This window comes from Leuciscus leuciscus (genome assembly GCF_965113295.1).
Source record: "Leuciscus leuciscus genome assembly, chromosome: 15".
In the NCBI taxonomy this organism is placed as follows: Eukaryota; Metazoa; Chordata; class Actinopteri; order Cypriniformes; family Leuciscidae; genus Leuciscus; species Leuciscus leuciscus.
Genome location: NC_138739.1, coordinates 39,323,412 through 39,445,935, shown reverse-complemented (window position 1 = coordinate 39,445,935; position 122,524 = coordinate 39,323,412). Strand labels below are relative to the sequence as shown.

The following is a 122,524-nucleotide window of genomic DNA, read 5'->3' as shown; positions in this document are numbered from 1 at the left end:
TAAATTACAGAAATTAATTAATGCATTACACCCAATACTGAATATAAGTGTTAAAACATGTACACAGTAAGTGCATTATACCAAATTTTGCATTTAAATGTTAGTACATATTAAAGACACTTAATATAAAGTGGTACAGTATTTTTTTTATTGTAATTATTATTCTTTTTTTCTATTTTGGTCTACATTTAAATGTGCATGTTTCAGGCAAAAAATAATGCTTCACCTTTATAAAAGTTTGAAATATCCCCATTTACCCATTTGTGTATTTTTTTTATAATTATTATGTTGATAAAAACATATAAAAAAAATAAAAATAAAAAATAAAAAACAGTTTGACCTGAAACTCACCACAGCCCCAACCAACCCGCCAGTGCTTCCCCATAATGCAACGTTCTCGCGTTGTCCTTTCTATGACCCCGCTCGCAATTATGTCACAGTCTAGCCGCGGGCGGAGTCACATTTCGGCCACCGTGAGCCAATCGGATGCGCTCAGACAGACTCCGCCCCCGCATCACGTGACCAAAACGCAGCTGCGGCCGACCTATCGGTAAATGTTACCGTCATTCACATGACCCACTTGATACGCTCACCCGCATTCGTACGGCCATTGTTAGCGGCGAACGTGGCGATTTCCGACGAAGGTCGAGACATCTTCCTTGTTTTCGTCCTTTGTTTTCCCGACAGCTCGTGGTGTTCACAGGTCAGCGACGAACAAGATAAAGTGTGAAGTGTAATGAGGAGACACTTTGTTGAACGTAAAAACACCTCCCAATCCAATTCACACAGCTGCAGAAATGTTAGCACACAACCCCAAACACCCCCACTGTTATCGCCTTTGTCTGGCTGTCAACTAGCATTAGAGAAACTAAAATCACTTGTTTTCATGCAGACCGAAGGCTAGGGTTGTGCTAGTTGGGCCACCTGGTCACAGCAGGTCTATTTTGCACTAATTAGGAATTCAACTTAATACACATTACAAGAATGGTTATAAAATATGACATCTTTCTGACTTGGTAGCTAATTATGTAGTTTTCGCTAATACATAGTGAATTCCAATGCTTTAGCATGAATAAAACATCGGAATCAGAATCAAGACGGAACTAACCATTTTATAAATGGTGATATATTTGTACAATATTGGTGACATTTTGAAAGACCCGGTTATGTGGATATTAGAGCACAATATGAAGAGATTTGCTTGGTTGCAGGTGAGATTTTACATTCCAGATAAAAAGGGGGTTCGCATCTACGGTAACACTTTACAATAAGGTTCATTAGTTAACATTAGTTACTGTATTAACTAGCATGAACTAACAATGAGCAATCCAGTCTTTATTCATATTTGTTAATGTTAGTTAATAAAAATGCAGCTGTTCATTGTTAGTTCATGTTAGTTCACAGTGCATTAACTAATGTTAACAAATACAACCTTTGATTTTAATAACATTTTAGTAAATGTTGAAATTAGCATTAACGAAGATTAATAGATGCTGAAGGAGTATTGTTCATTCTTAGTTCATGTTAACTAACTAATGAACCGTATAGTAAAGTGTTTCCACATCTACAGTACGGCATGTAAATAACTGATTCTATTTATAAATAACATTAGATTAAGCTCTGAGCAAAAGTTATTCATATTATTTACATCACTTAGCACATTTCCCTTGAATGTTTTAGTATTTGTCCCTGCTGTGCTGAATGAAAGCATTTGAAGGACACAAAAGCTTACACGTTAAATAAATAAATAAATAAATAAATGATAAATCAAATGAGAATATATATAAGAATAGCAAATGCATTAATGTAATGTCATGTAAAATTATAACTGTATAGTAAAAACGGTATTTAAAAAAAACTATATCCAAAAGCTGTCGCACAGGAAATACAATTCAAATTTGTTGAAACAAAACAAAACAAAACAAAACAAAACAAAACAAAAAACACAAAACGTAACTAAACTAAACTAAACTAAACTAAACTAAACTAAACTAAACTAAACTAAACTAAACTAAACTAAACTAAACTAAACTCAGTTACAAATGTAGAAAACTATTAAAAACTTGAGGTTGGAAAAAGTGCAGACCTAAACACCAAACAGCTTGGGCAAATTAATTGGTCCTAAGAGGATTTTAAGTTCAAAATATAATATTAATAATTAACACACACACACACACACACACACACACACACACACACACACGCGCGCTTATAGGTGAGGAAAAATCAGGTGTCCTTAAAATTATCATGCTAGTATTTATGTTGACTGTATATTTTGCCGTTATAAAATATTTGTATTTTTCAATATTTTATTATACTTCACGTTGGGTGGGCCTCTGGCATTTCTTATACCCATCAAGGACGGGTGAGAGGACACTGTGGTCGCTGGGAAATTATCACGGCATGTCTGCCATAAATTTGATTAAGACTGATAAATATCATCGCTCAGTTAATGAGATGTCAGACGCTAACTGGACTTTCCCAGCCTAACCTTTTCCACCCGCAAAACATAATATAAAAACAGGACAGCGCGTTCCCACATATCTCAAGGTCATCTTTCACTGCGCTGGTCAGGTGGCTTTTCATTTTTATCAAAACACAACAGAAGAGAAGATGGAGTCCTCATATCTGGGAATAATATTTCGGTTAGCAGTTCAAGGTATCAAGCATTAAATGGATTCCTCACATATAGACATCAAAGGAACTGAAAGTTCAAGTTCATGCGCTTGTCTCAAAAATGTTCACACCACGGCGCATAAGAAGCATGTTAAAGTAAATATATTTAAACTAAAGACATATATATATATATATAGGTCTTTAGATCACTAACTTGACAGCATTTTTAGTAACATAACTGAAGCTCATTGCATAGTAAAAAGTTTGTGTTGGTTTTCAATAACAAGCTATTGTCTACAATTCGTTTTTTATATGTTATATATATTTTATAATTGTTTACATTTTCTTAAGAGCAAAACTTGCACAACTTACAGTTTTAATTAATATGTTTAGGGTTTGTTTGAAAATGTATGCAATACTTATATTGATAATACACACAGAAACACTAATAAGCAATATAATCTGATATTTATGCAATATTCCCTTCTTAATACCCATATAAAAATAAGTTGCTATTAGTATACTTCTTTTAAACAAAAAAATAAGAGAGTATACTATCAGTACTTATCAAAAATGTACTTAACCAGTTTATACTAAATAATTCTTGGCTTATACTGATACAAAAGAGTTGAAGAATATTTGGCCAATATTTGTACTTAATATTATACTTAAGAAAATGATAATTTTGCAATCACAGATTTCTACATAGAAACAGATAAATCAAGCTGATTTTAATTACAAATATTCCATGGTGAGTAAACTACAACTATGGCGTTAAGTTCACTTAAAGAAAACTTACTGTAGGTTAAAACTTACTTACTTTAGAAAACTTACTAAACTTACTTACTTTAGTTAAGTTCACTTAAAGAAAACTTAACTTAAACATTACTTACTTCTTAAACTAAATAGTGGGCTAGAAGTATATAGTATATGCATCCAAAATCGCGTACTCTCTGAGTACATTTAAATTCGAACTTACTTTGCAACCGTTAAAAAAAGTACGCTATATAAAGTATCGATGTGAGTAGTATGAATGAAATTCGGACGTACTACATCCGCCATGTTGTCAGTATCATGTGACCAACCAGCGTCAGTTTCGTCTCTTCACCTCCATTGATGAATCCTCTCCCGTGGCCTCATGGGATAGCATAGTGTCCATCGAACGCACACTTCAGAGTCTCAGCAGAAGTAATAGGTCAAAAACCACTGTTTTTGGGACATACTACTCTGTTGGCCTACTGTTTTTCGCATACAAGATAGTAGGGAATATATAATATTCAATTCCGGACACTGCTATGTAAAATAAAAACGTAGATCTATACGAGTTGTGCACTTAAGTCTACCAGAAACACTTAAAAGTATACTTTTATAAACTAAAAAGTGGGCCATTTTAGTCCTAAGAAGTAATGAAATAGAAGTATATACTAGTAAATAGATTTTTAGTTGAATTCCTACATAGAGAATACTTGGAAAATATACCTGAACCTAAGTTTACTTAAAATTAACTTGAAGTATACTTCTTTTTTTTTTTCTTTTTTTTTACGGGTAATTAAAGTAATTGGTTACTGGTTCAAAATACATGTAACATGTAGAAATAGCCTGCTTGACAAGTTCCAGACTTTATGGTGGCTCATAATTAATATATTGTTTGAGTAATGACAGTGCATGGCGAGCTAATCCAGTTTGGGGTGCGCAGCTGCGCTCAAAGATCTCAACAAAGGCTTGCTTGTTGCACCACTGTCAGTGCAGGCTGCCATTTTGGATGGATCAGTCAAGGCGAACAGAATTGTTTTGGGGGGTTGGAGGTTGGAATGGGATAATCCTGCTTGACGTCGCTGGGAAAGTACGGCGGGGCCTTCTCCAAAGTCAAAATGGAGAAAAGCCTCGCTTCTTCCAGAGATCCCTGCCTAGATAAAATCCTGTTTTCCGACTTTCAATGACATGGGAAACCAGAGGACGATGTAATGTCGCCAACACCTTCTGCTGTTTAACTCAGACTGAATCAACAGGAAGCGTACAGTCCTCCAAAATACGCATTCAAGCTCATTAATCGTGGCAAATTCGGAACTGAAGACATGACAAGAATTAATAAAACACGTTTCATAAGTCCCCTGGTAAGATTGCGGTTGTTCTATCAGAAATCCTAATGAAACACTATATGAAATAGTGCTTAATAAGACCTGTGATTTGTGAGCATTCGACAGATGACCACTGGAAAAACATTTGAAACCCTTAATGATGCAGATATATCATTCTTGTGTACTAATTTCCCATATGGAGCAGTATGTATTTTCTGCCTGGTCTTGGCATCGGCCTCCGCTGCGAACACAGTTCGCTGTCAACTCCTTCTCTGAACGGCACACATGAGCACACAAACACCCCCATTCTTGTGGGAACCCTCTCCCAATTAAACGCTGTGGCGCTGGGCCTGTAATTAGCGTTTCCAGTCAGTTGCTGTCTGCATGTTGCTTAGCCGAGACAGGCCTGATGCTAAACGGCACACTATTTGTCCAACAATTATGTCAGGTCCCCGTGTCATGGCACAGACGTGACCAATTAGCCGAACCTCTGCACCGAGCGAGAGAAAGAAAAAAGGGATTAGAGCGGAGGAGATGGGCGAGGATGAAAACAGGGTGAGGGGGAGAGAGGAGTGGGTGGAGAACGAGGCGAATCTAATGGGAATAAGAGCAAAGAACACATAGAAAGGCTTTTGCCGGGAGGGAGGTGTAAGGCTGCTCTCTCTCTCTCTCTCTCTCTCTGTACTTTCTGTATTTTCTAAGGCTGTACTGATCATTTCTTCAACCAAAACATGGTCCACAATATTCATCAAAGGATGCTTGGTAAAGCTCGGTCTATTGAAATTGTCTGTGAAGCCTGCGTTTATAATGCATTATAAATGTTGACGTAAGACATCACTGTGTATTCATAAAAGCCGTCTTATAATCATTTTATAGGTTATCACACAAAATATCACGGTGTGCATATGAGGCTCGACTCACAATGGATTCCAGCAGAGACTGATGTTAGCATGGTGCTAAGCTAACAACATTCAATGATTCTGATGCCCATCCGCTATGTAATTAAAGCTGCGACAGTTAAGTGTCCAACGTTCCACACTTAGGGTATGTTTCCACGACAACGATACGCTTAAAACGGAGAAGTTTTTCCTTTGAGGTTTCCGCGTACAGACGACACCATTGTCAAAACGATCCCCATTCACACGGATCCGCGAAAACGACTAAAAACGCTGTATTCTGCTGCCAGGCCAGTAGATGGCGATGAAACACTGTAGACTGAACACGTAATACGCGCGTGCATGACGTCATCGTCTTCAGAGATTTGTGTTTTTGTTGTTTACACAGGAGACCGGTTTCAAAAACGTGCACTTTGAAACCCGTTTTCCAAAAGTTTGCGTTTTCAGGCTCCCAAAACGCTGTTGTCGTGTAAACGAACGGCCAAAACGCATAAAAAAACGGAGAAGTTTTTCCTTTGAGATTTCCACGTACAGACGACACCATTGCCAAACTATCCCCATTCACACGGATCTGTGAAAAAACGACTAAAAACACTGTATTCTGCTGCCAGGCCAGTAGATGGCGATGAAACACTATAGACTAAACACGTAATATGCATGACATCTTCAGAGATTTGCATTTTTGTTGTTTACACGGAGACCGGTTTCAAAAACTTGCACTTTGAAACCCGTTTTCCAAAAGTTAACATTTTCAGGCACCAAAATCGCTGTTGTCGCGCAAACGAACGGCCACAACGCACAAAAAGTTTTACGTTTTTAGTTGCAAACGGTGTCGTGTAAACAGTGCATCATCCGTGCATTTAAAGTGCACTTTTTCTTTTTGGAATTTTCAATGTGAACACACTATTTATACTACAAAACGCCATAGAATAGTGTGCAAGTACGTGAATTGGGACGCACTTACAAACGTAATTACTAATAAAAAGTGTTTTAATGATACTTGTTGATAATTACAATTAACATTTCTCTCCCTTCCACCATTTTGAATTCAGGTTTTCACCGAGCTTGTCAGAGTGAATTCTGGGATTGTCCTCTGCACAAAAGGACGAATAAACTATTGAAACAGTGCAAATGCAAAGCAATACGGCTCTGTAAGCACATAAATCAGCGCAAACGCTATCTCTTGGTCTAAAGAGCCTTTCACGTCTGCTGCTGTCAAAACATTTTGCCATATAGGATGTGCGGTTGCTCCGTCTGGAAGCACCTCTGTTTCCCTTTCCAATCTGACAACGGCTCTTGTGTGCGCGCCAGCCACTGTAATGTCACGGCTCTCACCGCAGAGACTGACAGAGACTGGTTGCCATTGCAAATCAAGAGATAGCACACAATACAAGCACTGTGTCATCACATTCCTGCCCCGTAATATCTGTCAGGGCTTGCTTAACTGAATCTATTATCTGGTGCGGCCCAAGGAACAGGGTTTGGTGTGGTAAGATTTCTTTTGTATTCTCTCTCTCTCCCTCTCTTCATTCTGCGCAGGCAACAAACAAGTAATCCTCCTTTTAAGGACCTCTGAGCGTATCGCCACAGTCCTGGAGAAAGCGTGCAACAGCACACAGCTCCCTCACAACAGGAGAAGGAGTAAGAGGACTAAGTATGTAAAGACCAAGAATCAGTTCCCCTTGTTTTCTTAGTCATTGGAGATCAGTTCCAGCATCATTTGTTTGCAAACACTACTTGATATTTTATCTAATGCAATGGAATAGCAGTTGTTTTGTCCAGATCTATTCATCATTTAAAAAATTAAAAAATTATTAAAAAGCATTCATATTGATGTTTTAATTTTTGCTTAATGCTTATTAATATTTTACAACCTAATTTTATTTATTTTTTGTGGTAAATTGTGTAACCAACATGCAGAAATATAAACACAAAACAAAGCTCAAAAGACAAAACAAAATATAAAACACAAAACCATAACAAAACTAAACTAAACAAGAAAAAAAACTAAATATAAGACACGACAAAACAAAATATGACAAAACACACTCAAACACGCACACGCACACACTCAAACACACACACGCACACACACACACACACACACACACACACACACACACACACACACACACACACACACACACACACAAAATGAGTAAAAGTAAAAAAATATATAATAAAAAAGAATCAATCTTTTAAAATATTAAATAATTTGACCTTTTTATGATGAGGCAAGGCTAATTTAGATGATAAAATATAATGTGATTCAATGTCCAAAAAAGTTGAATTACCACGAATTACCAATTCATGATATTTGCAAAAACAAATAAACAAACAATCAAACAACAAAACATTTTGCCTTCAAAAAAAAAATGCTACTGTGTTACTGATGTTTTTACTCTGCGGTTACACCACATGCCATTTTTAAATATTCTATTTAATCTTTTGCTGAAAATGAAGGTTTACCAAAAATTTTTAAAAAAATAATAATAATAATAAAAAAATTAAAATAAAAAAATAAAAAAATGAATAAAATTTTTTATTTTTTTTAAATGAAACCAACATAAATATGTAGGATACCATTAAGTGTGACTTAAGTGTCTAAAAAATGTGGGGCCAGTGTTTACATTTTTTTTATTTTTTTATAGCCCTCTATAATTACCAGTGGCCTGCTTATAAGGCCAAAAAACACATACAAAACTTCAAGGCCTAGATGTCGGCAGTTATGAAGATTCTCCATTTTGAATGTCCAGAGCCGTCTGAACAACACATGAACTCGGCATACTTTCTCACAGTCTGTATCTGCGAGGCAGGTTCCCTGACCTGTAAAGATCAAAGCCTCACGCTCAAACACAGGGCAGAATGTTTTATAGAGGAGGATGGTCATAAAAATCCTCAGGCCTTTCAATTAAACAAGAATTTGTGGCCCCAACGTGCCTGAAAAAAAATTGAAGACTTCAACAACTGAACATGTCGATACACAATAACTTTCAACCACGCAAAGAACAGACTCACCAAACACAGGTATTTCTTAAATAATTTAATTGCAAAAGGGTTTTTTAAAAATATTTCTACAAGAATGCATTATTTAATCGCTGTTTTTTGTCTTCACCATTAAATACATCTCAATGCTTTCCAAAAAAAACAAAAGAACAAGAAAAGAAAATATCTTGAAATGTGTCTTGCTTCTCTCAATATAAGTACAGCACTCAGCAGACATGTTGCTTTCTGAACCTCAGTGATTTTGCGATGTGATGAGAAGACCGTTTCAACTGCTTGGAAAGAAAACCTTTTTTTTTTTTTTTTTTTTGCTTGATTTTCAATATAAAAGAGTAACTTCGAAACTCAAAAATGTCACAGAGGAACAGGAAAGGAGTGGAGGGGAAGAGAAAGAGAGAGAGTCCGAGATTGGCACAGAGTTATTGAACAGAAATCATGCAAGTTGTGTGTTCCAAAACTGCTGCGATTAAAAACAATGACAATAGCACCTTACCTAAATACAGTCATACACACACACACACACACACACACACACACACACACACACACACACACACACACTCACACACACTCAAATCCAGTTATGAGAGAATATACCGTCAGACGTGATGGAAAGCAGCTACGTTTAGTTCCCGGACGGCTCTGTAAGTTTAGTAGCAGTGCAAGACGGGGAACTTTAAGGAACAGGGGTTCATATACATATCAAGATCAAAAAAAGATAATGTCTGTCATCATAAAATCGCTTCAGCGTGTTATATTACATGGAACTCTTGTAATTGAGAAAAGAGGGAACCGTTAAATGATTTGTGAACTTATGAAACAAAACCACAAACAAGAGGAGCACTGTGCAGAATATATACCATTTCCCCAAAAGTGCAACATATACGCACTATTCTAGATACAGATTTTGGTAATAACATTAGCGTCTAGCTTTAGTTCAGATATGCTACCGTTTTGCATATTGTACGTCTTTCTTGTTTGAAGTGGGGCCGTACATAACTCGTTCAAAAACCGAAATGGGCCGGTCATCCGACTCTGCCAGGCCTATTCGCCAAGACAAAGATGAGCGAGGTGAAGGCTTAACAAATGTGGAAGACTAACCGAGAGTTTCAGGAAGTGTAGCGTATCCTGCCGCCCGCAGAGCACAAACATGAATTTTCATTGTAACTGAAGATCTCATTTGAAAACACCCCCGGAAAATCCTGTAATTCCTAAAATATGATTGCTAGAAATTACCGAAACGCACTTGGCGAGCGAGCTTTACAAAAGGATATGTTAAAGAATCGGTACTAACAGTTTGTCTTTGTGGTGGTGACGGAAAGGCTTAGCTTTTATATTGAATAGATTTACTAGGGATCTGCCCAACATTGATGAGATCTTCAACACCTCTATTCATTTCTCTTCAATGCACTTCCTCTTCAGCAAAGGAACATCATGATGTCATTCCAAAATCTTTTGTTGTTGTTGTTGTTGTTGCATGTCTCTTTTTGAATGTCAGTATACACTGTAAAACATAATAATAATAATTAAAATAAGTTGCTGTCTTAAATTTAATCAACTTGATTTTAAGTACAATCAACTTGGATGCTTAAGTAATTTCAACTTAAATTACATAAAAAAAAAAAATCTTGTATAACATAAAAAAGTTGAAAATTGCGTAACTTATTTTTGATGAGTTAAAGCAATGTCAAAACATTTGTTGATCATATAATTATTTTTACAGTGTATACTGATTCAAATTTATATCAGATCTTTAGAATTAATCATTCCTTTTGGAATGTTAAAATAAAAATCACAATACATTGGTATTTCTCCACATAATATCAGTGATTCATAAGTAATGATATATAATGTAACTGGAGCTCCTCACAAATTGTTTCATGCATTTGTGCATTGAAATGTTCATATACAGAATTTGTGTGCATAATCCTTATACTCTCCCTTTGTTTTATACACACACGCACACACACAGAGAAACGCACACACTACAACATAGTCATTCTGACACGTACACACACTCATTTTAGAGATGGTCAGTGATTAGCACTGTTTTTACACTGAAAGTATTTTGTCTTGTTATCCAGGAAACAGCTAAACATTCTTAAAGCAAGATACATTTACTTGAGAAAAAGATTTGTTTTCTTACCCAATTGACAATTAGTTTATGTTTTAACCTTATGTTTATAATATTTAGTTTATTTATTAGATTTAGTCTTGAAACAATAAAACATCAAAAAAAAAAATCAAAAAAATTGATATATTCTCTGAAAACAAGTTTATATATTGCACCATTTTGTAATCTTTTGTAAGGATGCTTAGATATTTTTCCTGGAAAAAGACAAAAATATTGATTTAAAATTATGGTTACACTTTATTTTACAGTACATGTACTTACAGTGTACTTACCTAAAAAAAAAAGTACTGGTAATATAAGGTAACTACATGGGTTAAGGTTAGGTTTAGTGGTAGATTCAGGCTTAGTACCTAGTTATTACTCAGTTATTGTAATTGCTATAATAAGTACATAGTATGTACATGGGGAACAGGACTGTAAAATAAAGTGCTAGCAAATTTATTGATCACAGTGTAGTACAAGTTATCACAGTCCTTCTCTTTTCTAACTGCTAAAAAATCCTGACAGAATGGTTAATGACCAGCTAAATGTCAATCCATCGGGGAACAGAAACTAAACAGGGAAAACAACGAAAGAGAATAAAAAGTGAAATTGTGAAAACATAGCTGAACTATGAAAGCATCCTGAGTTCACCAGGTCTATTCTAAGAAGTCCTTTTGTCAGTTTAAACCTGGTGGACAAATGCAACTTCCTCAAATCCGGTCCTGCGACATCCGTGATCTTTCGCCCTCGGCTGTGCCTCTCCCTCCTGTCCGTTTGAGGCATGTGCCCTTAAATAAAACACCTTCAATATGAAGATGGGGAATAAGCACAAAATCACACGCACAATAGAACATCTGCTAGCACTGGAGGGATTCGTGTCCACACGCTTTGTGAATTTATATTCACTTTCAGTTTTTTTTTGTCTTTATATTCAAGTTATGCGTACTATTAGAGTTTCTCTTCCATAAGCAATGTCAGTCCATCCAGGAGAGTCTGTCCCTCAGAGTCAGTTTCAGGGAGAAATGCATTATGGGAGGCTTTTAGAGATTGGGCGAATCCCAGCCAGCCTCGCAAAAAGAAAGTATCACACGCACGCATGCAATCGCCAATCCCATACCGGAGCCTCGCGAGGCCAGAATTGGGATGTGGGCTTTCCTCTCCGTTCTTAAAAATAAGTACAAAATAATCTTATCTAATCCTGTTGGGTGTAAAATAATGCAGTCGTTACAGGGAACCAGGAAAATGGAAAAGAAAAAGTTGTCCGAGGCACTGCAAGCCAGTTTCATCTGATTAGTGGAGATGATCAGGCATCTAGGGTCGTCGGTTAGCTCTCTGTGGAACAGTTCAACCCCCATTTCAGACCTGGACGGGCAGCGTTTGGTTCATTTGCAGTCTCATGTCTTGAATGCTGCCGAGAATCTTCTTTTGGTGCCCGGCTAATGTCACACCTATCCGTAACAGATCTCTGTAGAAAACAACAACAACAACAAAATAAAAAAACGTATTGCCACCGTTATAAAATTAATACTTAAAGGGATACTCCACTTTTTTTGGAAATAGGCTCAATTTACAACTCCCCCGGAGTTAAACAGTTGAGTTTTACCATTTTCGAATCCATTCAGCCGATCTCCGGGTCTGCCGGTACCACTTTTAGCATAGCTTAGCATAGATCATTGAATCGGACAGGACCATTAGCATCTCTCTCAAAAAAATTACCAAAGAGTTTCGATATTTTTCCTATTTAAAACTTGACTCTTCTGTAGTTACATCGTGTACTAAGACCGACGGAAAATGAAAAGTTGCGATTTTCTAGGCTGATAATTTTTTTTGAGAGAGATGCTAATGGTCCTGTCCGATTCAATGATCTATGCTAAGCTATTTTAAAAGTGGTACCGCCAGACCCGGAGTTCGGCTGAATGGATTCGAAAACGGTAAGACTTAACTGTTTAACTCTGGGGGAGTTGTAAAATGAGCCTATTTCCCCAAAAAGTGGAGTATCCCTTTAATAACAAAGTGGTTTCTAAAAGAGAGAAAATAAGTCATTCAAGCAATAAACTCCCATGGGAATGTAGCCAGGTGAGCAAATCCCTTTAGCAAATTGTTACTATGCTGAGCAAATAGAAGAACCCCACCCTTTGGCTGCTAAACTGAGACAAGTTTGTGGTGCTAAGCCACTTCTCAAACTGGAGATAGTTCAAGTGTTGGTCAATGATTTGCAAGGGTTTGCACCTAGGGCAACCAGATGTCAAATTTCACATGAAGAAAAAAGCAATTAGTGTAACCACAGACGTGACTTGAAATAATATTTCACTGCGCAACAGACAGCAGTCATTATACTGTAGCAAGAGTGTGGTGTAAAGGTTACCACAGGCTTTATGATAAAAATGCTTCCTGTTGTTTAAATGGTAATCTAATCCCTTCATGAGGTTTTAGTTTACACAGCAACATGTGCAGCTAAAAGCTAGCACAGACTCGTCATTTACTTCTTCTTTTTTTTCACCTTCCGATAAGAATAAGCCTGCAAGAGGACGGACTTTGTCAGGGAGCAACCAGCCCCGTGGCGGCCCCCAGTCTGTCTGCCCTTCTCATCTCTACAAACGCACAACATTAGCAGAGTAATTTCACACCATGTAAAAGTGTTTTCTCTCTTTTTCCTCTGTTGGTCCCATCAAGCCAACAATGTTGGATAAAATGATAATAAATGGAGCCCATTAGGAGAATTACTAGTCATTAAGAGCACAAGAAAACCACCGACTGGTACACCTGTCAAGGTGCCAAATTGAAACAAATTACCCCTGCCTCCATCCTTTATTACAATTTAATGGGTGTGATGAATTTGTAATATTTTTTTCTCTATTAGTTTATTTGATCCCAACTGCTCTCTTCACATCTGTCTAGACATTTAACATAGTTACAAATATTCTTTGTTCGTGAAATTATTTTGAGAATGAAATGTTATAGTTAATTAAAGCGAGATGAGGAGAATAATCACATGCTCAAAAGCTCTATCACTAACTCCATTCTGATTATTAAAATATTGATTTTGTCTCTTTAATTCCCTATTGAAGTTCTGTTTTAGGCTGTTTTTGCACTTGGTTCGAATGCTTGGTCTGAACCACAGTTCGATTCCATGCAGTTGGCTCAAGTCCATGCCACAAGCTCTGTTATAAAATCATCCTTACTGGAAAAATTTAAAGTTGCATACAAATAAAATTTGGACCAATAAAAAGTGCACAGTGCCTTGAATTCAGACTAACGTAAGACCACCAAAACAAAGAGGAGCATTCCAACAATTGGTCCAGACACTCACTCTGCAGTCATCTGGGCCACCAAGTCAAAAGAAGCAAAGCCAGCATTGAGAAAGTTGTCTCGGTAGCGGCTCATCTTGATGGCATCCAGCCAGTCGCCCACAGTGGTGAAGGTGGTGTAGTCAGGCACACAGCGGTCGAGGAGCGGCTGGGAGGCCCTACAGAGAAAGAGAGGAGTGGAGATAAAAAGAGAGAGAGAGGGTTAGGTCACGCCAGGCCTCCACCACCAAAACCTCACCCCCAAACCCCCCACCATCACCACCTCTCTGTAGGGCCTGGACCTGCCACTGTGGCCTACTGGCTGGAGACATGCAGCGGCCTCCTAGAGAGAACTTCAAGGAAGCTGTGGGTGTGGGTCCAGGTACATATGAAACAGCACTTTTCTGGTCTTAAGATGTGTTGCCTAACATGTATTGATACTTGATATGCTATAATTCTATATTAATTGTATTTTATGATTCTATATTCCTTTAGACATCACTATTTGTTTATGCATGACATGATTTATCCAAGTAGCTGTATCCATCTCTTTTGTTGGTCCTGGAACAGCATTGCTATCGTGATCTATTTGGGTAAACCATGTTTGCCTGCATGTAAGCAAACAGGATCCTTCTTGCACTATAGCACAACTATATTTAATGTCATGCACAAAAGCAGCCATTTTAAATTATATTAGACAAAATCAACAGAGACCAGATTTGATCTATGCCCAGATTTGGGTCTTAATAACTAACAATGAGGTCTGGGCAGTGGGGATTGGGAGGAAAAGTTTCAGAGCAAAGACACTTCTGTCTGCGAGCTCTCTGCTCGGCTGAACCTAGCTGTCTTTTGATGGCATTAGATTAATTAACAATTAAAAGCATACGAAAAAAGTTAATAAGAATGGAACAGAGGCTCTATTGAAGACAAGGTCTGTAGATGGATGGGAAGAGTGATTTTTAATAAGCTCCTGCCTTTAGGGCTGAAGGGTTTGTGGTCATTAACCTGGAAGGCAGCCTTCCTTAATGGAGCATTGTTAGAGCTGGTCTGGCTCTCACGTCTTTGGGACGTTGACTTTAAGTGCAACATGGGGAAACTGTACGAGAAAACCAAAAGGATAAATGTCCATGCATAACTAACCTACCCTTAACTCAAAAATTAAAGCAATTATTAACTAAATTAACTTTCCTTAGTTTATTTAAGGATTGGATCACTGAAGATAGTTCACAGAACATCAAATGTTGCAAAAACAGGAGCCCATCTCTCCCTCTTTCATTAAGCTCAGCAGGCAGCCCACTTATCCAGTGGCCCCTTTAAAATCTTGTTACTTGCTAATTAAAACCATTCCCATCTCTGAATTATATTAACTAATTATTCTTCCTTTAAACTCTGATCATTGCAGAGTAGACAAAGACAGGCTCCCACAGTTTCCCGGTTGTTAGAGGCCCTCCCCCAGGACCTACGGCCCAGAGGCAGGCACCCCGAGGTGGGTCAAAACCCGCCTGAAGCTTATTGCTAACACAACTGAAACAATACATTTGTAGAAAAATGTGGATCGATTCTGTTTTATAGTGACTGGCATCTGGAAGGCAGATAATGTCATTAAATATCTCAAACAGAAAAAGCTCTTGTAAGTTTAGACCCGAGCAAGCATCTCAGGCAAAACAATCAATAGCCCTGTGATGGTGCAATTAAACCAAATGTTTTATTGACTGAAGGTCCTCTTAATTTCTATAATGAAAGAGTTTCTCAGCTTACAATATTATTTGTCGATTGAAAATGATCTGAAATCAATGGTCTCTTAATTCAAATGCCTCTGTAACTTCGGGCTAATTCTGAATTTAAAGTGAGAGAACCAGTTTGAGTAAGTCTATAATACTGCCTGCATAGATAAAAATCATGCAAACAAATTAACTAGCATGATCGTATGAGCCAGTTCATGTGTGCCCTTACCCAGAATGTGTGCTGGTGACCACCTTAAGGCTGGCGGCATTGCGAATAAGTTTGTCCAGGGTGTTGACGATCTGGGAGAACTTAGGTCTCAAGTTTCTTTCTTTCACCCAGCAGTCTAGCATAAGTTGATGCAAGGCAGTCGGGCAGTCCATGGGTGGGGGCAGTCGGTAGTCCTGCTCGACTGCGTTGATCACCTGTTGATTGAAAAATAATAGTTGTTTGGCTTTAGTTTACTCTCAAATGAAGTTGAATAAAGGCAAAGTAGAGTGGAAACTCACATCTTGGTTGCTCATGTCCCAGTATGGGCGCTCGCCATATGACATCACCTCCCACATCACAATGCCGTAGCTCCAGACATCACTGGCTGATGTGAACTTCCTATAAGCAATAGCCTCTGGGGCTGTCCAGCGAATAGGGATCTTTCCACCCTATAAATGCAAGTGAATACAATGATTTTTAACCTCAGTCAGAAGCTGAAAACATTATTAATTGCTATGCATATTAAAGGATCAAGGTGTGAATGCTGACCAATGAGCTTGTGTAGGTGGGGTCAGTGGCATCATCTTCCAAGAAACGAGAAAGACCAAAATCGGACACCTTACACACCAGGTTGCTGTTGACTAGAATGTTACGAGCAGCCAGATCACGGTGCACGTAGTTCATGTCGGATAGATATTTCATGCCAGCTGCTATCCCTCTCAACATACCGACGAGCTGAATGACTGTGAACTGTCCATCATTTAGCTGTTGGAGAGAGAGAGAGAGGAAAATCACAGACCCATTCATAACAGAAATGTCTGCTGTCTAAGTGTTTTTAACTTTCCAGGATGTTACTCATCACCCAGCTGATTCATCTCTGAATGTCACAGCTAGCAGCTACGCTATTTGTCATCTCTATTCAGAAAGTTTAGGATGTTTTTTTTTCAAGGGGATAGGTGAGAACATATCTTTTTTTATTAGAAAACTACTGCTTAGATAAAACGTGTGCTACATGTGCTGGTATTTGTTTTATGAAGTAGATCACTTTTAATGAAGTATTACTTGCATGTTCACAAACAGGTATCCAGGCATAAAAAATAAAAAAATAATAAAAAAAAACATTTTATTAAGGTAGTAATCATCTCTAACCCGAAGAAAGGAATCCAGCGCTCCGTTCTCCATGAACTCAGTGACAATCATGACTGGCCGACTCTTTGTCACCACCCCTTCCAGGCGGATAATATTGGGATGATCAAACTGGCCCATGATGCTGGCCTCACTCAGGAAGTCTCTTCTTTGGCGCTCTGTGTAGCCTGCCTTTAGAGTCTTGATGGCCACAATGATCTCACGCCTTCCAGGGAGCTTCAGACGGCCGCGACACACCTCTCCAAACTCTCCTATATAGGTAATGGACAGACAAGAAAGAGGCAGAAAGGGTGGAGTGGAGAGAGGAGAGGAGAGGGAAGAGTGGAGGAGTGTGGGAGAGAAAGGGGAGAGGGACAGTTACTGGTTAGAATCAAGGAGCCAGGGGGAAGCAGGGGGAGACAGCAAAAGAAGCCAGGGCTAAAGGTGATGCTATTGGAGTGTAACCAGGGGGCGAGGGAAGGGGTAGAGTGAGGTCAGGAATGCTTAAATGGAAAAGACTTTTGGAGCATTGTTGGGGGTTGAGGTACCAAAAAGGAAATGGGAAAAGTAAGGCAATAGAGGAAGGGGTAAAGGGCAGAAGCAGGGAATGCTAGGGTGTGGAGGGAGTGAGGGTAAGAGTGTAGGAAGTAGGTGGGGTCAGAAGCTTGGGAGGATTGGACGACTTGCGTCTGCAGTCTAGGTCAATGTGTAAGCAGGTGCAAGAGAAACAGTGGGATCAGGGAAGGACATGGTAGGGGTTCATCACTTTAGACAAAGCTGGGAAACAACAGGTTCAGGTAGCAGCGTTAGATGTTAATAGCCTTGTTTTTTGGAGTGTGGCATGGGGCTCCTCAACTCCATCTTATTATAACATGGCTGCAAGTCTTACTGAACCAGAATCCTACTTATCTTTGCTTTTTGCTTTCAGAAACTAAACTGTAAACACTAATGTTAAGCTCTAGCAAAATTTACAATACAAAGGGGAGTGGTCTCAAGGGCAGGAAGGAGCACCATGGATGGAGAAGTTAACAGGTCAAATGGTCAGGAGGACATAAAGTTGTCCAAGAGGTATAATCAGGCTCAGGACAGGTTTGGTAAGTTAGCAGGAATGGTAGCTCTATAGTTAGCTCTGAAGATAACCTCAGAAGCTCCATTTTGTAAGTAAAGCTGTTAGAAACATTGGTAAGGTGCTAAGGGATTGTATTTTGGAGCGGGATGAGTTGATTGAAGTACCGCTTGGAGTGAAGTCCTCTAAAGGTATGGCCTGGGTGTGCCTAGCTGTCTTCCCCCTGTAGCTCAGGAGCTTTTGTTGGTTACCTGCGCCAATGACCTCCTCGATTTTCACACAGGAAACGTCAATCTCTTTGGCAAACTCGCGGATGGCCTCATTTGGGTCCTCGTAGGTGAATGGGTCAATGTAGACCTTCATCCCCGGAGTGACTATAGGGGATTCAATAGTGCGAATAGCCGTATGAATCACACTGCCATAATACACAATATTTATAGCATTTTTAGTCATCCAATGGCAAGTAAACTCTGTAGAGACTTACTGTATTGTTGCAGTTTTTCTGTGTATTCTGATTCTGAGCCATTACGTTGCTTCCTGTGAACCAAAGACAATACAGTCAGTTACAAAAGGTTCATGATTTCTTAACTAAAAATAGCAAAATAAGCATTTTGAAAAGGACCTGTTTTTTTCTCTCCCTGCTAGCCCCTTTAGGGACATGAATTGAGGTCGATTAAAGAAGGGGAATTATATGACAATTAAGAGAACAACAGATTCAGCCTCAAGAGACTCTTGTCACTTCAGTTGACTGAATGGTAGAAGTGAAATCTACATAAAGACAGCTAAGAAAAACAGAAGCAGCAGTGGCTGTCTTGCTTCCGTTACATACTAAGGAATCTTTACTGCCACATTGTTTAATTCAGTCCTGTCTTTTAATTCTTTCCTTCACACTTTCTCCACTATCAGTCCATTAAATGCAATGCAATTTCAACCCCCTCTAGTAGCTACATGTTAATGCAATCCCTTTGTTGTCTAACTAGTAACCGGGCCAATAATACCCGCTGGTGATTTGTATCTCATTTCCAATTCAAATTCAGTTCCGGAATATGCCAAGGCCTACATTTTTTCAGTCGCAGACAAGTTAAGATACTGAGACACACTGTGCTGATTAGAAAGGAAGAGAGTGCAAATTGAGAATTGTTGCATGATAAGGCTTTAAATACACAGCTGCCTTGCCCTCCGCTGTGGAAATGGTAAGGTGGCCACAAGGTGGAAACCGCCAGTGCCAACGATCACCAGGACATTATGGAATTCCAATGTAGGGAACGTACATTTGAGGCCACTGGATACAATTTAAAAAGTAAAAGATCCAAAATGAATCTGCTTTTGAGAGTGCCAAAAATGCATCCAATAATTGACCAATAGGTTCCAAGAAGCATTATGGGTGACTAAAATAAATTAATTCAAAGAATTGTGTTGTTTCATAGGTATACTTTGACATGTAATTATTTCTTCTACATTTGATGTGATCCATTTATAAGTGTAATTACTGAATATTATTGAGGTAAGTGAAAATTACCTGAGGCAGACAATGGCAATAACCACAACAACAATGATGAAGACCAGCCCTGCCGTTAGAGAGCCCACAATGAGGGGTAGCTGCTCCTGCAGAGTCTTGTCTGCATCAGCTGTGTGAGGCACACAAAGAGAGATATCATAGGAAATATTCAAAGAATTGCATTTCTCAGATCTATTTATAGCATTTATTTTTCTATGAGCGTTATTTATAGGATTATTAATGCAACAACTCCAATTATATTCAAACCAATGCTTGATATGCTTTGGAAAGACATCATTTTAATGTGATGATATAGAAATATAGGGTGCTTTACATACCCTGGTGGTTGGTGCTGAAGTCAGTAGGGCTGCTATAGCGGCCATACCCTGCCACTGTTCGGGCTCGAACCTGCACCACATACGGTGTGCCTGGCTTCAAACCCTCGATGCGTGCAGAGCTACGCTGGGCTGTCATGGTGTGGGCAATAGCTTCTCCCTGGTCCTGTGGGAACAGTGATAAAACAAGCCATATAAAACCAGCCAGCACCCAAAAGCGAGCGTCTGGCAGCTCCAGTTTAATCTGTCAGTACAACACATCAAACACGGAGCAGATATGCCTGGCTCTTTCTTCTCCTCTATGCAAATCCTCCTGCCTCCATCCCTGCCAAGCTCCAACTGCCTTGCGGTATCAGCGTTCAAAAGAAGGGGATGAATCAAGGAAGGAGTTAGGGAGGAGAGTGTTAGGGTATGAGAGAGAGAGACAGGAAGGGTTGATGCTGTTGTCAGGATGAACGATTATGTATAGAGCAGAGGATGACAGTGGTGGAATTGTGATTGAATGCCCTTCGCTTCATTGACTTACACTGGCTCTTACCTTCTCATGGTATTTAATCTCGTAATCCAAGATGATGCCATTTGGTTTTTCAGGAGGGAGCCAGGAAAGACTCATGGTGTTGGCTGAGGCCCCCATCAGGTGGACAGTAGGAACTGCAGAGGGAGCTATGTGGGTGGAAAATGAGAGAAATCCTATTTTAATGAAAACTGAATTTCTTTTTCTTTCCTTTTTTTTCACATTTAGAGCATGATCACATTTAGGATTACCAAAGAGCTACTTTGAAGTATTAGCATTAGACAGCCCTTAGTCTTTGGCACTTTCGGGGGCCCAGCCTCTCAAACTACACAGACAGAAAAGATTCTAAATTCTCTTGTGAAAAGCACCATGACAGACAAACCGGAAGGCTTGGTATCTGGCAGATCCAGTCCACACAATTTACCACACAACCAACACACAAATGCAAATATGTTTCTAGCTGTACACACCCTATGTCCACTCCCTAATCTCTTGTTATGGCCCATGATGCCTTTTTTTTACTGCCTGTCTTCCACATGTAGATAAATCTCATATTTTTATATTCTTTCCCAAATCACTGCGATATTCCCAAATCACTGCAAAAATGCATATATTATTTAAATTGTGAAGTAATTATTCATCATATTAGTATATATTTACATATATATATATATATATATATATATATATTTGTGTTCGCACAAGTTCTTCCATAGCACCTTACTTATCTTAGCACCCAGCTTTACATAATCTAAATTGTCCCCATTTGTCCTCAGACCTGATGTTGCCGTCTCCGGTTTCTGATGTTATCAAGTTCTGTTCACACACTACAATAGCTCTCAACATCCCCTACTTTCTTGCCTCTGTCTCTCTCTCCCTCACTTTTTCTTTGTTAAAAACGTTTTAATCCCCAGGTCCGGTTCTTTGATCCTTTCCCTAGTAGCTCTTTATTATTCTGTCTGTCTCTTTGTCCGCCTCCCCCAAAAGCTCGCTCTCCCCCAACCCATCACCGTCAACCTCCTAACCCGGGCCTTGCTCAGAAGAGCCTCACCCTGAAGACAATACTCCCTGGGCAGCCCGCTTGCTTACTCTCACCCCGGGATTAAGGGGCCTCATCCTGCGGAGACAGTGGAAGTAACCATGACGTCCCTTGAGCCGACGGCCCATATTTATTTTTTGCCTTAAAAAGTGGATGAATATTCAGGCACAGTCCTAGGAGATAATCTGCTCACAGACTTTCCTGAATATTTGGAACCATGGGGGTGGGCTGCTGTGTGGGTGTGCATGTCACCCTGGGATTGACTTATGTGCAACAACAGCCTGGGTCATATTACAATGCCTGTGGTCAATCCCTGATAGCAAACAGAGGCATTCTTGGAGCTGGCACAGAGTGCTAAGGAGAGAGTTAAGAATATGCATGACTCTGAAAGCTATCCTGAGTCCAGTGATCAATTCAAAACTTGAATAAAACAATAAGAGGCTGTTTCCACAAAGGATATGCATCTTCACATATCACTAAACCCAGCATGCTCTAGCCAAGAGTAGCTTAGCTTTGCTACTGAGCATTACAGCACATCTGTCCGGTGTTGTGCATTCAGTGGGCTGAGCTCTTTGAATATAGTTTTGTGGGTTGTAAGTATCTTAAGAGAACCATCACATTTCATTGTTTCAGGCCAGAAAGCATATGAAGAAAACCTTTTTGTAACCTTTTCTTTAGGACACACATGGAAGAGAATATTTGTAACTTTTTGTAAAGCTGGTAGCTGTGTTTTGGAGCATGGTAGTTCATTTTTAGCTGTTCAAGAATGGTTATTATAGCCTCTAGAACCAACAACAAATCCGCAGGTTCAAAACATGATATCTGGTTGACTAATAACCAACTTCAAACAGAAACAACTCACTGAACTCACCAGCTTGGTTGGTGGTGATGTTAACAGAGGCAAAGTGGGGTGCGTAGGGACTCTTGTTGGAGACTCCATTGACGGCCTGAATCTCAAAGCTGTACTGGGTGTGAGCCTGAAGGTTTCTGACCGTCACGTGTCTCTCAGTAAGCCCAAGGTGGCGGGGAGAGATATCCACATTATCATCACACCGTGTGCAGGTACCACGTTCGGGCAGACATTTCTTACAGATGACGTTGTAGAGAAGGTCCTCCCTTCCACCTTGGTCACGTGGGTCGCTCCACTCAAGTACAAGTGAAGTCTCGTTTACGCTGGAGATGACGCTGCGTGGAGATGAGGGCACAGCTGCAAAAAGAAAATATATTTGTCATGTTATTCTTCTGAAGACACAATTAAACATTTCAATTAGTTAAGTGCTTGTGGTTGTGTTCAGATAATTTAGCATTCGTAATATCCCTGTCTAACAGACCAGACTAAGGTGGTTTACTTGCCTTCCCAGCAGGTTTTTCTGGTCTCCCTGTTTAGTAAAGCTGGTGTTCAGTTGGTCTAGCTGTTTGGACAGCTGGTTTCCCAGACTGGCCAATTGACAAGTTCCCCAAACCACAACAAAACTATTCAACTAAGCAGTGGAAATCCGCCTGGTACACAGCTAAGAACGTCAGACCACATAAGACTGGGTAAAGATGTTTTTTTAAGCAGGAAATTTAAATAAAACTGGTCAAATGGGACTTCATTTACACTCAATGCAGATTAAGTGCTTTCATGTAACTAAAATTAAGCAAAACCTTGTTTTCCCCACTTGTGCTGCTCATTTAACATCAAAAATGGCAAGAAATAGCTGTGGTGTTCACTTGGGGAAAACATTTTTTGGATGTATCTGTTCAGAGTTCTGACAATGAACCCAACCAAAAATAAGCTTATATAAAACAGGAGAAAGGGAAATGTTTCGAACAATCCCAGCATTCTCCTACTTGTTGGACTATTGACGGAGCAATTGGTTTACATATGGATGAACATGAATGTACACACAGTTGATCAATGTGGATTTTGAAAGCAGAGAACATGGCAAATAAACAACACTGCTTAAGATTAGATGAGGGGGTGAAAAGGAGGTTTTTGTCTAAGGCGTTACTTACTGGTGCATCCTGAGTCAGGTGAGTCATTGTCTGCCCGATAGTAGCCTGTCCTGCAGGAACAGATGCTGGCGGCTCCAGAACTTGTTCGACTGTTGGGCGGACATGGGGAGCAAAACCCTTCACCCTGCTTGGACTTGAAGGTGCCTGGACTGCAAGCTAAAGAGAGAAAAAGTTGTTTACTTTTACTGTCAGAGATCAAAAAATAAAAATAAAACGATAGCTGTAACTGCATATTCACACCAGGTTTACTTTTTTACTACTCATTTTCAATGTATTGCTTCCATCTAGGTATGTGACAAAGCTTTTATTGCATTCTACAGCAAAATCAATAGCAATTTCCCCATTGCAATTAGCATTTTGTGAGCTCTGTTTGCCTTAATTTTCCTTTTGTTTTCCTTGCCCACAGTATGCAGTCTAATCTTTTCCATCTTGGCATTGTAAAATACGAAGGCACACAGGTTGTTGCTTACGTATTTGTTTGGCACCATTAGTTTGCTGTTGCTTTCCTCCAGGGAAATAAACCCCTCATGACTAGACGAGTTCCAACAACATACCCTGGCCTTGCATAAACCCCATGCGCACATGAGCTAACCGTCAACTTCAATTACAAACAGATGCCTGTTTGTTCCAAACAAGAGCACTTTTCGAAATGAACTCCTACAATCAATACTCAAACACAGGGAATGTCGATGTTGTACCACAGGAAGTGTCCCTCTAAGATAAACAAAGTCATATTGAAGGCTACACAGTAAAGTGTGAGCTGTTATCTTATGAATACAAAGATTAGTGTGTCATTCACAGGTCTTTGGCCTTTGTGGAGCTCCGACATCATTTACGGACATTGTGTACACATTTTATCGCATCTGTGATAAATGCAGAGGTGATCTCCTGGCACACAATGGCTTTGTGATCTTTCTGTTCGGAATGTCACCTAACTGTCTTGTTAAGTGATCAAGGAGCAAGCTTTATGTTTATTAACGGATGGGAAGGAGTATGACACCAGTTCCCAGCCTTCTGGGCCATTTTATCAGGAGTCTCTAAGGCCTAGGATCAGCAAATAATGAACAGTCACTGTTTTTCAGGAAAAGATTTGAACATCTGGTATCTGGACTGATAGTGTTAAAAGCAGAACACACCACTCGTGATGTTCCTGGGGTCACCTTCTTAGTTCCCTTTCTCAGAATGTGCGATATTGACACAAGGCTTCATTAGTGCAGGGATAGTGTTAACTTGGTTGACTGGGAGCTTATTTGGTTAATCATTAATCAGGGGAGCCCAGCCAGAGGTAGGTAGCGAAGAAGGAACATAGAAAACAGTTCACATAGTGATAAAGATGAAAGAGTGTAGGCCTTGTGAATTCGAGTTTATCACACATAACGTATCGCTTTGGAGATTAATGAGTCCTCAGTGTTGTGCCTCGCATTTTAGATGTACATAAATCAACCAAAATCGTTGGGAGACAAATGAGACCATCTAGATTCTAGACCCTATGAAAGACTGCTTGAATTTCCCCTTCAAAAAACTCGGGCTGTTTTCTGAAGGGTTGAAAGTGCTGATTAATCGCTTCCAAGAAGGTAAGAAGTCAGCCCTTTCCTTTCATCCTCATCCTTCCTCTAGCTGCACTCCTGACAGAGCGAGAGAGAGAGAGGTGAGGTGAAAGACAGCAAAGGAAATGCAAATCCTGTGGCTTTTTCATGAGTTGTGCACTCTCTCCAGTACAGTCTATTGCACACACTCTATTGCCCAAACCTTCTTCACACCTCCCTCTCTCTCTCTCTCTCTCTCTCTCTCTCTCTCTCTGTCTCATTGAGAGCAGAACATAGGACTTAAGGGAGTGAATAGAATTTGTGGTGAAATTGGAAGCGAGGAGAAAGAATGGATAGTAGAAATATGCAGCGCTAAGGAAAAAAAAGGTTTTGTCGATTAATATTCATGTGAATATCCTAACTATGCTCTGGCAGGGTATTAATGAGACCAACGGCCTTCAGATGAAGGCGAGCAAGAGAGAGGTGACAGAGAGATTTATCCCTCCTTTGGTTTCCGGGTGGCTTGATTAGAGAACATTTTATCAGGTCACTGCTGCCAGGGCTTTCACCTTGAGCCACCACAAGCAAACAAATTAGTTTTTAACTATACATCAGGACTGCCCACTTTCCCCACGGGTATACACTGGTTAAATATCAAGTTGGCAGTAGTAGAAAAGACCTTTATTACTTTGACAACTACATACATTTCTAATAATGATAATAATGTGAGTGGTGCTTGGAGTTGTATGATAAGGTGTTGTAAATTATTTTCATGGCATTGCTCTGCATTTCCAAAGGTGCTCATTTTAGGGTGGTTGCTAGGGTTTGGTGATAGGTTGTTAAAGTGTTGCAATGTGGTTCATAAGGCATTCTTTCTACATGCATTCTCACTACATGGTTTCTTACTGTCTCAAGTCAAAAGAGCCTACCCCTAAGTCTCATGATATTCGAGTCCCTCCTTAAATGTTAACGTACAGGATTTTTCCACTGATTTATCATCCAAAATAGACTTCTTAGAAAAGTATTAGTCTACCTTTATATGCATCATTAATGTCCATAGCACCATGCGCGCCATAGTGTTAAGCGACTCTCAACCAACTCTCATAACGTTGATGTTTACCTCAAACACCACTAATAATCCTCCTTTCTCTATACGCAAATAATTTGCTGTTCAATTTAGTTCTTTACCCCAGCGGTTCAATTCTCATTGACTCGGTCTATGTAGTTCTTACAATTTGTTGGAACCAACTGTCTCTTTGAGACCTTTCACTTCTGGTGACTTGACTGTCAGGGTTACTTTTCTATCTCCATCTCGTGCTCTTCATTAATGTTTCACTGCAGCCCTTGCCCTTGGTCCGCAAATCGATTCCGGTCTCCTCTCACTCCCAGCTCTCCATTTGACCCATGACCTCCCGCTGTCTGCTCTGCTCACTTTCACCGTGGCTATGTTACACGCTGGCTTAATTCACCTCAGTCTGAACCTGATATGTTTTTCAGCAAGACCGCTCCTTTCTCTCAGCAAAATGTTCCAGTCTGATGGACATACAGACTCTTTTACTTATTCATTGCTTTGCTCTGCTTAAATTCAGGTTGAATAACCAAATTTGCTGTTAGGCCAAACACCTCAATAAAAAACAGGATGATTTGCCCATTCGACTTAATGTGATACCAGGAGATGAGACAAACTGCACAGTGAGAAAAAAACACATATATCAGCACTCACCTTGACACTGTGTCTCCTTAACTGCAGGCTCGAACCCAGCCATGCAAGTACAGGAACCTACAGGAACCATCCACTCTCCATCTCCATTGCAGTAGAGTTTAAGAGGTACAGACACCTCCAGAGCGTTTGGCACGCAAGTGCCGGGGGCGATGACTAGCGACGTGGCCTCGGCTCCTGTGGCTGTCTCTGGGAAGACGGCAAAATTGGCAATGGTCGTGGAACACTTCTTGTAGAAAACTCGGACAGAGATTAAAGACATGCAGGCGCCCAGGTCCTGGAAAGCCAGATAGAAGCCGGCCTTGGAAAGTGGACCAAAGCTGCGAATCTTGGTGTTGACCCGACCAGACTCCAACATAGAGAAGCTCTCATCCGGAGCAATGGTGTCCACCTTAACGTAAGGATTCTCCATCCAAAACGGACTGGTGGCGGTGGCTGAATCCGAGTCAGACTCATAGTAGAACAGATTGAAGGTCTCTTTACATGATCCTGGAATGTTGGGAATACTGTTGCAATCTCGTACGGTGAACTTCATCTCCACATAAACACGAAGAACATCCTTTCGGGGGATGAAGTCGCTGCGAAGCCAGTTGTTCTGGTTAACCTCACGAACATTGCACACTTGGTATGTTCGGATGGGGTTCATGGCATCGTCATAACCGCTAACTTCCTCCCACTGAGAAAAAAAGAGAGAGAAAAAAAGAGAACACTGTAAGTCATAGATATACAACAACTTACAAGTTCACCTTCAGAATGAGCTAGAATATATACCGCATTCTTCAAGGATTCTTCTACAGGACAATAGCAATAACAAATGTTTTTATCTAAAGTATGGTACAATACACTTCATTGTCAGTATTATAAATGAAACTATTCTCATTTTGATGTTATCCGGGGCTTTAAAATTCTGAGGTTTTACGCTACTGAGGTACGGCAGGCAATAAATTCCTCTTTCTCAGCGACAGCCCCACAGCTTAAAAACAATATAACGGAGGGAGCAAGCCGAGAAAAAGAGTGAATGGGGCAGATGAAAGAGAGGGGAAATTAAATTCTGTGCTTTTTGGTTTGTGCCTTTTCAATTACACATTGTGTACGGTGGCATTAAGTGGGGAGCTGCACGCTGGTCTTTCATCTGCGTTCACCAGTTCAATGAAGAAACCCGCCTGGCGAATTCATCAAAAGTACCGTGGAGTTTCAGAACTCCATTAAATAAAACAACGAGTGGATGTTTACCTCATACCTCGAGTGTGGAGTGCTCTCTGCATCACTTCACAATCAATTACTGTCCAATTAAGCCATCATGATTACATTGTATTCATGCAGATCAACAAGCTACATTCAATTCTCTACCTGAATGATTTCTCTTATCTACCAGAATTAAGAATATACATCTTTTCAAAAGACAAATGAGAGGTTTGTGCATTACATTACAATGAGTATACAGGTCTCGGTGACAATGAACATACGTTTTGAGCTGAGATTTGGCGATTTGAGATGCGACGAGGTTGAATATAGTTCAACATCATGTAAGTAGGAAGCAGTGTTATTCAGCAACTACTAATGGGAGCGCAGACTGTGGTCGAGTATGAACGCCTACAAGCAATCTTGGCAGCTAATGAGGGTTTTTACATCAACCTCTTCTTGCTTAAACAGCATATATCATCGAGAAATGATTTATCTTCAAATTGGTAAAGAAACAATTAGATGCATGCTCGGCCCACTTCTTTTGATTACAGTGAGTTCAAATTAAAGCAATCATAAAGGAGAAAATGAGCTGTAGCCGGAAAGGAAAAAGAAAACTATCGAGGGCATCGAGATATTTGTTGAGAGAGTAGCGTAGGGTTTGTGTAGGGGTGAAGTCTTTAATTAACACAGCGATATGGATGTTGTGCGGACAGGCCATTCATCCCTACGGGCCCCAGGGACCCCAAGGTAGACAGGGCTTCTAGAAGTCTCTGCTTTATCACAGCCTTTCAGAGCCAAGGGTGCTGAAATCAATAATAAGCATCAGGTCAATGGGACAGGAGAAAGAGTGAAGTGTAAATGGGCATTTAGTTCAGTGGAATAAATTGCTGAGAGAGTGAAGATGGGAAAGAGGAATCGGCCCCCACACATTGCACTGGTGTGGACTCGCAATGAAACATTCCTCTTTCCAGGATGAGGATGCTAAATCAATTTCTTTTCAACTCAATATCAGGGAAATAAGCCTACAAATTGTGATCTCTGCATATTAAACTTTGATGCAATAAAGCACTTTCATACACACTTGTATGTTTAAACACATTGATTTTTCTCCCTGCTGCATGCCTTTGATTCTCGTTGGGGGGGGGGGGGGGGGGGGATGAATGAATTCACTTTAGATGCAGATGAAGCCGTGGAATGATGGTTCATGTGGTTTATTTATAAATATGTAAGTGCATTACTTTTTTTTTTACTCAGTTTGTTTATCTTGAAATAATTAGCAGGTCAGGTTTAAGCAACAGCAGGCCATTATGTTTATTTTTCCTTAATGATGTTAAAGTCTGTATTTATCTGTGTTTATTTCTCAGGTTACAGGTGTAAGATTTATGATTAATAGAGTTATAATTTTTTTATTTATTTATGGCAGATTGAATGAAAATAGAAAAAGACCTGCTGAGTCAGGCTGGGAATTATTCCAACTTTTTGCCCTTGTTTTTATTATCTGGGCACAGTTCCCATTTCGGTTTTCTGGGTGTGACATACCATTGAACTTAGTGTCACACGAAATTAGAAATGAGTGTCGCGTAAGAAAGAGAGATATGGAGGGTGCCAATTAAGCCGGTGGGTAAATCTCCAAGAACAAACAGTCAAAATCACATTTCATCCATTTTGATTTATTTGGGATTTGGTTTGAATGTGACCATTTTTCGTGGGATTCACAGAATATTTCAGCTTGGGATTGAAATAAAAGGCATCCATAACACTGTGATATTTAAGGCAAGGACTCACTGGTGCCACATTTCCCCTGTCTGTCTTAAAATACAGTGGGGCGGCGTGGGTGAAATGTATAGCTGTGTGCATGACAGAGAGCAGAAGGGAAAGAATTGGGCAATGTATGTCCTGAAAGGAGGCATCTGTTGGGGTGTCAAGGGGTTGTGCTTTGGCCCATTGTCCTGGTGAGTTTTAGTGCTTTAATGGGGGCGGCAAGGGATATTTACAAGAATAATATATAGATGGGGAAGGTGAAATGGCAGTTGATTTGTGTCTTTGGGATTGTTCATTGGTGCTAAGTTACTCGGAAGTAAAGGTTTTGGGGAGGGGTGACTGCAACAGCTGAGATGGTGTGGCTGGGGGCAGGAAGGGGCAGTGGACACATGCAGAACCCTGAAGTATAGGATATAGAGGACCCAAAACTAAGAATTAGACGAATCTGAACAAAAAAATAAAAAGGAAGGAAAGGCAGCAGTCTCTGGGTATTGTGAAAGATATACTGAGCGGTAGGATACTTCTGCTGTGTCTGCCAAAAGCTTGTGGGCACAAATTTCGTTTTTGGAGAACGAATGTAACACGGCTAGGGTGAAATCTGATCTGGGCATTGCCTTTATCTGATGAAACTCAGAGCTTCCTGTGTTTAACACACTATATTTGAACAAGGACCGTTTATAATGCCTCTTGATTTAAAGGTAGTTTAACTACGACATTTATGAGAGAATCTCACGGAATCTGCCAAGTCATTTTTAACCCTCAAATGAAATAATTAAATGGAAAGAAATTAAATATATATATATATTTTTTTTAATGACAATTAGGCATATTTTTAAATATTTGCAAGTGTCATTAATGTGATGGGGAAAAAATCTAAGGTATTTATGTAATGCAAAAATAAATAAATACATTAAATACATTTATGTTTGTATTGGCATTATTTGAAAATAATGCAAATACAAAACAACAACAAAAACAAAATGGGAAAACAAAACAAGAGGGAATAACTAACTAAACAAACAAACAAACAAATAAATAAAAACAACAGGGGGGAACAACAACAACAAACATTAATAAAACAAAAAATTAAAATGAATAAAACAAACAAACAAAGCAAAAACAAAACAACAAAACAAAACAAAACAAAACAAAACAAAACAAAACAAAACAAAACAAAACAAAACAAAATAGCTAGTCATGTTTAACCCTCAAATTAAAGATTTCAATGGAAAGAAATAAGAAATTAGGTTTTTCTTGAAGAATTCGAGGTCCATTTAAGGACCACTCTATATTTTAGAATGATTTTAATGACAATTAAGCAAATTTTTAAGTGCAATGACTGTAATGGAATCTCAGGCATTTCTGTAATGCACAAAAAATAAAATAATAATAATAATAATAATAATAATGGGGGAAAACAAAACAGTTCCTACAAACGGACCAGTTATTATTATTTAATTATTTTTAATGTTAGGGTTAAATATGACATGGAGAGGATATTTTTGAGATTCACCTCATACTTTATTTGGACTGAAGGAGCAGATCATATAAGCATAACGTGCTCAGGTTAACCAAAGTCAAACACACAACAGCTCCAACTCACCCCAGTTTCAGGATGTGAGGTCCATGCGAGTTCAGTGGTGGCCCATTTGGTGTCCATAAGTGTTTCTGCAGGGGAAAGAAAAGAAAAGAAAAAAAGATCCACTAAGTTTGAGGAACAATATGAGCCTAAACAACTGACAACAACAAAAATGAGAAAACTCAATGAAATGGAAAACCTTGGGAGGAATTGATTTCCCACTGTGAAGGACGAGCTAAGCAATACATAACAGTCACTGTCCATATTGTTAATGGCCATTAATGCATTGTGGTAAATTCACGAGTGCTGTAACAGAGAAACACTATCATGCTAATCAACAGTGAAAAGACGGAAGAAAGGCAAAACAGCTTTGTGGGTGATCCAGAAGACATTGTCAAAGATTTATGACAGCCCTCCTCTAATTAGATTTAATTAGCCGTGTATTTGCTGGGTGGGAAAGAAAAGCTAAGTGTTTTTGAAAGACAACCCTCTACCCTTCCTACACACACACACACACACACACACACACATACACACACACACACACACACACACACACACACACACACACACACACACACACACACACACACACACACACAAAACATCCACTCACTCGCACCCTTAAGCTAGCAGCTGTAAACTCAAGAGGATATATAACAGAGCAAAGGAGTTCTTGAATAGCGCCATAAAACTCGCAAAAGGAAGATCTTCACAATTTCCTCAATGCCCAATATGCTCTGCCTGTCTGTTTTTTTCTGTTGTTATCCCAGCAGCCATATGTGCAGCTCTCTGTTTTTATTACAGTGAGCACGCTCACTCCAACATATTGAGTCAACCATTTTACCTTCCACCACCTGCTTCTGCTGTTTATGTACGCCGGTCGCAGTCACCGGCACCGCTGCACGTTGTGACTGTGTTTTAGTAAATTAGATGGATGGGAGCGTTTAAAAGTGCACTGAAATCATGTGTTAGGGAACAAAAACATCAGAGGAAGTCTCTTGTCCTCCGAAGTGAGTGCTAAACCCATTTACTCCTTGTATTAACATCCGTTTCAGGAATAAACAGGGTTTGAATACTGTCAGAAATGCATTTGTAGGGCTTCTCGGTTTGGAGAAGAAGAAAAAAATTTAATAAAATTGTGACTGCAACTTAAAATAAATAAATTAAGAAAATAAGAAAAAAAAAATGTATATATATATATATATATATATATATATATATATATATATATATATATATATATAAAAATTCCAACTTTTCAACTTAAAAAAAAGAAAAGAAAAACCCAAAAAAATATATATATAAATAAATAAAAAGAAAAATCCAACTTTTTAACTTAAAAAAAATAAATAAAAATAAGAAAAACAAACAAACAAACATAAATAAATAAATAAATAAAAATAAAAATCCAACTTTTGCTGTGCTTATTTTTGAAACATCAAATTCCCCAAAGATGTTCACCACGCTTATGATTAAATGTCATATTTGAAGTCTTTCTAAACGCTCAATCATGACGAAACGAAACAAAAAATGAATTTTTCAAGACCAAGTCAGGTCACCTTTATTTATATGGCGCTTTAATACAGATTGTTTCAATGCAGCTTTCCAGTAATAACAGGAAAAGAATGCATTTCAACAGTTGCCAGCCGAAGTCAGCTCAGTGTTGATTCATCTCAATTGTAAAGATGATCAATTATGAAATCAGTTAATTTCATCTATAAAGCAGTTCTGCAAATAATGACGTCTCAGAACACAGCTTTACTTTCTCCCACTCTTAGTAACATGAGTGCACAGTCTTCGTTTACATAAAGTCTTAGCTGATTTGTCCCGGACGACAGTGAAGGACCACCTACTCGCCTGTCAATCAAACCTGATATTAATAAAGTAGTCTGTATAATTCGACTACCTGATATTGCATCACTCGTCTACTGGAAATATCGAACTTGATAGTGGCTACTTGAGATGTTTCCAACACATAGGTGTTTGTAAAATAAGCTGAAACCGTTTGAGGCAGCTGTTTAATTCTCCACATACAATACGCCATTGATTTCCTGTTGGGACGTCTTTCATCTCGTGTGATTTTGTGTCGCTGACTTACAGGTCCGCTGACATTCAAACGCGCTCTACAAAAACACCTCGTCGTTTAAAAGAAAACCATAGCTGTCAGCTGTGGGAAAGCTAGGTACTAGCGCAAATACAACGCCAGGCGAAACCAGAGAAAAAGGGGGGAATGGAGTGAAAGTCAGCTCTGACTCAGTGAAACAGACGGAACGTTCCGGAGCATGCGGCGATTGACTGCAGCCTTCTGTTTTGTTTGCGTTTTGTAAGCAGCGCTGAAAAACAGCAAAGCCGAGCATTGTGTCAGCTGAGCGCGCTTTTTAGATGAGGAGGCAAGTCCCGGCTCAATGAGAGAGCGAACACAGCGGAGGGTGACCCACCCCTCACCCCGGCCCGTCGCAGTCAGGGGGGGCGAGAGGCCGTGCCCTCAATGCGACAATTCATTCACACTCCAGCATGAAGCCTACAGCAGCACCCAGCCTCCATTACGCACTCCTCCGCAGTTAAAATGGCTCCACACAGGGAACGTTTTGTTTTGGGAGCGGAGAACCGATGGCTTGTTTCCTGCTTCTCCCAATTCTGAGGTAAAAGTGAAGAGAACGGGGTGGTTTCTGGCAGGATGTCGAACCTGATTGACGAGTGCTCTGAGAAAATACTTCCCTTGCGCAATCCGTCTGCAATCGCACGTTTGACTGTGAAGCCCAATGACACAAAGCACCCGCCATAAACTCGAGTTACAGAGGCAGAACTTTTACGAAAAAGTTACACAAAAATTCTAAACCAAACCTTATTCACCTCGTGTTGACTTCGCTGTCATAAAAGTTGTAATTATAAGACACTAAAGTAGATGAAAATAGCAATTACACACTATCTAAACTACTTATAAACAAATATATATTTTTAGTAATAATATGTATTTTTAATGTCACCACTATTGTGTACGATGATAAATGTGTTGCCCTTTATAATAACTTATAATTTGGCAAAAATAATCATATATTTCATTCATATTTGAATTGGCTTAGTAAGGTTTTGAACATTCTCATAAAGTCTCAAAATCGCAGGAAATGTAAATATTTGAAGTAACTCAAGCACATATCATTTAACATAATTCAAAGAAAACTGACTTGTAGCCGTATGTTTAGAGATAAATATGGACATATGTGTAAAATTACTGTAGATTTGTTTTTGGTCCAAACACTAAACTTTTTTTTATTTTTTTATTTTTTTGTAACTACACTGTAAAATATTATTTTATGTAATTTTAAGTAATTAACATTCAAGTTGATTATACTTAAAATTTTAAATTGATTGTACTTAAAAAAAAAAAGTTTTAAAAAAGTGTAAGAATCACTAAAGTACAAGAATATAATAACATGATACTATTTAAACTACTTAAAACCGGTATAAACTAATCATAATATATTTGAATAGTAATATTTCATAATAACATATAGTTAATATATCATTTCACCATTATATCTTTTTTAAGTAATGTGTAAATGGGTAAGACTTTATAATAACTTACTATGTATAACAGCATCATAAAATGCTTATTTTTTTTATTGCTTATTAATAAGGTCTCAAAGACTCAAAAATCCCAGGAAACACACATACTTGAAGTTACCAAAGCACATTTATGAAAGTATAAATAACAATATGGAAGTATGTGTAAATTACTAAACAATAAGTCATAGTTTTTGCTTCAAACACTAAATATAAAAGCTGCATGACACACGGATTTAGTGGAAAATTCCCATTCACAGAATTGCATGTTCACACACACAAAGAGACGCACACACACACACACACACACACACACACACACACACACACACACACACACACACACACACACACACACATATTGATGTAAGAAAGGTCAGCTCTTCCATTTTAATCCTCTAATGACAGAGCAGCGTTAATAACAGAGGAAGACAGAGAAACACTTGGTTTCTGAAACACACACACACACACACACACACACACACACACACACACACACACACACACACACACACTCATTCTGCGAGTTTACAAGCGCCTGAAAATATTTCTTTGTTCCAGTAAGCAATCTTCTTTAAAAAGAGGGGTATGTGAACAAAACCAGCTCTATTGATACAAAGAATGTTCAGTGGATTTAGAAACTGACTCAGTGCCGTGTGGGCAGACAGGTGAGAGATTACTGCAGGATTTCAGCCCAACTGCTTTCAGCTTTAGTGATTCCTTTTTCCGTGTTGTTTGGAGGTTAGGACGCGTGGAAAGCGAGGAAAACTCAAAGTGAAACGGCAAAGACTGGGATCAGGATTGTGCTGATTGAATGACTTCAATTTACATACATATTTTGCATGTAAGAAAATGAAAGGTGAAGTGTGTACGTTCTGCAACATTAGTTAAATAGAGATGCAAAAAAAATGCTGTTAAACCAGTTTTCTGAAGACTCACATTGGTCAGTCAAACAAATAGCCCCGCCCCAAACTTATGCTATTGGTTAACACGATGTTGTTGTGGCAGGCTGGTCAAATATATACATATATATGTATCCGAGTTCAGATTTTATATCTAAACAATCTTGATTTGCCATTTTTGTCTCCTGCTGCGCTGTTGTGGAATCGTACCAAACAACAGGCTTAAGGACAAATAAAGGAACGTCACTCTCCGTCTCCAAACACTTGAGCTCTGTTTTGCCACCCAACACTGAGATGTGTCAACAGCGTGGGGAAAACACTGCATTAAACGTATTAAAGCTATTAGACTGATTGCTTTGTATGTGCTTTTGTTGCTGCTTTCATTAGCTGTTGGGGGGTTTGGTGAAGCGGGCTGAAAGTGGGGGAGATATTTTGGGAGAGAGAGAGAGAGTCGTTGAAAGGGGACGGAGGAAAATAAGGGGTGGGTGGGGGGGCTTCTATTTAAATTGAAATGTGGTGAGCGTCCCGGGCTTTTGTGGCACGCTGGAGTGTGGTGATTAGAGGAGTAGGCTGCTTTTGGCGAGCCGGCGTGCAACCTCTAATTGGCCGACGGTCCTTGATGTAGATGCTGGATCTCCAACACCCTGAATCCTCCACGGGAACTCCCATGAAAGGAGCCTCCTTATCCCCATCCGTCCACTTGCCGTCAGTCACGGCACAATGCCTGTCACTCTCTGGGCCATTTACGTACTAACAAGACCCACTGTCAAAGCCGCAGCTGTAGCGTTCATTTTCATGACGGAATTACTGTAATTTCCGACCGCTAAAATCACCCGTGTCTTTGTCGAATTTGTAATTGTGACAGTGGAAACTCTTAACTTCAGGAAACGCAGACTTCTCCCACTTGACTATTGGGTTACACTTTATTTTATGGTGATGCAGTTACATTGTACTTACTCAATTAACTAGATGTACTTACTATAGGGTTACGGTTAGGTTTAGTTATTTTAAAATAAAGTGTTACCGACTATTGCTTTGCTACTTATAAGGTATTCAAGGGTTACACTTTAGTTTAAGGTGTCATTGTTAAAGTGTTAAAGTGTCATTATATATATATATAAGTACTGAGTAATATTAATTAACAACATGAACAGAGTATAGAGTTAGGGTTAGAATTAGGATTTGGTTGAGGGTTAGTTGCATGTAATTATGCATAATTTACTGTTATTACTATGGTAAGTACATGTAACATATGTAACAAGGACACTTTAAAGTGTTTTCAAGAATTTTATCAAAATTTTGTAAAATCTCCATTTTCTCAAAGAATTGGGAAAAGCCTGGATGAAAAAGAAGGTCTTAATTGTATTGTTTTTGCACTTCAAATCTAAAAATAATTAATTAAAATAATAATAATAATAATAATAATAAATATATATATATATATATATGTTTTTTTTTTTAAGTGTACTAGCAAACAACTTAATATTAATTAAATAAAAGGCCGCTTAAGTTTACTTAAAGAGAGTACACATTCTTAAAACGCTTAAGTACACTTTTAAAAAGTGCACTTTATGGCAAATTCAAATTTATACTTTTAAGTACATTTTAAATCATTGTTGTAATGGTATTTTGTCATGCTTTAAAGAAGTACACTTATTTTGATGTTGAATTGCAAACTATTTTAAGTTTGTGTTATTCAATGTTACATTTAAGCTTAATATATTTTAAACGTACAACATTTAAATATCGTTAAAATGTGTTATTGCAAATATACTTAAATGCGTGACTCAAATTTCAATAGAAATATAATTAAAGTATATTTTAGCTTTCAATAAATGCTTCTCAGTAAATTCAGCAGTAACCGTATTTCAAAGACAACAGAAGTAACTATGAAATTATCTGTAAAGTTGTACTACTTAAGGACATAACGCCGGTTATGATGACAACAATTGACAGGAAGATGACAAAGAGCATAGTGCGCCTGCTACATTTTCGTTTGTTGTGTTAATTAGTTCTTCAGCTGACGTTCGGATTGACACAAGGTCGTAGGGGGTCTGATTTCGAAGCTGACATCATCAAGGGAATGGGGTTGTGGAAAATGAGCCCTTTTGCTTTGATCAAACATGCCGTTCCCGCGCACAGACAGCACACAGACAAGCACGCGGGTTCATACGGCGAGCAAAAGATGAGCCACAACCCAGATTAATATTCAAGCCTTGTGTCAAAAATGGGAATGGGCATTGCACACCCCCTTACCCACACTGGTTCTCTTTTCTACCTCTTTCCAAGGTCTTTAATTACAGAGCAGAGTCAATCTGGCGAACAGGCAGACCCCGAGGCGGCTGTCTGCTAACCAGGTGTGCTCACAACTATGTGTTCAGAGTGCCTGAATGGCCATCCTTAGCTAGCAAGCCCATGCCACCGCCTCATGTGCGAGAGCTCCTAATTATGTAGGGGGATCATGTCACCTGTTTAACCCAGTGAGAGCTTTTCAATGTCTCCCTCTCTCAAGAGTTATAATGCATTTCCGTGTAAGTATAGGTGGTATTTAACCCCTAAAAGGTGTGTGTTCGTACCTTAGAGTAGTAATATATACCCTTGAGGTACTACTATGAACGTTTGGCTTGCTTAGTTGGGGTTTGAAAGACACGTAATATTCAGTAATATTATCGATTCGACTGCACTAAGTCAGTTTATTGTAATTTAAGTTGAAATGACTGAAACTTCCAAGTTGATTGTACTTAAAAAATCATGAAATCGAATTTGTTTCATAATCGACACGTTGAATGTTATCGCGCTGAATTAAATCGACACTGAACTGACTTGCGCTGAATATCGACACGAATGCCTTCTGTAGAGCTGTTTACAGCTGCATTTCATTACATTGATGAACTTTACACACTTATTGAACTGAACAAACACTGAACTGACTTGAGCTGAAGAATGACACTATAGGAGCTGCTTTAGAGCCGAATTTGAATTTGTCTCATATTTGGTTAAGTTTGCATAATCCTGTCATTTTTCATTTTATACTATAAAGCTGCGTTGAAGCAACCTATTTTATAAAGCATTTGATAAATAAAGGTGACCTGACTTTTAGGCATAAATACTATACAAATATGCCCCTTTAAGGCTACTGGGACATGGGACAAGCTGGTTTACCCCTGAAGGCAGAGTTTATATATTACAATGTTATAAAATTGTAATAAAGGTGTTATTACATGGTTATGCAATACACTAAACATCTGGCAATTACATTTCTAGTGAAAAACCGTATATTTAAGCAAGAAATTACTAATACCATGATAATAAAATTCCTCAAGCCATTTCAACCTGACCACCTACGGCCATTGTGGACAACCGCCATGAATTCGGCGCGTGTCCCCTAAAGCACTTAGAGAAAGAGTTACGATACTGCACATCAGTTTCTCTGTTGTGGCTAGACAGGACACAAGATGCGTTGAGATGGAGATAAAGCACGATCAGCTATTAATGAGCACTTAAGCTAACACGCCGGCGTATTCTGATACCGAGCGTTGATCCGATTACAGATTTCACACTAAACGGGAGCCGTCTGTTAGACTCACGTTGCTACAGGAGTACAATCAATTAATGCGTTCGTGTTTCTTCTTGTAGAGGCGAGTTATTGTATAGCCACAAGGCAAACAAGAATGCGTAGGCCTCGTCTGTGTATTCATAATTTTTGTTTGGCCTGTTGGTTAGAAAAAAAGCTCAAATGGGTTCTCCACTAATCAATATCCAAGGCTTTCATTCAGAAGATGAGCAGCTTGTGATTTTCCAATCCTTCCCTCAAAATGTAAAAGTATGACGTTTTCGCTAGGGCTGACGCTTCAGGCATCGTTACACAACGTTAATGACAGTGTTTGCTGATCAGAGAGAACGACAGCTGTACATTTATGATACATGATGTGTGTTTTTTTTGTGGCTTCCTAGACTTAAACACTAGCATAACGTAATGTATGTGTCAGAACATGTGATACTCATCACAGACACGTTTCGGTATCGCTGTTGACGGTCATGACATCTAAGCAAGAGTTTCTGTTTGGGGTTTTGTACTTAATCATAAAAGAAAACTATGTTTGGACATATGGAACGCCTAAGAAATATGGTGATATATATTAAAAATAAAAATAAATAGATAGAAGGAAAAATTATATTCTCTGTTCTCTGAGAAACTTTGCGTTTGCTCGCAAAATGTTTGCGTTTCCCAGAGAGAATTTTCCGTCCACTTGCTAAAAACTTCGCGACTGCGCATTGTTTCTTTGGGGAACACAAAGGTTTAAGGTTTTGCGAGGTAACGCAAATATTTTGCAAGCGAACTCAAAATTTCTCAGGCGAGTGCAACACTTTTGCAACTATGCAAAGTTTCTCAGGGGAACACAAAGGTCCGTGAGGTTCTTGCGAAGGAACACAAAGATTTTGTGAATGAACGCAAAGATTTTGAGTTTCTACGATTTCTTGAGGGAAACGAGAACGCCAAAGCATTGAAATATATATAAATATATTTATATTTTTTTCTTTCGACACAGCTAGGTACTCTTTTTTTATATTGAAATTGTCTGCATTTTAGAATGGCGGCAAGAAACAAGTAGAAAAATATCAGAATTATATAGTAACCATAAAAATGTTAAACCGACCTAAAATATTGTACATTTTGGGGTTTTTCAAAGAAGCCATCCTTTGCTTAACCACTCTTTCTTTCTCTCTATTTAATGTTTCATTAACACCTTTTCTACCTCGGTCTTTTTTCCCCCAAGTGTCTGAGTGTGTATCAGTCACCAGGAAGTGTTTTGACAGGCCGGAGCTGATCACAGCCTTCCTTTCCATCCACTTCATTCTCTCTCATTCCCCTCATATCTCCGAAACCCCTTCTCTCCTTTTCTCCCCGTCTATCACGGCTCCCCGGGTCTCCATTACTCTCAGCAGGAGGCAGGGCCAGCTGGAATAAATACAGATGACTCAACTAGCCGGTTGAAAAATGCAAGTGAGAGTAAACCGGTTTACAGAATGTTTGGAAGAGGAGGAGGCACACTTTCACTCCTAAAGAAATTCATCATAGAAGCCACTGAGAAAATAATAAAACATGTTTAGGTCAAAAAAGTGATGCGAACCAAGCAAAGGTTCACCGATTTGCTTTGTGTTCCATATAGAAATACGTTCCATTCAGTCAAAAAACACCTGATTCAGAGACTAACTTTTAGTGAGATCTTTGCTTTAGTTACATTAAGACATTTCGGTTAAATGTAAAATAAAGAAGAGGACTTCAGTCGTGATGAATCCTGCGTTTGGCTGAGCCTAGCGTAAGCACATTTTAACCAACAGTCAAACACCTCTCCCTCTCCTCAAGCCAAAAAAAATTAAAAGGACTATAATCACGATAACTATGTTTTGATTGATTTTCTCGTTCTGGTTGAAATTCAACTCTTGACTGTAATAAACTGCCAGGGACGCACGTCTGCCAATACTGCTGAAGAAAAACAAATCTTTTTTGAAACTAAGATATTCCTCCACGCTCAATAGAGAGCTCAATGCATCATTACCCTCAACTCATATTATCAGTCAAGCTAGGTCCCAAAATCTGGAATATGGTACTGACAGAGATAGTTTTTACATAAATCAAAAGAACCTAAGAGCATTAGTATTTTTTCATGTGGCGCTATTAAGGCATGTTGAGTGAATTGCATCTTTTTGCTGAGCAATAAAAGTGAAAAAGACAGAAATGCCCAAAAAGAAACTGGAAAACCCTAAAATCCTGTATATGTTGTGTTTGGAAATATTTTGGTAGCACTTTATTTTACAGTCCTGTTCCCCATGTACATACCATGTACTTATTATAGTAATTGTAATAACTAGGTACTATTTGTAAGCTTGTTTCCACCACAGAATAAAACATTAAAAAGGTAACTGCAACTTTTTATCTCACAATTCTGACTTTTTTTTCTCACAATTGTGACTTTTTATCTCAGAATTCAACTGTGAGTTATAAAATCAGAATTGTGAGATAAAAACTCGCAAATGAGAGTTATAAAGTCAGAATTGTGAGATATAAAGTCACAATTGAGAGTTACAAAGTCAGAATGGCAAGATATAAATGCAATTGTGTGTTATAAAGTCAGAATTGCGAGATATAAAGTCGCAATTGTGTGTTATAAAGTCAGAATTTTGAGAAATAAACTCACAATTCTGAATTTGTTTCTCAAAATTGCATGTTTATATCTCGCAATTCTGACTTTATAACACACAATTGCATTTATATCTTGCAATTCTGACTTTGTAACTCTCAATTGCGACTTTATATCTCGCAATTCTGACTTTGTAACTCTCAATTGCGACTTTATATCTCGCAATTCTGACTTTATAACTCTCAATTGCGTTTATATCTCACAATTCTGACTTTATAACACACAATTGCATTTATATCTTGCAATTCTGACTTTGTAACTCTCAATTGCTACTTTATATCTCGCAATTCTGACTTTATAACACAATTGAGAATTGTGGATTGAGAAAATCAGAATTGCGAGATGTAAACTTGCAATTGTAAGATAAAAAGTCGCAATTATCTTTAAAAATGTTTTATAATGTGGCAGAAACAAGCTAGTTCTAACCCTGAACCTAACCTTAACCCATGTATTTACCCTTTATTCCCAAGTACTATTCTTAGGTAAGTGCAATGTACTGTAAAATAAAATGCAACCAATATTTTTGTATTCCCGTCCTGTGTTTTGTAATCCAAGCCATAAAGAACGGGGCAGGAGGCACCGCTGACTTCCTCATACCTTCATTCCAGGTTCATTATGGAGGTATTTTGGCACCATGCTGCCCACTGGCCTTGCCTGTCAGCCTCGGAGAGGAGCTGTCGGCTGAAGCCGCTGTCCAGGGACTCGTCTCCATTCTGCAACAGCCCGTTTGCCGTACTTGCTTCCCTTTGACACGTTCATTATGCCACTGCAGAGGCAGCCAACAGACATCTAGGCTAAATATATGGTAATGGCACGATCCCTCAGGACCACTGGAAGGCATTTGCCATGCTATAACACTAAGGAGGTACTTCACAGTGTGGCGGATGTTGAAATGCCCCCCAAACTCTCATTTCCTCCAACCCCTTTTGCCTTGAGATAAGATGTTTGTGAAAGGACGTCAGGGATGATGTCAAAGCTAAAATTATGGTTTCTGGTCGATAAAGGCACACAGTGAACAGGGAACACACAAATACACACATATATGGGTGTTTCTTCAATTATTAAAGATTGAAAGTGTGATAAGTTTAAAACTATATGATATACAAATATAGCCCATGTAAAAGGCATTGAAACAATAGCTAAACTAAGATATTAAAAAAGAAGAGTAGCAAAAATAATTGTTAATGTTATTTCAAAACATTGAATTCTGTTAGTTTCACCAAAAAAAAAAAGTTGCTACCTCAAATTTTTAAGTACAAACAACATGGATGTTTAAGTCATTTCAACTGAAATTGCATTAAACTGGCTTAAAACATAGTTTAATCTTGTATAACTTATAAAAACAAGTTGAAAATTGAAGAAATGTTAAATATATGTTGACATAACTTATTTATCATATTTTTTTTTTACAGTGTAATACAATATAATATGCCATAATATAATATTATATTTTTTTTTTTAAACTATTTAAAAAGACAAGTAATAAAAATCAAACATGCCCGTATAATTAAAGAAATATGTGTATATTCAACACTCAGAAGGATCTATAACTCTATCGTATATAAATGTAAAGGTTTTGGTTATAACTTTTTTTCTTTACAGTTCTGCTATGAATTAGGCATTGAGATGTATATGTCAGGATACAATTACTCCTGCTTTAGTCATCAGCCAAACATACAATATCATCGTACTATGCAAACATACAAATAACCTCTAATGGCTGTTAAATATGACATTTCTGCTTCGTATCATGGGACAGCTGTTTGTTCGCAGCTACTGGACTGATGTGGTCCACATTTCCAGCGTTCCAGTGGCTTTCGATCCCTTTGTGATGTTTCAAATATACCGTCTGGGGCGGCTAGTGAGGTTTAGATTCCTTTTCGTTTCTTGAAAAGAAACCCCCAAGCTGTGAGGGCAAGAACCCTGCTAACTTCCCAGTGCTGTCACATATTAGCATTGGCAGCTACTGCTGAAGACATGGGAACAAATCGGTAGCTCGGTTTCAGCTGTCATGCTGCATGCTAATTATCAGGATATGTTGTGGTTTACCTGCTCGAACAAAGAAAACATCTCTAATGGCTCCAGCTACACCGCAACGTAATAGGAGTTATTATGTTTTTTTTTTTACATTTCTTGCTATATGTGACACATTAGCCTGAGGCAGCGCAGGTCTCTTTTCGACTACCTCTTCTCACGTTAGCTCATTAATCCCAGAGTCACTCGTTAATGTTTACCTGCCCACTCATTATCTCAGTCAGGTCAGAGCCGCAACAACAAAGAAAGGTTAGGCAGTTACCGACAGGAATGTGGCTGGGTAGGGCCTTTGTGACTGTTGAATACAAAAACAATGACTAAAGCATGGTCTGGAACTGTCCTGAGTGAAAGGGACACTATCATTCATTCTATATTTGAGAACACTCTTCCTGGAAATTTCTGCCCCACTCTGGCACTTTGGAAATATGTCAATAACAGAAACTAGGGCGCAGAAATATGCAAATGCGCATGCATATTAATGCACAAGATGAATTTACCCCATAAAGCATGTTCCTGGATCAATATTTTACAGCTCAAACCAGAGGGAACTGATCGGTTGATGGGGATGTTGTTCAGGGACCAATAAAGTTCGCTGATTCAGGTATGTCTTACCTAGGTAAAATCATATTAACCTACCTAGAATGTGCCTCTGCCTACTTTGTGTGTGTGTGTGTGTGTGTGTGTGTGTGTGTGTGTGTGTGTGTGTGTGTGTGTGTGTGTGTGTGTGTGTGTGTGTGTGTGTGTGTGTGTGTGTGTGTGTGTGTGTGTGTGCGAGCAAAACTACAAAAATATACCTTTACATTCAATTCACGCCAGTTTCCAGCTGAAATGAACACTGCCAACACCAACAAATAGTAATACTTTTCAGAAATGTCGCCACAGCCACATTTTTTCAATGAGCCTGGGTTGTAATTGGAGGCTATTCTGTAGCTTGTTATTTCTGTTTACTCCTTGTACCCTCCCAGTTGGCTACAGCAAAAAAAAAAATGTTGGTTACTATTCGCCCCATGCTTATCTGTTAGATCTTTTCAGCCACGTTCTTAATTGCTGCTCAGTTAATTAATCTCACACTTGGCTGCAGTAATAACTTGACTCGTTAGACCTCTCTAAATGGTTTTCGGCTCTTTAACGCACAGACGCAGACTGGCGGAGTGTATGGAAGACGGTCATCGGAGTATTCTCCACCTCTGGGATTGTTGATTAAAAAAGAAAAAAAGAAAAAAACTGCCTGATTAGGACACGTGGCCGTCTAGGTCATTGGCGATCACACAATCATGCACTTAAGTGTTTCACTTACAGCAAATTGACTCGCAGATTGTGACAGAAGGTCTTAGCGATGGAAGTTCATTTCTGGGCAATTATGCTGGAGAAGGTTGATAGAACGGTTGACATCCAATTCTAGGGTGCCCCATATGGCCAGGGGTTTAGATGTCTCTGAACAATTAAATAAAAGCCTTGATACACTGGAAGGAGACTGTGAATGTTTCTGTAAGTGTGCATGCAAGGGGCTAGTCACTTGAAAATCTTCAGATATAAATCAGTACACAGCACAGCTGGACTGAGAAGGCTACAGTTCCGGGGCCATTTATGCCACAACAATCCATCTCTACAGTCCTTGCTGTCCGACCTGGGTCAGTTGCAATACTTCCAGTTATTAACCTAGACTTTATGGGTGTCACTTGCAGCTCTTGACCCTTAAATGAAAAGAATGGTGCAATTTCTTTGCATTTAATACCTTACATACTGTTCCAGCCATACTCATACTCCATATTCTATATAGATACATTTTACGGAACAGCTCAACACTTGTATGAAGAAAATACAAGGACATAATAAAAATAAAATAAAAAGACAAATGCATTATTTAAAATTTCTCTTTTTACGTGATTGCTCAAGCTCATGTTGTTTCCTGAGTTTTCATTTTTGGGAGATCTACCCCTTTTACCCACAGGGAAGGCGTTTAAATATCATAATATTAGCATACACAGTAAGTGAATCAGGTGGAAGAGAGGAAGGCCAAAGCTAAGGTATGTCTCCAGAGGCTGATTATGGCACAGATGCGCTGATGAAGGGCCAGGGGAGGCTCCGTCTGCCTGCCCGCCTATAACTGTACTGTCAGGGGCTGACTAATGTATTATTCACCCTTCATTGATGTGTAACTAAAACCAACGGCTGGGGAGCCTGGGCCACCAATACCCCCCACAGACGGTAAACCCCCGACAGGCTACTGAGCTCCATTGATTTATGGGTCTCAGTAGAGGGCCTGGTGAGAAGGCTGGGGGGGGGGGGGGGGGGGGGGTTGAGGTCGACATGAGATGGGTCTCATTTTTTAAATATGCTTTCACTATGTGGTTATGCAATATCTGAAACAATTTTAGATTGAATTTCCTGTTAAAATAACCTTATTTTATCTGTACTTCCCATTCATATTATAAATAAAACATGTAAAGTCAGAATGTGGGTATATCTAGAGACACCACTAAAATGACACCGCTATTATGTGAAGACAGTGGCGCTGATGGAGGAACTAAGGGAAATGGCCACATGAGATAACATAGATGAATCAACAAAAACTGTGTACGTGGGATGGGAAATGCAGGGCTGCTGCTGGGCATCTGTTTGAAGTGCAGGTGACATGGAAGGTTATAGCAATCTAGAGTCAATCATTGACTGATAAATCAACCACAGTGGCTTTAACAGCGTCTACACTGAATCAATAAAGTCCTTCAATAAGATTGTGTCTTGTATAAACGGTACTGAAAAATTATCTGGGAAACCAAAGGCACAGATAGAAAATGTGGCAAAAAGGCAACTTCTGAGAAAATAATTTTATACGAAAACACCCTTCAATTTAGGAAGTACTGTACAGGTGCTAAGATATGCAATTGTCGGGTATAGAGATAATAAGAAGTCTGGGAATTGTCTGCTGTTGCTCTCTTTCACACACTTGAACACACACACATAGATCCACTAAATCCAACACACACAGACATGCCGTCACAAAGACTTGGTGGCCTCAACACTAATTACAGCCCTGCTAACCACACCTTGACTGCTTGGAACCAACACGTGAACTTTTGTGTTTCAGGTACGTTACATCTCTTGGTGGTCTAGAAGCAGGATGAGTTCAACTTGGGAGCGCTCATCAAAAGAACCACAGGGTGTGTACTGAACCTCAGCATAGATTACTCATAGGAACAAGTCAGCTGTACAGGAGTTCCATCACTGGAGGACTGACCATATGAACTGGTTTCAACCCTGTATTTACATCTTCCTCAGAAGAGGGATGCATGAATGGACATGTTTCCCTGAGTCTAAACTTCATAACCTGAGGGCAGGCGAGTACGGATGCAAAAGAATGGCATAAATAAAAGAGAGATAAGAAAACAGATTGCTCATTCTTTATTGATAGACATGTATAGAGTGTCCTAATGGCTAAAGATCTGCTAGCATTGGGATTTGGTTTGGTTGGTATGAAGTTGCTAGCTCTGTGACTGTCCATCTGTGCAGGGTGGTGCCCTAACTTTGGGGTGTTGGGAAAAGCACCCGTATCCCTGTGACCCTACAAATTTGAAGCGGTTTGAAGAATGGATGGATCGATGGAAGTTTTTAGCTGCTGCGCTGACAGTTAGATAACATGCTACAACACTTTAATTCATGGCTTATTTCCTGTCCTATCTGTTTTGAATCAATAAAAGTGCCAACAAATGCATGCGCTAAAATGAGAATCTCTAGGTATTACCCTCTTGATACGCTTTAGTCATAAGTGCCTTTGTGTTTATGACACCACTGTAGTGTCTTGATTAATTAACCAGGCACAAAGCTGCGTCCAATGTTGAACTCTATAGATTACCCTTAAGTGCTCGCCTACTTAGCTAGCTTCTTCAGACCAAGCTGTCTTAAAATGAAGGGAAGATTTATGAATAAGTAAGAACAGTGACAAAGCGCCTACTTAATTAACCAAGAAAGAGAAGTGAGTCCCCAGACATTTCGATCGCCACATATTTTGATGGCAAGGCAGCATCAACAACCATCTCCTCTTGGCCTGCCATATTGACCGACGGCTGGCTAAATTGAATTGCTAATCATCGCCATCCTTTTAGGTCATTTCCCAGAGGACACGGCAGGGCAAAAGTGGCAATGAAGCTGTTTCACTGTGGTGCGTCTCACACCCACGATACAAATATGGCTCCTCAGTTCACCATCCCCATCTGGCCATGGGATATTTTAATTTGTTTCTAGTGCCAGCTCCATTTCACGTCAATATGCTTGCTTTCACACCCCATGAGGGTTTGTGTCACATCAGCATGCCGCGTGTTCTTAGTTAGAGACCTCTTTTTGACTCTCCTCCGTGCAGTGTATGGAATTTGACAGAATAGAGTTGTAGGAACACACACATAGTGACAAGTCTTATCAATGACTGGATACAACAAAGGTTTTGTGGGTAAATAGGCCCTGTCCCTAAGCTTCTGGTCCTGTTCTGGGATTCTGATATCACTGAAAGGGTGAGATAACAGATAGGGAAAATAATGCCACAATTAGAATTATCTCCCTGATAAGAAACGGCCGCATAAGGTGCCCAGGGAGAACAGGAAAGGGGGGCTGTGGGATGTGGGCTAAAAAGATGGTGGGAAAGTGTAGCAAAGAAGTGACAGGGAAGCGGGGAAAGGGATGGTAAACAGAGTAAAGAAAGAGGTGCATTGTCTTTACCCTCTCTGTCGGGATAAGGCCCACCTGTTGGGGGAGAGGCCTCTGAACTTCCCACACTTGTTCTCTGGGTTTTCACCAGGTTGTCATCCCTTTTATGGTCGACATGCATCTAGATGCGACTGTAGCCTTATAAATGAGTATACCAATAAAAAATTGTGACAATTTCAAGCCACCAACTGTTGCGACAAGAGATAACATCTGTCTGTTACACTGGAAAGCACATTATTCCTGCCTCGGGAGTTTCTTTATTCTGTATGCAGGCTGTAACCTTCTTTTCTACTTTCCCACTGTCAGGTGGACCTGATTTCATGTGCAGACTCAAGGCCGTCATTGATTGATGCTCGCTGGCTTTTCAGATTCATTAAAAACCCTTGCATATCCCTTGCCCATCAAGAGTTTCTTAGACCAGCTCTGAAAAAAAGAAAAAAAGAGTGATAGGTAGAAAGATGGACAGAGAGACAGAGAGTGAAAAGGCAGAAACAATGATCTCCTCTCAGGCATAGCTAGGCAGAGCAAGTCAATTTTAAGATGCAGAGATAGATCCGTGGCAGCTGTCCAAGACAGAAGATGAAAACTCTCGGCTCTCGCTGTCCCGAGCTCTGCCTCAATTCCCTCTGCATTCATAACCCCATCTGACCAGATCCAGTGTATTTCCATTGTCTCTCCTCTCAGCACCTTTTCAGATGAACTGCTCAACCAATACTGTACCAAGTGCCTTTTGGATACCGGACAATTCTCTCAGTCTTTCTCTGTCCCTTTGTTCGCCTATATCCTCATCTCTCCCGTTCAGGTTGAGGGCACTTTAATAACAGATAAGCCACTCATCGTAGATCGCAAGTGACTTGGGGGTGCACGGTATGCCTTATATTAAGGGGTGTTCAGTCCTGCTCCTGGAGATCTATCTTTCTGCAGAGTTTAGAGCTGTAACACACCTGTCTGTGTTTTTTAATCAACCCAAAAACCTTGATTATCTAGTTCAGGAGCTGGGAGTATGGTTAAGGGTTCAATCTAAGTTCTGCAGAAAGATCTCCAGGAGCACGATTGCCTATCTCACATCTAATGTCTCTAATCTTCTCTAGACTTGAGACAAGGCTGGAAAAGGGCAGTTCTGAAGTCGATGAAGAAACATGTCACTTCATCTACAGGGTTGCTCTTGAGACTCGACTAGCGCCCTTTCTCCATGGCAGTTCTGGCCTATGTCAGCTACACAGGAGGTTGATGAGAAGATGACTGGACAGATACTATCTGCAAACTCATCGGTTCCTCTTCCCTGCCATTCATCTATAAGTCAAAAAAAGCTGGTAATGAGAGGCGCTAGGAGTCTTGGCACATTTCGAAAGGGCAGTTGCCAGGAAGGCTAAGTGAGAAGGAAATGTGATCGATCAAGCCTGACAACGAGCCATAAATGAATCAGTCACAGAGATTCATTGAGAATCCCTGATTGGATGTGGATGGCGACCCTGTCGAAACTAGATGTGGTGTTATAGCAACTGTTAAAGCAGGAGAGGGTACGAGAACGGATGTTGGGGGAAAATATGCTTATGATTACAGAAGCAAATTATCTAATGAATTACACGCAACACTGTATAACATCTTATGTTTATACTCAAACGTGCATGGCAATCAAACAAAAATGTTCTCAGCAAAGTGAGATGTCTTAAAGGAATTTACTTGAAAGTTGATTTTCAAAATATTAGCAGTAAAGCTGCAACAGACAGACTTGCAATGCCTTCAGGGACTTTTACGACACGTAACCAACTGTTTTTTCACAAGTACCTGCATTTGCACCTTGCCAAAGGGCCACTGCTCTAACCTCGAACACCAAATGGAGAGGTGACAGATCGCGTAAAAGAATTCCTGCCTAACACCAGTGCATTTTGTGTTGTCGGCGAAAACAAATTACCCTTACACAAGCATACCATGGTAAAAATAGTTTCCACTCAAATAGTTACTGCATTTAGTGTTGCTACAATAAAACTTGGTGTATTGCATTAGCTTTTTTACAATATTCAATGGATAGATTTTACAATAAGAGTAATTGTATTCCAAATACACATTTATTTACTGTTATTAATATTAGCTTTATTTCTTGTATTAGCTAGCTGATAAATATTAGATTAAATACTAAATAGTTTTTAACAAAATATATACAAATCAATAAACCTAATGAACATTTGATCAAATATTTTTTACATACATTACATAAAATCTATAAAAAACAACATTAAGAATCTTCAGCTTTTCCTCAAATATCCCCAAATGCAAAAATCAAACCAGTCAGAACTCATTTTTGTACACATACGCATCAACAAAACGAATGGCTAAGAAAGTCTACAGATGTGTAATTCAACAGCATGGCTCAAAAGTGCAAATTTCGAGTCTAGATTTAACAGAAAGGGTAAAGGGCCAGTGTGCTTTTGGGCCCTTGCCTGGGGCTCCTGATGTTTGATGTGGAGATTATGAGCATGTTTCAACCGTCTAGAGGCCTGGTTTGATTGGTAGCGTGGAGTTTAGAAGCCGTCGTTAGACTAACATCCCCCACCCTGTCCGCACATGCCCATGTTGCTAATCAAAGCAGACATTTGCACCTAGCGTTAGCATTAGCCATTTCCTGCAGGGCTTCTAACATCACGCATTCCCTCCAATTGAACTGTGGTTGAAAACTAGCACAAATATTTATCTGACAGTTACAGTTGTTTTCACTGTGTTGCACATTGTCAGTATCATTTAATATAATTCAATCAGTATCTTTTTCGGTTTATATTTTGGAGTTTAAAAGCTAATATTAGGTTCTGGATTGTGTTTTCTCCCCCCTCTTGTTCTCTAATTCTGATGAATTCATATCAAAGAAATCTGCTTCATCAGCAGAGCAAGCCAGACTGGTTTAATGCTCATAAACATTATCCATCAAAGGATCAAGAGTCTGAAAGCTTTTCCTCACTCCTTCTAGCCAAACAGCTTCGCTATAAAGTAATGTCTATGGTATTCTTGTAAAAATGTGTTAGTCATTTCTCAGGAGCGTAGCAGGACTCCATGTGTGTGTCAGATCGCATGTCATCTCACTTCTATAGTCTGAGCTCACGTAGCCTATTTCTGCGCGCTACTTCTATTTATGTGCATTTTGACACACTACATGCATATTGAAAGACGGAGTTGCCTCATATCTGGCGCTAACTTGCGCAGCTCACAGTCCTGTTAGACTGTATAGAGGTAAAACACATGAATATGACACATTTCAAAACAAATAATACAAGTTTCTGAGCAGGGAAAAAACTCTCTACTATATTTGTATCCGATCAAATTGGCTCTGACTGTAAATTCACTGAACCAATTAAGGCATGCAGTAAAGTCAAAATCCCTGTGGTTGGGTCGGAGAGGGAAAACCATTTAGATGGGAAGAAAAATGTATTGTGCTTGTCATCATGTGACTTTGTTTGGGTACTCTGCGCTGCCGTCCCCCTTTTCAATGGGCGTTTTGGTAGGAGATATATTCCCTGCCAGCGCCACCCATCTTGCTCCTGACCAGCCGAAGACAGAAACCAAGCTCCGATGTCTCTCTTTCTCTCAATCCCTCTTTCTTTCTGCTCTCGATTCCTCTCTCTCATTCCGCTTCAGTAGCTGCAGACAGCACCGGGGGGATTTTGGCAGTGTTCAGGCCCAGACACATTCTCTCCTCACACTGTCGTGAGTGTCAAAGACCTATTTTTCTGTAAAGGCCTTTGCATCAGCTGCCAGGATTGCCCTTTTGAGTGGACACTCCAAAAAAAGAGCGAATTCTACATTCCAGTCAGCGTCCAGTCCACTTCTTCATCAATTAACAGAGCACTCGGTTAAATATTGGCCTTCAGCGCAAGTTATTGCTCCACGCTGCATGGGGCTTAGAATGCTGGCGAATTTTACAGCCGAAAGCATTCCTGAATCCAAAAGGTTATCGGTACTAATGTTTATGGGTTAGTTATGCGAGCTTTCGAGGACCACCAGAGTACACACGCTTACGATAACCCTGCCTGGTTTTCATAGCATCTTTTAAGCTTGAGTCTGAGACCCTTTTGAGCTCCTTACGAGAGTCTGAAACAAAGCCAAGAGACATCTGTTCACCCTATAGCCTACTCTGTTTAACATATGACCTTTCAATGGCTCGCACACAGGACTTGGATATTAATAAAATTCATTATTTGAATGAAAATAAATAAATATGAGCCAAAGCTGTGGCACATACAGGCCCCACCAGTGAGGGGAACACCATTTTAATCACACACACACACACACACACACACACACACATATATACATATATATATATATATATATATATATATATATATATATATATATGAAAAAAATCTAATATTTACATATTTCAGTAAAATTTTCAGTTTATAGACATAATACATATAATAATATAAATAAATATCATACATTACATAACTTTACAAAGACAACTGTATCTTTACACATAGCAGCAAATACATGTTGTTTGTCTTCCGCCTGAACCTTCATTCCTTTAAATTAATTAGTTTTCCATTTAATTTTCTTTTCTTTTTATTATTTTTATTGTAGGCTAATAAACCATTATTATCTTATCTTAAATAATTATCATAAATAAATTGCTGTCCTTTTGGCGCCCATAATTAAAAACACAATAAATAGGCTAATAAATAGGCCTATTACTTTTTTTAATTGTACGTTATTAGTTCTTAGATTTGGTTTCTCTAATTGGGTGAGTTGACTCATGCTGTGTGTAGGTGTGAAGAACAAATCAATGCTTTGACCTCGTTTTAAACCTTTTGACCGTAGACTTTACAGATCGATGAAGTCGCATCGATTACAGAGGTCGGGTGTTGCGCTCAACAGCTGTCATAATAATAATTATTATTATTATTATTAGTAGTAGTAGTAGTAGTAGTATAAATAATAATCTCGTCTTTCTGTTTTTTTTAAATTTACGATTAATTTAAATATCAACAGCATTAAAAAATAATAATAGCGATGTAGCACAAATTTCGTATAGCCTACGCCTAATGTTTTTTTTTAACAACATCAATAATTTTAGGCTAAAATTAATGTTTCAAAGGAAATCAGGCAATAATTCGTGAGATGTGACATCACTCGTAAGTCATGATTGTTTGCATTAGCAGTTCCGTTTTAAACGGACTTAAAACTGTGTGCAAAATGATTCTTAAAAGTGCAAACATTCCATAAAGCCTATCAGATCATGCAAAACAGTTTAAATAAAATGTACTGGCCTATACATAATAGCTCACATGAATGAATACATTTTTAAATAGCCTATACATACATGTTTGCTCACATTGCGCGTTCAGGCCTTTCCTAAAACTCACATTACGGCTCTTCTGCAGTGAATGGCCCTGTAATTATTCTCTTGTTTCTCATGTTAATGCTGTTTACCACCGAAATGAGCCTGTTATTTCGTCGATAAGGGCTACATTTGCTTTAGCTGCGTTTATGAATAAGCACACCACTTCAATAGGACAGCTCCGAACAAACATGAATCAAGTCAGTATTTTGGTACGTTGATTTATGGGGTCAAATGGTCTTACTTTCCTCGCGCTATCCTGCGAAGGTCTGTGTTACCACATTGCGATGAGATGTGCCTTTAAAATGACTGTAGTTACCTCAGAGTAATTATATAGGACAAAATGTGTTTATCACGTGTATGTGCTAAATAATAAGTGCAGTGGGGTAGTGGGAATTAAAACCAGGCCTTAGACTAATTGGAGTAGAAGAGAGAGAGAGAGAGAAAGAGAGAGAGAGATTTGCTACTAACGCGTGTGATTTCACATTCAAACAGAGAGAGGAGCGTATCTAATGTTTTATATAGGCAACATCAGAGTAGAAATTAGAAATGCATTACAATGCATGTTGGACAGTTTTGATCCTTTTTTTTAGGTTCAATGGACTCTCTTATGAAATCTCCAGGGACCAAGAATATGATTGTTTTCAGCCAGAAACACTGCAGTGTGTAATTCAAATTCACTTCAAAAAATCATTCAGTATGAACGGACACATAAGACGGATCGAGCTTACGACCCTAAACAATGCAACCTACTGAATAACTTTTAATTAAGTTATTCGTAAAACTCTTTCATTATGCCTATATTTTACATTAAACATTAAGATAATTAGTAGGCTGCTTTATTTTTATTTAGCGAAACAAGGAGACAAACTGTCAGAAAATGTAGTAACCGAGGCCCGTGTGCCTTTCACATAAACATGTATTCATTTATTTATTTTCTGATACAATCTTAAAAATAAAGCTTCATTATTGACATCGATGTTCTATTAAGAACCTTAAACATCCATGAAACCTTTTCACAAAAGGTTATTTAGTGGAAAAAGATTATTTAGATTATTAAAAAGTTCTTCTAAGAAAAAAAAAAAAATTCAGAAGTGTTCACTGAAAGGTTATTTAGGGGAACACAATTGGTTCTTCTATAGCATCAAACCTTTTGGAACCTTTATCCTTTAAGACTGTTATCGGACAAGGACATAAAACAATTAGCGAAGTTCTTTTATTATTATTATTTTTACAAGGTTAACATAGACAAAAATATAGAGAAATAAATGTAACTTAGGCTAACATTTCCGCACCCGACATCCACCACTTCACTCATTAAAACATTCAAATAAAATAAAATAAACAAGTAAAGTTGGTAATATAACCTCTCATTTAGTGAGTAATAGCACTGATAGTGTGAAGAAAGTAGTAATCCAACATTGAGCAGTATTTAAAGGCAAGCTTTTTCATCTTTAAAACAAATTAGGCTATTCGGGGCTTTTCGTAAAGCAACAGCATATCAAATAAATCGCCCGTTAATAGCAGGCCTATAATACGACTTTTATGGCATTATAAGTGTTGCTTTAAAGAATCTCACTGGCGTATTCACAAGTCAAGGTACAATAAGCAAGTGTTCGCAATGTCATGCTTGTCGCCGATTATGGTTAAAATAACAATACATACATAAATAAAACGACATTGTTGTTCTCACTGAAAATAAATGAACGCGCGCGCACTCATTTTCATCTTTATTGGTGTCAAAAGGTCCCCTGGTCCATAATGGGGGTCCAGACTTCCAAGAATTAATTGAATCAAAAGCCAACTAAACTACCGATCTCAGTCATTATGAAATAAATGAATACAGTTTTGATTAAAAATAACACGCATACACACAGAGAGAGAGAGAGAGAGAGAGAGAGAGAGAGAGAGAGAGAGAGAGAGAGAGAGAGAGAGAGAGAGACAAAAAGGCCATAACTGATTCACAATATGCCTGACATGTGTGCAACCTAGCCTATATGCAAATAGTAGCAAATAAAATGTTAATCTTGGTTAATGTATAGGTTCAATAATCGCTCACACTTCCTTAAATGTCTCCAGGAATAAAATGCTCAAAATTCCCCATGAGTCTTTTGAGGGAACCTGGGTTTGTGTCCGACTGACAGAGAGACTGTTGAAGTGGGACTCCCTGTAGAGACATTTCCTTTACGAAAGACACAAACTATTGTGTTGGTGAAAGAAAATAGACAACGATTAGGAGGGAGAAGTTGCGCGGTGTAATTGCATGTGTATTGGTGACATTCAATGGCCAGATCGATTCCCCGGTGCTTTATAAAGAAATATCGGACCAGACGCGTGTTTCTGCATTAATTCAAATACATAAAACTAAAACCTTGATGGTGTTATTATTATCATAAGCGCAACTTCTGTAGACGCACATCGATCGGTGACGCGCGCCCCTTGATAAGCATTGCGAGTAAAATATATTTAATAGGCTATCTTACCTTCAACAGCCGAGGACAGAGGCAGCAACAAGCCGCATAAAAACAGCAAATAATCCATTGTCATAAACCAGACACTTCGGACATGAAAGTGGAGGAGATTGTAAAATCCTTCAGACCCTCAGTTCAGCTTCAGAGACCCTCTTCTCCAACTTCGGCTGTCTTCTTCTCAGCTCTGTTTCCATAAACCGCAATAATTTCAGCAGTGTTTATGTAATCCAAATGTGCGAAATATCTAAAGCAGCGCTGAAAGAGCTTTAAAACTCATCCACCGGGTGCTCTTTTCATCAGTGGAGAACATGTGTGTCCGTTTATAGATGTTGCACGGTGAAATCCCTACACGGAGAGCAGTTGTTTAAATGTCCATTCGTCCTCAAATAACATTCTGCTGTAGTCCGAGAATAAAGCGCGTCCCGTAGAATCACCTTATAGCGGCTTCACGCGTAAAATCCCTGAGCGCGTTACCTCTCGTGAGCGCGGACCGTTGCTGCTCCTCTGCCTTTCCATGTGCACTGGAATGAAGATCGGCTTCTCTGAAATCAGGGAAAGAGTGAAGGAGGGAGAGCGAGGAAAGCGGTGGGGGCAGGAGTTACGCTCAGAATCAGCTGTCAGTCATCCCTGTGGCCCCGCCCCCCCCGGAGTATCCGGCGCAGTTGGCAGGGTGAGAGCGCCGCTCTGCGGGTCTGAACGCTTGCATGTCTTCAAAAGCTCTCGTGGAAACCAACAAACCTAATACTCTTCTTTTGGTAACATTCTATGTTGCAATGTGTGTAACATTCACAGGCCTATTATTTGAACACTTATTCATTATCAGCAATTTTTTATGATGGTAAAAATGTGTTATTGCGCGATTTATTTCAACAAAACACTGTAAGTACTGTACAACTATTTTAATTTGTATTGCTTAAATGCATAAATATATTGAAAAATGAACACTGATTGTATTAGTAGCATATTTGCGTCAGTAGTTGCTGAATTATACGGATGCTACTTTCGAAGCAAAGCCGGAGGGAATTGTTAAAGGTTTGGCGTGGACTGGGGAAACGCTTCGGATGTGCCACGTTGACCTGTACATATTTTGCCATGTTATGATTTATGATATTACACTAAACATACGGTTAGCATTTGTTCTACATGAAGTGATCACATGTTTTACTTTTGTAGACTTGCTTATCAGAAGGGTTATTGTTCTCATCATCTCGCGCTTGCTCTATTTTACACACACTCTTTTCTCCTTCGCTCCCTCTCTGTCTCTGTTTAGAGGACAACAATTTTGAAGCCTCTTTGAAATATAGTAATTATATCCAAATTAAACTGGTTCTGCCTCGAAAGTATTGATTGCGCTATTGTGCTTTGTAAAAAATAAATAAAGTTTAAGAGTAAAATGCTGTTGTAAGTATTATTATTAGTGAGTGTTTATTTTGCTTTGTTACTTTGGGTTTAAGTTAGGCATTACATAATCTAAATTATAAATTAACATTGAATAGGTTAATTTATATTTAAAATGACCATAAATACCATTCACCCATCCCTTGATTTATTTAATTTAAATGTTGTTTATTTTTGAATAATGTTTTAATATATATATTTTTTTTTAAGAAATGGAAAGTGACTCTCTTTAATAACTTCAGCTTATCTTAGTTTGACAACCTTAACTACTTCATAAATGTATAAATGTTTTACACTGCTTGCATGCTGCGTGAACACATCAAAATACTTTTTCAAAAAAGGTGTTCAACATTGATTTTATATTCATGGTCTGATGTTTTTTTCACGGGAGAGCATTGCCATGCGGTCTGCTAGTAATGAAGGCATACTTCAACATCTGTGTATTTGTGATAAAATCTGAAACAATTCACTTTGACAGTTAATTTCAAATGATTAAAAGCATTTATGACATAAGTCTCACAGCTGTTTTTAAATGAGTGTGGTAAGAGGTAAGATTAGTTTCACTTTCTAGGCTTCCGTTATCATGTTTAGCTGAAAGTTTTTTGACACTACTGTCAATTCATTAAAACATATAGTGTGTATGGCTGAAATAGAAAATCATCTAGAAATGTGTAGCTGGGCTAAATATAAAAGGACCCAGGATAGAGCCTTGATTCACTCCAAATGTTTAATTTAGCTTTATCTGAGCACTGATTGCCAATAAAAACAAACATTTCTATCATATTTCAGATTGAATTTAGATATTTTAACTTCGCTTGAGAGGTCAAGTGCTTCGGGAGTTTGGAGCAAAGTTGTGTTTGGCATCATCTTTATCCAAAATCTTTTTGTCTTCAATGTTATTGACGTTATAAATTACTTGAAATAGAGCTGCATGCTTTTTATTTTGCTTACTAAAACCAAATTATTTACAAAATACTTTATTATTATAAATATAATGTTGCAGAAAACAATACAGTATTTATTTTTTATCTAAAGTGTAATTTTAACACACACACACACACACACAAAAAAAAAAAACTAATTTGTTCGACAAAAGTGGCGTTTCAGCTAATATTAATGCACTCTGAGAGAGTATCAGTTGCAGTTCCAACATTTCTTTCATATATTTGTTATTTATGGGGCTGCTTTTGCTGTATAAAGACACAAGTGAGATTTGATTTATTATTTAGGCAGTCATGTGTTTGAATGAAATCTTATGTGCGATCTGAAAGAGGGCTGGGTCATGAGAACAGGGATTAGTTGCACACTAAGGAAGTCTTCTCATAAGAATGTTTGTTAAACTAAAAAAGTATGTGCGTGAAGCCATAAATATGGGGCCGAACTAAAACCCAGACCAAAACTCTGGGGTCTATTTTGCATGAATGGAAAATTCAAGTTAATAGACTGATTGGCTCACTGCCTTTAGGTTCTATGTTGTTTAGCAAAAGTTTTATTACTTGGTTATTTGTCATTATATGTGAACTGTTTTAAAAGGTTAAATGTTATTTGAATTCTAGTTTTCATTGAGAACTTTTTGTTCTGTTTTATTGTCCCTATGAATGGTAATAACCGTTCTGCGTATTTTATGATACTTGAAAAGTCTGTATTTGGTCAAACAGCAAGATTTCTTTAAACATTATTTTTTCTTGCGTGTCCATGGAGTGCCTTGAAAAAAACAGACTACGCACCTGGCATTTATTACAACCGCAATAAGTAAAGTGGCAGACATTTTATTGCCATGTGGACATATGGAAATTTCTCAAACTTACACCCGATCCCCTTCCACTACTGGACTGCATGCCCGGCACTAACTTTGATGCTGAACTAACAAACACTAGGGCTGAAGCAATATGGACATATTGTTTTGCTCTGGGTATATGCAGTGAGGGAACATAAATCTGACTGGGAGATAGTCCACCACCAGGATGATGCTACTGGTGTCAGTGCCCGGTTTGTAAAAATGTAACAAAATAAAATAACAAGAAAAAAGTGGGGGGGAAAATACTCATTGTCTAAGGACTTTGCACTGTAAAGCAATTACTTCGGATGCTAAAATACGTTCGCAAATCTAGTAGTAGTTCTAAACACTCCAAATCTAAAGTTCTAGTAGTGTGTGTAAGTTTATGCATGTAGAGATGTCATTTACATCATGGTCCGGGCACTCAAGTTGGAGGGGAACTGCTAATTGATGTCCCGGCACCTACAGAAACCCTCCCCCACTACCTCTCTCTTTATCACTACTTCTACGTCTACTTAGCTATCTACAGTAAATGGGAACATTCCATGGTTGTGATTTCCTGTAGCTCAAACAGTAGAGCGTTGGCGCTTGCAACGCCAAGGTCATGGGTTCGATTCCCACGGAAAGCAAGAACTGATAAGAATGTAAATATGTGCCTTGAAAACGCAGTCGCTTTGGATAAAAGCGTCTGCCAAATGTAATGGTTTTTATACTGTCCAAATTGTATATTCTCTCCCCTTACTGTAACCCTAACCCTAAACCTACCAATCAAACAAAACTTTCTGCATTTTTACATTTTTAAAAAACCTTTATACCAGATTTACAAATGAGGACGAGATTGTGTCACGTTATGGTCACTTCTAGGTACAAATGTGTCCCCAAAATATAGTTAAATAGGTATACACACACAGACACACACACACACGCACACCTGACATGTATAGACTCTCGTGCATAAGAGCATAAGCGTGAAATGCTTGCTGACAGGTTTCACCCATCTTAAGTATAGGGCTTTGCAAATGCATTGTCTCACAGAACAAAACGTAATTGCTATGCCACAGAGAGAGGCGATGCCAACGGACAACAATGATACAGTTCCCAGAACTGAACGCTGGCATTCAGTTTTCTGATTGGTGCCAAAGGTCTTACAAAAAAAGTCATGTCTGACTCATAATATAATATCCATAGTAAAACATCTTTACAATGACAAATAGCCACTCAGACCCCACCAATACTGTACGAAGAATCGAAACCAAATGTAAGTACTAAGTGACGTTCCCTCGATCTCATTCTGCCTCTCCTATTTGACCTTTGGCCTCTCCTACATATACCGTATTTCCACAGCGATACCAGTACAGTGGTGGCGGCTATTAAGAGTCGATCACAATAGGTCAATGTCAACACACCCTCTAAAGTCTGAGAGGAAAGCGGGACGTTAGGGGGCAAGGGGGAATTCACTTTCATTTCCAAATGCATTGCGGATACGATCACTCGGTTATTACGGGATTGAGGTGATCCAGAGGTCAGGGAAGTTGATAAGTTTTTCATCCAGAAAAGTCCATTACACATACGGGTATTAAAAGCCCATCTGTCATCGAGCCCCTCGCGATTGTGCAGATCTCATTTAATTCGTTTTATGTTTTTGCGGCCCCGTGGCAGAGAGTGATTCTCGCACCTTTGCGAAAAGCTCTCTTTAGTATTTACTGTAATGCACCCTGCCGCAAGAACGCCTGGTTTGAATTAAGGCCATGCTACTTCTAACATGCTCCCCCATGGCCGTGCAGCGTGTGATCAAACCACCCATGTTTCTCGGCTCAAGAACTCGTGGGTAATGGGAACCAGAGTCATCGGGGATGTTTGGGCAGAGCCGGGACGCGCAAACGCCCTCCGTCTGACTGATGTTCCCCGTGATCTTCTAAGCAGGGGGGCTGTTGACTGATGCATGCGCTCGGGAAGGAGAAACCCCGACATGACAAAACATCCACACACTTCATCATTGTTCTTTGTCTCCGAGTGTCGGATTGTTTTGGGGGAACTCGTTAATCTTATCGTAACTCGCTTCATAGCGAACACCTGGAGATATTGAGCAACGTTTATGAACGCAACCCAAATGCTGATAAAGTTCACCGCGACTGCAGGAAACTTCGCCGTTTACTGGCAGAACTCCAGTTTAATAAATATGCAACAGTAAGAGAGAGAGATATTGAGTCATTGAACTCTTAATAAACCAATGATGCTGGTTGTTGTTCTTCACCAGTTAGATGTTTAAGGTGAACAACAGGGTTATCCAGCATGACATTATTAGTATTCATAGATGTTCATTTTTCTGTAACAGTGAATGTTGATCCTCTCTGACTAAATTAACCAGTCATTTATTACATTGTACTAGATCTGAAGCAATCGAAGCAATAAAAACACATTTAAAACTCACCATCCGGAAGCCACAAACACAACCAGAGCAACACATGGAGAAACATCTTCAACGGTTTCAGTCCACAAATATGAAAAGACAAACTCTTCAAGACTGGTTCAGTAATAAAATGACAGATGCGCCGATGTAAAGCTTCCCCGTGGGAAAGTGAAGTGAAACTCTACAATCAGTTCAAATATCTGCCTATTTATTCAGTGGTTATATGCATGTGTCTAGCACCCTTTTTTTTTTTTTTGACTAATTCACACTCTAAAAAAAGTCACTTTGTGGTCCAGTATGCTCTAACTTCCTGTCAATGGTGTGACTTTCAACAGAAATGTGTTAAAATGTCTTAAAATTTGTTTGATGTTGTCATGAGAGCCTGCGAGTGTTTGTGTAAGGATGAGGCAAGGACGAAGCGGAGAGAGAATCCACATGGAAGCACTATTTTAATAAAACAAACAGGTAATCCGGGGCAAACAACGAAACACAGAACTCAGGACTGGAACATGGAACATGGAACATGCAACATGCAACATGCAACATGGAACATGGAACATGCAACATGGAACATGGAACAGCTACGAGCTACAACGACCGACAAACAACGACTGAAGCACAGAGGTTTAAATACACAGGCAAACAAGCTAAACAAGATAGCAAGGGGGCGGGGCTAATTAGAAACACCTGGAGAGACTAATATACAAGAAAAACTACAAATGACTACAAAACATGGCACAGGACAGGAAATAACAAAAGTCCACACAAGACAAGGAGAACACAAGACAGGAATCATGACAGTTTGGCTCTGCTCTCTCCTGTCACTCTCATTTCTTCTCAAATGTCTCGATTGTTTCTCCTCTCAGACTGATTTCAGAGTTTCTCTAATGGCTTTATGGAGCTGGAACAGATCGCCTGCTATAACTGTGTGAATGAAAGTGTTCTCTTGATATCTTCGTATGATTAATATTCAACAGCTATAGATTATGACGTGGTTGTGATGCTCTAAATGCTTACTTTGTTCAGAGTGAACACAATCACACAAAAACACTGTGAGACGGTGGAACAATGTTTATAACGTGGTAACAATAATGTTTCACAGTGAGGAGACACTCGATGCCTTCAGTAAATGGTCTCTGCAAGTGCTGTGAGTTTGAAAAGCAAAACGTGCCAAATATTCGGATAGCCAAGATGTTTTTACTCCAATCTCATAACGTCTGAAAACATTCAAAGTAACATATGAAAATCCATATATTTTAGTGTACTGAAGTGTTCCTTTCTAATGATTTATAGTTGTAGGTCTGCATTTCTGCACAGTTTTGAAGCAAATATTCTAGGTTACATGATACAATTTTTAAAAAGTCTTGTGAAAAATAATCAGTATGGGGTTTATGGCCTCATTTTTTTTTTTTTTCACAAATCATGCATAAACATTATTTTTCTCAAAACTACAAACTTTTACATACATTCTTCAAATTATTGTGGGAACCCCCTAAAAATTGCAAGCTCTAAAAATATGTTTATGCAATGCATTTTTATTAGTGCAATTCGACATGATTTTTGTCATTATTTTACTTCCATATTTATTAATATGGCAGATAAATCACATTGCTAATATTTTTAGTTACAATGTACTTTTATTGTATGTACTTTCATGTATATACTTTTGTTATTGTTGCTATACCATGCCATGGAAAACTAAATAAAAATGATTAAATAACGATTAAAAACACAATTTTCATAAAATGCCACCGTCTTAAGTTTTAGGAAATGTGATGAAATCCTTCGAAACAAATTTTACGTGACAAGAATACAGCACCAGAAATCACACAGAACTATATAATGTCAACTAAGCTACAGTACATGTTATAAATAAATGTGATGGCATTGAGCATCTCATTATTGTCATGTATTCAATAAAATCAACCCATTATTTCAATAAATACAATGTTCTATGAACTTCAAATGCTCCATAAACATGAATACTTCTCTAAAGTTGATCATACATAAAATGCTTACAGTTTGTATGTTTATAATGTATGTTTCAGTGTCCATTCAAACATACAACAATGTATTTGTGCTAGAACCACACTTTATATAGGAATATCTGGGATTGCTAAATAGATTATGTAGGATAATAAACTTTAAAAGAGCACCAAACCAGCCCATTATTATCAACCTATAATTTTAGACAGTAGAAAATGCCTGAAATCTTGAACGTATATCTTGTGAGTTACACACATATGTTAATAGCAGTCTTTTGGCTCCCATAGTCAGGGATTAGCATGGAAACTATGGTTCATATCAATTGTAGAATGTGTGGCCTGTAAATCTCACTGGAGCGTGTTGTGACACAGAACTCCAACCCAAGAAAGGGTAAGATTCCTGCGAGAGAAGGTAATCCACACGTACCCCCACCCATGTACACACACACACTATACACACACCAGCCCCGTCGCTGCCAAGACGGCAATCAGAGAACCGGTCCTGTTCTGTGCATCTTACAGGTGGTGGAAATGAGACTGACAGATAGCGATCCATCAAACGCAAAAGATTAACTGCTCGCAGCTGATAGAAAACTATCAAATAATAAATCTGATAGAAAACTGCCCTTAAGCAACGTTTGTCAGTGCACAAGCCCTGAATTGTTGCGGAAAACAACTTCAATTAAAGTTTCATGTCACTACAGTTTGTTTCACCTCTAAAGTTGCGGTCATATTTCAGGCCAAATGCAGCCATTTCAGCTGGAGTCCACTCAGTCGTATAGAAGCTTAGTTTACTTTTATACAAAAGTAATTGGGACTTTTTATCTCTCAAACAGTTTACATCTCGCAATTCTTACTTTTTTTCTCAGAATTCTGCATGTGCATGTGGTCAGGTCAGGTGGCTAAAATTTTGGGGGGAAATAACAGAATTGCAAGAGGTAAACTCAGATTTTTGAGAAAAAAGGTCAGAATTGTGAAATGTGAACTTAGTTTGTGAAAAGTCCAAAATCGGAGAAAAAAGTCAACTGCGAGATGTAAAGTCAGGATTCTGAGGGAAGAAGTCAGAATCACAAAATGCGATTCTGAGAAAAGAAAGTCAATTGCTTAAAATTCTGAGAAAAAAGTCAAAATTGCGAAATGTAAACTCAGAATTCTGAGAAAAAAGTCACAATTTTAAAATGTAAACTCAGAATTCCAGGAAAAAGTCACAATTTTGAAATGTAAATTCAGAATTCTGAGGGAAAAAAGTCAAAATAGCGAAATTTAAACACAAAATCCTGGAAAAAAGTCAAAATTGCGAAATGTAAACTCAAAATTCTGAAAACAAAGTATGAATTCTGAGGGGAAAAAGTCAGAATTGCGAAATGTAAATTCAGAATTCCAGGAAAAAGTCAAAATCATGAAATGTAAACTCAGAATACTGAGAGAAAAAAGGCAAAATTGTGAGATTTAAACTAAGAATTCTGAGGGGGAAAAAAATCTGAATTGCGAAACGTAAAGTCAGGATTCTTAGAAAAAGAAAAAGAAAAAAAAACAGAATAGCTAAATGTAACAAACAATTGCAAGAGAGAAAAATTCGACAAAAAGTCACAATTACCATTTTTATATTTTTATTTTGTGGCAGAAATAAAATTTAATGGGATTGGGAATGTCATAAGGGCGAAATGTTTTCACATGCAGATCAAGCAGTGAGTTCAAGCGGATTCGTGGATGTGTTGACCAAGTGAGCTGTGCTTCACACATCACTACACTATTAATGATGGACAATGGACCTTTTTTGCCCACAAAATTTCATTAAAAACGCTGAGGTCAAGTGGTGGAAAATGGGAACATTACTCTTGGCTGTGTGTGGTCATTGACAGACTGTAGGGAAAGACATCAGGCTCACTTTGGGCCATCATGGGCTTTCAGTCTTCAGCCATCTCCGCCGCGGTACCTTAGGGAAGGTGTAGCGTTCACAAACCACAGAACAAGGGTGTCTGGAGTTTCTCTTGGCTCCTATGATGAAATATAAACACGCAGGACGCCTGGCGTCACCAAGCGAGCACCTGGTATTTCAAAGTGGACCCTGGCTGTGACAGTCAACAGGCTCTCTCTCTCTCTCTCTCTCTCTCTCTCTCTCTCTCTCTCTCTCTCTCTCTCTCTCTCTCTCTCTCTCTCTCTCTCACCTGGTACCTTGTTTAGTCTAAACTCTGAGTAAAGTACACGACTAGGTTCCCACAGACTGAGGACAGACGCTGTCCCTGTTACCTCAAACAGGACAGGCTTCTAATCAGAAGTGTCATGATCATTAATATCAAACGTTCCTCCTAATAATACAATGTAAAATAATAAACAGACAAACAAACAAAGAAACAAACACTTTTTTTTGCATTCAAACTGCAACCTTGCAGAGGATATATATATATTAAATATATAATTGAAATACATTTTAATTTAATAAATGCATGATTATCACTGGTAAATAAATGTTGCAGAAATCAATTTATTTTATCTTAAAAAAAATAATAATCAAAAATAATAAACAGACAAACAAAGAAACAAACAAACACTTGTTTTGCATTCAAAATCCAATTCAATCAAAATATTTAAATTGGTAATGTTTTATTTAAATAATAACAATAACTATTATATTATATAACATATATTTATGTTTAATAAATGTATTTTTTAAATAAATGTATTATTGAATATTATTATTTTATTAAAATGATAAATTATGAAATATTGATATATTTTTTTTGTATTTTACTGTTATTACTGTTATTTATTACTGTTAAAAAAAAAAAAAAAAAAAAAATGCAACCTTGCAGAGGATCATAAATGCATGATTATCACTGGTAAATAAATGTTGCAGAAATCAATTTATTTGATCTAAAAAAAAAAAAAAAAAAAAAAGCACCTTACAGATGATAAGTGGTTTGGAGAATGGATGGTTGGATGGAAAATGAATTAAAATAGATAAACAAACACATCAATCAATCACAAACAAACAAACAGCAACTTTTTTGGTGCATTATATCCCAGCTTGTATCTGACATGTATTCTGCCAAAGACATGCAGCAACTCAAGAAAGCCAATTAAAAATGTGAGCCTACAATATTTTATTGTTAGATGGAAAGAGGAAACAGACGCCCTCAAATAAAATGTCATTTTTGTCAAAATGTACTTCATCCTCCCTGAAGATTGGGCGTATTTATTGACTGAATTAAGCTGGTACATTTCTGGCCCGGTTCACTGGTATGATGTCACATGACGGATTGAATGGTTCAGTGTTTGGGTTTCCTCACTGTTGACACGCAGTAAATACTGGGTTTCTTTCAGCGCCACTCTGACACTTTCCACGCCCACCCACAGCTAAACAAGCCGAGTCTCCGCTGGGACATTATACAACCCCTGGTGTCTTTCGAAAGTTTTTCATAAGAAGGTCTAAGTGCGGCCAAGTTATCAGTTATGAGTTCAAATCTACTTGAATACTGCCATTGTGTCCTGTGATACACCTATTCAGCCACGAACCGCCCAGAACACAACTGTCCCGTACTTTAGATTACATTTAACATCATTGTGCACAGTACAAATACAGAGTGCAAATTGTATATAACCTTTGTATTTGCAAATTAAAAACCAGTCTAAGGAACTCTAGGCAAATGTATAGGCCTCATGTTGTACATCTTAGTTGGAACTATAATTTTTGTTTGCAATGTTTGTTTTTTAATAGTCGCTGTCAGGATATGAAATAAAGTGTAGTTTGTATGAATAAAAACATGACAGAAGGACTGAAGCCAGTTGCATTTCTTCAATGGAAATGTTCAGAAACACATTTTGTGGACAAAAACGCATTTCATAACAACCACTTTACAGGGCAACATACATTTCTTATTTGAAGACTGAGAATTTTGTGACATACTGGGGTTATTTTGTCCACTAAATATGTATTCTGCAAAAGCACATGAAAAGTTAATTTCACCCTTTAGTGCAATAAATGCAAGGAACTTTTGTGTTTTGAATTTTGTGCTGACTTTACATTATCATTGCAGAAATGAAACTTGCCTTTTTGTCTTTCTGTGTACGAAACAGTGTTATTACAGTTAACTTAAAGTTATAGTGGAGGATCTTTCCGAATTTTAAATAAGACCCGCCCTCTCCACTTTTTGAAAAGTTTGATTGATTCACCAGAATGATTGACAATTAGGAGGACCAATAGTATAGGTGATCCACCCGGAAGTAAAAAATCATCCGCTATACCTTTAAATATAAAGTTCAGTGACAATTTTATTATATGTGTTGCCCATGTGATGCTTTTATATGTATATTATATAATTGTGCTATATAAATAAAGTTGCTATTACTAACAATATTTAAAACAATAACATTATTTGAAGTAAAACACAATTTAACTGAGTTGAAACAAAACATAAAAAAAGGAATTTATTTATTTTATATTATTTCTCATTTTTATTTATATTGTATTTATTAGTTTTATTTATTGCCAATTTTTTCTCATTTTTATTTAGTTTAATTTGAAGTACTAAAATTACTACAACTAAAACGGAAATAAAAATGTATAAAAACTAAATAGACATTTAAAGAATTTAATAAAATGACAAAAAAAATGAACAAAGTTACTAAAACTTTAAAACTAAACTAAAATGAATAATTATTATAATAGTGTATTAATGATACTAAAATGCGTACGAATGGTACTAAATGCATTAAAGTGTAATTGCATTTCATGTCATGTAATTCATTGAGTCCCAGGTAACATTAAACGCAAATATGAAACTAAACTGTTAAAATTACCATTTATTGAAGTATTCTTCCTCTAAAAAAATTAAATAAAAAATAATAAAAAATTATCTAGTACTAGTGACACCATATGAATTGTAAAAAGACATAATTTTCACACAGGTGTTCCTGTCTGCCATTGGTCAGCCAAACAGATAGTCCCACGCCATTGGTTGAGCCAGTGTTGCTATGCAAAACACACAAAACGGCAAAACAAGCTGCCTCTCCGTATCAAGCAGGTGTAAGTCACACACAAAAATGACAGCAAACCCATTAACTACTTTAATTCCGTGAATTTAAATATGTGAGAAAGTTTAGAAGAGTACGAGCTTGAGCGGTTTGGAGTTATCAAGGTCACTGGTCCTCCCTCACTGTGTCTAGTTTCATTTGATCAAATTAGAAAAGGACAAACCCGTCCTCTGTGCTGGGGGCAAAGGTGTATCTGTATTAAAACACACCGCAAATTGAATTCACAGTTGATGAAACAAATAGATTTTTTCATATTGAGTGAACTCGAATGAAACGAGATGGCCAGCTCGGGGCAAGAATCTGTCCCATCTTTTAACACTGTGCTCAGCGAGATAATTAATGAATGTTTAGAGCACGATCTTTGAAAGAGAAATGGTTTAAATCCTCTCACCCCCCGAGGGCCAGATCCTTACCTATTACATTCGGATGAACAGAAATGCCCGCGTTTTCCACCATTTTATAGACTAGATTCACCTGTAAACAACAAGTGCAAGCTAAATAAACAGTGCATGGTTGCTTCTAACAGCCTCTTTCTCTCGCATCAAATGTTTATCACATTCTAGGCTATAAATCTGTAAGTACATGCTTTTCCATCTTGGAAATGATGTCTGTTTATTAAGGTCTATTAATAAACCAACACGATCTCACACGCTGACCTCAAATCTAACTTTAAAATCAACAAGCTGCTCCGAGTCTGGCTGTTAACTAAGTGCCCTGCGGACAGTCGCTCCTGTCCTGCTCCGGATGTCATGGTTTTGAGTCCAGGGCACGACGGGCACCAGTGCCCACAGATAAACCTCCGGGCGTCGCTCGCGGGAGGAACACCCACATGGCAAACGCACTGACGCGTCTCCTGCCATTAGCCAGATGGAGGCCTCTGCTGGAATTTCACACCCTATTGACAGTGTCTTTCTCCTCTGTTTGTACTGAAGTAAGACTGTGGCTCTAACTAACTGAAAACAGAGGTGTATAGTCATGTCTGATTCTTCTGTTTGAGTGGATGAATCTAAGTTTAGCAGAAGTAAAAAAGCTAAATGTAGGCTTTGAATGAACTACACCACGATGGCATGATTGTGTGTCGGTCAAATGTATTTTTTTATTTCAATGAAATGAAAGTACTATATTTTAGTTCAATGTTTTTATTTTATTTAATATTTCGAGGTTTTTTAGGGGATTTTATGGTGCTAAATTATATTTACGCTGTATTTATAATCCATTTTACACCTGAAAATGTAATTTCCCAGTTAAACTGTCGTAAATCTTGAATGCTTTGGAGCAACAGACTTAAGTTTGGTCTCTTTTCAAAGACGACACTTGGCAGATTATTGCTGAAGTGAAAACGTGTTTAAAAAGTCAACTTAAAAAAAGTTACAGAATTTTACGTTTATTGTTATGAAAAAATAATTTTAAAAATGTTGATATGCAATACATATTTTCAAAAATATGTTTTACTGTGAGAAAATCATAAATCTAAACAAGTTGTGTTCAAAATTTGAGCCTGATATCTCAAAAAATCAGTAAAATTTAGTTTGGCCGCAGAACCAAAAGATTTCACTAAATGAAATTCATCTCCCATTCATTTCCAATGCGGTCATGTGTCAGTGTGTGTGTGTGTGTGTGTGTGTGTGTGTGTGTGTGTGTGTGTGTGTGTGTGTGTGTGTGTGTGTGTGTGTGTGTGTGTGTGTTCACATAGCAAGTGCCAAAACCTTTACCAAGTTTCGATCCATTCCAATAAAAAATAAATAAAAAAAATGTTTGGTCAAAAATGACCGAAGAGCACCAGAGGCTTCAGCTTCTGACTACTCTTTCAGTCTTTATTTTAAAAATACGTCCCTGAAAGTATGAGTTAGAATAGTTTGATAAGTCTTGATTGTAAACACATCTAGGCTGTGAAAGCGGACTAGTGAGTAGATGAGTTTACCAGTTCGGTGTGATGACGATTAATGTCCTGACAACTTCTGTAGACTCATTTAGACACTTGTTAGCAACTGCAATTTTCAAGACAAGCTAAAGCTTTGCAAATCACAAGCGTGTATTACTGATGTATGTTACGTCGTAGGACAAAATGTGAGCTTGTGTGAACCACAGACCTGATTTCAGGAATCTTCTTGACTTCAGGAGGGGGTTTTGCTTACAACAAAAAAAAACTTTCTTGAAAATGGCATAAATCGAGGATGTGCCCGAAGCCGAATACAGTGTATGGAAAGGAAATGACACATTCTACGGAGCACCTAAAGGGACATGGTGATGGAATAAAAATATTTCAATGTTTTTGTGTTCTCTCCAAAATGTATAGTTGGGTAATTATATTGTATGGGCCCTATCATACACCCGGCGCAACGCGGCACCAGGTGTGACGCAAGTGTTTTTTGCTAGTTTCAGCCCGACGCAGTTATCATTTTCACGTCCTGCGCCAAATTGTTTAAAAAGCAAATGCATTTGCGCTCATTTGTGCGCCCATGGGCGTGTGCTGGTCTGAAAACGACGTGTGTTCTGGCGCATTGTTGGCGCGTTGCTATTTTGAGGCAACTGAAATAGACTGAGCCATTTACCAACTGAAACCTGATCTAAGGTCAATGGCGCAATATTTATTTTGTTATTCAAAGAGCGCATTAATAACGCGCGTACACTTTGTCCCATAGATGGTCTCATTGTGCTTTAAACTCGCGCACAAGCAGATCTGTTTCCTCTCTAGAGAAGCGTTCAGTCTTTCTGCTTGCAAATTCCGCCATGTAAATAGCTAATCCGCCATGGCGCGAACGCAACTGGCTTTTAAAGGGAATGGGAGATGAGACTCTGATTGGTTTATTGCACGTTACGCCCAAAACACACCCATTACTCATCAAGAGAATAGGGGCAACCGTTTTAGACCATGCACGTGGTGCACCAACCATTTTTCCCATCGTTTAACTAGCAATTCAGACGTGCCATAAGTGCGCTTGCGCCGTGCGCTTCAGACCATGCGCTTAGAATGTTAAAATAGGGCCCTATATGATTTGCAGGCATCAGGGAGCCACTATTACAGTTTTTTCCAATTGCTAAAACACAATTTTGCAAACTAGGCTGGTTTTATCAAAATACTTAACACAATTCACAAAACCACACACCCAAACTTTAAAATACCTATATCCTGCAAAATGAAGCACTGCAACCAAAACTGCATATAGCATTATCAAAATCAAACTTTTGCACGAAATGGCACACACTTTTTTTGTCTAACCAACTACACACTGTTGGGCATAATAAAAAGCACTCGCATCTTTAGTATGCTTTGCCACAATACTAAAATAGTTCAAATTGTAGAAAATTCTTCAGATTGTTCACATGCACAGAAATATTTGCAGATACACACACATGCTGTTGAAACATTATTTATTATATTTTTTTTTTTCACCAAACAAGTCAGTGCAACATTAGCCTGACTATGTCAGACTTCGTACTTCCGCTCAATTTCAGTTCGCTTCTGTACTCAGTCTGAGATAGCGACCTATCTCCCAGTTTTCCTCCGGCCTCAAAACAGCCGGCCAATCAACAAACAGAGGGCGGGCTGAGATCTGTGACCTAGACGCTGATTGTACCGTGGATGCGTAGATTTACTTCACATAATCTGCAAAAGTCGTTCACAGCCATGTTCACGCCGGTATTTCGCTCGATGGTTTTGTTTTCGCATCATACATGTGTTTACAGTTGAAGTTCGATGTGGCTGAGCCAGCGCATAACACACGTCATAACCAAACGTTATGTGATTGGCTTACGGGTAACCAATGATTTTAAACTTCAGACAAGCGGTTTAAGTTTAAATAATTGTGCTGTGCATGCCATTTTAGTGTGTTAGCAATTGGAAAAAACTGTAATATGCAGGGTTTTGAAATCGCTATTTACTTTCACTTTTCAATTCATGCATACTCTGTGAATAGATAGCAGCTATACTGACCACATATTTTATAAGATAAGAAATTTTTTTCTAAGTGAAACCAACATGAATCCAAATAGTACAATTTTAAGTATGCGTTTTAAGCTATATTTGTAAAAGATTCTTTATTCTGCATACATGTCATTGGCCAATTAAAACACAATCTAATAAACAGCTACTTTCAAGTCTTCTAAGGCGGCGGACCAGGAGATCGCATGTCTCAAGCGTGACTGTGTGGGTGGCGTGTGATGAGATGAAACTGGTGAAGGATATCTGAGTTAATTAGCTTAATCAGATCGGTTGGAGGGGGAGGGGCCGTTAGGTGCATTGGGTGTCCCGTCCTTCAGCTCTGAGATCATCAGATGCCTGTGGCGTTAATCCCCCAAATTGAAAGGTGCCCGCTCATAGGGGTTAAAATGGCACCCGCTTCCGATCCTCAGGACGAGACAGCAAAATTGAATTTTGGTGCCAAGACTCCCTACGCCTAGTGCTGATTGAATTTGCGCCCACAAATGTGATCTGGTGTAACTGGCAGGGTGAGCGAAAGAATGGCCAGTGCGCGATCAGAAATGTCCTACTTTCTGTAGATTTTTATAGGTTTCAGATGCTTTGTGGCTGGAAAGAATAGGAATCATGAAGGACAGATACATTTTTAAGTCTATTTCTAAGGGGAAATCTTACTAAAGCTGAAAAGTATTAAACATATTAAGTCAATATCCAAAGAATTTTGAATGAAATGTAGCACCCCATTTGGTGACAACCACATAGGCTAAATATTACCCGCGCTAATGTAGCTAAACGCAGAGATATCTAGATATCTGGAATTTTGGTCAAATAAATGCTGTTTACGCTGTGTAAAAAACATGCAATATGCATAAAATGGTTATTTATATGAATATACTTGACTGTAACAGCAAGAGAAAGCAATGTAGATGTTGAGGGTAAAATTAATAAACAGCTCAGCAATAGTTTTCTCCTCCGCCATGTTTAACTGAGAGTTTCCCAGTCGTAAATACAACTGGACAGGCCATTCATGTCTAATTTCCAACTAGGAAACTCGTATTTATGACGAGAGCATGTGAAGGAAGTATTTGGGTACGTCGACGATGTAGTAAAAATGGAAAAGTCTTCCTTTGCGTTTTTCACGTAAGATGACGAAGTTACCAAAACGATCTGCGAAAATGACCAAAAACGCTGTATTATGTTTTCACAGATTCACGTTTCTGTAGTTCACATGGAGACGACGACGGTATCGTTTTTCAAAAACTTGCACTTTGAAACCATGGAAACTGAAAATGAAATAGAAAGCTAAAATAAGCCATTAGCTCGCTGAGGGATCGAGAGTTCGCTCACACGAGGATGTCAGCTTGATATCGTTTTGATATTCGTCTTTTGAAATATAAGTTTTGTGATTTTATTAGACAGGATGGAGGGTTTTGAAGTGAAACAAACTAATAACAAAACATCTCCGAATTCATTTGCTAATACTTAATGATCTTTTGCTATTTAGAGGTATAATACAAAGGATATAACAGGATACAAAGTTATTTAAAAAGAAAACATTTATTATTTGCAACATTTTGATGAGAGAAAGGGGGGAAAAAACTCCTGGATTTTATTATTATTATTATTATTATTATTATTTAAATAGCATTCACTCAATTGACAGTAGTAAAACTAAAAAAAAAAAAAAAATTCCCTTAACTGTAACATTTATCAAATAAATTTCCATCTTATATATTAAGGCATTTATGATTGGGCATACTGTATTAAATACAATAGACATAATACATTAGATAATTTATTTTATTTAAAAGAGCCAAATCTCTTTGATATTCTGGGCTGTTTTTCTGTTTAGTTTAGTTCTGTTTTATTACCCGTCAGTTAAATATTGGTGTTTTTATTTTGTGTTTTTATTTATTTATTTTAATTTTATTAGATGATAAGATCAAAGCTAAACATGACATAAACAAAGAAATCAGCTATGATTTTTTTTTTTTTTTTTTTTTTGGTATCGGTATTGGGTGGAGAAACCTTCCAGCATCTAGAAGATCAGGTGGTCTGTTTTACCTCACACACACACACACACACACACACACACACACACACACACACACACACACACACACACACACACACACACACACACACACACACACACACACACACACACACACACACACACACACACACACACACACACACACACACACACACACACACACACACACACACACACAGATCTGGCCTAGTTCCAGACTAAACCTAATGTTGTTCGCAGATATGAAGCAGTGTTTATCCTGACGGCCTGCCATTTAGTCTGTAAGTAATAGTAGCAGCACCAAACACTTGTATTTACCACTGTGTGTGTTTCCTGCATTAGAGTCAACCCAATAAACACACAATATTTATGGCGCATATGTAACAGTCATAACCGTTAAAAGTGATGTTATACTTTTGACTTAAATATGAGAAATGACACACAGTATTTTGATCAGACCTCCCTCAAGCTCACCTCGGGGTTTCGACCAAACGCAATAAGACTTTGCATATTAAAACACATAATTCATGAAATCCTTCTTCCTCAAAAGATGATTCTTAAAGACGAAATTATGTTCTTTTTACAAATAATTCATACACATACAGCTATTTGCACACACAGTATACAGCGTTTCATTCTACACTGTAAAAAATAAGTTGCTGCCTTCAATTTTTAAGTACAATCAACTTTGATGTGCAAGTCACTTCAACTTAAATTACATTAAAGGACTTGTTTGATGACTTAAATCTTGTTTAACATAAAGTAGAACATTGCTTACAGGTTACAGCAATCTAAAAACATTAGTTGTCATAACTTATTGATCATATAATATTTTTACAGTGTATATTCTTCGATTTACTAAGAGCCCCTTTAAAAACAAGAATGTTTGCCATTATAAGAGTTTACTAAACTTTCAAAGGCAGATTAAGAGTTTTTGAATTAATTACGAGTCGTTTTTTTTGACTGATTTTTTGCTTCTTCTTTTTTATTATTTTTTATTATATACATATTAGCTTGTAGTACAGGCCTTTTTTCTCCATGCGCACAGGTCACTCTCCTCATCAAACTGAATTTTTTATTCAGGCTATTATTTATAAAGCACAGGTGTAGTTTTAAATACGTAAAGCTGAAACAATGAAGCCGCTCGAGGATGCTTTTCTGATTTTGCGGAGTCCTGAGAGGAAATGTGGGCCCTAAGATTGCGACGTAATTTATCTTGTTGAAAGACTGCCAATGCCTGCTCCGAAAACAATGCATTCAATACTGTAAAAACCACAGCAGATGGGTTGCAGAACGCAACTCGAATAAGTACTTTTCTCATAACCTTGACCTGGAAATGCAGTAAAAGTTCCGACATTACTCATTCGAATGCATACAAAGATTTCAGTCTCTGACAAAGCTTCAAGTTTAGATGTGAAATTAGGTTAAATGAGCTCCGATATGAAAGTGTTGGAATTCTAGGTGATGTCATAAATAGAATGATTAGAAGTGTGTGCGATAGAGCTCTTTTTTTCTTCTTTTTTCCTGATAATTCCTTCTGAAGAGAAGCAGAAATAGCTCTAATCACTCGAGGCCTCCGGTTTGAAGTGTTCTGCCTCTCCAAACTCTCCCACTTAATGCTTTTAGAAAAATATGAACTATTAATTGCGAATAATCACCATGGCCTAATTACAACACATAAATGCAAAGCGCTGATTTCTTGCAGCACATCCTCATATTATGTTTTCCTTCATAACTTAGCAAAATCGACCAGTCATCTTTTAGTATGAGAAATATACTGTTCTTAAGTTTGAGGTCGGTAAGATTTGTTTCAAATGTTTTATGAAAGCAGTCTCTTCAGCAAGGATGCACTAAATTAAATATATTTCGTGATCAATTTTAATTTAACATGTTTTCCCTATAGGATAACAGCTTTTTTTTTCTTTTCTTTTTTTATAGTCTGAAATAATCTTTTGTAACATTATTAATGAATTTACTGTCATGTTTGATCAGTTTAATGTATTGCCAAATAAAAAATATGAATTTCTTTCTGACCCCAAACTTTTAAAAGTTAGTGTCCTTGAGTGTGTCAAGAATGTATTTGAGGAAGACTGTATTATACATTTGCATTTGATACAAGAAGTTAAATTATGACTGTAAAAAATTAGAAAAATATGAACCCACTGCATCTCATATAAGATGCTCATCAAAATATTAATATTGATTTATTATTAATATTAATATTAGGTAACACTTTATTTTACAGTGTCCTTGTTACATATGTTACATGTACTTACCATAGTAATAACAGTAAATTATGCATAATTACATGCAACTAACCCTCAACCAAACCCTATAGTAAGTACATGCTATTAATTATAATTATTCAGTACTTAAATATATAAATACACTGTAACAATGAATCCTTAAAATAAAGTGTAACCTAATATTACAGTGGGACTTCAAAGTAAGAATTTAAAATGGCTTAATTTTTTTTTCTTCTAGAATATATTGATCAGCTGATAAGTTACAAATAGTTTTCATTCAGATGTATTAATAACATGTTTATTACATATTTATTACAGTTTTTTTTTGTTTTTTTTGGTGCATTTGTCAGTTTAGATTTCAAAGCATCCAAACATATGATGAAAGAAAATACTTGACATGTAATAATACGTGTTTATTTTTTTAATTATTGAATCATATACCCATTATATACCCCTCATTTCTCATAGATAGGACTGAACATATGCACATCTCATAATGCGAACCTTCTGCTAATATACGGACAGCCTGTTTTTATATGTTTTCCAGAGTTTTCTGATGCGAGAAGACAGTTGGTCCTTCGACTCTCCTGACCGGCTTCCCTTGAGGTTCCTAAACACTGGACGAGTCCTGAATGACCCTTAGAGGTGTTCCCGATTTCACTTAGGACTGTTTTGCACAGGATGTGATGGAGACCAACTGGCTTTTTTTTTACAGCCCCTGACCATGACTTCTTCCTTCATTAAGTCACCTCTTTTGGGATCTCCACTCCTCTAGACTCCAGCCCTTGTAAAGCTGACCATTTGTCCCTGACAAATTGCCTCCGCCTCAGAGGAACGCCGCAATAAAAAGCCCTTCACTCATCTTTTAGCAGCTCCATGTTGTCTCGTGGTGTCCGGCTCTTCCTCTCAGGTTAATTACAGGGAGACGCTCCACAAGGACGGTTCTTAGAAAATCAAATTATCCCAGAATTTTATCACTTGTTAATTTAATTTCATAATTTCACATCCCTGTGGTTTCACTCGTTTCATTCTTTGCTTTGCAAAACTGTTGCTAGTGCTTATTTGTATTTTACCACTGATGATATTTAATCTAACAGGCATAAATAAAAATGTGCAACGTATATATATAGTTTGTGATAGAACATATCAAATAAGTTCTTAAATATATTAAAAAAAACACACAATAATACAAAAGTGTATCTTTTTTTTATTATTATTTTTGATAAGTTCTCAAAAGGTGCTCAAATTTGCTAAGAAACCAAAGTCAAAGATTTAAAATATGAACTCCTCAGATTTGTTTATGATCAAATGATCTTTGTTATGCTATCCATGTTAGTTTTATAGTTAGTACAATTCGTATTGTATGACAAAAATGCACTTTATTTTTTTTTTTTTTATAATTATTTTAGGTAAAGCATCAGAGGAAAACATTTAATTTCGAATTGAAAATAAATCCCCGAACCCTAAGCTCTGAGCAAATAAATGATATATATATTTTTTTTTTTGTTAAGTTACATATCAAACACTTACAGTTGTGATCAAGCTTTATGCCATCTATGTACTTCTGTTGAAATACTTATTATGATTATGAAATGTTCTTGAAAAGAAGTCTCTTATGCTCACCAAGCCTTGTCGAAAATATGATGTAATTAATTATTAATAAAACCTTTATTTTATATATTGCATGTATATGACAAAGCTGAATTCCCAGCATCATTACTCCAGTCTTCAGTGTCACATGATCCTTCAGAAATCACTCTAATACATTGTATTTTTCAGGATTTCTGATGAAAAGAAAGTATAAAACAACAGCATTTATCTGAAAAACATTATACTGATACTTCTGATCAGTTGAACGTGTCCTTGCTGAATAAAAGCACTTATCTGTGGGTAGTGTATTTGTCTTTTAGACGTGGACGGCCTATATAACAGGATACGATCATGTCTGAGTGAGCCAGTCAGCAAGAACTCAGGCGTCTAGACATTCCCACGACACAAGTAGGTGTGAGCTTTACAATATTGCTGTCATTTCAAGTCATTAGCTGTCATTTTTCACTCTTTCAAGGAAGGAACGAGTGAAACCCCCCCGTCGGCCATTTGCCCTCCAGAGTGAATCTGCATATCACAGGTTTAGTCTCAGATGAAAGGGCTTCCTGACAGCTGGACATGTAGAGATCACACACACACACACACACACACACTTCTCAAGTTTATCTTCCATTGCCTGTGTTAAGTTTAAAATCTGTAAGAGGTATAATTAACATAAGAGGGAAAAAGACAGTGATCTTTGTGACTATGCCAACAAAATATCACCTTTTTTGAGACTTGGTGAATATTTTAGCTAAAAAGAAAGAAATATGAAATTATGGTTACACTTTATTTTAAAGTGTCATTGTTACAGTGTAATTATATATTTAAGTACTGAGTGATGATAATTTACTACATGTACTTACTATAGGGTTAGGTTCTGGTTTAGTCACATGTAATAATGAATACTGTTATTACTATAGTAACTACATGTAACATATGTAACAAGGACACTGTAAAATAAAGTGATATCAAATCTCTATTTGTTGCACTGCCTTTAATTTATGCATATTTAAATAACACAGTCTTATTCATTTATTTACTTACATTTTGTTTATTGTATATAATATTTGTATTTGGTTACACTTTATATTAAGGTGTCCGTGTTACGGTATAGTGCTGAGTAATAGTAATTAACTACATGTACTTACTATAGGGTTAGCGTAGCAATAGGGTTTGGTTTAGTTGTGTGTAATTATGCATCATTTATAGTTATTACTACAGTTACTACATATAACATCTGGACACTGTAAAATAAATTGTAACCTATATTGTATTATAGTAATTATTGAATGTTTTCATTTAAAATGTTTTACAGAAACGTTCATAGGGAATGTGCTTATTAATGCATTTTATGACAATTCAGCACATTATTTATAATTAAAGTTGATTGTACAGCTCAGATAACTGTTTTTGAAGAGCAGTGTTTGAGATCTCTGACTGTTGATTGCAGACTTCAGTTTTTTAAAACAATTTAACAATATTAGATATCGCTGAGATCTCGATTTGAAATCACAACTTAACATATTAAATGAATGCTATATGTAATTTTCCTTTTCTATGCGACTATCAGGTTATTTGGATATTAAAAACAAGACTTTGTTTCTTCTTTAAGGGGCCTTCTTTCATTTAACACGCTGATAAAGAGTGTTACTGTAATCACACACTCTTGTCCTGAAGTGTTACTGGTGTCGAGCAACAGGAAGTGAGGGAGACGGTGGCCTCAGAAGGACACGAGGCACCAGGATGTGACCCTTTCTTATCTAGCAGAGGTTGTGTTGTCCTATTGCCATCAGAGGAGTGAATATAGAAAGTATGCCTCTGAAATGTGTGTGTGTGTGTGTGTGTGTGTGTGTGTGTGTGTGTGTGTGTGTGTGTGTGTGTGTGTGTGTGTGTGTGTGTGTGTGTGTGTGTGTGTGTGTGTGTGTGTGTGTGTGTGTGGTGAGAGTGAGTGAGTGAATTCACACCATCCCTTGAAGTGTCAATGAGTTTCACAGCTCACCCATCAAAGCAGATATGCAGACCTGTTAAAAAAAATTATTTGCTCTGTTTGCATAATTTAGCAAGGTTAAATTATAAATTAAATCTTTCACTGACAGTTTCTGATTGTGTGATTCACATTAAGGAGATTACAGACATTGTTATTGGATATAGAGTACGAGGGAATCATCACACTACTTTCTCCAGTCAATATTTCTGTTGCCTATAATAAGAAAAATGTAAAACAAAAATCCACCTGCCTGAAGCTATTTAATAGGCAAAATGTAAATAAAAAGCAAATATGGGAGCGCATAAAATCTCAAAACATTGTTTCAGCTAACATAAATTGTAAATAATGAGTTAAAATGAATATATGAAACACATGTGACCACTTGTCCTAAGAAAACCGTTCAACCATTTTTAATTAAAAATATATGACTATATATGTATTCAAATATATAATAATTAATGCATGCTAGTGTGGATTTGTTACTGTAAATCAAAAATATGTTTTTATGAAGCAGTTTTTATTCTGAGGTTTTCAGTGTAAAAGGCGAATTAAACTTTATCCAGAAAATAACCTTAATTAATTTGTTAAAAAACTAACAGCTCTCGTTTGATCGGAATCACTGACAGAATGAACAAATGGGGGGAAAAAATTACAATAATGAGCAATAAAGAATTACTTGAAATTCAGTTTGGTAGAAGGAATTAAGGTCAAGTCTTTTTTATAATAGAGCTGAACTGGAGGACGCTGGTTAATAAAAAGAAACAGAACGCATGATAGAACAGATACAATTAAGTGTGGGATGGACTAATGAACCACATCTCCTGCGGTGAAGCCATTTGAAATGTTCACACTCTCTCAGTCATCTCTCAGCGCTGGTTTTGGAGGCCGTCCATACTTGCCATGTGCCTGCCGCCGTTGAGGCTTCTGGATAATTCAAAGTGAGGGATATTATTATTTAATCAAGTATCAGGAAATCAGCCCTTGTTAACACAGTGAGCTGTCGGGAGAGAAGAACAGCAGAACTAGAACAGCGATAATCGTTAAAACTGGAAGGGAAAAAAAGAAAGACTTTGCGTTATGTGCTGTTTGTAATTTTCTTGCAGAGAATTGCATCATGAAGATCTGATTTTGTTGAGATATAGATTTTGCAATTGCAGTGATGAGAGTGATGTTTGGGAATGTAAATATGTAAGAAAAGTTTACTGAAAGCCAAAAACACACAAAAAGAAGGATCAGAATTTAAAGCACTTCATTTTAAGGTGTCGTTGTTACACTGTAATTATATATTTAAGTACTGAGTAATAATAATTAACAGCATGTACTTACTATAGGGTTAGGGTAGGATTAGGGTTTGGTTGAGGGTTAGTTGCATGTAATTATGCATAATTTATAGTTATTACTATAGTAACTACATGTAACATATGTAACAAGGACACTGTAAAATAAAGTGTTTCCCAATTTTCAAGACTGTCCTGGACTGCTTTTCCCAAAAGCATCTTAAGCCTAAATTGATCATAGAACAATTGCCACCAATAGTCTCTACGATCAACTTTTTGGAAACGCAGCCCTGTACGACAGCCAGCATTTCAAACTCCAGTCCACTAGGTGGCATAAATGCATCCTTTAGGTTGGCTTGCCAAACTGCATTTATACAATAGCTGCGTTTAGATCCAATTTATTATGCCCTTCCCTCCCTAAATTCCCTCTGTCTCGTTCACTCAGATGTACGTCACTGCTTACGTTGCCCGAGCGCCCACTACTGGCGGAACCCTTGCAATATGTTTTAATGGGACGCCCTAAACCAGGGTTCCTCAATTTTGCTACTGTCATTCAGTTTTTAGCTCCAACCAAACACACCTAAGCAAGCTAATCAAGGTCTTCAGGATCCCTTGAAAATCACAGGTAGGTTTGATCAGGCTTTGAGCTAAACTCTGCAGGGCAGTGGCTCTCCCGGACCGGATTTGAGGGCCCTGTCCCAAATGGCACCCTAAACACTAGCAGCCTTCCTATGAGTCGGCACTTTCGTAACGTAACACAGCTTCGAGGGCGCATATCGACCGCAAAAGGTATGGGGGGTCCTTCAAAATAGGGGTGCTCGGGAGCACCAAGCCTGACGGTCTCATGGACTTAATGGACATGCGCACACGGCAGCCATTGTATGTCGACAAAACCGAAAGAACCTGAAGTGTGCCGTTTAGGACAGGTCCGAGGATCCCTGCCCTAAGCCCTTGATCACTTGGAATCTGATATGGAGCTGATCTATTATCCACAGTTTTGTCCTTATGACATTTTTTATGCACCGTTCTATAGACCTGTGCATATGCTTGAGCTGTTGGAGCAAATAAAAAAAACGAAAATGATAATCCAATACACTATAACTGTGCTAAAAACAGTCAGCTTAAAGTAGCTGCAAGTATTATGTGGTTAAATGTCAAAATAACTCCAGTATCATACACTAGAGTTGTGTGGGGTGGGGGTAAATTAAACACGATCTGCTGTGACATCACAATCATGGTGCATTGTGGTCTATGGATATGCCTGAAGTTTACATGTTGAGTAGACTCGCTCCCTCTGTCAAAATCAAGGGGTCGAGGGTCCGTCAAAATAGGTTTCCTTCGCCCACTTGACGAAATTGAACGCACTTCAAAATGGTGGTGTAAACTGGGACCCCATTGAGCTGTACCTTAGATAGTGCATTGTTTTCTATTGTATTCAATGTTCTACAGGTAAACAGGAAGTATCGTTTCATCTTTATTGACCACTTTAATAGTATGTTAGTTTGGGGAAAATCATACTGGCAGGTAAATCCGGTTGTTACTCATCTACTATTATTTCTTTTTGTCAAAAATAACTGCAACCAAACAGGTCGGCATCTATGTTTCTTGTTTACAGCCACAATATGCTTAAATGTTGATATTGTCTAAGCATTGCAATTTTGGTAGCAACTCAAGCAAAGAAAGGAAGGCCAAACATGAGCCTCCAAGATGTGCTATTTCACAGGAACGGCTTAGTGTACTGCCCGGTAACAAAAAATGACACATCATTATTCTTGTCCACCTGCAGAAGAAACATTGACCCTCTTGGAAATGGACTTGACCCCTCTGGCCCCTTAAAGATCCTGCAATCACAAGGCTCAGCTTGACCCCAAGAGCCCAGTCAGACAGAAGCGGTGTCAGGGGGGTCACATCAGCGATCTGCTATATGAAAAGCCTGCTTAACCTCAAGACCGAATCCACGGAGAGAAACCAAGCAAGAGTAATCGTTTCAAACTGGTCCTCCACTGACTTCGATTAAGGAGAAAACGAGGAATACTGGCCATATGTGCTTGTGGTGGGCGAGGAATGCCACCCATTTTGTTTTTAGAACAAGGAGGTGGAGGAAAAGAGATCATGTTGAAAAGGTTTTATAGGATGCCAGCTCCAAAGGAGATGCGTCATGGTTTGATTGAGTTATTTTTAATGCTGATTATCTGGGCATGCAGAACAGACCCTGGTTATTATACGTTCATTGCTCCTTACAAAAACGTCTGTGAGACACATGTATCTCTGTTTGCACTAGCATCCAAAGACTGCAAGTATTCAGATACACCCGAAGAACAATCCAGATCTCAGCAGCTTTCTTAGCTTAAAATTAATCTGACATGCATTAAGTCAAACCAAAGTATAGATTTTGGCTCTCTTGAATGAAGGTATTCATTGCATTCAAAGCGGACTGCTTCTACTTCCCCTGATTGGCTTCATCCGAGTACCTCACACATGTCGATCAGTCACTGGGTCACTGCCTACAAATGATTACATATTGGTCATGGTATACAGCCCAGGAAGATTTCACTGAGCAATGATATAGTTGTCATATTAATCAGTATGTCTTTAAGACATTGTGGCCAAATCCACCCGTGGCACCTGCAGGGGGCGGTCTATTGGGAATATATGTTTTGTTGTTAATGGTGGAACCATGAGGTTCACATTAGGCAAACTAGCACATAACTTAAATGTAATTCGCGGAAGGACAATGACATTGAATGGTCATTGGTTCCACAGCACTTAGAATTGTTTTTGTTCAATCCTAATACGCTAGTTCAGCATTTAATACTATACTATACACTGTTCAAAAGCAATTCTTTTTTTTTTTTTTTTTTTTTTTTATTCAAATCACAGGTGGCTTTAAAAAAACAAAAACAAAACAAGAATGTGTACATTGATAATTGTCTAAAGGTTTAAGAAATTCCTCTGGGTAAGTCTTAGTTTTGATATACACTGTAAAACAAAAGTTGCTGCCTTGCATTTTTAAGTACAATCAACTTGGATTTTTAAGTCATTTCAACTTAAATGACATTAAATTGACTTAAAATAAGTTGAATCTTGTATAACTTACAAAACAAAATAAAATAAAATTGCCTACCATATTAAAGGTAAAGCAATGTAAAAACATATGTTGCCATAACTTATTGATCATAATTTTATTACAGTGTAATTTTAAAAGATATTTTCAAAATTGGTCCTCTGGTTCTGCCTTACGTCACCGTGCATATTCCTCTTGAATTATTCAAATGTCCAACCCCAGTGGAGAAATATCATTCCTTTACAGAATAAAGCTCAGACCCATAGGGATTTCGAGAAACTCTGACAAGATGAGTGAAGACAGTCCATAGCTCTGTGATGTCGTAGAAATCAATCAGCCTCCACCACATCTTTCTTCAAATTGGGTTAAACAAGAGAGTTCTGTTTTCTGAGAAATCAGGTTTAGTAACATAAAATCCTTATTCTTCATCTCCGGCAACTCTAGATTGACCTTTTCTTTGGCTATCTAAGATCAAACTGTCAAGCAAGTAAATAAGTACAGTGAGAAAGCCTCTTTGTGTGATCTTCCACTGTCAGTGAGGAGATTGCTCTTCTTTAAAGCGTTCGATGGCCATGGATCAATCAAAATCTCTGCTCCTCACTGAGTTTTCCCCAAGAACAGATTGAGGACATATTGAGTCCCACTTCAGCTGATCTGAGCCTGGCTGTCAGATGCGCCCATTGAGTGGCACCTTTTGAAGTTGGATTAAATGTTTAAACATGCATATGTTTAGAAAAGGAAATAAATGCTGAAGAAGGCGGATGGGAGAGAGAGAGAGAGAGAGAGAGAGAGAGAGAGAGAGAGAGAGAGAGAGAGAGAGAGAGAGAGAGAGAGAAAGATGTTCTTGTAAGTTTACCAAGTGTGGGAGCAGGAAAAGAGAAAGGGGGGGAGAGAATGGAGAGTTAATTCCCCAAGAGGGATCCTGCTCAGGCATTAATCTTCACCGTTTGACAGCTCTGAAAGTTTTTTAGAGAAGCACTGTTTCCTTGAGCCATTATAATGCTTCACTCAAGCAAAACCCCCTTATAGACGGGTGGGGTGGTCCCTAAGGGAGGACTCCTGTTTGATTCTGCACACCGCTGCCTCACGGAGGCCAATGGTGGAGGGATAGGAAAGAACAGGAAGCTACGGACACGCTCACCATGTCCGCTTCACACTACTCGTCCCTTGTCTGATCTGCTCTGAAAGTAAATGATAAGCAATGTACACATCCCTGAACATCCTGTGGAATTTCTTTGAACTTCCAGGAAGAATATTACTCACGTCCAAGAGTCCAGATTGATCAAAGCATGCTATTCACGTTATATATATCAGAAAATTAGGGCTTCATTCTAGTTAGGAAATTGACACCTCAAAATATATTTTTGAGAAGAAATATGCTATTACTTTTCACTGTGATCAGAAATAAATTGTTTGACAGCCTGATGAGAAAATAGGTGAACAAAACTTACTGTATTTCCTTCTGTACAAGCATTGGTTTACACTTTATTTTAAGGTGGCATAGTTAAATTTTATTTACTCAAATAAGTACTGAGTAATATTAAATACATGTACTTACTATAGAGTTAGTGTTTAGTTTAGGGTCAGTTACTTGTAATTATGCATAATTTACTGTTACTACTGTAGTAAGTACATGTAGTAATGTGTAACTACACTTACACTTGGTCACCTTAAAATAAAGAGCATTGTTATCATGTATTCAACTTTTCAACTACTTCAACTTTTTCTACTAACCCGAACCCTAACAGTTTACTAATACTCTAATGAGAGTTAGTTGACATGTAGTTGCAAAGTTACTTATAGTTAGTAGAATGCCTCAATGGACCGTCGAAATAAAGTGTAACCATTCTTTCTTGCAAATTCAACATCTAGCGGTTAAACACCCTCAATGTATATTTGCATAAAGGGGACGTATCAATTACTCTTGCAGAAATGTCATTGATGGTAAACGGTGGTCAACAGGAAGTTAAAAGTGAGAACGCGACCCAGAGGGAATAGGAGTTCCTGTGCTTCCTGCAGAAGGGCAAAATATCCCCCTCTCTGGCACGGACTCTCAAATGCACCTCATACACACAGCTCATTGTCTGTCTGGTTCTGCTGCAATGCTCTGACAGGGCTGCCAAGGGACTGTGCTTGCTGTCACTGGATGTCCTTCAAAGAGAAACAGCCCAGATCCTCTGTGTCTGGCAAAGAATTAAAATTCAGCCCAGTCACAAGCAAGGGTCAAGGCCACTGACCACCCTGACCACTGCAAAATAAGCCAACAAATTAGTTTCTTAACCTGGAACAGTCCAAGGACAGTTACTGTCTGTAAACAAAAGCAATAGAACAGAAAATGTATGATAAGCACGGAGTCTTCATTTCATTCGCAAGGATGAACGTACCTATATGGAAAACTAGCACCTGTTGTAGTCAAGGTCTCCTTCCTGTTTGCAGTGCTGATGCTTACAAAATCTACAGCTTTGTGTGGTCGGCACTGGTGGTTGAAAGCTTAGAAACGTGCTGTGTAGTATCACCTTGATGACTGCTCAGTTTAAACCCTTGGTTAATTACCCTCCAGTTCTTTCCTGTTTCGCAAGGAAAAATGGGCCAAGTTTCCACTCTTCGGTTCCACTTGTTTGAAGTGGACCCCTCTCCAGTTCCCCTTTTCTTTAGCTCATCCACATTCAAGCACTGCCTAGTCTCTTAAATAACACAGCCCTTTCCCCATTGTTCCCTTGTGGGGCACCTTTGACCACATTGTGAAGGCCTATAAAGGATGCACACTGGAATGTGCCCACACTGGAGCTTCAACCTAACAGGGAAAGCGTTTGTTTAATTGCCTGTAATTATCTTCAAATTGGAAGGGGGTGAGGGAACACCGCATGTGTGCTCAGCTTGCCGTGGCTCGTTACATCCGAGAGTCCGTTGAGCAAATCCGAGCAGCATGGGAGATGCGTAGCTAAACCAACACAGAACTGTGGCATCAAGCCACTGGGAAACGAATGCGCCTGTTCAAAACTAGAACACATATTGTTGTCCTCTACATGGCCATGGATGCATGCCAGTGCAAATTCCAAACTTTTATTTTTTCATTCTCTCTTGGCTTTGATCTGAGCAGTAAGTGGCAGTTGGATTTTCATGGGATTTGATGGATGTACTTGTATAACAAACAAATTGTTGGGACATAGGTCCATGTGAAAGGCATTAACAAAACCAAAGGCATGGATCATCCATGGTTCATACTGCTGAAATGCCCCACCATGAAAAGATTAGGATCTAAGACACCGATACATACTTGCCTTCTGTACCAACGCCAGACCTTTGATGACAAATGGAATAAGCACAATCAAACCTTGAAATGGACATATTGGCTTGGTTCTGTCTACCCAATCCATTGAAACACCGTCCATCATCATCAAAAGTGTATTAATAGACAGGACACAGCGATTTGATGCAGTGGTGATGATGGATTGGTCCAACAGCCATGCTTGGGATGCATTTCCAGAGACTCCAATGCCAGACGCCATCATAGACAGATGAAAGTGTTGGCTTGGCCTGACCCAGAGATCCTCAGTCTGGGGGATGAGCATGGTGCAACCCAAGCCTGATTGAATGATTGAATGAAATTGCCTCCCTAAACAAGGTCATTCCTCTTGGTCTGGCTGTTCAGACCCCATTAAAAGGCAAAATGATACATATCCCAAATAATTTGTTTTGAAGGTTCAGCTGAGTGGAAGTCACTTTTTTTTTTTTTTTTTTTTTGTTGTTGTATTTGACCCCACTGTTGTCAGATTTTTGTCATGCCTGGCATCAAAAAGACATCTGGGTAGCAATAGGAAAATGGTAGATCCCTTCTCTGTCTCTCAACACTGGCCAGTCTAAGTGCTGATAAAACCATATTGCATGAGCACAGGCAGTAGAGGACATAAAGGACACTACAGTCTCGCATGTTTATGTGAGTAATGGCTAAGCTTGGGTGGCCTTGGGATCCACTCGAAACTGATAAATACCTCATAATGTTCACAAGTATTCCCCTTCTTTGTATTCCCAGAAATAATTCTATTAATGATTTTGTCCCATTATCACCCTTTTATGGCAGCTGAGACAATCAGTCAATTCATTACAGAGACGTAAAAATTAATACCAAACGAACATAAAAGAAATCCAATTTCAATAGAAACAAAGGGCACTTGGCATTTATGTGCACCTGGTCTTGATAGTGCTACATATAATGGGTTTTAATGCATACATTTCTTTGATGTTGTTAATTCAAATAACTTTCTTGGGGCTATGTCAAAACTTGTTTTGCTATCCATTATAGTTAGATTTTTTTTTTTTTTTTTTTCAGACAATTAATAGTGAGTTAAAAATATGTAGAAGACATAATTATGTGTGGTGTGAAAAAAACAACAACATGTTTTTACTTATCTAACATTGATCTCAATCTAAGGTTGAAGTTGAAACATGTAGATGCATTTGTTGTTCTTAAGATTTTTTTTTTTTTGATATATACCTTCACAAAAGGCGAAGGAATCTCAAATCCCCATCTGATGTGGCACATGTGGACTTTTCATTACAGCGCTAATCCAAATAAGCGTTAATGATAGCATGACAAGGATGAATGGTTCAGGGGGAAAGTCTGCGGGTGGGTCCCTGCAACCTGCAAAATTCTCATTTCCTTCATGTAAAAAAATCATATGAAGCTGGTAGTTCCAGTTCTAAAACCTGACTGGATGAGCCATATTCAAAACCATTGCAAAATAGTTGATATAAGCACACTTGTGACCTTGGATAATCTGAATCAGGTTTTCAATATCAAATTTAGGATAATGAACTATATGAATTTGTGGATTTATTGTTTGTGATTCCTATAAGTGGTGCTTGCTATACCGTACTGGCAGCGTTCTGACAAATAGCGCAACAATACTTTGGGCGACGCGAGTTTGAGTCCTGACTCCTGGCTATATCCGAAATCACTCTCATTTACTATTCCCAACATTACTCCACTAATAAAGTCCACTGAATGAATGTAAACGAGTCAGCCAGACACTGAACATGTGGACACTATCTTCTAGTGGCTAGCCGTAGACTGTACAGCTTTTGCACTTGTTATTAAGGGACATTAAGGGACTGAATGAGTGCACTCATAAGGCCGGACACCACTTTAAATGGCTGTCCCCTAAAATTGTGCACTATAGGGAGCGAATCTTGTAAGACGTCTGGGGCCTTATTTATAAAGACGTGTGTATAATGATCCTTAATCCGAAATGTTCTTATGAACGATTTATGAAAAGTCTGAATGCACAAAAGTTTTGCTAAATGCAAACAGATCACAGTTCATCTTAAATTCAAGCGCAAAACGTAAAAGTGCATCATCTCCACCTAGAAAACAGCCACTAAAATCTCTCTGGTTCATAAGAAGCATAGCACTCATCATCAATGCACAAGCAAATCCAAGCTTGCTCTCGGAAAACATATATTATTATTATTTTCAGGAAATCATTCATATGAATTAACTAATTTCAGTGGAGTAATTTGCTCGTTTGCACATACAATTATATGAATTCATATTGTGATTGCTTATTTATCTTTACATTTTACATTTTCATTCACAATGATGAATTACTGTAATTGAATATCAGGTATTTTTAGCACAAAAAAGTTTGTATATATTCATGCTCTTCAGTTTTTCATGCTCTTTTTTTTTTTTTTTTTTTTTTTTTGGGTCAGTTTCTGCTTTTATAAAGCGTGATTTGTTCCTCACTTCCCTCACCTCCTGACATAGGATAAAATCCACGGTATGAGTTCATGCATCACATAGAATTTGTATCGTGATTCAGAAGATTTGAAGCACTTACCTATACATTTTACCTGACAGCACCGCATAACCACAGCATGACCTCTCATGGTGTATTGTTTTATTTTCTTTCAAAAGATAAAAGAGAGTAGTTTTGCAAACAATGCAGTTTGTTGAGTCTGCAGTTTGTGACTTCTAACACTATCCGCTCTTATATGTATGTTTAGTGATACAAATAGGCATGAATTCTCCCTCGCCTAGACCCAACAACTTTTGAACTGACATATAAACAGAAGGGGGTTATGAAGATGTAATGCGCTCAGTGAAGAGGGGGTATACATACCATATCATCTTCCTTTCCAGATGTGTGTGTGTGTGTGTGTGTGTTCTGGTGGTCTAGTGCACTGAGGAATGTCACACTTGCTGGCACTTGACGCCACTGACCTGTCAATATGACGAATGGTGTGACACAGACCCCCACGGTCCCAAAGCGCACAGACCCCTAGAGCAAACATAAAACCATCCCTCTCTCGAGATCTTTATTAAGATTTTATTTTAAGCCTTCCCACCATGTCACATCATAGTTCATGTATATGTCCTGCATAATTCATACCCACACCCCTTTTTGCAATGGTCAGCATTACACTAAACCATAGTATGATGGCATTATGTAAAATTGGAATTGAAAATAAATAAATTAAGTCAATTTCTGCATTACCGGAATGAATCGGAACCTTTATTTTAGACTGAGGTTGTGTTTCTCAGGAACTGATTGGTTTCACTTTCTGACTGGTGATAATTTATGTTAACTGCACCGAGTTACGCTCGAATTGCAATCAATGGAGCCACGGCTGTGAGCCAGAGATTGACCACTATTGAAAATCTTTTTCAGACCTAGCTTCATCGGGCGACCCGTGGAATGCAGATATATCTAAATCAAAGCCTTTCACCCTGCAATTTTTTATTCTAACTCTCAATACAACTGCATTCGCTGCCTTGTGCAACGTATGGATCCGGTAAAAGTGTGATGCAATGAATTCGGCTTTGGTGTTCTGTTTTCATGGTGCCTTTTCATTCATATGTTCCACAGGCAATTTATTCTGGAATTTGAATTTCTCTCAGCAAAAAAAAAATGCAAACCAATTCCCACGCTGGGCACACCGCAATTTACCTCACTCCCAAAGGAGTAAGAAACACAACCACACACACACACGCTCTCTTTCTCTTCACATGCACATACACACACTAAATACCAAACTTCTGGGGAAGGATTTCTTTTCCCTTCGGTAAATCTTCTAGTAATCACACACATATATCAGTTTAAGCTTTCTGTGTCACCGCTGAAGACATGCAGTGGAATATTTCTATGCAAAACACAAGGCGGTAATTTAAAATGTTGAGAGGGTTTTGTAAACGACATTAACTTGACAGTCATGATGACACTTTTTCCTGTTGTTTTACTTGAAATGCCTGCAATCAGCATGGAAGTCTAGCAGAATTCTGCCCCGTACACACTGTAAATCTTTTACAGTATACACTTTACTGACTAAAATTTTATTTAGAAAGCACAGAGATTGTAAGTAAGGTTAACACATAAGGTTGTAGCACATTATACTAGAAAAAATCTTGGAAATAAAAATATTTGTAATATATATTTTTTAAATATTAAATTGAAATTCGGTGTGCAATTTTATTCAAAATTTGTGTAAATATTTGGCAGACTGTCAAGAAAGAGATTAAAACAGAACTTGCGATATTCTTTTCTTCCGTATAGTGAAACGGCTTCTTGAACAAGAACACATTTATGGGACGAGGCTTGATTTTGTCTGTTGGGAAATGATTGGATGGTTGTGGTTTGCTATTGGTGGATCTCATGTGATTGACAGGTTGCCCCGCCCTCGTCATCAGAGAAGAGATATTGCAAAAAGTTGTGGTTAATATTACTGTCAATCTATTTGTCACTTTGGAAATGGAAGATCAAGTTAAGCACATTGTGGGATATAGTATTCAGTATTTACTCGGGCTTCTCTGATATTTGGATTAAATTCGTTCTTGTGCTTCAACAGAGCAAAACCTATCATTAAGAAAGATGCAGCTGGCTTCTCAACATTTAAAGTGGTCAGTCATGCACATTTAGACACCTAACACTCATCCGGTTCTAAAGTGGGCGCGATTCGGTCTGTGGTGGTTCACTTCCCTTCAGTCCCCATAATCCACAATCATGCAGTTGTTTTACCGTCCCACAGTTTTTTTTTTTTTTCTTTTCTTTTTGGGGACGCTGCTTTGATCTCTGTGGTGCTCTCAGGGTTTGATTGCCCCTTTATTTGTGGAAGCAATGGACCCTGATAGTGCAGACGATAAGAAAGGCTCAGCTGCGTAAAAACAGTTGGCTACTATTAGGACTGGTCCAAGTGTTCCCCGTGGGTTTTCTGCCGACTGCAGCCTACAGTCGCTAAACAGCCGTTGTTCCCTGCTGCTCAGTGCAGCAGCCGCTTAACATTTAATTACCGTCTGTACTGAACACCTACTAATAAACAGCCCCATTTCATATCTCTAATATCTGATGAAGGTGTGATGTTTATTTATGGATTTAACCTACTTTTTTTTTTTTTGGTTATTAGGTAAGATATTTATTTATTTAAGAATAAAGTCGAATCTGGATATCTAATCAAACTGTAAAATGAATAAAAATGTTATAATGTTTTAACCCCCATCTCCTTTTTGAGATGTAATATTTACATTTAAGAAGTTTATGTTGCTTAATCACTGACAGCGAGAGGGAAATTGTAGCTGTTCATGTAAAACGAAGGTTTTAAAGTCAACATGAAATCAAACCGGACAGTTCTTGTTTTTTATAGAATATTGCCGAGTATATTCTAAATTATTTATCATTTATCATGTGTCCCATAATCTTTAATCAGAATAACTCCCCCTTTCTCTTGCAGCTCATCTCTTCTCTTCTCTGATGATGAGGGCGGGACAACCTGTCAATCACATCAGATCCACCAATAGCAAACCACAACCATCCAATCAGTTCCCTACAGATAAAATCAAGCCCCGCCCACATTTGCCATTTCACTTGGATATACGTCACAATAAGGAAGACTAATGCAACTTTCATTTCATGGTGACATTAATCCCCACCCATTTATGAGATATAATATTTACATTTAAGAAGTTTTGCTTAATCGGAGACAGAGCAAGGGAAATTGTTAGCTTTCGACGAAACCAGAAGAATCTCTGTCAGCTTCGGTTCGGCTGTTTCGACATTGGGCGGGACTAACACGCGTGATTATTACTATTAAGCCCAACAGTCTATCCGGCATAAGCGTGACACATTTTTTTAATCTCATTATTGTTAATCTTTTCTCACAGAAACAGTCATAGACACCAACACCAACCCATATTCTCTAGGTTTTGTTTAATATGATTCAACATTTAAGTTCAATTATGAACAAAATTGATAGGCTGAAGTTCAGTTTCAAATTATATCCCATATAAATGTATCTTTCACAACCTTGTCACACTCAACAAGACTTTCATTCCCATGCCAGTGCAAAATAAATGTATTTTCACTATAGTGATCCAAGACCTTTGAACCACAGTATTATATGCAGATCATAAGGAAAGCATGGATATCTATCAAAAATACCTTGAGTTCACTGTTAAAAATGTCATGTGTTTGAGTCAAACACTCATCCACAAGTGCTTTAATAGATATCCAAATGCATGATGGTATGTAAAGATATCAGCTTTGTGTTGGATGAGTAAATGTCCCCTGTTCAACCTAATAATACAATTTCCACTTCTGTCGAGGGCCATTAACTATTCTGAACCTCAGTGTGGATGTAGAACGAAACGCCCACATTATTAACAACATGAGCAGGTCTCGCCCCTCGCCTCGCTCTCTCTTCCTCTTTCTCAGAACCGTGTGGGTTTTTCGCATGTGCTAAACTATAAACTAGGTCAAATACTGAAGTTGTTAGAGGATTGTTAGAACGAGAGTGTTGTTAGAAAGCAGCCGTTAGCGTATGCCCATTTTCCAAGTGTGCTTTGCTTTAATGAAACCAAAGGAGAAAAAGATCAGAGTGCGTGGAAAACTTATGGAGAGCTCTTTAAACAATAAAATAAGGAGCAGAGAAACAACGTACTCGAATGTCCAAGCGGAACTATGGCTGTATGGGAGCAGTTTATTCTGAAGTTTTCATCCCTAAGCTTTACTCTCTGGAAACGGCTAACTCTTCAAAGTGACAAATATGACTGTGCCCAGGGAAAAGAAAAATACGACTTGCTGCATTTTGTAAGTCCAGTTGGTATTAAAGGGTTAGTTCACCCAAAAATTAAAATTCTGTCAGTAATTACTCAGATGGCGGTAATACTCCCAAGGAGTGAGCAGCCAGTAACAAGTAGTAGTAGAAGAAGAACGCAGTAATCTCAGTTCTCGCGCATGTGTCCTGGCGCTCCCGTGAACTCTCGTCAGAGGCCCACATTGAAGAACACTAATAGTTGGATAAAGTCGTTATTTTTGTTGTTTTTCCGCACAAAAAGTATTGTCGTCGCATGATAAACTTAATGTAGAGCCACTGTAGTCACTTGGACTATTTTAACGATGTTTTTAATAACTATTCTGGGCCGGCAAGTTTGGGTCCCTCTGAAAGCCTATGGAGGAGTGAGAAAGCTGTCAGATTTCATACAAAATATCTTAATTTGTGATCCGAAGATGAACGAAAGACTTACATGGTTGGAACAACATGAGGGTGAGTAATTACTGACAGAATTTTCATTTTTGGGTGAACTAACCCTTTAATGAAGCAGAAAGATGAGGACACTTAAAGCAATATTTCAAGTACTGTTGTTGTTTATTCACACTACTCTGCGTCATGGTGTTAACTCTATGGGAATGCTTCGCGTGAACCGGTGTCTGAAGCACGTGTGAACACAAGCCAATCTTGATTGGCTACTACAGTCAGGTGACATCACAGGCGCGCCAACAGGGTATAAGATGGCGTCTGAAGAACACGTCATCAGCTTCTTTGTCTTCTGGAAGCCGTTTTTCCGTCTATGCATGCGAATTTCCCTGCGTTTCCGTGTTTTTAAGAGAAAGAAACCAAAGGCCCTATCAAACACCCGGCGCAATACGGGGCCAGGCGTGCTGGTCTAAAAACGAAGTGTGTTCAGGCGCATTGTTGGTGCGTTGATATTTTGAGGCAACTGAAATAGACTGTGCCATTGACCAACTTAAAATAGGTAACTTGTAGATTTAGGAGATGTTTCAGGCCATGTGAAAGGTTTAATTCACGCACTCCCATTCCCACCTGGCTCTCTTTAAGGGGTCGGGTCCTGCTGCTGCTGAGGCGACACAGTGACTGCCATCATGGGGCTTGAAGCTCGCAGGTGAACAGATTAGGCATTACCGCCGCTCGTGTCCTACTCTTCGACCTGCTGCCCTTCCTAGTTTGAGATGGGCTGTTTAGGGAGGAAAAGTGGATATGGCTGAGATTGCATCCCACTTTTCTCATTCATCGTCAGCCTCAGTACTAGGAGTAAGGACTTGATATTGATGTGCTTTTCTTGTATCACAGGTAGATAGTGGGTACAGATGAAGACGTTGGGCATTACCGCTATGCACTCTTTCATTTGGTGCCCATCCAGAACACAAGGAATAGCGGCGGTTTCAGTGTCCTTCTTATTTTCATAAGCCGTATACAGTTCATAAGCCGTTTTTTTTCAGTTTTAGTTATTGTTGTATATTAACTGGAAATGAGAAATGTTGTGTTGGCAAATAAGTAAAACATTTTAATTTAAATAAATGATAAATATTAAATAAATAAACAAACATATAAACAAACAAACAGACAAATAAATAAATACATTTTCAGTTAACATTTAACAAACATGTTTTAAGGGTTTTAGCTTGTTAACTATAATAACCCTGTATTCAAGTCTTTATTAAGTCAATTAATTTCAAAATATTAATATTATATCATAATTTTTTTAAACAGTTCCCATTTGTGTGTGTGTGTGTGTGTTCTATTTCCTATAATACATATATCTGTTCATTTTTGAAATTCTGCTACTCGCAGAAACAATGTTTTGCATTGTTTGTGTATTTCATGTCGAAATTAAAATACTGACGTTAGGGTGCTGCAGATAAAGGTCAATTTACTATCATAAATGGAACAAAAAAATCCATTGACTTTTGTTTTAATAAAATTGTAATGTTTATTGCACTTTTAAAAAAAATTCAATGATCATAATTTGGAAGATTGACTACAAAAAAATAAATAAAAAAAGTATAAAAACAAACCTCACAAATCAGTCTAGCAGAGAATGTCTCAATAAAACGATTTGCTCGTAATATCTGTTTATGACAGTCTGAATGAAGTTAATTAATTTGGCTGTCTGGCGAATGGCAAGGGACCATCTAAAGACAGAACGTCTGAAGCAGCACCTGTTTGTGTTGGCCAAATTGATCATACTGCAAGCTGGCTTTCCAGACACTCTCGCCAGGTAACGGTGGGAAGCAGAAATGCTCGAAACCCCCACAGTACCCTCAAACACAAGCCAAAGTCAACGGTGTCTCCCTCCAAATGCTCGTATCCCCCTGACCAATCAGTCATTCCAACAGCATTAGGGACTCAAGCTATAATGGATGTGACATGTGCATTACACCGACTGACCTCATTTACAGTGTAAAGACATGTTTTCCAGAAGACAAACACTTAAGGCCCATTCACACTCAAGGACGATAACTATAACAATACAAATATGAATTGGTAAATGACTGGTGCATTGACAAAAAGCATAAGTACTGTAATTATTTATCACTTTATAATAGATTTACACAGTACTACTCTATCACTAACACCTGTAGTGTTTTGTTTAAAACATCTTTGAGATTGACGGTTTGCACAGAAATGAAAATGACTGACAGAAACTTCTTACAATGTCAAACTCACTTAAAGACTTTGATTAAAGTACACACTGCAATTGACCCTAGTGCACTTTAGTCAATGGTTAACAGCCCTGGACAGATCAATATACTGTCAATGGTACCTGCATTTTATGATGCATTTAGAGTGGCCATAATGATGATGGATACATAAATTACAAAGTGCAGGATGCACTAAAAGAGCTTTCAACTTTTCCTATTTGGTGGCCGTTTAAAGCCTCTTGAACTTGCCCTCGGTATTCTCTGGATGGCTGACTTCTGCTCACCTTTAAACATGACAGCCTGACACCCGGCTCGCACGTGACCTCCAAACAAATTACATCACAGCTGTTCTGATCTCTGCCAAAATACACCACTAGAATTAAGACTGAGGTTATTTCCCCAAACAAAAAATTGCTGGATGCGAGGTATTTTTGTATTTAACACCCTCAGCTGAGCTTGAGGTAATGATTTGATGTGCTTTTTGTTTTTTTTGTTTTTTTTCACCCTGCTTTCTTCCAACATATCAGTGCATCTCAGCAGCTTATCTTGTGAAATTGAGGCCTATTTTCTGCTGGACATCAGGTGCTTGAACGTAACTGCAGACCTATACTGGGTAGTGTGCCCTGTAGTAGAAAAGTGCCAATTTAGGATGAAAAGTAACAACTTACCAAATGGGATCCAGAAAAAAGCCATCAATGTGTCCAAGCACACCAATTTCACTCAGGCTGAAAAGCTCTGATTTTTAACACTCAATCGCAAAGCAAAGATGTCAAAATGGAGTTTTCACCAACCGAATTCGTGTGATTTTTGAACTGCCAGTATAAAAACAATGTACACCGTATTCTAAGTAACAATGACACAGCTTCCATGTAAGGGTGTTTTTGCTCTAACTTACAATAAATTGAACCGTTTCACATTTCCATGGTTTTAAGAAGAAAAAGTCATCATAGTTGGGTAAACTTCTATAGCAGTGAACTGAAACTACAGCAAATATAATCTTTGCGTTCCCATTCGCTCCAATAGCAAAAGGAAAGAAAACATGATCAAATTAAATTACTTTACAAAAGAGTTGTAATTTGCTTCACTCCATCAGCAGTTGTATTTGAAACTGATACTCTTTCTAGCTGGCCTCAGTTACACTCACTCCCCTAAACCTCACTCCCATCCGGGTCACGGCACCAATGTAACCCCTGATTTACTCGCACTGCTCTTATAAGCTGGCCTCAGTTACACTCACTCCCTAAACCGCACTCCCAACCGGGTCACGGCACCAATGTAACCCCTGATTTACTTGCACTGCTCTTATTAGCTGGCCTCAGTTACACTCACCACCCCAAACCTCACTCCCATCAGGGTCACGGCACCAATGTAACCCCTGGTTTACTCGCACAGCTCATTCTAGTTGGCCTCAGTTACACTCACTCCCCTAAACCTCACTCCCATCCGGGTCACGGCACCATTGTAACCCCCGGTTTACCTGCACAGCTCTTGCTAGCTGGCCTCAGTTACACTCACTCCCTTAAACCTCACTCCCATCCGGGTCACGGCACCAATGTAACCCCTGATTTACTCGCACTGCTCTTATAAGCTGGCCTCAGTTACACTCACTCCCTAAACCGCACTCCCAACCGGGTCACGGCACCAATGTAACCCCTGGTTTACTTGCACTGCTCTTATTAGCTGGCCTCAGTTACACTCACCACCCCAAACCTCACTCCCATCAGGGTCACGGCACCAATGTAACCCCTGGTTTACTCGCACAGCTCATTCTAGTTGGCCTCAGTTACACTCACTCCCCTAAACCTAACTCCCATCCGGGTCACGGCACCAATGTAACCCCTTCGGTTCTACTCGCACCAGCATCTCTGGCATGGGAGGTGGACAACGCTAAAGACCACAACCTCCAGTTTCAGTCACAAGTTTGCCTCTTGAGGCCAGGGGAGTGAGGTTTACTTGCACAGCTCTTATTGCCTCTGTTACATGTGGCGTTATTCTGCATAGCCACAGTTAGATCTCATTGGTCCCAATCCTCAAGACTGTATATTCAACATAAAAATGCTTTGATTGGTTCTGATTGTGTAATTCGTTTCAATGTGGACAGACATATTACATTCCACATCATTTCCTGTCGTTTCTCTACTCTCCTATCAATTAAACCCAACACAATCTAATAAAAAGGAATGCAAACCAAATAAATGTAAAAAAAAACCAAAAACATTATATAGTGAAATATAATACATTTTTATATTAAACCCAGGTGTATGTGTAACAATGTAGCGTTTACTTCAGTGTCCATCTGTGATCTATTGCAACCAAGTGCTCTTCAATGGAAACAATTGCATATCCTTCTGGTGTCGACAGTGCAAGCCAAAAGTTTAATAATCAGGAAGGGAAGGATGTAATGAAACATTACAGGAATGTTTTTAATTTTACATGAGAAAAGACAGAACGCACTTACATTGACGCTGCTATTTCCTGGAGATATTTACTGGAGTACTGTATTTCATATATCCAGCATCCCACGACTCTTTACACAATGTATTGTAGTCTATATATTTGGCATACTTGCATTACCTAGCTTAACTTTTTATTATTCGTCATGGAAAACAAAAAGGTTTCAAAATTCAAAGTTTTCACTTTTGAATTTTAATAATAACATTGAATAATAAGAATGATCAATGATCATTTTCATAAAAGTTTTGAGAGCATATCTTGGAATAAAGCATAACATATACAATAAATATATAAATATTAAATAATAAAGGAACTTGAAATATACAATTTAAATAATGTAAGAATAATAATTGCTAATGGGTTATGAAAAATAAAATACATCTTCTATTTCTAAATATATGTATTCAATATAAAATATAAACTACCCTTCAAACATCTGGAGATTTGTTTTTGAAAGAAGTATTATGTTTTATGTCAAGACTGCATTTATGTGATCAAAAACTGTTATAAAAAAAAAAGTGAAATATTATTACAATTTAAAAATAATTGTTTTCTATTTTAATATATATTTAAAAAGTAATTTATTTCTGTGATCAAAGAATTTTCAGCATCATTACTTCAGTCTTCAGTGACACATGATCCTTCAGAAATCATTTTAATATGATGAGTTGCTCATTCTAACATGCAGAAACATTTCTTATCAAAGTTGAAAACAGTTTGTAGAAACTGATCTTTTTTTCTTTTTTTTCAGGATTCTTTGATAATAGAACGTTCAAAAGAACATAATTTATTTGAAATAGAAATATTTTCTAACATTATAAATGTCTTTATTGCCAAGAAACTATTAATTTACTGACCCCACACTTCTGAACGGTGTTTATGTATTCTCTGAATTTTGAAAAATTACAATTCTTGAGAATTCGTCTTGTTCTAAAGTTGTTTAGAAATTTGTAATACTTTATACTGATTGAAAAATGGCTTCTTACAGTGCCCCTACGAACACTTCCCGCTTTGAGGCCTTTGGGCTGCGAGACGTGCGTTTTACCAGAACATGTTGTTGTATGGACCCGGCCGGAGTGTGAAAGGTCAACCCAAGAAGGAAACCGACTCTGTTTTGTGGGAGTTAGGGTAAAGTGAGTAAGTCGGGGAAAGAGAGAGAAAAATTGAGAGGCTGCAGACTGGTTTTTCAGCAGGTTGACAGGCCTCATTGCTTGACTAACAGGGCTGTTTTGACAGCTGTCAGATGGTCCGTATTACCATTACACTGCTGCGCCCCTGGGACTCTCCATCGCAGGCCACTACAGCTCTGGAGAGGCTGCAGAAAAATAAAGAAAACTGGCACGGTTGAGAACCCAAAATACTACCCCCAGTTTCCTCCTTTCACTACATTACAGCGCTGGGGTTCGTGGGCATCTGCTGTGTGTTATTTGGCTTAACGAATGCTGCCGATGGGGAGGGGGGTCTGCGGTTCCAATAGCAAAGCAATGGTGAGGGCTGGAGGGAAGTCGGTGTGCGCTACAGTATATATCTGCTGATTTGACATTCGTAGTTTCCCGACACTGGACGTTACCTGAAATGAAAATAGATCAATCATATTTTTGTAGATATTTGACAGATCTCTAGGTAGTTTTAAGGTAATGGGTTTTAGGATGCATTACTCCATGTATCCACCAATGCCTATCACGTTTCATAATAATTACAGGTTTGTTTCGGTGGATATCTATGCTGGTGGTGGTATAAACTGGTCAATCTCTGTAGGTCTGGCAAGGTTGAAACTCCAGCTTATGGAATTTGCTAGAATTTTCATCATTATACTTCATGGTCTGTGTTCTTCATTAGAGTTTCCCACCAAAAGAGAGACAAATAAATTAAAGCTTTTTGACAGTCATGTTCTAGAAACAGAGAAAACCACATTACATCGGAAAACTTCCCAAGCATTTACTCATAATATAGTGTTACTTTGTAATTGCTATTATTACACGCTGACACTGAAGAGACAAATAGCAGATCTCGTCTGTCAAAATTAGGACTTTTGAGATCCGACTATTATAACTGGCTGTAATAGTAAAGTATAAAAAGAAAGTTTTAATAAGTAGAATGTAGTTTCATGTGAACGTAACCAGTATTTAACACTGTAAAACAGGATTATCAAAACAATATTGTGTTGCTGTGGTAATGTTTTAGGATTTTTGATTAGAAGAATATTATTTTAAAGAAGTCTAACCACTTAAAACATACTTCCACTACTACTACTACTACTACTACTACTACTACAACTAATAATAATAATAATAAAACAAGAAATAAAGTCATAATGTGAGAAAGTCACAATTATGCAATATAAAGTCACAGTTGGTATACAGTTATGAGTTATGAAAAACAAAGTCACAATTCTGAAATTTAGTCACAGTGCAAGATATACTGTAAAGTCACAGTTGTGAGAAACCAAACTCACAAAATTTCACAAGATCACAATTGTGAGACAAAGTCATAATTGGTCGATAAGAAGCAATCCTGAGAAATTTGCAATTTGAAAGTTGCAATTGTGAGATTTATTCACAATTAAGTCACATTGGTAAACAAGTCGCAGTTGTGAGATTTAAAAGTCACAATCGGTGTGTGTATATAGTCACAATTATGAGATATAAAGTCACATTGTGAGATATAAAATTACAATCTTGTGAGATATTTTAATCTAGATGTAAATTATGAGAAATAATGGCACAACTGCCAGGTTTAAAAATCCACAGTTTTTAGAGATATAAAGTTGCCATGACCTTTTTCATTTGTATTTAATTATTTTTTTACTTTGAGATGTAAATAGGCTTTTGTAAGGAAGAACTCTGCCAAGTTTGCTAGATGTAGCTTGAAAACTCCAGGATGAGTTGCACACATATTTAATGGAAGTCTAGGAGATTTGGGGGATTTTTGTGTGTTCCTTCAGGAAAACCGTAAGACCAGTCAATTAGAAAGAAAAATAAAGCCCGTCAAGTCAGAAAAGCCTGAAGTACTGGGTTAAGTTTGGTAGTAGTTTGAAAGCTCAAGGAAGAGTCAGAAGTTTTGGTCAAGGGTTAAGGATTCTGAAAAAAACCCTAAACCAAAATAAATAGCAGTGTGTTGGCTTTGTCAAGCCATCATAATGAGAAACGTTCTTTTCTTTACATTGTAAAGTGGGTAAATCATGGTGGCTCAGGGGTTCAAATGAAAGCACAGAGCTCTTTGGCAATACAGAGCAGAGTTACTGGAGCTCATAAGCAAACATTCAAAGCCTGCTGAGATAATTGGCTGTGTGAGATTACATAGTACACACACAGATGGATTAAGTGTGTGCGGGAATGAAGGCTGCTGCGTGGTAAAAATTGTTCCATCAAAGTCAGCCCTTTCCTGTGTGATCAGTGGGGCATCAGAGTTGATCTCTCTTAATTGTTAAAGTCATTGTTCCGGAACTTCCTGTGCCAGCACACAGCTCATTAATGTCCACTCTCGCTTACTGGCGTGGAGGGCAGACAGGAGGGTCACTCCTCGCAATTGAACAGCAATGTATTGCCGCTAATCCTCCACATATTTTATTTCAATGTGTGTTTCTTCTAGGGAAGTCAATGGATTCAAACTGGCAATCTTTTAAAATGCATAAAATGGCAACAAAAAAAAATGATTAAGCAAAATACATATATTAATGTTTATTTCATACATAAATCCTGTAACAGATTTAGGCAGGTGGAGCTGGGGAGGTGGAGGGGTAAAAAAAAAAAAAAAAAATGTTGTTTGTTTGTTTAAAAGCGAAGGCTCTGTTCTTTCTTTTGATAGGTTGCATGCTCAGATATTCATTCAAACAGGCGGTGGCTGGCAACTTCTTTTTTTTTTACGCTGGCAGGGAACGAGTTAAAGCAACACTAAGGAACTTTTCCTCTTCGGTCGCCATACAGGTTAGAAGCGGAATTGTCCATTACCGCTGTCGTAAATAATTTTGTCGCACGCACCCTCGCTGTTTATCCAGCACCGGCTTTTGAATGAACGATGTCCACAGACAAGGTAGAGTATGTTGCATGATTTCATGAAAGTATGATGTATTGCGACATCAAAAACGAAGAAAAACTAAATAATGACTATTGTAACGCTTGACGTAAAGCAAGTCAAATTTGTAGTTTTCTTATGTCTCATTCGAACTACAGAAACGCAACCCTGTTTGGCAAATTTGCATAGTGCGGTTATAGCAGATAAAGGGCTGCAAAGCGAATCCAGAAGTGCCTTTCACTCTGTTACGACTTGATGAACCACTGATACGATTTTGGAAACATTATTTTAAGGTAAAAAATGTTTACTTAGTGTTGCTTTAACTGTGACTTTTGCCTCAATAATCTCCTAATTACTGCTTGTTAATAGTTAAGGTAGTTGTTAAGTTTAGGTATTGGGTTAGATTAAGGCATATACAATATGGCCATGCAGAATAAGGCATTATATGTGCTTTATAAATACTAATAAACAGCCAACACTTTTAGTTTAGTTTAGTTATAATGGTATAGTTAAGTGTAACAATAATAATGGAATCAATTTTTTTATCTATGTATAACCTGATATTTAATAAAAAATACAATGAAATTTGATCCCAAACCCACCTACTGTAATCGTAAAAAATGGGATCATTTACCATTACGTAAGTGATGAGGCACTCAAATGAGTGACAGTGCTTCTTCAACAAATGAAAAACAAAACCAGGTGCTCTTGAATAAAATCCTAATTTGCAATTCAATCCAAACGGGTTTCTAAAAAGCCCTAAGCAGGATGGCAACATCAAAACCCACCATTTGTAAAGCCGTTCTTAACAGAAGGGCTCTTCAGAATTGCCATTACCAGATACAAGAGGAGCAAGACACTTTCTGACAGTCAGACCTTGAAACAACCCCATGACAGTGTTCACAGCCTACGAAAATAAAAAATGTTTCCAGTTTGATGTACCGTTATTACCTACAGGACTAGATCTGAAAAGAACTTCAAATTGGTGTTACCCAAAGTAGTCAGACTCAGGTTTGGTCAACCTGATTTCACGGCAATTCGTATTCATTTTACGAGGTCGCTAATTCGTACGAATTCCTACAACCTCACTCGTACGATTTTTGGTAAATCGTACATGTTTTAAGGGTTGCCCAATTCATGACCTACCCCTGACCCCGCCTCTAAACACACCCATCACTCAGGGGTTTAGACAAATCGAGTTAGGTCGTACAAATTAGCCACCTTTTACTCACTCGTCCGAGTTCGTACTAATTGGTTGTGAGATAGCGTTGGGTTTGGTAGTGGTGAAGTGGGGGATTGACTAGTTTGTATAAACTAACTAGGTATTGCTTCTGCCCTGATTTAGTCTCCATTAATTGGCCTTTAGAAAGAGTCAACCTGGGGTGCGTTTCCCAAAAACAACCATGGTCGCATGTCCCGTCGATACCAACAGAGTTCAACGGAACTTGCGACCGTAGTTCGCCAACGATGCTTTTGGGAAATGCGCCCCTGATCTAATTGATTTTTTTTATTTTTTTATTTTTTTTTATGAGGTGGCGACTTCCTATGAATTCATACAATGTGATTTGTACGGAAACATGCAATTTTTAGAGAAAGAAAAAAATCGTTCATACAAATTAACCACCAATTCAACTAAATGTAAAATGTATACGAATTGCCTTTGAATGGCTGTTTCTTTTAAACATTATTTGATCATTTTTTCCACTCTGGACATTGGAGGAGTTCGGATAATGGCCTTATTACATTTAGATGGATTACATGAAAACACAGTATGGCCTGTGATGACAATAAATCCATCTTGCAACTAATACCGCACCAAGGCATTACATTATTTGTTCAGTGCTCATTTTTGTGAAAGTGGGCAAATTCTTTCCATTTTCATCTCGCCACATAAATTTCTCATGTTCATTATATCGTCCGACTTTAGGAGGAAATCACAGCACAAAACGCCATCAGCTGATGTACAGTTTAAAACACCTGATTTGTCATGGTCGGCTGTTTCCTTTCATATTCTTTTCCAAAATAGACTCAATGGAGCTTGTTTGAGGTGCTTGACGTGCTCTTAAATATATTCATAGCAGCATGAAACTTGCCCCAACACCCAGTAAATTTAAAAAGAGTGACATAAAATACAAAATAAAAATAAAATAAATTCAAAATAATGGTTATCTGAGAACTTCTACCCAAGCAATAATTCATCTTTGTATTATTTAACATTTTTAAACTACTAGGGGCTAAGTTAGTACTAAGTATATGAATGAATGAATGAATGAATGAATGAATGAATGAATGAATGAATGAATGAATGAATGAATGAATGAATGAATGAATGAATAATTTCTTTAAATTTGGTAAATTGGGAAAATTGAAATTTTTCTAAATTGAATTACTCTAAATTATATAAAGCTAAAATAAGCTTCCACAACATCATGGTAAACATTCGTCTAACCTCTCTTTTCAAGCAAAGCCATTGCTTACTTCTCTCCTTACAAAATGCTGTGTATATAGTCACACAGATAAACACATCTCACTTCTAAACCGCACATGTAATTTGACAGCAAACCACTTTTATCACCCCCATTTCCCTCTCTCTCACCCTCGTTAGACTGCAGAGGAAAATGAGAGATCAGTAAAAATCCAAAGCGTCATTAAACATTAGACAAAGCACACTACGAATGAAAAACAGGCAGTAAAAAATGGCTTGGAGACAAGCCAGAGAACCTATTTAATTCTTCCAGCTGCTCTTGTGTTCCTACTACAAATTACTCTACTGCATGTCCAATTTGTTAAAGAAGCTTACATAAATCTTATAAAACATGTACAACATACTCTGCACGATGCAATGCTGAAATTTGATAGACCCCATGTTATTTTTTTTTCATTCACCCTGAATGTTAAAAAAATAAAGCTGTTATCCTAGGGAGCTGCCTACGTAGGAAGCATTTTAAGGCATCGTACACTGTCAAAAGATAAAAACAAATAATTCAAAGTACTAAATAAAACAAAGATTATTGGAGTATGTTTTACAAGAATATCCTATTTTAGTCTTTCTCCTTCACAATTCGTTTAATTCCAGATTATATTGCCTTTATTGTTTCTGAAAAACTAAATCCTTCCCATCATGGATTGCAACAAAGCCAGTGAAAAAAACAATAAAAGAAAAAAAACACATCCAAGATGGTGGACGAAATAAGAGAATACTTTCCGTCTAATTATTATTTTTTAAATTTTACCCAATATGTGTAAGTGCTAGGTTATGTATTGTTATCTTAGCAAGATGTTAACATCAAACTCTGTTGAAATCAATAGAGTTATAGGCACTTTTTGTATAGCGCACAAAGATGCTGCGTAAAGACTTCCATACCAGTCACTCACATAAGGTTCTAGCGTAGAAGACAGTAGACAACAAAGCCGTTCACTTGTTTTTGGAGTACACTGCAAAAATAATAATAATAATAATAATGTTTGAAAGGATAGGAACTACACTGTAAAAAATGATTGCTGGTTTAACTTAAAAAAGTAAGTTACCTGGTTGCCTTAAATTCATTGAAATTAAAAAAATTGAGTTAATACAACAAAAAGATTGGTTTAATAAATAGAAACTCAAAATATGATGTTATCTGAACCACATTAATTATCTAAGTTGATTTGACAAAAGATTAAAAGTTGCGATAACAAATCATGAAAATATTTTTTTACAGTGTACCATCAGTGGAAGCTAGTTACAACTACTTAAGTACTGGTCATGTTGTAACCTTATGTCGCGCTCGGTTTGAAATTGTATATTTGTATGACGTGTGCCACTTAAAAACCACTCCAGGAACATTTTGGAACCAGGTCACCTTGCCTACAATAAATTCTCACCCTTCTCGCCTCTTTCTTCCACAGCAATCCTTATTCATTTTGCAAATTGCTCTGGATGAGGCCATTGGCAAGGAAATGTGACTTTTGACCAGCTGTGAAGCCATGCATGAAAAATGTGCAGTTCAAAATGCCTAAAGGGTATCAACAGGTCCAGCAAATGTTTAACTCTCAACTTCATTTATTTCTTTATATTATTACTTTATAAGTGCTAACACAATAAAAACCTGAGCTGATTTCTGGCCCGGGGAACTTTTACTTCAAGCGTGTCACCTAAATCATTGGTGGCTTGGTTAAAAAACAGGATATCCCATAAAACGAAGGGGGAAAAAAATAGTAAAATAGTCTCCCCTGGGCGACTGATTCAAAACTTCAGTGAAAAGGTGTTGTATCACATTTAAAACTGCTAAAAGGTACAACTTACTGGTAGAAAAACATTGTTCATACACTACATGCCCTAGAGACTTGTGGTTCCTAGTAGTCACTGAATGTGGCTGTGCCTTTTTTTTAACACATTACGATATATTGCAAATATCACTGGTTTTATTAGTCGGAGAATGTGTCTCATATATTTGAATACACCTCAATAAATTTAGTTTTTATGAGTGAGATCAGGTTTTGCATTCATTACCTGCGATCAAAAGGGACATAGTAAATGTGGTAGTATGGCAAGTAGGAAGTCTCAGTAGTCTAGCCATGAAATTACTAGACCTGACTGAGGAGTTGTGGAGGAAAGGTGTTGTTAAGTACCTGGAAGTTTTCATAATGTGGTCCACAAAAGAGAAATTACATCAAGCGTTTTAACTCGCTTTGAGACACTGACCTTTTGACTAAAACAATATGGAAAGAGGAGGTATTGGATGGTGGGAGTGGGAGCTCAGGAACTTGTGGTAATGACATATCCAGTTCAAATGTGTCCAAGAGTTATACAAAGATCCCTCATACGATAGTGGACGTGTGGCAGACAGGGGAAATGAAGATGTATGGTTGAGTATCCTCAGCACAGTAGTTGTAAAAGAAGCGGTATGATTGTATGACTGTTCTGAGTGACTTAATGGTGTAAATAGAGAAGTCTAGGGGTCCAAGGACTGATCCCTGTGGTACTCCAATAGCGAGAGAGCACATTTAAGCAAGCATGGGAAACATGTATGTTGTGTTTAATAAAAATGATATGACTATAATTTCTGCCTATTTTCCAAATCATATTTTGGCAATTCAGAAGCTGCACACATTAGAGTGACACCTAGTTGACACATTCATCCGTCAGTTATACAGGATACTTTTGTCATTTTAATCTCAATTCCTGCTGCCTGTCTTGACAAAATAAATCAACATGATAATTGGCTTTATTATGGCAAGTTCTGAAACAATAGTGGGCTTTTTCCAAAATTCTTTAACAAATTGCATTTAACTTGTGGAGACTCAGATGTCTCCATGTGTTTTGGCTTTCCTGTGGCTTGTGGTGGACCAGGATACTGTTATCTTAGAAAATGAGCCATTTTTGACTCATTTCAGATATAACTGGCATGTGTGCATGTCATGTTAAATACCAGTTGAGGTTGGAGCCTTTTTAAAGTTGAGGTTGGCATGCTATGGATATATCATTCCATTGTGCACATATTTTGTCACAAATTCTCACTAAATCCAGCTGCTTTTTCTCCAACAACTCTCAATTGCTTGGGATGTGACTCAGATGGATAAATTAATGTTTCCTTGGGTTGACCCTGTGAAAAATGAAAACATTGGACACCATTCCTCAAAACATATAAATTTAATAATGAAACACAAGCCCAGATTTGTTGCATGCTTTGTGAGTGTGTACGATTTTAAAAAGCTTGCTTGAGGACTTGTCCACACTAATACTTTTTTGTTTGAAAACACATTTTTACTCTCCGTTTTGGCCTTCCGTCAACACGGAGACACCGTTTTTGTCAACAAAGACGGAGCTTTTAGAAAAACGCACTCCCAGTGGATTAATTTGAAAACGCCATTTTCGCATTGTAGTGTGGACTGAGGAATTTGAAAACAATGATTCATTTTTAGTCATGTGACGCATATTGTGCCGATAGAAATCTATGTTTATACAGGTATTTGGCATTTTCTGACACTTCAGTGTTAATGTGAAACTTTTGGAAAACACTTGAAAACGTGTTTTGAAACAAAAACATAATTTTCAAATGTATCCGGATTAATGTAGACGTAGCCTGAGAGTGTATATAGGGTAGAACAACGTGTGTATAGGGAAGATAGAACAAAGAAGGGGTGTATATATGGTTGAATGATGTACTTGGATAGCATTCTATAAATGCCACCACTAAATACAAAGTGACAGCATTACAACCGGGTCCGATGAGATTTGCAAAACACATAACCATCTTTATTATCAATAACATTTTTATGAGACAGTCATAGAAGCCATGGTTAACAGACTGATATGTTGTCCTTTGAAACCCCTAAATAACTAGAAAAATAAAGCAGAGCAATGTCAACAGGTCACCCAATGAAAAGCCCGTTGTAGAGGATAATTTAAAGTAACACACATGGTGACGATTTTTGAATGCATGTTTTTTAAAGCATGATATAAAACACAATCTCTCTAATGGAAAAGAGACTGAACGTTTCTATACTAACGAGTTTCAACAGAAACACCTGGAGTTTATAGATTTGGCCAGCCTTTGCCAGCGGAGAGTGCTAAATCAAGTGTGTGATAACAACCTTCTTCTACCTCAAATCCCTTTCTAATCAGTTTCACAACAAGCACACAGGAAGTGAGCCCTTTGTGGGCCATTTTACTAATATTAGTGAGACTCTAGAGCAAGGGAAGTGGCTGCTACCTGTATATGGCCCCTAAGCACACATCGTCTTGAACACTTAAGCAGAGTGCACACTGTACGAGTTTGGCCACAAAGTTCCCATCTGAGACAAATTTCAGGGGTTGTAAAACATTTCCTATGTTCTAATGCAAAATGGATCGCTTAGTGATGGGTGATCAATTGCCTTCATGATAAATCTTAGCCTCTAATGAAGGACTAACAGTGTCAGAAATATTGTGTCGCAGTTTCGCAATGTTAATGTTCCAACTAGGGTTCTGCAAAATAAGTTGGGATTTGGATTTAGTTGGCCACACCCCATAGGACGCTGAATGTCATGTGAAGTCATGTCACTCCAAAACCATATGACTTTGGTTAATCTTGCTGAAACAAATTAAGATATTTTTTGATGAAACCTAAGAGGTTTCTGTCTTTCAATTGGAAGTCCATGTACCCAAAACTTAAAAGATCCAAAAAAGCATTGTAAAACAAATCCATATGAATTAAAACAAGTTTTTGAAGAGACACTGATGCTTTATATGATGAACAGATGTAATTTAGGATTTGTTTTACAATGCCTTTAAATAACCTTTTTGGATCTTTAAAATTTTGTTTACTTAGATTTTCAATGAAGGAACAGAAACCTCTCAGGTTTCATTCAAATATATCTTAAATTATGTTTTGAAGATTAACCAAAGTCTGTCTGTCTGTATCCATCCATCCATCCGTCTGTCTGTCTGTATCCATCAATGTATCCATCGATGTGTCCATCCGTCCGTCCGTCCGTCCGTCCGTCCATCCATCCATCCGTCCATCCATCCGTCCGTCCGTCCATCCATCCATCTGTCTGTATCCATCCGTCCATCCATCTGTCCATCCATCCATCCATCCATCCATCCATCCATCCGTCTGTCTGTCTGTCTGTATCCATCAATGTATCCATCCATCCATCCATCTGTCCATCCATCCATCTGTCTGTATCCATCCATCCATCCATCCATCTGTCCATCCATCCATCTGTCTGTATCCATCCATCCATCCGTCTGTCTGTCTGTCTGTATCCATCCATCCATCCATCCATCCATCCATCCATCCATCCATCTGTCTGTATCCATCCATCCATCCGTCTGTCTGTCTGTATCCATCAATGTATCCATCCATCCATCCATCCATCCATCCATCCGTCTGTATCATCCATCCATCCATCCATCCATCCATCCATCCGTCCGTCTGTATCCATCTATCCATCAGAAGTTTATTTTCGTTAGCTGACTAATATTACAATCAGTACGTTTATATATGCAGTTTAGATATTTGATTACAATCAGACTAAAATAACTTGTCTTTTTGATTTATTTAATGTGAACGATTCAGTTACCGAAATCATACCAGTCTGTAGTTTTGCAAGCGCTCCGATAGTCGTGCACAAACTCTATTTAACCCAAAAACTGAATCTTAAGTATCACATATATTTTGTTTAGTTACATTATTTATGGACTTTTAGTTGCTTTTATTAAATTCCTGTTACATTTTCTTCTTTTCCCGCTCATATCAGTTACCATGGCATTTCATTTGATCATCACACCTGTTAGTCTTTCAGTTCATTATCATTGAATACTTAAGTACCTGTGTTTCCTCAGTTCATGGTCTGCTATTGGTTGTGTGTAGACACGCTGTTACACTGTGTTGGATTATCTGAGTTTATTCTTTTATTAAATCCCTTTAGGTTGGAACTTTTGACTCCCCTTCGTCTTTGGATTAGTGATGGGAAGTTCGGATAATTTGACTGACTATCTTGTTCGATCTCGTTCATCAAAATGAACGAATCTTTTTTCAAATAATTTCGTTCATTTAAGGGGCTTTAAATGTTATACTTTTAACAGGCAAATTCCCCGAACACATCCACCTATGCAATCTTGATCATATTCTGAATTAAGAAATCATTATGATGCAGTCAAAAATTATTTACAGGGAACATAAATAATGACTTTACCTTCCGAGTCTTTCGTTCATTTGTCACGTGACAAACGCAATGAACGGATCGTTCATGAACGACTCATCACTACTTTGGATTCTTTACCGCGAGTAAGATGCATCATGCCCAACACTTGGAAAGTGAACATTTTTGGATTTTGAAGAGACCTCACTCATGTTGTTGGGCTAAAAGAGCTGTACATTTAAATAATGTAAAAAAAACAAAAAAAAAACACATTGTAATGCATTAAATTATTAAATTATTTGTTGCTTTGAATCAATTCAAAGAGACATTTTCTCTGTTGTTTTCTTCAGCAAGAATGATTTGCAATGACCGTGAATACATTTCAGTGAGTCTCTGACTCTGACATGTTCACAAACCTTGTCCAAAGAAATGAAAAAGAATAACAAAACCGCCACAGCAATAAAACAAGGTATTGTGATTTTTCCATTGTTTATTTGGTGCAAATTGTATTTCTAGATTTCATTTTAATCTGTTCATTCAGTGCCCTACATTTCCAGTGCTCCCTTTGTACTATAGGAATCGTAAAGACGTGCAAACGGTTACCATCACATGACACAAAGCATATTCACAGGGCTGGTTTTCATTTAGGTACTTTGTGAGTGATAGCCAGTAAAGTCTAACCACTGACATCATTCTTACCATTTATAGGTAATAAAATGAGGTTATAAGCACAACACAGATGCACACATGCACATAAAAAATGCATTAACTGTAAAAGAACCCTGTCCGTATAGAGCTAATAGAAGATTTTATGACACAATATGTTGTGCACTCACTTTAAAGGTGTCTGAATGAAAAGTCAACATCTCCTGTGCTTGATCTAGTGTCGGCTTATCCTCTTTAAAGAGTTAGGTCACTCCGAGAAGGAGAATTCTGTCATCATTTACTTCAACGCTTCATGTCGTTTCAAACCTATATGGCTTAGTTTCTTCTGTGGAATACAGAAAGAGATTGCTATTCAAAATCATAACAGATTATATTCTTCTAAAGTCATACAATAGGTTTGTGTGTGAATATAATGCAAGACATTTCAAATGTATGTAAAAGAGCAGCACAAGCTTTCTTCAAATGTTCTTCAAATTCTCTTGGTCCTATGCAAGAAGGAAAGTCCAGATTCGAAAGACTCCTTTATGTATTTTGGTCAGTAGAACACTGAAATGTCTATGAAAGGAATAAAGAAAAGGATTGAGGTCGGTTCTGCTTTTTTTTCCCCCTTTTTTACGTTTTCCTGCTGTAGAACTCCTGAATCTTTAGACACCTGGTTGATTTCTCCAAAGATCTCCAAGTCTAAGAGACTTGATGATTTATTCACAATATTCACACTATTGTAGAATCTGTTTATAAACGTGACGCTGAAATAACGCTCTTCCTGCATTTTTCCAGCAGGCCACGTAAACCTTCCCGAAATTCTGTTTATTTTGAAATGACGTTATCCCCTGTCCGTTCGGTTCTAGAGGACAATGTGCAGCGTCACGAAGTCTCAATTTCCAGCTTGTGAGAACAGGCCAGATGAAGCTGAACAGACGGAGTTTGATGGGGGTAAATATGTTAAACTGTCTAGGGAGTTTTCTCTTTAGCCCATCTCTGACAGTTTATACTTCTCCTGATTTTGTTTTAGGTTCTCCTCAGAAATGTTTAAGCCAGCATGATATTTTGTTTGTTTTCTTTGCTCAAACATTAGTCTTGGGCCAAAAATGGCAATCACAATTTAAAGAAGCTACACAAATATGATAAAATATCAGGAAACCACAGTTTATCGATACAAGTCTCGAGATATATACCCTATATATATGCAGTGTATATATATATATATATATATATATACACAGTCAAACCACTCCAATCTCAAACCAAAAATTATTCAGACACCAGATATATTTTTTTATATTTATTATTAGTGGGTGCAGGGCATTATAATTCATTTATGTTCGTGAGGATAGCAAAATAAAGAAAAATGTGACATATTATACCCAAAAATTCTTCATACAGTGACTACCAGTAAAATGTATAAAGATTTGGGACCAAAAACTATTCAGACACTTTGACCTGACCATGTTTTGCTTAAGTGTTTTTTTTTTTTCTTTAATTGCTAATATGACCTTTTTACACACAGACTGAACAAAATGAAGCATTGCTTGGCAATCGGTTGAGCTAAATTGGTATTATCTAATTGTGTAGTTAAATTTAACAGCTGACAGATATTCAACATAATTAATTTGTGAGACAGTCTAACAGAATGATGGACAAAACCAGTGAAATATCAATTGATTTGATAACTCTTGAGTTCTTGTCATATTGTATTACCATTTTCTAAACCATAGCGAATAGCCTAAACTGTGATAATGTGAGAAATGTTGAAGGTGAAGGTGATATATGACTGTACCGTATCCCTTAAATGTCCTTCTAGTTTGAACTTCCCGCTTTCTAGCAACTGCTTTCTTCACGGAAGCTTTGCGTTTAAAGACCTAATAAAAATATTTCAACTCAAGTCAATATTTCACGTCTAATTATTTACTTATGTAGGTTTTTATTCACACAAACAAGCTCAACCGTACTTGTCACGCGAGGACAAACCCTGTTAACAAAGCTGAAACGTGCGGGCGTCACTAAAAATGGCATCTTTTTTCACTAGTTTCTGAGACCAAGCCTTTATTGTCCAAAGTACCTTTGTTTTGTCAAAGTCTGTCTTATTTTACGATGCCACAGCAACATTATCCAGGAACAGTGTGTATGCATGGACGCCAGTGAAATCCATGGCAGCTGTTTATGTAGATACACACCAGAAACTCCATATAAACAGGTAAGTGCAAAGTGTGAGTCAGATGTAATACTAATGGTGTGTGTGTGTGTGTGTGTGTGTGTGTGTGTGTGTGTGTGTGTGTGTGTGTGTGTGTGTGTGTGTGTGTGTGTGTGTCAGGTTTACTTGAGAAATCTGAACTCAAGAGGCAGGGGAGGTAAACTGATATGGTGATGTTAAAACCAAGCCAGATTTTGTTTCCCATAAACAAAGGGGTTTTCAGATGTCTTTCAAGGGCCGTGCAAACGCTGATGTCTTCCAGACTTTCTCCAAAGTCACCGTCGGTTGGCGGATATGTGCTCACTCCCGTTTATAATGCACGCTTGGAGGGTGTTTACAGTCAAAATGATAACGCACCCATTCCTCAACGAATCTATAAAGACAAAAGACTACTTAAAAATTAGGACTGTGTAAATATGCAACTCGCGTATTACTGTGTTCTGGAAATATCAGCAGTCTTGGAACAAAGCATGGCTAATTAAATTAGGGAACGGAAATAAACTGTTATATAATGTGTTTTGTTTTTGTCATAATAATGCCACAAATTGATAAACTAAAATATGCCTATGCACACAAAACTGGAAAGCGCAGCGTGCGCTGAAAAAATGTGCTACTGAAAAAATGTGCTACATTTAAACAAATGCATTAAGTTGAACTAAAATTAAGTTCAACTTAATTAATTTGTTTAAATATAGCTAAAATCAATTGTGTGCAACCACTTACCATCATTTTTTTTATTAAATTCAACGAATCTGATTGGCATTTTTAAAGGTACCACATATTTCTAAGAACATTACAGATTAGATGGAGAAAGTTTTGTTAATAGTCATTGGGTTCTTTAGCAAAACGCCTCGGTTACGACTGTAACCTCGGTTCCCTGAAGAGGGAACGAGCGTTGCGTCGAGAAAATGACGCTGTGGGAACGCTTTGCGTGATGACGTCTTGAAGCACATGTAAAATCAGTCCAATGGTGTGGCGGAACGTCAGAGGCGGGTGACGTCACGTACCAGGAAGCTATAAAAGCCGGCCCGAAACAGAAAACGAAAGCTTCGTAAAGTCTGAAGTCGCGCTGACAGGCATGAAGGAGATATGGCAAGGCGACGCAACGCTCGTTCCCTCTTCAGGGAACCGAGGTTACAGTCGTAACCGAGGCGTTCCCTTTCAAGGGAACTCCCGTTGCGTCGAGAAAATGACGCTGTGGGAACGTCTATACCAACGCCTCCATAGCTACAAATGTCTGTCCTGTGTGAAATCCGTAGAGCAGCACTAGGAAGACAAGACATGAGACCCTGGAGCAGAGTCTAGATCCAGAGAGTAAAACCTGACGAAAGTGTGCGGTGAGGACCAGCCTGCCGCATCACAGACGTCCTGTAAAGAAACTCCTGAAATAAGGGCCTTAGAGGCCGCCATACTCCTAGTAGAGAGCGACCGGACAGCCAAAGGAGAAGGCTGTCCAGCCGCCTCATAAGCCAGTGAGATAGTCTCAACCACCCACTTGCTCATCCTTTGCTTAGACACTGGACCTCCCTTGTTAGGGGAGCAAAAGTCACTTTTACGCCACAGGGCAGCTCTGTGGACATACGCGTCTAACGCCCGAACAGGGCAAAGCAAATTATTCGCCTCCTGGTCCGATTTCGAAAGGGAGGAGGACCTCCAAGTGCCACGAAGGAAACGAGATACCAAGGGGTCTTTCCCCACAGACATTCCACCCAAAGGACTGTGGTAAGCACCTATGGCCGCCACATAGACCTTTAAAGTGGACGGGGTCAGACCTGCAGTGAACCGTTCCTGCAGGAACTCCAGCACTGTACCAATTGGGCAGTGGACTGGGTCCAACCGACGGTCACTACACCAAGAAGTGAATACTCTCCACTTCAGGGCATAAAGTTCCCTCGTGGAGGGAGCTCTGGACTGTAGAATGGTCTCAACAACCTCGGTTGAGAGACCTGACTCTATGAGCTGGGCCCCCTCAGAGGCCAAGCCCACAGGTTCCACAGTTCTGGCCGAGGGTGAAATATCGAGCCCTCTGCCTGGGACAGAAGGTCCCTCCTGACGGGTAACTCCAGAGGATGCCCGTCGAGGAGGGACACAAGATCGGGAAACCCGGTCCCTGCGAACTCTTTCCAGAACTCCCGGGAGCAGAGCAACTGGGGGAAAGGCGTACAGACGTAGCCTCGGCCACGTCTGTACCATAGCATCCAGTCCCAGAGGAGCTGGATGCGTGAAGGAGAACCAAAGTGGACAGTGAGACGTCTCTCGAGACGCAAACAGATCCACTTAAAATTTCCATATCAGCTCCACCCCCTCGGGGGTGGAGCCACCATTCCCCGGGCCTCGGCCCCTGTCTCGACAGAGTGTCTGCTCCTATATTCTGGACCCCGGGGATGTAGGCTGCCTTGAGTGACAGCAACTTCCCCTGGGACCACAAGAGGATATGGCATGCCAGCGCAAACCCCCTTGATATAGGCGACTACCGACGTGTTGTCCGTATGTACTACACATGGTGTCCCCTGAGACCTGTGATAAAGCTCCTCAGAGCCCGGAAGACAGCTAACATCTCTAGGCTATAGAATGCCAGGAACGATGATGGTCTTCCCACAGACCTTGAGATGAGCGACCCACAGGATCGCTCCCCAACCCGTGAGGGAAGCATCCGTCGTTAGCAGTTTGCGACGACAAGGAGCTCCCAGCACTGGGCCCTGGGACAGGAACCAAGGTTTCTTCCACATAACCAAGGCACGTAGGCATCACCGCGTGACCTTGATTGTGCGAAATGGGTTGCCCCTCGGGGAAAAACCCTCTGGTCCTGAGCCACCACTGCAGGGGCCTCATGAGCAGCAGTCCAAAAGGTATCCCGTTGGAAGCTGCTGCCATGAGACCCAACAGTCTCTGGAACTGTTTGACAGTGAGTAGCTGGCCTAGCTTTACACTTCTCACAGCTGCCAGGATGGAATCGAAGCGTGGCGATGACAGGCGCGCCTGCATCGACACTGAATCCCAAACCACGCCTAAAAAAGTGGTCCTCTAAAATGGAGAAAGCACACTCTTCTTGGCGTTCAGCCGTAACCCCAACTCTTTCATATGGGCGAGAACAACATCTCGATGTTGAACCGCCATCTAATGCGACTGAGCTAAAATCAACCAATCGTCGATGTAGTTCGTGATGCGAATACCCCGGAGGCGCAGAGGCGCCAGAGCTGCATCCACGCATTTGGTGAAAGTGCGGGGTGATAAAGCAAGGCCGAATGGAAGAACTCGATATTGGTATGCTTTGCCCCCGAAAGCAAACCTCAGAAACTTCCAATGACACGGACGGATGGAAATATGCGTCCTTGAGGTCTATCGTGACAAACCAGTCCTCGGACCTGATCTGTGGCACGATTTGTCTCAAGGTTAACATTTTGAACTTGAGCTGCATGTACTCGTACAGAACTCGAAGATCTAAAATGGGACGCACTCCCCCGTCCTTTTTTGGAACTATGAAGTACCGGTTGTAAAACCCGGTTTCCCTGTTGGAGGGGGGTACATATTCTATGGCCCCTTTCTCTAACAGAGTGTTTACTTCCTGTTCCATAACCAGAACCTGCTCGGGGCCCACCACTGTGGGCAGGACCCCCATAAACCGCGGTGGGCGTTAATAGAATTGTATCTAATACCCTTTTTCCACGGTCTGCAGGACCCAACGAGAAACATTTGACAGTAGCTTCCACGCTGTCAAAGATTCTACTAGAGGTACCAGTCTCTCGAGACTGGTTTCTGGATTTTGTTGCTGTTGAGTAGTCGGTTCGTCGCCCTGTAACGGCGCACCGGCAGGGAACGACCAAACAGACTGCTCCAGCACCCTCCTCAGAGGGGGCGGGCATCCCGAGGCCACTACGTTTCCGGGTGGACCTTGAGATATGTGCTCGCCGGAGACCGCTGCGCCCTGTAACACCGGAGGCGGCAGGGTTGGCAGAACGGTCCCCTGAGGGCACCGAAGAGAGACGGCACCGTATTTTTCTCCTGCTGTTGAGTAGTCGGTTCGTCGCCCTGTAACGGCGCACCGGCAGGGAACGACCAAACAGACTGCTCTAGCACCCTCCTCAGAGGGGGCGGGCATCCCGAGGCCACTACGTTTCCGGGTGGACCTTGAGATATGTGCTCGCCGGAGACCGCTGCGCCCTGTAACACCAGAGGTGGCAGGGTTGGCAGAACGGTCCCCTGAGGGCACCGAAGAGAGACGGGCACCGTGAAAAGAGGTGTTAACCGCTCTGCTTCGGGGGGACTACCCTCATTCGTCCTGAGCCCTCAGACATCAGGACTTTTCCCCAGCAGCCTTCTTGGCGGTAATAACGGTCCGCAGATCCGTTTTACCCCTCGAAGACTGCTGGGTTTGAGAGCGCCCTCCGTGTCCCCGAGATTTTTGTGGGGGAGCACGAGAGGACACACTCTGTTTTTGAGTGGCACGATGTTCAGCGCTCTTTTTAGAGGAGTGAGGCTGCTCCCGCTCAGCAGCCTCAATGAAAGAACGGCGGGGGAGAAGTTTTTGTAATGCAGCTGCCTGTTTAGCAGCTTCCTGAGATTTAGCTACCGCACTGTTTACTGCATCACCAAATAAACCAACAGTGGAAACCGGAGCATCTAAGAGAACGAGCTTTTCTTTCTCTTTTATATCGCTCAAATTGAGCCACAGATGCCTCTCAGTGGCCACCAGGGCTGCCATAGACCGCCCGATTGATTTAGCGGTCTCCTTGGTGGCCCTGAGAGACAGATCTGTGGCTCTGCGTAGTTCAGCCACTGTGTCAGGACCAATTCCCCCGCCCTCCTCTAAATCCCCCAATAATTCTGCCTGATAGGCTTGCATAATAGACATCGTATGCAGACACGCTGCAGCTTGACCAGCGGCTGCATACGATTTATGAACCAGAGATGATGTGAATTTTACTGGCTTAGAGGGAAGTGAAGGAGCTTTCAGGGAAGATGCCGTTGCTGGAGAGAGATAGCTCGCAAGCGTCTCCTCCACCTTCGGCATCTCCCCATAACCATATTCTTTATATTTGTGAATGTAAGAATAGTGGGATGTTTGTGGTGCATACACTCTGTATGAAACCGGTTTTCCCCACGATTTCGACACCTCGGTGTGGAGATCGGGGAAAAACGGAAGGCTTCTTCGCTGAGGCTGTGTACGAGATGGCAGGAAGCGTTCGTCGAGCTTACTTTTCGAACGAACGTCCTGCCTATCCTCTGGCCACTCAATAGATAGTCTGTCAACTGCTCTAGTAATAACATCGAGCAGTTCCTCAAACGCATGAGACTGAGGTGGCGAATCCTCAGACTCAGCTTCAATACTCACAACATCCAACTCCTCAGAGCTGGACAGTTGCAGTATTGGTGCCTCTATCGGGGGGGAAGAAACCGCAATGCGTGCTTCCACACCCTGATGAGAGGCACTGGATCTGTCAGATTGATGCTGAGATAAGGCAGAGCCCGTCTCAACATCCACTGACAGATCCATTTGCGAACCCCAGGTCTGAGATCGCCGCCGAGCCTCAGCCGCGGCGGGACCCGAGCCCTGGGGAACGCGATCGGGATTGAACCGAGCCAAGCGGGATCGGAGCGTGCGCAATGGAAGCGCGTCGCAATGCACACAGTCACCACCCTCGAGTGCTGACTGGGCATGCTCCTCACCCAAACAAACAACACAAAGAGTGTGAGTATCACCTCCCGTTAAATAACGCGGGCAGGGATGGACACACACTCTAAACTGCTGCTTGCTCGCCATACTGAATATATATATATAATATAGACAGACAACACCAAATAACAAGGACAGATTCAACACAGAGCGCAACTGAAGACTCAGAAAGCTTTCGTTTTCTGTTTCGGGCCGGCTTTTATAGCTTCCTGGTACGTGACGTCACCCGCCTCTGACGTTCCGCCACACCATTGGACTGATTTTACATGTGCTTCAAGACGTCATCACGCAAAGCGTTCCCACAGCGTCATTTTCTCGACGCAACGGGAGTTCCCTTGAAAGGGAACTAAACTAGCGTATAACTTCAATAGACATACACATTCAGGCAATAAAAATATAGACATTTGCTGAAGTGAGAAATGAACAAATAAAACCTTTACATGTAGAATTGAGTTTATTAAAAGTTATACGAAATTTCGGTAATTTCTTATGACTTTTTATATATATATACACACACATATATATATATGTGTGTGTGTGTGTATATATATATATATATATATATATATATATATATGAAAAGATTATGTATAAAGGATTCAGATTAAATATAAAGTTTACATTGATGAATTGACAGATGCCTTGATTCAATGTAACTTAAGTTGGAGATTTATCAGTACGTGTATTTCTTTAACCAAATTTCTTCAAAATTCAGTAATTTCAACAGGAATTTACACGATCAGGAACTTTGCACGAGAGTAAAATATTTCAAGTGGAATCGCCACGTTGACTAAAGAAAGCTGATTGGTTTGTGACTTCTTTGTCTGTGAAATTTAGCCAAAATGTCGCTAATGTGACCATGCCTTAAGACAAAATAAAAGGAATAGAAATAAGAATACAGAGAAATATTGTTTTTTTATTATTATTATTATTTTTATTCAATTGTTTATTCCAGTTTTGTCATCTGTCACTTTAAATGCTCGAGCTCTTTAAAGCAGGATG

General features: G+C 38.6%; 1 protein-coding gene across 6 annotated transcripts; it reads right to left on the bottom strand.

The window, feature by feature from the left end:
• Positions 1 to 8,618: 8,618 nt before the first annotated feature.
• On the bottom strand, positions 8,619 to 57,020 carry ephb3b (eph receptor B3b). 6 transcript variants are annotated; one of them, XM_082138096.1, is made up of 16 exons: positions 56,491 to 57,020; positions 31,299 to 31,363; positions 26,753 to 27,425; positions 23,504 to 23,659; positions 22,377 to 22,712; positions 20,491 to 20,615; positions 19,956 to 20,118; positions 19,639 to 19,747; positions 18,604 to 18,656; positions 18,287 to 18,505; positions 17,078 to 17,325; positions 16,478 to 16,693; positions 16,228 to 16,377; positions 15,950 to 16,143; positions 14,020 to 14,175; positions 8,619 to 12,174 (listed from the first exon to the last, which is right to left on the bottom strand). In XM_082138096.1, the coding sequence occupies exons 1-16, from the start codon at positions 56,552 to 56,554 to the stop codon at positions 12,066 to 12,068; spliced, it is 3,036 nt and encodes a 1,011-aa protein (XP_081994222.1). In that variant the 5' UTR covers positions 56,555 to 57,020; the 3' UTR covers positions 8,619 to 12,065. The 6 variants fall into 6 exon arrangements, with proteins under 6 accessions (XP_081994222.1, XP_081994224.1, XP_081994223.1 ...); XM_082138098.1 differs by having other exon boundaries at positions 18,371 to 18,505; XM_082138097.1 differs by having other exon boundaries at positions 18,287 to 18,493.
• Between the last annotated feature and the right edge of the window lie 65,504 nt (positions 57,021 to 122,524).

What these genes read in the sequence shown, in the direction of transcription:
- ephb3b (XM_082138096.1), bottom strand. Translation starts at nt 56,554, where the DNA reads ATGACAATGGATTATTTGCTGTTTTTATGCGGCTTGTTGCTGCCTCTG. An exon ending in ACCTGACTCAGGATGCACCA is followed by an intron (nt 22,713 to 23,503) that starts GTAAGTAACGCC and finishes TTCTTTTTGCAG; the next exon opens with CTGTGCCCTCATCTCCACGC. An exon ending in CTTCAGCACCAACCACCAGG is followed by an intron (nt 19,748 to 19,955) that starts GTATGTAAAGCA and finishes TGCCTCACACAG; the next exon opens with CTGATGCAGACAAGACTCTG.